The 143,916-nt window shown below is 39.1% G+C and overlaps 3 protein-coding genes and 1 long non-coding RNA gene across 9 annotated transcripts in view; 2 read left to right on the top strand and 2 right to left on the bottom strand.

The window, feature by feature from the left end:
- The first annotated feature begins 2,265 nt into the window (after positions 1-2,265).
- LOC144049250 (uncharacterized) lies at positions 2,266-3,249 on the top strand. The gene is made up of 4 exons (XR_013293523.1): positions 2,266-2,290; positions 2,367-2,417; positions 2,505-2,576; positions 2,646-3,249. It is a non-coding gene; the product is annotated as an uncharacterized LOC144049250 (long non-coding RNA).
- A 24,142-nt stretch (positions 3,250-27,391) lies between these two features.
- On the top strand, positions 27,392-75,295 carry adgrd2 (adhesion G protein-coupled receptor D2). 4 transcript variants are annotated; one of them, XM_077562534.1, is made up of 25 exons: positions 27,392-27,803; positions 27,996-28,053; positions 28,150-28,389; positions 28,486-29,109; positions 36,298-36,420; positions 36,945-37,039; positions 40,163-40,450; positions 43,171-43,282; positions 46,611-46,748; positions 47,123-47,231; positions 47,565-47,670; positions 47,754-47,809; positions 47,989-48,115; positions 48,271-48,374; positions 48,617-48,719; positions 52,089-52,242; positions 57,179-57,312; positions 57,761-57,876; positions 61,009-61,129; positions 67,786-67,827; positions 67,945-67,998; positions 68,964-69,111; positions 69,522-69,580; positions 69,690-69,720; positions 72,212-75,295. In XM_077562534.1, the coding sequence occupies exons 1-25, from the start codon at positions 27,759-27,761 to the stop codon at positions 72,217-72,219; spliced, it is 3,195 nt and encodes a 1,064-aa protein (XP_077418660.1). In that variant the 5' UTR covers positions 27,392-27,758; the 3' UTR covers positions 72,220-75,295. The 4 variants fall into 4 exon arrangements, with proteins under 4 accessions (XP_077418660.1, XP_077418659.1, XP_077418661.1 ...); XM_077562533.1 differs by lacking the exon at positions 69,690-69,720; XM_077562535.1 differs by lacking the exons at positions 67,945-67,998; positions 69,690-69,720 and having other exon boundaries at positions 68,976-69,111.
- Positions 75,296-76,434: 1,139 nt separating this feature from the next.
- Positions 76,435-97,877, bottom strand: LOC144049391 (nuclear receptor subfamily 5 group A member 2-like). Its single transcript, XM_077562294.1, has 7 exons — positions 97,748-97,877; positions 96,668-96,786; positions 96,098-96,239; positions 94,740-95,389; positions 83,070-83,189; positions 81,823-81,970; positions 76,435-78,879 (listed from the first exon to the last, which is right to left on the bottom strand). Exons 1-7 carry the CDS (start codon positions 97,767-97,769, stop codon positions 78,626-78,628), a joined length of 1,455 nt encoding a protein of 484 aa, XP_077418420.1. The 5' UTR covers positions 97,770-97,877; the 3' UTR covers positions 76,435-78,625.
- Positions 97,878-117,187: 19,310 nt separating this feature from the next.
- The window catches only part of nr6a1a (nuclear receptor subfamily 6, group A, member 1a), a 147,508-nt gene continuing 120,779 nt past the window's right edge, over positions 117,188-143,916 (bottom strand). For all 3 annotated transcript variants that reach the window (XM_077560348.1, XM_077560350.1, XM_077560351.1), the window contains 8 exons: positions 132,416-132,646; positions 130,316-130,371; positions 129,336-129,496; positions 128,476-128,706; positions 125,847-126,101; positions 122,629-122,750; positions 122,060-122,212; positions 117,188-121,853 (listed from right to left, as the gene is read on the bottom strand). In XM_077560348.1, coding sequence (XP_077416474.1) covers positions 121,723-121,853; positions 122,060-122,212; positions 122,629-122,750; positions 125,847-126,101; positions 128,476-128,706; positions 129,336-129,496; positions 130,316-130,371; positions 132,416-132,646 — 1,340 coding nt within the window. In that variant the 3' untranslated portion in view covers positions 117,188-121,722. The remainder of the gene's footprint in view (positions 121,854-122,059; positions 122,213-122,628; positions 122,751-125,846; positions 126,102-128,475; positions 128,707-129,335; positions 129,497-130,315; positions 130,372-132,415; positions 132,647-143,916) is intronic.

Here is a 143,916-nt window from a genome sequence, read left to right as displayed (position 1 = left end):
AAGCCAGGTAACAGCTGTCAAACCCATTTACTGTTGCCAGCCAGGCATTCGTTGCAAATGCTAACAGCTAGCTGCTAGCCATTAACTCTTTGACTGCCAGACGTCTTCAGAAACGGGATGTCGCCAGTGCCAGCCGATTTAAGCATTTTGACTGATCTGTCAAGGTCCACAGAAAATGTTGTGTTTAGACTATGGAAACACACATACTACCAAATGAAAGATTGAACTCTCATCTTTCATCAGAAAAAAAAGTTTGTTTCTACCTTATTCCGTTCTTCAGTAATCAACAATAGAAAATGGTTAGTTTCACCGAAATGCTCTGTTTTGAAACAAAAAGTGGAGAAAAAGAGCTTTTTGTGAAACAATGTTATTTCATGCACTCTAGTGAATTCTACACTTCTTTTTGTCCATGAATGATGCCACAAACACCTAAATAGTGCTTTACTTCTGTAATACACCACCACCAACAATGAAAAAGTGTTTTTAGATTGCAAAATACGTTTATTTCCATTCAACAGTGTAACAATTTGACAAAACAATTTCGCAAACTATTTACAAATGTGTGCAACTGTTGTACTATTTACAATTATGTGGATGTTTCAAATACAGTTTTTCTTTTTGTAACACTGCCCTGCGTGCAAGGAGACGGAGCAGGATTTGCACAACAGATACGTTTCACTTCGATTGTCCGTTTCGCGTGCAGACGTTACACTTTCTTGACGGCCTTTTTTTCCGGGAAATAGCAAGTAGCAGACTGTACCCACTCCTCCGATGAATATGCATTGGACTCGGGGTACTCTTCGTCGTCCGATTAAACGTCCGCCTGAGCGTGCTCGGTTGTGCTCCGCGTTTTCCGGTGTTAGCATCGCTAGCCCGTGAACCTTTATGATGTCGTCATAGCCGCCGCGTCAGCGCTTCCAACTTCGGCGTCAACCTCGGAGTCACCATCATCATCATCGATGATGATCATCGTCGTCATCAATGTGCTCTTTAGCGTTGGTCGATGCCTTTCGTCTTTGAAAAAAATTCCCAAGTGTGAGCTGCTTGCAACCGGTCGCCATTGTTCGCTTCCTCAGCCATCTAGCTCCGCCTCACGTCTTCTACTGCCGCGTCAACGCTTCCAACCTCGGAGTCATCATCATCGATGATGATCATCGTCATCATCAATGTGCTCTTTAGCGTTGGTCGATGCTTTTCGTCTTTGAAAAAAACTGCTCGAGCGTGAGCTGCTTGCAACCGGTCGCCATGTTTTCTTCCCTTCCCCAGCCATTGTCGCCTCTAGCTCCGCCTCACGTCTTCTACTGACGCCTACCCAATCTTGTCCAAAGAGAGTCATTGCTGCCATCTAGGGGCCAAAAATAGTCATTAGGCTAACTAGATCTGCTTGAAACTTTCACCACAGCTGGCCAAGGCTTTCCTCCACCCGTTTCCCCCAAAAAAAAAAAAAAAATTGGAGAACGTCTTTTAACTCTTTTACTGCCAAAGACATTAAATGACGTTCTGCAAAAACCTACGGAGGAGCGCCAAAGACGTTAAAAGACGTCCTCCCATTTTTTTTTTTTTTTTTTTTGAAACGGGTGCTGTGAAGGCTTGCGGAGCTCTCCTGAAAATTTCAAGCAGGTTTCTTGAGCCTAATGACTATTTTTGGCCCCTAGAGGACAGCGATGACTCTCTTTTGACAAGATCGGGTGGGCGTCAGTAGTATAAAAGGCAAGGCGGGGCGAGAGCGTCGAGGAGGAGATGAGAATTGAGGAGAAACAAAAAATGGCGACCGATGGTAAGAAGCAGCTCACGCTTGATCGGTTTTTTCAAAAAGGAGAAGCATCAACCAGTGCTAAAGTGCACGTTTGTGACGACGGGGAGGATGATGGTGACAACGAGGTTGACGCCGAAGCTGCAGCGTTGACGCGGCGGCAGCTTCGATCACGTCCTAAGGCCTCAGAGGCTAGCGGTGCTAGCGCCGGAAAACGTCGTGCACGACCGAGCACTTCTGCACGCGAGGACGTTAAATCGGACGACGACGATGATGATGATGGTGACAACGAGGTTGATGCCGAAGTTGCAGCGTACACGCGGCGGCAGCTTCGACCACGTTTTAAGGCCTCAGAGGCTAGCGGTGCTAGCTCCGGAAAACGTGGTGCACGACCGAGCACTTCTCCGCACGAGGACGTTGATTCGGACGACGACGAAGAGTATCCTGAGTCCGATGGATATTCTTTGGAGGAGTGGGTACAATCTGACCATGGAGAAAGTGATACGAACAATCTTTTATCCGCAGAAGACTGCGAAGGTAAGCACAAACTTGCTATGAGATACTTTTCCGGCACGCTGTTAGCACCTCGTGTAACGTGAATGTTCATTCATAGATCGCGGATCGTGCTCACAACGACGTCCCTCTGCAAAGACGACAAAGAGAGGTATAAAAAAAAAGTGTTTTCAATACACCGTAACAACAAAAGAAAACGGTCTTTCGATATTATTGTAATTGTATATATTTCTTTCAGCTGCAGCTCAGAGTGACACTCCTCAGAGTGAGCAAAATAAAGGTCCAAGGACCAGTGGATCCCAGAAAAAAGGTAAACACATATATAGCATCACACTGATCTAAAATGAATATTATATGATATTGAAATGTATATTTGCAGATCCCAAAAATTCTGGCTGGCATGAAGCAGGCTGGCAGCCAAACTCATTCCCCTTTACTGCGGAGCCAGGACCGAGAGGTGCCGCAGCAGAGCTGAATTCGACCCGGCCAGTTGACTTCCTGCAACTCTTCATCACGGACGAGCTTCTGCAGCACATTGCTGATCAGACAAACTTATATGCACGCCAGTCTATGCAAAAACGGGCTGAAAGTCTGCCACACTGCAGGAGTCATGCTTGGAAGCCAGTGTCTGTGTCCGAACTCAAAACTTTTTTTGCACTGCAATTTCTTACTGGTTATATAAACAAGCCCAGTATAGAAATGTATTGGACTCAGGATGAAATAGAGACGACACCATTTTTCAGTCGCGCGATGCCTCGAAACCGCTTCCAGCTCATCTGGAGTTTCCTGCATTTCAACGACAACGAGACACACAGTTCAGACGACAAACTATTTAAAATTCGTCCTGTGTTCAATCACGTTGTAAGCAAATTCAAGGAACTGTTTCAACCGGGCAGGAATATCTGCATTGATGAGGGAATGATGAGTTTCCAGGGACGTCTTTCGTTCAAGGTGTACAACCCCCAAAAGCCGGTCAAATATGGTATCAAATCGTACATTTTGTGTGACTCCCAAATTGTTTTAATATGCAACCCTATGTTGGTATTAGTTGTTCTCTCCCTGACACAGTGTTCAACTTACTGGATCGTCTGCCAGGAAATGGGTACACACTATTTATGGACAATTTTTATAATTCGATTGCTTTGTGTGAACGTCTCCTGGCAGCACGTACCAATGTTTGTGGAACGCTGAGGAAAAACAGGGGTGAACCCAGTGAGATCACATGCCTAACCAACACTGGCCTTGGGGTGGGGGGGAAACTGGTAAGGCACAACACAAATGTTTTGATTGTGGCATGGCAGGACAAACGTTTGTTGAGGATGGTGACAACGTTTCATGAAGATGAAATGCGGACAGTGGAGGTGTGGCGGAAGGCACAAAAAAAAAAAGTGCCTTTCCAAAAACCCATTTGTGTTGTGGACTACAATTCCAAGATGAATGGAGTGGACAAGATGGATCAAAACATCTCATACCACCCATTCACACGTAAAACTTTGAAGTGGCACAAAAAGTTTGTTGCATATATGTTCCAGATATGCATGTTCAATGCATACATATTGCACAAAGCAAAAAATCCTGGGAAGTGTCAACATTTTTTGGAATTCATCCAGCAGGTGGTGAGAGGGTGGCTGTTGCCACAAGACCAGGAGGAAGTTGGGATGGAAGGACATGAAGCCAGACAAAACACCAGGTCACCACATAATGATCCTGAAAGCCGACTTGATGGCAACATGGCCAAACACACGCTGCAACACATTCCTGCTACTCCCCGGGAAAAAAAGCCAGCAAGAAAGTGTAGGGTCTGCACACGAAAGGGCATTCGCAGTGAAACAAACCTGTGGTGCAAATCCTGCTGTATCCCCTTGCACCCAGGGGAGTGTTTCACTGTATACCACACAAAAAGAAAAATTGTGTAGTTCAAACTCCACACAATTGTAAATAGTAACACATGCACACCTTTGTAAATACTTTGTCAAATTGTTACGCTGTTCTGTAAATAAACTGTTACGCTGTTCTGTAAATAAACTGGTTATTTTGCAAACTAAAAACACTTTTTCATTGTTGGTGGTGGTGTATTACAGAAGTAAAGCACTATTTAGGTGTTTGTGGCATCATTTATGGACAAAAAGAAGTGTAGAATTCACTGGAGTGCATGAAATAACATCGTTTCACAAAAAGCTCTTTTTCTCCGCTTTTTGTTTCAAAACAGAGCATTTCGGTGAAACTAACCTATTTTCTATTGTTGATTGCTGAAGAACGGAATAAGGTAGAAACAAACTTTTTTTTCTGATGAAAGATGAGAGTCCAATCTTTCATTTGGTAGTATGTGTGTTTCCATAGTCCAAACACAACATTTTCTGTGGACCTTGAAAGATCAGTCAAAAATGCTTAAATCGGCTGGCACTGGGGACAACCCGTTTTTGAAAACGTCTGGCAGTCAAAGAGTTAACGTCCTTGGCGGCCCTCCGTAGGTTTTTACTAAACGTCATTTAACGTTTTTGGCAGTCAAAGAGTTAACGTTGGAGATGTGTGCTGTACCATACAATGACGGTGTAATTAATTTGCGGTTTCTTAGCATCCTAAATTAGCGATTGAATATTTGTTCGTGCATTGGCGCAGATGGGATTTTGGAACTGGAGAGGACAGAGACTAAAACATGTTATACCATACTATACTATACATATATATATATATATATATATATATATATATATATATATATTTCAATTCTATCGTTGAGTAGCCTACATGCCAAGCCTTATCTATTCAAGGAGAGATAAGTTACAAACACTGACTGAATATTGTTCCTTCTATCTTTCACATTGAGCAAACACGTTTTTTTGTTGTTGTTGTTTTTTTTTTACAGTGAAGACTCATGGTGTGTTCAATTGGAAATCGGAATTTAGACCTCCAATAACTACTGTAGCCAAAGTTGCGTACTCCTAGCGCTTCCCAGCCTTGTAAATGCACAACAAAACATGTAACTATAACGTTTAAACGATAGGCAGATAGCATACGTTTGGCTTGTAAGATTTGTCTGCCTTGCAAACTTGGAGATCCAACATGAGAAAGAAGGTTGATTGAAATCCTGACTCAGAGATACGAGTTCCGACATTTGTGTAACTTTAACATGTCAGTTGTATTACAACTAACCCTGTTCTTTGGAGCAGCTCCATATCCACTTAATTACACCAACCTCGATCCTCCACGCGGCGTCCGCATTGCAGACACCGCGCACCTTGAGAGCCGGCTACTAGTGGGCTGGGGCTCGCCCAGGGGTTCGCTGGCTGCAGCAAGCCCAAATAGGTGCTCTGTTCCGGGTGCACGCCTTCCTTTAAATCTGGAGCTCATAACGTTCACAGTTGTTCTCGCGGCCCCGCTCCTAGTAGCTCGGCATGGTGGCTTGCGCATAATTAAGCGGCGGGAAGGTCTAGATCCCGTCAGGCGGACGCCTTTTTCTCACTCCCGCCGAACTCTGTTAGAGCTCCAAGCGGGGTACCAGCTGCCGGCGGCTTCCCCGGTGTACGCAGACGGTCCGCGCAAAAAGACATGGCGGACGAGAAAACGCGATTCTTTGTTTTCATTTATTTTGTTAAATGTGTGTCGACCATTCACCCCAAATTGCCGAAGTTGTTAGTTTATTTAAAATAAATAAAATTATTTTCTACTTCTAATGGAGTGAAGTGTTGTTCATATGCCATAGACGCTCTTCACTGCCCCTGTAGCCTGGGAGAATATCGACAATAGTGGGGAAAAGACGCGCTGCGTATTGTGAAGGAAGCAAGATGTGTGCGTGCACCGTCATGCAAAAACCCTTAGAAAGTGGAGGGTTAGGGTTAAAAAACTGAGGGGGGCACGTCCCCCCCGTCCCCAGTGCCAACTGCGCCCGTAAGTTCGGGATAGCGTGTTGATTATGTTGGTTGCAACCAGGTAACGCGTTTCAGTAATATATTACATTTATTCAGTAACAACGTAGTATTACTGACTCCCGTAACGCGCTACAATTTCGTGACCACAAGAAAAAATACAATCACCAATTAAGTGAATAAAGCCATCCAAATTAACATGAGCAGCTAATGAATGCAATCATGTGTTAGCAGAGTTGCTTACTTACACATTGAAGCGCATCACTTTCAGCATTACAATAGACATTCAATACAGGCTGAGAAGTTATTGTTTGTAAGACCACTCACAGTCATGGTGTCACAAATAAAAACGCCAAACATTCAAAATACATGCAGAAACAAAGTAAAAAAAAAAATAATAAGACCAAAACTGTATTAAGAACTGTAAAAAAGTAAGCATCATTGTGTTTTTAGATATGATTTGAATGAATGTGCCATCACTTTCGGGTATAAAAATTGATGATCACCGATTGGCTGTTGAGGAGCATAATGCAAATCTGTCTCTGAGCGGAACAGCTACCATGGCCGATGACGTCACCCTAAAACAGTGGTGGGCAAACTTGGTCCTCAAGGGCCGGGCCGGTGTCCTGCAGGTTTTGGAGGTTTCCCTGCTGCAACGCAGCTGATTCCAACCAACAAGATTGTTACCAAGCTTATACAGATCTTGCTGATGAGCTAATCATTGGAGAAGGGAAACATCCAAAACCTGCAGGACTCCGGCCCTCGAGGACTGAGTGTGCCCACCCCTGCGCTAAAACAACACTTTCACACACGTACACCCAAAAGACGACGCTACGTGACAACGTGTTTACGGAAGTACATATGGTCCCGCGTAGTGTCGGGGATCACCTTGTTACATGGATTATTTTAAGTCCGTGCCTTATCATATCGCCAGAGTAGTGAGACAGGAGGAGGTAGAAATGTTTTGTGGAAATGAGGAAATATCTTTGCATATTAGCGTCAACCAAACAAACAATTAACTTCTAAAGTGGGTCGTTAAGCTCTGAAACAAGCAACAACAACAACAAAAAGGGCTCACTGCGCACGCCTGCTTTAGCACCATGGCAGAAGTTAGAACACAAGAAGTCATGGAGAGATGGAGCAAAGAGGAGAGGAGCACCAGTGTGGGAGGAAAAGAGGACAGGGGGGGAGGAGAAGCTGCCAGAGAACTTGTGACAAAGTAGAAGTGAGTAGCTACTGGGTAGATTTGATAGATGTGACAGCTCCACAGTCAAAAGATCGCTGGTACAGTGTACATGTGATACTCACAAAAGTATTTTGTTGGGATGTAATTTGTTTTTTCCATCAAGAGTCACTTTTTTGGTTCATTGTAATTGTTTGCTGTAATGTGTCTATTAACGTTGAGAGGTGATTTTCTGTGGATTTCTTTGGATGTGCCTGATGGTTTTGCCAACATACAAATACCTATTTCAGTTAGCACTGAATCATATAGTGACACTAATAGACCAGATTTGAGATCAGCTAATGCTAAAATGTTAAACACACATGACACACTGAAAGCTGACTTGCTTAAAGTACTTGCTAGCTATGAAGACCTTAATAAGAGACTCATACAATGTATATCAACACCTGCCACACTGCCACAGACACATACGCTCCTGCCAAGTCAACAAGGTGGAAATTCACCAGGTGGGACTGCCCCTCATTCAGCTCAGGGAGGAACGGAGCCCTTCAGGGAACTCAGCTACCTGCCCAGGAGAGAGTTCAAAGTCCAAGGTGGTCAGGTGGGTGACCAATCCTCAGATATTAGCTACAATAACATCTGCAAACAGATTGATGATGATGAGATGATCCTTTGTCATGTGAAGAAAATAACCAGTGAAGAAAATGAGAGAATGACAAGACTTGGCTCTTTCCGACGTCAAACTGTAACAACTACACAGAGTGCACAGCTTGAGCCTGACGTAGTTAGGGAACCATACACAAACTCAGAGTGTAGAATCCAAGTCAACCAAAACTAAACAGATCCCCTGAAAGATATTGCGAGCAAAATAGAGGAACTCACAAAAATGGTTGTGGCTATGCAACAACGAAAAGTTGCCTGATTGGGAAAAAGGCCCTAGTTCAGAGTTATGTAAATGAGTAGGCAGTCACCTCATTACTTGACTCTGATTCACAAGTTAGCATAGTCAGCCGTGCCTGGAAAGATGCTTACTTACCTGACCTTAGTATTCATCCAGTTTCTGAAACATTAGGGGAAGAAGATTTGAAAGTCACTGCAGCAAATGGTGGTCTCATTCCAAATGATGGGTGGATAGCTGTAACAGTGAACTTACCAGGGAATTTGGACCCAGATTTGTCAATTAGCGTCCCATTCCTTATCAGCAAATACGCCATTGGCAGACCATTGATTGGCTTTAATATTTTGGAAGTGCTTATTTGTGATCAACCAGAGGCTAGTACCAGTACTTGTTAGCCTTCTTAGCAATGCAATATCTGTCCCCAATGAAACAGCCAAGACCCTGGTAGCTACATTTTATTCAGACAGCAAAGCCAGTCATGCAGCAGGGACGTATGAGAACAGGTTCCAAGGATGCTGTGCTTCAAGCTGGTAAAGTGTCATGGATGAAGTGCCGAGTTCCGTCAAACATGGATGGCTCAAACCGAATAGTATTGTTTGAAAGGGATGAAGACAGCCTATCAAATGAAGAACGGGAGGCAAGCCCAGGGTTGTTTGAAATTCAGAATCCAGCAAAACCCTATCTCACTATTCAATTCAGTAACAACACTAATCATGACATAACAATACCAACACAAAATTGCTATAGGTATCCTGCAGCATGTTGAAAGTGTCGTGGAGGCAGATATCCTGGACAAATCACGGCCTGCAGCAACTGTCAATGAGGTCACCACCACTCAGATGAGCAGCTCAGATCCATCTCTTTGGTACTGAAGACATTTAACATTTTCAATTTGATGTTTTACTGTTTTTGAATTTACTTATAAAGCATGTGATATAATCATGAGTGTTTAAAAGAATACAGTGGAATAATGATTTTGTGAACTTTATTTTATCCTCTCACCCTCAAAGCTATTGAAGATAGGAATGTGCATGATGTTATCAGAGCCTTTTGTCATTAGAGACTAAAAGTCTGGGGTTAGATCCTAATTGCATTTGTTCCCCCAGTCAAGAAGGGGAACTGTATGTAAATGTCTGTTTACTAATAACATTACACCTTTGTTTAACCTGGAATCAACATGTCTGTATGTAAACGTCTGCTTACTAATAACATCACACATTTGTTCACTAGGAGTCGACATGTCTGTCCTTTAATCAACTTAGGAGGGGAAGAGGAACCTTTTATCTTTTCAGTATAAATGAGTCGATGTTCTGTAGATTGTGACACACTTGGGGGCCCGACGTTGCATTCAGATGTATTCGGGTGTCCTGACTGTGTCTTTAGAAGCTTCTAAATAAATCCTTGCAAGGAACCTTCTTCATCAGATCCTGAATACAATTATTTGGACACGCAAAGATTACACTTAATATAGTAATCAAAATATTCCTTCAGCACCCACCTGTAAACCTTGACCATTTGGAGAAAGAGGAGCAGGAGGCTGCTAGGAAGATGCTGCATGAGGAGTCAAATGCCTTTGCAAGAGATGGTAATGACATTGGCTGTATTTTTAATTTACAAATGGTAATTAATCCTCAAAGACGATGTACCTGTGCAGAGACCTTACACATCCATTCCCAAAACACTCTTCAAAGAAGTAAAAGAGTATATTCAGGATCTGATTTTCAAGGGATGAATAGTAAAATCGAAGTCTTCCTATTCTGCTCCAGTAGTATGTGTCCGGAAGAAGGTCGGCACTCTTTGGTGCTGCATAGATTATCGCCTCCTAAACCAAAAGACCATACCAGAAAGACATCCACTACCGCAAATACAGGATTTGACAGACACGCTGGGTAGATATTCCATGTTCAGCATACTTGACCAAGGTAAAGATTATCACCAGGGACTCGTAGCAGAAGGGCCACGACCTTCATCATCCCCTGGGGGCTTTACAAGTGGATCAGGATACCATTTGGACTGTCCAACGCACCTACAGCTTTCCAGAGAAGCATGGAGGAAATGTTAGGCTCTCTGAGAGATGTGTTGCATTCCATACTTGGATGACCTACTGTGCTATTCAAGATCCTTCAGTGACCACGTAGAAGTGATTTGCAAGGTCCTCCTAGCGCTGCAGCACCATGGAGTGAAGTTACGGGCTGAGAGAGTTCGAATTGACCCCAAAGACCAGCTTTGAAGGACAAAGCACCCCAAACGGTTGGTGACCTTCGTCAAGTTCATGGCTTCTTGAGCTATTTTTGTTCTTTTGTCTAAGATTTTGGTAAGATTGTCAAACCTTTGTATGAGCTACTCCAAGTTAAGTCCTCCATGCCTCAACTCCTGCCACATCACAGCAATTCCAAAGGTCCACAACTCCCATCCAAAACACCAATTGAATGTGGCTAATCAACATGCTGATTAATCCACCAGTTCTCGCATACCCCGACTTTGAGTCACCATTCATCCTACACAGATGAATCGGAGAAAGAACTCGGCCTAAATCTTTATCAGCGACAGGATGGAAAAATGCGAGTAATAGGATATGGATCTCGAACTCTGCGGAGTCAGCGGAAAGGAACTACAGACTCCACAGTGGAAAACTTGAATTTCTGGCTCTGAAGTGGGCAGTGAGTGAGAAATTTAGGGACTACCTCTTCTATGCTCCACATTTTACCATCTACACCAGGGGTCTCAAACTCGCGGCCCGCGGGCCAACTGCGGCCCCCGTCTTAATATGAAAGATTAATGTTCGTGCGGCCCGCAAGATTGATATGAATGACACTTGTTGTGTTCGCAGCTGAATGAACCAATCACGGTGAGGTATACGGCTCTGGAGGGCGGGACATCGGCCGGGCTGTCCAGTGCATCGCTCACTCACTCATTCATTCCTCCAATCAGCTGGGCGGAGGAGAAGCCGTGAAGCCGATCACTCCGCTCGGCGCGCACAGTCCTCCGCTGCTCTCAGCATAGAACTGAATGAGGCGCTATGATCCGTGATCCAGCCTGTGTCTGTAGCCATCTCCGCGAGTGAAACTGAAACTTAACAGTAAGTGCGTTAACATGACACTTGAGAAATTCGGAGAACTGCCGTAATCCAATACGATCGGAGAGCGAAAGTGCGCATGCGCCACAGACCTGCGCGACTGAAAGTTAAAGTTCAACCCGAGACTCATTCCAAGTGGAAACACATATTACAGAGCCCCAGAGATGTCTCTTTCAAAGCCTGCCGTGAAGAGAAAGGTCGGTGATGAGCACAGACAGTTTCAAGAAAAGTGGGGAGTGCAATATTTCTTTGTTGAGCACAGGGGCACCCCGACGTGTCTCATTTGCACTGAAAAAGTTGCGGTGCACAAGGAATACAATTTGAAACGTCATTATACTACGAGACATGCTGAGGAGTACGAAAAATACCAGGGAGATGAGAGAGCCAACCAGGTTGCCAGTCTTAAAACACGTCTTCTGAGGCAACAGGATTTCTTCAAGAAGGTTACCAAAGACAGCTCTACTGAGGGTCTCCACTGCTTCCTCCCTCAAGCCAAATGTGACTCAGCTATGTGAGAAGAAGCGCTGCCAGGTCTCTAGCAGCAAGAAGTAGGCAAGAGAAGCCGTGTTCAGAATATTTCATGTTCAATGTTCCATTCAAGTTCAGAAAGTTAAAGGTTAAAGAGCTGTTAAAACAGACATTTGAAACGGAATAAAAATAATTAGTTTTCTCTACTTAGCCAGCCAGTGTATATCTACTGTATGCTCATTATTATTATTTTATTTTTTTTATTACCGATTGATTTATTTTTTATTCATCTTTAAGTTAATTTATTTAATTCATTATTTTTTGTTAAAAAATAAAGATATTTGATAACGTTGGAATGTTTTATCAGCGCTTTTCTTGTGGAAATCCTGATGCGGCCCAGTCTCACCCAGACTCTGCGTCTAGCGGCCCCCAGGTAAATTGAGTTTGAGACCCCTGATCTACACTGATAATAACTCACTTACCTATGTCAAGAGCACTGCAAAGTTTAATGCAGTGGGACACTGTTGGGTTGGAGAATTGTCAGAGTTCCACTTCAATATCAAGTACAGACCAGGAAAAAGTAACATCGACGCCACCACACTCTCACGCTTACCACTTGATATTGACAACTATACTGCTGACTGCACTGAGGAACTGACTCAAGACGTGCTACATGCAACTTGGGAAGGGAGTGGAGCAGCCCAGAAAAAAAGATGGATAGCTGCACTTTATACTTCTGACAATGCCAAAACCTCATTCATGTTTGCCTGAAAATAAACCAAGAGCATCTCTCAAAAGATGACCCTGAAATAGGAGAAGTAATACAACAGACTAATGACATTCTAACAGAGGACATGAAAAGATGAATGGATTCAACTACATTTGGAGAATGGAGTACTCTACCGCTAAACGCCAGCAAGAAAACAGTTAGTCCTACAAGTCAAATACCAGTCAGTTGCCCTTAAACATCTCCATGACAACATGGCACACGTCGGTACTGAACGTGTGTACCAATTTGCAGAGAACGGTTTAATTGGCCGTACATGAAGAAGTACATAGAAGATTGCGTCACAAGAAAATGCATAAACCCACCACACATGTAGGTGCGCCCATGAGTGGCCTAACCTTTGCTATACTTAGTTTGCATATACTTCTTACATCTGGAGAGGAGCTAAAGAGGCTTCAAGTACATTTTGGTAGTAATAGACCACTTAACCAGATTTGCTCAAGCTTACCCTACCAAAAACAACAATGTTTGTCCATTTGTTCAGTGTGTATGTGCTACCCGGGTAGTATGTATGTGCATGTGTTGCTGCGCAGTTTCGTGCTTATCTGGTCCAGGCGTGAATCTCCACGAAGATGAAGCTTTAAGATGCTTTACAGCTCTTCCTTGCATCACAGACAGAGAACCTGGGTGAAATGAGCGCTGTATGTAGATCCAGCACTCTTAAAACCAATCGGAGCACATCAGCATCAAAAGCAATCCTCCGGTCAGAGCAGAGTCAACGACATAAGCATATGGACTAAAAACATTTTTTTAAACAGCAGTATTTTTTTTAGAAACATTTTCTCAGTCTTTCTGTACACTGTATAGTAGTTGCTAGCTTCAAGCTATTTTCTTTCTTTGTCACCGTGTTGGCTGCATTACACATAAAGTGCCATCTAGTGCATACTTTCAACCATAAGTCAAAAATAATTCACATTCAGGAATTTGAGGCATTTAAATTCAAATTCCTGACAAACCTTTCTTTCGAGCGCCCCTGGATAGACCTTACCAGGGAGGCTAAGGAGTGTGATCCCTCTGTAGTTGGAACACACCCTCCAGTCCGCCTTCTTAAAAAGGGGGACCACCACCTCGTCTGCCATTCCAGAGACACAGCTTCCGATAATGTTGTAGAGGAATGTCCTGTCCTGGTTAGGACAGTCCCACAACAACCTTTAGGAACTCTGGGCGGATCTCAACCCCCCACCCGGGGCCTTGCCACCTAGGAGCTTTCAACCACCTCAGTGACTTCAAACCCAGATATAGGACAGCCCACCTCAGACTCCCCAGACTCTGACCCAGAAGGTGGTGGAATTGAGGAGGTCATGCAACCGTAATGGACGGTTGGACACCGCTGTACAATACACAGGTTGGTGTCTATTTTTTTGTTTCACACATTGACGTGACCCCTCAGATAACCACAGAACGGAGCCGGTGGACGGAACTCCGTGAGATAAATAAATAATAGATATTGTTGGAAACGGATTACGCTACACAAGCACACTGGAACAATTCAGAAGCACTTTATGCTATGTTCACACCAAAATAGGGGGAAGCGTTCCGCTGTCACGCCAAAAGTATTTACCCCCGTACAAAAATTGCATCCCCTGCCGTGGGATATTAGAACTTTTACCACAGAAAAGTGGAGATTCTTCAAAAAGGTTCCTTGTAAACTGATATTTAAACTTCAAACATCTGGAACAAAACAGAAAAACAGTAACATTCAGTCGTCTGAGCTTTTTCTATGTATAGCTGAGATTTCCTACTGCGTGTGAGGTCGTTGAATGCAGCGCGTGTACAGTACTTGCTTTTCTTTTGCTTTGCCGCGATAAATACTTTTTTTCTTGTTTCAAAACAAAGCCCACGTGTGTGTTTTTTTTTTGTATTTATGGAAAAACATGCATTGTACCCGCAGGAGGGGATGATTTTTTTTACGGGGGTATTAAGTGGCTGTCCGTGTTGTTGCACGCAGGTGACAACAGACAGGACGCTGTGTGTGACGTACGTGACGGCGAAATGAGAACAAAGTTCACTTTTTTTAACTTTGGCGAATATGCGAACTTTTGCCGCACCGCACCTTGTCGCGTCCTCCGCGCCACCCCATGCACGCGCCCGTCCACGTGATATGCAATCGCGCCACCTCACGCTCCCTCCGCTTTTGGTGACTTGTTGTACAGACGCTCCCCAACTTACGAATGAGTTACGTTCCGAGCGATCGTTCGTAAGGTGAATTTGTTCGTAAGTTGCTTCAGTGCTATATTTTGTATTATAATTTATGTTTAAAGAGAATACGTACAGTACTGTACTACGTATGTTAGAGAGAGAGAGCGAGAGACACATACAGTATGTACATGTACGTAATAAGATAAATAAAATGAAGTTTAACTTACTTTTGGAAGATGTACTCGATGCTTAAGGAGAGGAGGAGGAGGAAGAGGAGGATTTTATATCATGAGAGGTTCTTCGTCGTCGCTGGAATGGGCTTCAAAAGTTACTTCCTCCTCCGTAACTTCAATGTAGGAAGAAGTTGAGGGTCGCGGAGAAGAAGATGAGGGTTGATGAGTATCTTCCTTGGAGGATTTACTAGAAACTGGCCAAAAGAAGCGATCTAACGACGATTGCACAGTTTTCTTCTTTTTTCATCATAAATGATGCGGTAGCACTGTATGGCATCATTCAATTGATTTGCAACCTTTGTGCAACGTTCGACATTTGGGTCTTGCTGCTCGAAGAGTGTGATGGCTTTATCTATGAGCGACAGGCGTTTCTTCTTCTTCCCCCTCCTCGACACGTTGCTGAGCCTCCAATGCTGGGTGAGCTCTCACAGCGCCAAGTGTCGGTATTAGCGGCGGAAAGAAGCACTACAGTACTCGGAAAAAGGTCCGTCCGTCCGTCTTCTTCCGCTTATCCGGGGTCGGGTCGCGGGGGCAGCAGCTTTAGCAGGGAAGCCCAGACTTCCCTCTCCCCAGCCACTTCAGCCAGCTCATCCGACGGGACCCCAAGGCGTTCCCAGGACAGCCGAGAGACATAGAAAAAGGTGCGCAATAAAAAATCTAACTTACAGCATCTCTTTCCGAACATTTTTTGAAATGCGCGCATGCGCGCAGACATGTTCGTATGTACCGTTGTTCGTAACACGAATGTTCGTAAGTAGGGGAGCGTCTGTATATGTAAATCTGACGTTAGTAGATTTTTTTCTTCTTGGGTGGCAGCCTGGCAGGTGTTTTAACATGGGGATTTCACAGGTGCCATCATATTTTCGGACCAGTCCCGAATTTTTTACCGGAACACAGAAAGGTGTGTGTTAAAAGTGAGGAAAAAAACAAGGGCCTCCTGCTGGACTCATTCATTGAATTAATTATAAAGTAAGAAAAAAATGGCAACCATATTATATTGTGTTTGCTTGCTTTTATTCATTCCTAACTGAAGTGCTTTGTTAAGGTGCATTTGATAAAAGTGCAAGTGTATTAAGCACAGCTGATTACTTTAAAAATATATATATCTGCATTCGGGAGTATCTTGCGTCTTGGTGAAATGATTCTGTACTAGTAAAAGGAGAAGATGAGTAGGCATAGGTAGGTAATTTACAAAATGTTGACGCTCCGTCATTCGTGGTCAGTTGTAAGATGACTCCGTCTGTCGGCCTCTAAAATACTGGTGACAAACTGAACAAAGCTTGGTTAAAATTGCATGACGGACTGACAGACTGCCGATAACAGATTGGTTCAGCTTGACCGATGATGACTGGCAAAATTTTGTAAAATGCCCAGCTCTGCTAAAATCCCTTCTAGAGGAGAAATGACAATGTTTAAAGCATATAAAAGCCAAGTCACCAAAATAACAGTGATTCGAAGGTGTCCCTTTCTAAAAAGCAGTATTGTCTTCCTCAAACTGAGGTCTAATTCTGTCTAAAGACAGCTCACACAGGACCAGCCCAATCCCATCTCCCTCTGTCACTTTTTCTTTGTGTCATGCCAAAAGCCTATATCATTTATATGGCTGCTTTTAAATGCGGTTTCTGTGGCGACGACGTGACCCCTGTTGCAGTCGACAGGGCCCTGAGTAGCTGAGCTGATTGATGGTGCAGAGGTAGCTATAAAGGCTATCTGCTGCTGCCAGATTAGGACAGGCAAACATGGCCCCTGATTGCTGACCAGCCAAGAATGTTACTTTACAAGGCAGCATTCCGCCATTTTTTATCCTCAGATTTACAGGCATACTGTATATCTCATGCGCATGGAAGAAACTTACAGTATGTATTGCTAGATGTGCTGTCAGAGTGGAATAGAGGGCTTCAAAAGAATTGACAACATTAACTGTGTGGTACTCAGTGGTGTGTACCATGATATAGCCATGATAAAGCATGCACAGTAGCAGGACAATTCTTACGTACATAATAAATCACAAGTGATATCATACCAAAAATCCCCTTGCTGTTAGTACTGTGTGGGATCAAATGGACCAAATTCTGCTGGGCTCTTTTCAATGCTGCAGTAGAGGCTGAAATAAGTTGGAGGGGGTGATTGTATTTCTGTTTTAGTCTGCTTGGCCATTCTGGGAAAAGCCTCCATTCTTGCTCCACATGTAGGTCACTGGTCTTTTGTGTGCAACGATGCAAGCCCACCAAGTGTTTGACGTTTCCATACCATCCTTACAATTGCCAGGTTGTCATGGAAATACAATGGGTGGCAGCGGCAGCAGAGCTACAGTGGAGGGAAGAGAGAAGCAAAGGGAGGGAGGTCAATTAGTCTCTTTTCCTTTGTCAGCCCTGGCTCGATGCAGCTAAGTCTGTTGATTAAATGAGCTCCGACCAAAGTTTGTTGACTTCAGGCTAAAAGCAGGACAGATTACTCAAATGACCGGGAAAAAACACACAGGAGCCTTGTTAAAAACGCTTGCATGTGGTAAAACACATGGGTTGAAAGTTGTTAGATTTATGTGACTTTACTAAGTGTTGTGAACAGTCCTCTGATCTAATGACTGTTGAAGGCAGTAGATCTAGTGGGACTTAAGTGGGCTGAAAGAAGTGTGAAAACGTAAGGAAGGTGAAAGTGCTCTTGAACTGGTGAAAACACTCCTAACTCGGGGCTCATAAGCTGATGGTACAAAAATGTCTGTTAATACTATTTCTGGACATATGAACATATGACAGAGCAGTGGTTCTGGGTTGCAGAGCGGTTTTGGGTGGAGCAGAGGATCATGCTGTTGTTCTACCGGGCTGCATTGGAATGTATCATCAGATACGGCATTGCGGCCTGGTACCACCACCTGACTGTGCAGTCAAGATCACAGATTGCCGGTCTGGTGCGGACTGCCATGAAGATCATGGGGGTCAGGAATCATCCTTCCCTACGGATTCTTTATGAGTGGTCCGTCACCGGACTGGCACAGAAAATTGTTAATGACCCGACTCACATTCTGCATCATGAGTTCCTTCCGGCTGTAGATTCAGGCCCCCCAGGACCAGGCTGAACCGCTACAAAAACTCATTCCTGCCGACATCCATCAAACTGCTTAACAACCGACATTAACTCAGTGCAATAAGATATATATATATGGTGCAATGTTGTGTAGATACTCATGTGTGTGTGTATATATATATATACAGTATATATATATATATATATATATATATATATATATATATATATATATATATATATATATAGGAGTGTGTGTGTGTGTATATGGGTGTGTGCAATGTACTTCTCTACACATGTATACTTCTGTGAAGACTTCTGGGAAGTCTTCTACTTATTGCTGCACTTCTTATTTATTTAATTTTAATTTTATCTCTTTATATTCTGTTGTTTTCTCTTTACTGTAAACTGCAGCTGGACGGAGTCCAGGAAAAAGTTCCCCACGGGGAAAATAAAAGTATATCGTATTGTATCGTATCGTATAATTTACAATAGATCTTCACGTCTTCCAAATGTCTTTAAGAGTAAAGTAGGTCAGTACTGTTTCAGCAAGTTGTGATCCATGTTGCTCATGGTTGCACAGAGAAATGTTTGTCTTACTCTGCATTACTGTTTTTATGAGCTGATTCACTAGACTGGTTGACTGAGTCATGCACCTCCTTGGATTCACCAGCTGTGTTTTAGGGTTTACAATAACTTGCTGCCACTCATTTAAGTTGGATGAATAGACAATGTTTGTCCTTTAAATCCCTACACATTTTGATGATGGCCATATAATGGAGACTGATTAAGCAACACAAAAATGAAACCCCAAGTGACATCAACATCAAGAAGAAGGAACACAAGAAGCTGGTAAAATCAAAGTTTGAAAGAGCTAGACAAGGTGTGGAAAGTATTGTTACTAATTCATGGTTACTCAAGGATGAGTATGCTGTTCTAGCCAGTTTCATCAAGTAAATTATTAGTTTATAAGATGAAGTTGACATTGCTAGTCAGTTAGTTAGTTAGTTCGTTTGTTAGCTAGCTAGCTAGCTGTCTAACTAGCCAATTGGAGTCATGAAATTCACCCCGAAATATTCAAGATTTTAAGGGGAGTGCAAACACCATCCACAAGAGTTACAGATGTAAGTTTTATTTAGTAAAATAAGGATGTGCAGTGTCATGTGTTATGGAGTTTGCATTATCTCTCCGTAATCATGTGGACTTTCTACTGGGTACACTGCATCCTCCCACGTTCCTAACTCATACATGTTGGGTCTCTGGAAGACTAATTTAAATTGTCCCTTGCTGTGAATGTGTGTGTGAATGGTTGTTTGTCAATATGTGTTGTGATTGGCCAATGTCAGATGTTGGGGAAACGTAAATTGAATCCACTCTCACCAAATCCACTCTCACCAAACTTTACTTTTGATGAATTTACATTGAAAGTAATTAAAATTGGCAGTATTGTAATAACTGTGTTGTGGCACTCCAAGAAGATTCCGCAATATTTTAACAACAATAATTACAAGAGACAAGGAAAATCGAATTTGTGCAAAAAATTAAATGTAGTCCAGACCTCTGAAGTTATTCCTTAAATAGTACCACTCCACTTGTATAAGTAGAAAGTAACAACAAATAACAATCACACAGGAGCATCATCACCACCAAGTATACAGGAGGCAGACATATTTTAACCAAGTCCATGTAAGCTTACAGAGAAAACAAGCCCCGACAAACTACAGGTGTCAATCACATACGTTCGTATGTTTATCATATACACATTCCTATGTTTAAGACACATGAATACAACTTAACACTTGTGGACGGAATATATCCCACTGAGTAGTCATAGCCGGGTCGTTTCCATGCTGCAAAAAGTGGCGCTATCCTTGCAGCTAGCTTGTGGGCTAACAATCTTACGGATGCCGTGGATAGGGTGGCCACTTCCATAAGGTCAAAAAGGAGGACATATTTAAAAAAAAATCTATATATATTTTTTTTTAAATATGAGTGTTCCCTCGCTATAACGCGGTTCACTTTTCACGGCCTCGCTGTTTCGCAGATTTTTTTTTTTTCGTGCTTTTTTTTTTTTTTTTTTACAGTAATGTGCCTATTTTATAAAATTTATGAAGGTTTGAACATTGAAAATGTTTAAACGAGAGAAATGTGAGAAAATGTAAATTCCTTGATGAAAAAAGTGCATAAACTGCGTGGTGAGGGGTTTTAGAGCCTTAAAACATTCATAATAAATGTAAAACAAAGCTATAACTACTTCACGGATTTCATATATTGCGTGTTTTTTGTAACCTTACCCCAGCGGAAAACGAGGGAACACTGTATATCAGACTTGTGGTGTATTTTCAACAACAATAAAGTTTTGCATGTTTTTTATAGATCATGTTTGTGCCCTAAATGGTAAAAAATATCAATAAAAAGTTCAAACTTCTTTTTGACAATTTATTTTGTTTACAGTACCGTGTTTTGAACCCATTAAGGCCGGGAGCGCTTCTAACGTTAAAGCTGGCGCTCCTGGACCGCATGGACCAGCGCTGTTCTCCCTTTAAAGCCGCGAGAGCGGATAAGTCATTTGGTTTGGTTTTGACCAATTCTTGGTCTCTTAGCCGATTAAATTCATCAGAATATGCACGAGAGGGTGACGTGGGCCTCGTAGCATGTCCTGAAATTTTATTCAAGCATTTATGGTTGACGGAGTTTCGCGGGAGTTATGAAATAAATGACGCACGGGAGGAATTTGAATCAGTGTATGACAGTGAAATACTGTTAAGAAATATGTTTGTAGACAATGAGGATGGCCTTGTAACGAAATGGACGACAAATCAATTCCCTGAGGTTATTACAACTGCACTCCAGTGTTGAAGGCAAATATATATGGAGTCATGTAGCCGCAGATGGGACATTTGTTTGTTAATTAAAAAAAAAAAAAAGGTTTATAATAATAAACTTATGTTTGTGTGAACGGCACAGGTGTAAGGTCTAAAATATTTTGGGAATTATGTTTATATCTGCTTCAGGAGCTGAGATATCAATTATTTTTAATATTGCCACAAAACACAACTTATTTTGAAAAACAAATAAGGAAAACATTTCTTCAATGATGACGCATGTGCTGCTCGCCTGCTGCTTTAAGCTTCTGCGTCCCGCATGATGTTCTGACTGCTTTGCCCTGACTGCTCACGTCGACATCACACCGGCAAAGAAACCATGAAACCAGTCTCAACTCTCTCAGGAAATTATGCTTTTTCGTCCATTCAATATTAAAAGATCTCCGGCGTTTTGGCATTTTTGCTAGCGCTGCCTTTCTCAAAGAAGGCGGCGAGGAAATGATAGCCAAACGCGCAGATTTGTTTACATTTATTGAACCAATGATATATGAGATTTTTAACTGAAGCCACTCTTGGCCAATGCAGACCAGTTGTGGTGGGGCTGATGTTGGGGTCACATAAAATCAACCACGGCTCATTTTCTTTAAAAGGCGGACAAACTAGCATCCGGCTTAGGGTTGCCCAGGACGCAGGACACGTCACTGAAAAGTAGGACTGTCCGGCCTAAATCCGGACGTCTGGCCACCCTAGCCGTGAACCGACGGTGGGGTTGTCCAATACATCACGACCTCTCTCGGGGCTCTGTTGTTTGTGAGTTTGCATAACAGAGATGCTTTATGGAAAGTTAATCTACTAATAAACACAGCGGCACAATATATCACAAATACAATGCTTTCTTGGAGGTAGGCGGGGTTTGGGGTTGGCTCGGGGTCAATTAAAATATTGTTAAAATTATCATGTTAATAATTCGCTCAATGAATTGATTTCTATAATGTTTAAGACGGATTGTCCCTCGCAGTTGCCATAATTTATTTTTTATAAAATACAATAACATGACGGTCATCTCGGTCTAACATCACTCACTGAAAATGTCATAGAGACTGGTGATGCAAAACCTGTGAATCTCCCACCCTATCGCACATCGCCTGCAAAGAAACGTGTGATTGAAAACTAGGTGCAACAAATGTTAAAGGACAATATCATTGAACCTTCTACAAGTCCTTGGGCTGCCCCGGTAGTCATCGTCAACAGAGCGTCCACTGACCCAAGGTTCTGTGTGGATTTCTGTGTTCTCAATCAAATGACTCAAAAGGACTCCTATCTTTTACCTCGAGTGGATGAGTCTTTGGACTTTTTGGCAAGGGGCAAGTTCATCTCAACATTAGAATTGGCTCGAGGCTACTGGCAGGTTGCTGTCTCAGAGGAGTCAAGGCCAAAAACAGCCTTCATTTCTCACAGTGGTCTCTTCCAGTTTCAGGTGCTGCCTTTCGGGGTCTGCAACGCACCTGCGACCTTCCAGAGACTCTGGAGGAAGTGCTAGATAGACTCCAGGCCGCTGGCCTGTCACTGAAACTCAAGAAGTGCCAGTTCTGCCTCAAGGAGTTCACCTTCCTCGGATACCGCATCACATCGGCTGGTATTAAACCGGATCCGGACAAGGTTAAGGCGGTCAAGGAGTTTGGCACCCCCACCACATTGAAGCCTGTCTGACAGTTCCTTGGCCTAACTGGATATTATTGTCGCTTCATTCAAGATTATGGCCGTCATGCTCTTCACGCGCTCACAAGGAAGAATGCAGTTTTAAACTGGGATGACAACTGCCAAAGAGCCTTGGACATTTTGAAGGATTGGGTCACATTGGCTCCTGTACTGTCATTCCCCGACTTCGAGCGTCCTTTCTTCATTCACACGGACGCATGTGACATTGGTCTGGGCGCTGAAGGATGCAAAAGGATGACAAGGGTCGGGAGCATGTTGTGGCCTTTGCCAGCCGCTCCCTTCAGAATGCAGAGCTTCCCTACTGAACTTCTGAGAAGGAGTGCCTTGCTGTGATATGGGCTCTCGAGCACTTCCGCCCATATGTTGAAGGTATGCATGTGACTATCTTTACAGACCATAATAGTCTCAAATGGCTTATGTCTCGTCAAAACCCCACAGGCTGTGTGGCCCGTTGGTCACTGCGCTTACAGGACTTTGATTTCACTGTTGTGCACAAACCTGGCACACGTAATAGAGTGCCTGATGCGCTATCCCGAAATCCCCTGCCTTTGACTTGTGATAGGCCGACAGACTTTTTACCTGACTATGCTGTTCTAGGCAGCTTTGACCTCCGTACCTTGCCTCCTGTGGTACTGGCAAACCCTTCTCAGTTGAGGCAGTTACAGTTAGATGATCCTGTCACAGGCCCACTGCTCAGGGACATTGAAGCAGATTTCCAGGACAACGTAGATGATGACAATCTTTAACACTGTATTGTGTATAAATCTCTTCTAAATTTCAAAGACTCTAAATTCAAGTGTTCATTACATCCTTCGAAAGGGTTAAAACTTTTGCACCTGCTTCTGTCAGAGGCGCCTTGCTGGACTATTACCATGACCACCCCACTTGCAGGTCACCTTGGCGTTTCTAAGACTTTGACGAGACTGCGTTTCAGGTTTTTCTGGCCCAAGATGGCCGCTGATGTGAAACGATATGTAACTTCATGCTCTGTATGCCAGTTCACTAAGCCAAGCCAGAGAAAACCTGCTGGGTTTATGTTTCCGATTGTAACTAAAAAACCCTGGCAGTATGTGGGTGTAGATTTTGTTGGCCCACTGCCCCGAACCTCGGCAGGTAACGTACTTGATTGTGTTTGTTGACTACTTGACAAAATGGGTTGAGGCGAGCGCGGTCAAAGAAGCTACATCTCAGGTAGCAGCTGGTAAATTTGTCACTGACATTTTCGCCAGACACGGTGCGCCAACGTACCTGATTTCTGACAGAGGGTCTCCTTTTGTGAGTGAACTGTTTTAACATGTAGTTTCTTCCTTGGGTTCTGTTCACAGACTCGCTACAGCATACCACCCTCAAACTAATGCTATTGATCGCGTCAACCGGACTGAAAACTGCGATCCTCGCTTACGTGGGTGACAAGCACACTTCTTGAGATAAGTAACTTCCTCACATTTGCTTTGCACTGCGTACCGCCCCGCATGACAGCACCGGAGTCCCACCATCAAGCTTTACGGTCGTGAGTTAGACACCCCACTTGACCTTATCACACAGGCCTCCAGTGACGGTGTTGACGAGCCTGGTATTCCTTATTCTGAGGCTCTCAGAGCCTCCCTGAAGGAAGCTCACCACCATGCTAGAGCAGCGCTTGACTATGGTACAAAAACGCTATTATGATTTGAGACGTCGACATGACACCTTCCGTGTCGGTGACCTTGTTAGAGTGAAGACACACCCCAGTCAGATGCTCACTCTAATTTTACGGCTAAACTTGCACCCCTATTAGGGACCGCTGCGTGTGTCTGAGAGACTCAGTGATGTTAACTACAGACTCACTTGGGTGGACTCTGGTACTGATGCTGGGGTTTATCATATTGTGAATATGCAGCCGTTCCATAATTGGGATTCTCTCACTGCCAAGAGACAATTGATTTCCCTTTCCGTCTGGGACTGGGACCTGAGATTTTAGACACTGACTTTGTCGCCCCTCAGGCACCTTTCGTGGATGCTGACCTTCATCAATTTCCCTTTGATTTGATGGACATTGAATCTGATCGTGAGGCGGATGCTGTTCCCCATGGTCTCTCGCCCGGGTCTAGCCCCGACCCGGCTCTTCCAGGCCATTACAACTTCAGGCCCAGACGTTGCCACAGGGTCACGTCTCATTGGAGTAAGAATAGATGGACAAGCAATATTCACACGGATAGGCTTGATCTGAAGTGAATATTTTTGGTTATGGTTATTTCTCATTCATATTGCGATGGTTTGCTGCTGTTTGGAAATGCAAGGTTGTATTTTTTGTTTGCTCTGTTATCCAGGTCTATGACCAGTTTAAAGTCATGGTTTTCGTTGGGTGAGGTTTATATCTCGACACTATACGTGTGTGCTATTGTATGTTAAAAAAAGAAAGAAGAACAGGAAAAGAAATCCACTGTACATTTTTATTTTACTATGTTGATTTTTGTTGTATATGGTGTTTGCCCTTTGTGTGTGCCATCCATAATTGTGTTCTATGTATGTAACAATTGCAGTGTGGCACCGCGCCACAGGGTGGTGCTTCTTTGCTTTTGTGGAGTGGGTATTTTGTGTAGACTTTTTCGTTTTGTGGGGAATGTTTTTGATGCCGTACAGGCCCCCAATAACGCGTGGTGGCGCAAAGCCCATTGTTTGTTTCCTTTTGTTTTAATAAAGTGAATCCGTGGATTGTTAATCTTCTGAAGCTCTCCCATTTTTTTTTTGGGATGACCGCTGCGCCATCCATGGCCAATCGGCCCGCGCGCGTTACAGGACATAGGGCCAAATACACATAAGAATGCACTTCACCCGCTGATAGCTACATAAATTGCTCTTGAGATGCACCCGCAGTTTGCTCCCTCTTAACAAACACGCCCACAAAGTTTGACAGTTGAGTACAGTTTGCACCTGATTTACAACACATGGCAATGCTGGATTTGCGCGGAGAACGCCATGGCAGAATAATAGCAGTTGAGAGAAAGGTGAAATTATTATAAAGCAAGGTTGGACCGAGGAGGTGCAAAAGCGGGACTGTCAGTTTATGGACATAAGTGTTTACCTCATTAAGCACCATTATGCTATAGTGAGTGGAGAGGAATACGTAATTTATTCATTTTATGTCCATAAAAAAATAAAATATTATTATTAGTGTTACGTGTTGTGTTGACCACCTTAAGTACACTATAAGAGTCGTACTAAGCATACTGATTTTTTTTCTCACATTTTAAATCTCAGTTAAGATGGTAGAAATTGGTATTGTGTGCACCACGGTTTAGGGTGCAATAGTTGCACGCGCTTGGTGACCTCTGATTTATTCCCAAATAATGTTTTTAAAATGATAGAATGAACAGAAATAATCCATTCAAAGAATACATTGTAAAACTAATATAGTGTATCTACAATAAATCTTTGTAACATCAATATTAACCATCTTTCAAGGCAAAATGTAAAAACAAAACATCTTTTTAGCATTTAACAACATTGTTCTCGAGATTTAAAAACATATTTTTAACATTCAAATGCTTTTAATTCTTTTAAAATCCTTGGCATTTTTCTCTTTGTCAGTGCAAGAGACCTTCTTAATTATGTATACTGTACAGTATTCCACATTAAACACTTGAGGTAAGTGCAGTCATATTGCATATTTTTAGTGTTTTTGAACTTGCTCAAACTTTAAATAGTTCCACTGACTTTGAATCGCTCTGAAGAAAGTAATAGAGTAAAGCTTGTTTCATTGTTGTGTGAAATTCTTGGCACTGAAGGAGAAAGTGTTTAGTTGCAAGTGTGACGAGCATGAAGGAGAGGGACATGCTTGAATTGAATAAGACAGAATAGGCCTTTCTAAGCTGAGGCCCTGTATAGTTTCTAGAACTTCAAGTGGATAGGAGATGGAATACTAATGGTTAGCTTTATTTAAATCAGTCCATGCCTCATTTCAGGCAATAACAATATTACAAAGATTTACTTGGGCAGTGTCACAACAGCCGCTCTAAAATGTGTCTATTCTTTAAATAATTGTTAGGTGTTATATTTTTTTCTCCTCAGACTTTAAAATCATTGGTTGTATAATACAGCTGTCATTGAAACCATACTAGATAAATACAGAAATATGATCCAGGGGTGCCGTCAAATTGAAAATAACTTGTTGATGCCTGTAAACCAGGATCACCAACATTGGACGCGCGGACACCAGGAAGTCCCGAAGGACTGCATGTATCTACAAGTCTGCTCTAAATAACTAATACAGTAGCTAGCCAGCGATGGGCCATTGGGATTTCCATATGATAATGTGAACATTGGCAGAGATTTAGATAATATGTATTGCATATTGATATTTATCTGTTTCAAAATTATTGTGAAAAATCATTAACACGATCAGTGTCCTCTCACAAAATTTGTTTTTATTAATAATAGAAAAATAATTATTATAATTTTGAATACATTTGTTATTTTAGAAGTGTGTCTCAAACTGTAGCCCTATGCGTTAATAAGTATCCAGTAAGAAGCTCTCATTTTCAAAAAGATAGAGGATGGAAGGATTAATAAAAATGCAATCAAACCATCCCTGAAATGTGATTCTTAAGTAGTAATCGTCTATCCACTGTAAACTAGATGTTTTGATGAACTTTGAGTCCTATAGAAGAAATAAATAAGGTCTATGTGGTAAAAATGTCTACTCCCCTGCTCTTCTTGATGAACTCTCTTTGCCAAATGCTTGACACTGCTTGCGTAAGTGAGGTTCTTTGGGAAAATAAATAAATAAATACTGCATTTACATGACAAAGCTAGATAGCTTGAGGGTGCAAGAGAAGGAGGGGTATGGTGTCTGGAGAGAGGGAGGAGGAATGAGGGAAGAGGTAGAATAGATGTCCCTCTTGCACACACGGTGGGATTGCTGATTGTCTGCCAGTCTTGAGACCTCTGCTGGATATGTTGGACGTAGAGGCAGAGGTTCTTGATGACGAGTCTGGATGGATTTACCTTCAGCTGTCCTACACGTGTGGATTTTGTTTCCAAATTACTTAGGAAATGACATTCAGCTGTTTTTGCTGAAAAACACAGCTTCAAGCTTTCTTAATTTTTCAAAGCAACTTGTTTTTCTTGGTTTGCGCATGCCCTGTCACGAGATTACACATTTTGACTAGCTTTTCCAATACACTTTTTTAAGCAGTGTATTAAAACTGAACTTTTTTCCCCTTCAGGATTCTTTAACCTGGACCAAGTTGGACAAATATTTTTGTTATAACTGGATATTAGACTGATATAGAGATGACTGGAGTCTTGCATACTGGACTAATATTATTTTCTGTTGTGGTAATAATATTCTTATACTACTCCACATTATATAAAAGCTTTATCCTAAGGTTATATTTCACTTAAAGCTTTGTATGTCAATGTAATCATGAATATGTATTTTGAAGGAATGAAAAAAGTCAGGACTTTAACATTGATAAGTGATAGTCCAACATAAATTACGAGTCACATCAACTTGACTTTTTCCTGTAGGTTGTGTGTGAGACTGAGCCAACGCATATTGGGACTGACAGAGTGGGCGATTCACATGGTAAGTCGCTGATTATCAAATCCTTCAATCCAACCTCATGTCTTCTAAATCATCTTGATATGTGTAAATGTATAAGCCAAACATCTGACTCCTTAGGACAGTCCAAATTGGTTCACTTATCCTCACGTTGGGCGTTAGTCCTGGTCAATGAGTCACTAGACTTTTCCAGGGCTGAGAGCTCCTGCAGAAGTCAGTTCAGCTCACTTGCTACCTTGGACCACTTGGAGGTCCGGGAAGGGACATTGGAGTTACTGCGTCAGGTCGGACACCAGTCACATGTCTGGATCAACAATCCCTCCAAATTGCCATCCAAGCCCTTGCCCCTGTATAAGCAGTGTGAGTGAGCTCAGTGACACTGTACAATCAGTATACCTGCTGCACATTGACAAACCCTGTGAAATTGAATAATTATTCCTGTGTGCCTTTGTTTAGATCTACAGTTCTCAGCTCTAAACTTTCCAAAAACATCCAGAGAAGGCTTTGCTCGCATCAATAGGCCTTTCCCTGCTCTGTCATCAGTCAGTGTGTGTATCCGTATTCAGTGGGACCCAGAATGGAACGAAGTGTCCACCATCTTCTCCTATGCTGCTCGTGTGTTTACCAATGAATTCCTTCTACGAGGTCAGGGTGACATGCAGGGGCGGGTCCTCCTGGCACTCATTGTCCATGGAAAACATCTTCCATATAAAGCATATTTCACTAATGATGGTGGATGGCATCACATCTGTGTCACATGGAGCAGCAGTCTCTGGGCTATCTATGTGGATGGTGAAAGGAAGGACATGGGATCTGGCTCAGACACTTTGAGAGATATCCATGCTGATGGGATACTTATTCTGGGTCAGGACCAAGACTCATTTGGGGGGAATTTCACTGAACCCTTTTTTGGAAATATCACGGACTTAAATGTTTGGAATATATCTCTGGAAAGCCGCCACATCCGCGCTTTGAATGGATGTGCAGCCATGAATCAGGTCATGCTTTTCAGATGGAACCTAGACCATCTGATCAATCACCCAGCTGTCAAGGAGATCCAGGCCCTTCTGTTTTGTCCAGGTATGATCGTATGTATAGTTAGTCCAGCTCCATGAATTTTCATGTTTCTTTTCATGAACTGCACTTTTCATAACTTTTTTTTATATATATATATATATAATTTTTTTTACAATTGTCACGTATCGTGGTGTACTTGCTGTTAAAAGACTCTGAGTTCACATCTGTGTGGGTTCAATGCTACATTTCCCATTGTGGTCAATGTGAGAGTAAATGGATGTCTCCAACCACAGCCCCATTTGTGTTGCTCAAGATGGGTCACTATGTGATGATAGCAACCTTGTCACTCCCCCAGCTAACTGTAAATGTTCTGCACCGCTACTATGACCATCTGTGATGCGTTACTGACCAAAGGATATTTAGAATATTTTAGGATTTGAGGCCTTTGCTCCAGGTGGTGTATTATATAATACAACTAATATATTAATTAATATATAATAAAAGTAAATATTTTCAAATAACATAAACAATAGGTAGTATTCACATGATGTCACTGAACTATGCCCATCGACCCATATTGTGTGCCGCTTACGGGTGCAGAGAATGTCAACTGTCAAATGTGAACAAACAAATTAACTGAGAGTCCAGAGAAGAAATACATGGACTGCAAGCATAAATTGAAAAGATTTCCAACTGACAAAGTCTACCAAATTGAGTTCTGACCATTTCGTTTAAAGTAATAAGTATTATTTTAAGATTGTTAAAACGCGTTTTACTGTATTGCCAGTAATGGCTAGCTCTGGCTAATAGGCCGAGTGGTCAAATGTAGGGCTGTCAAAATGAAAACTCTAAAAACAGTTGGGTCAAAAGTAACCCTATTATGGATTTTTTTTTTTTTTTTAAATGACCAATCCAAATTATGGGTCAATTTGGCCCAACTTTCTGGGTTGTTTTATACAAAATAACGCAATATTTTTGACCCAAGTAAATGATCTGACCTATATTTAAGAGTTGTTTTACACTAATAGACCCCTTTCTTGACTCAAAGTTGGGTCAAAGTGACCCAAGTAGAGGATCGGTCCATTTTTGACCCATCGTTGGATTATTTTTACCCAACTGTTTTTAGAGTGAAAGCGTTAACTCTGGAGATTAATGTAAATTTTATTAAAGCATTAAAAAATAACTCATTTAACTCAGTGTGCAGTCAAACTTGACAGAGTAACTGGCGGGAAGATGAATAAACAGGGATTATAGGTAGTTTTACTTGCTTTAATGCTTGTTGGAGAACTCTAAAGTAAATTGTGCACTTTGCAGAGTCAAATTCAAAATACCCTGCTCAAGTTACCTCCACGGGGCCTCGCAGATGAACACGTCTGTAGTGTGCTGCTTGTGGACACAACTAAACCTGGAAGCAAGAAGTTCTGAGAAATGTTTATATGAGAAAAAAGATGACCTGTCAATTTTGATCGTTTTAACAGTTGTATTTTACAGGGGAAGTATTCTATTCAAGGATCAAAGAAAGCTATTAGAACAGTCTGATTCTAAATATATTTTCTACTTGATACGTTTAAATGAATTTAAAGATTTTACTCAAGTAAATATCTGTTACAAGATTTGAAGAAAAAAATTGAAGCAGAAGTAGAAAAATTTGATTAATTACGGAAAATTGTGCAATTAATTAGTTAAAAAATTTACTGGTAATCGTTTGACAATACTAGTCAAAAGTTTCGATTTGGGGATTTCCAAATACTCTCCTTAAGGTCACTATAGTCCAAAAGTTGAAATTGTAGTCAAAGTGTATGAAAATGAGTGATGAGTCAAAAATGTTGTTGTAGTAAACATGCTAGTGCTAGTTAGTGCGGTTGGGGAGCTAGCTAACTTGATCTCAAAATAACCAGAGACTCTTCGCCTCTAATTCATGAATTATTTATATAAATGCACATAGCAACTGATAAAAGCCAAAAGTACACCATAATTTGACCCTACAACAGCACATAAATGAACAGATGACACAAGTACGTCTGTTTTGGGCTTGAGCTATCCTACCTCAGAGCATATGTGAGTCTGGACACCGGCAAATGTTTGTATTCCAATCGATTCCATTCATCAAACAAAGTGTAACAGTAAGAACAGCTGTGGCGCTGTAAAAGTAGACACACCAAATGGCGCTGACTGTGAGCTCACGTTGTCCCGTGACATCAGTGAAATCACGACTATCTATACATTATGTATTGAAAGTAATTTGCCTCGTTCTAGAACTTAAAGTCTTGTACACAGAAGTGTCAAATAAGAAAGTAAGAATTCAGGGGGCGGCATGGCTCAGTGGTAAAATGGTCATCTGCCATCCGAGAGGTTGTGGGTTTGATCCTCCCCCTTGGTGACCATGTCGAAGTGTCCTTGAGCAAGACACTGAACCCCGATCTGCTCCCAGTGAACCTGGGCAGCAGCCGTCCACTGGTGAATGTTTGTGTGGTTTTTAACCCTGTACAGCACTTTGTGTCTGTGAAAAGCGCTATACAAATAAAGCTTACTACTTACTTACTGGTACTTAGGAATCCTGACAGTTTGGCTTTATTTGTAGGTGCTTCTACTCAACTGATAGGTGTTATGGCCTCTTTGGCTCAATAAGTGACCGCAACATATAAAAGACGCCAGAAAATAATGAGTGAGATAAAAAAAAAAAGAAAGAAGCATTTTTTCAGCCCAATCAAAAATAATTTTAAATGTCAAACAAAAGTACTAGAGACCCCGACCAAAATGAAAACAAGTGGGGCCAATCCCAGTCGAAGGCTGTTGGATCAAGTGTTGTCCCCCTAATCTAGAAAAAGACAAAAATCTAAATCAACAAAGAAACAATCAATTAATGGTGCTACCGGCGGTCACCAGCCCAAACTAAAACAATAAACTAAAACAAGAAAAACTCCAGCATGCTCATGACGGGAGCTGGGCAGCTGTGTAAAAGGAGAAAAAAGACAAAACGTTAAATAATACAAAAACAGATCAACCTCACCATTGACAATGAGCTGTGCTGTGTCAAAAAGAAAAAAACATCCCTCACTTCCTCACCACTCCTATAATTATCCCGCTGATGACTGATTGTTACCAGGTGTGGAAAGGTAGTCAAAAGAAAACTGGAGCTCCTAATGGCGAGCGGGAGTGCAGGCTGACCACCCCGTAACAACAGGTAGACGAGCTTTTGAGTAGAAGCACCTATGGCTAAAGCCATAGTGATGCAGGGTTTTTACTTTATGGATCTGGATTTGACACCTCTGCTATGCACAAAGCACAGTCTAAACTGCCATGCACCCTGAATAATGCTTCCATGTGCACTTCATAAAGGCATGGTCAGAAGTTTTTCCGTTGCTCTTTGTAAACACAACATTCAAAACTGATGCTCGAGGAAACAGCCTACCAGGAACGAGTGTGAAACCAGCCCACCAATCAGGAGGCCGCGTTCGCACAGCAAAATTTGCATATGCCAGTAATTGGGTTTCCATCCACCTATTTTTATTAAAATTTTCAAGAATTGCTCAAAAGAAACTGAATGGAAACGCCAGAAATTCGAAAAAAGGCCCAAAATTCGCAAAATAATTTTAGGTTTGGAGGGGGTGGTTTTTGAAGCCTATCGAAAAAATTGAAATGTGCATTTTGGCGAAACAGTTTTTGCGAATAAGCAACTACAGGACCGGATATACGTCGCACGTTTTGACCGATACTACGTCACACGCACGTTTGTAGTCACAATAAATGTCGGATGATAAAGTAAGATATGTTTGGGGAGACGAAGAAACACGATTCTTTTTATAAGTAATTAAAGAAAAGAACATTAATGCAATTTTAGATGGCTTTATTAACATTGGCTCTTAATGTAACGACACACTTTACTTGCATGCGGGAGGGAAGCCAACAAGACAAACTACCGTTCACTCCGTCAAAACCAACATTTCCACCTGGAACTCCCCGTTGTCCCAAAGTTCCGTCACTCCAACGTCACCTAAAGAAGAGTGGATGGAAACGGGAATAAGTCGGGCATAGGTCGCATGTCCGTTTTGCGCATTTTCGCAAAATTCGCATAAAAATTTAGAAACATTTGGATGGAAACCTGACTATTGATAGCCGCTTGCCTCCGTGGCTTCGCTGGAAGGAAAACATTGAGTCTCCGCCCAGAAATATTCCGGACATAAGCAAATCCTTTGTGAAGCGCTTTAGGCACCATGTGGTGTAGATAAAGCGCTAGATTAGGTATTGGAGTAATCAAAATTAATCATGTTACATTATGTTGACATTTATCATACCTTGGTTACGTTTACAACAGGAAACTAGTAACTATCTGAATACATTTTTAAAGTAAAACCCTGATTATATCACTTTCACTCTTACCAGTTATACAGAGAAAGACATTACTAAATAAACACTACTAACATTTTCATCATATTTAAAAATGTACTAAAAAAATTTTAAGAGCAGTAGTGATGGGAGAAGGATCAACAACATACACATGCTCAATCTGTGAGGGAGCACTTTGCAAAAGTCAGTGGCGATGTCCAAATGTGCACACTATTCCATATATTGTACCTACCTACCTACCAAGGGGTCACAACATAGGGGTGTCCGAATGTCCAAAAGAAAAAAAATGTGGGACACTCAAAATTACCCACAGCGTACTTTGAAAAGTAGGGAACATCGATGGTAACTCAAACGGTTTATATAGACCACAATGCATTGTGAGTACGAAAAAAAAAATGGTGCGAGCGTCAGCGCAAGTGCGAGAATCAAAGCACTACATTAGCTATATGTACATTAACAACATTAGTTTTAAGCTAGACACAAAAAATTATCATTTGGACAAAAATGTGGATTTTAAGATTTCTCCACAAATAGCCTCCTTGATGCTAGTGTTGAACCATTATAACATTTTCATTTTCTTTATATGACCAAAAGGATTTGAGATATAACATCCATAATAAGTTTATCCATGATAAACTTACTTGTCACAGACCACACCAAATGGCAAATAATCTAATTCACAAAACAAATTTTAAATCATATTTCCCACTGCAGTTTTATGGCCTCATTTAGACAAGAAAATACAACAAAGAACAACAATAAAATAACCAAACTTTGGCTGAAGATGAATTGCAAGCTTAATTTGACAAAGTCAAGACTGATTCCATCTGTTGAGAGTGCAAATTTCCGAAACTTTTACAGGGTTCAAATCTTGGATCATGTCCCTACCTGCTATAGGAATTTACTTTCCTATGATCTTTTAACAGTTTCTGAAAATTTGGTGTCGATATATAATATTTTTCCTAAGATACTGGTTGCTATAGACATTTGAAAGGTGCAATGACCAAAACTTTAAACCAGTTTTTCCTCAAAACTAGGGATTTCAACTTGGCAGTATTAAATTTGCTTCAACTTTGTCCATTTTTGAGGTACGTCCATGTATTATATATCATTTTAAAGGGAATTAAGTGTAGAATTTGAAGACTGTATATGAATGTTTAAATTTAAATTTTATTTTATTTTTTTACACAAAGACACTTTTGCCAGAGCCGGTCATATAGGCTACTACGGAAATAATTTGTTTAGTTGAAAATATACACAACAAAGCAAATACAATACAGTTTTAAAACATTTTAATTCACAATAAATAGTCTGAAATGTATGCGTCGGTGCGTCATGATATGTACGGTGGTCATGTGACATACGATGAGGAGCAAGTAATGAGCTGGCTGTTCGAATCGCTAGAGTAAGAGCACTCTGTAACAGACCCTTTTCACAAAATTTGAATATCATGGAGAAGTTAATTTATTTCCATAATTCAATTCAAAAAGTCAAACTTTCATAGATTATATCAATCAATCAATCAATCTTTAATTCAGACTCAAAGAAGGTCCATGAAATAACATATATGGGACAAACAACAAATAGATAATACAATTACAAACAATACAAGCACTCTCTCCAGCGCCTCCAGAGCCCACAGGTGTATCTTACACTACTGTGCTCAGGTCTTATATGAACATTTAAAATTTCATTTTCAGAGTCCATGATTCTCATTAAAAATGTATATGCAAAGTTCTGTATAACAGCTTTTAAGGTGAGTATATTGTTCTGCGCAAACAGCTGACTGGCACTTGTCCACCGAGGGAATTTCAACAGGAGCCTCAGAGAATCATTGTATGCAACTTGCAGCTTTCTGAATTTAAACTGTGTATACCAGCACCACAGGGGGGCAGTGTAGAACAATGCGCAATAGGCATTAAACAAAGCTATTTTCACTTTCTCTGCACATTCCAAATTTTCGTACCAGAATATTAGTCTGTGCATACAATTTACAATACTGCCTTTGAATGTCATCATTATCAGAGAGATCACTCCTAATGATGTGACCAAGATATTTTACTTTATCCACCATAGATTCAGGGCCCACAATTTAAGTGATCCAAGTTTTTGTTTATTTTACATAATTTGGGCTTCCAGCTCATAAAACCCATGAAAGCAGGATTTTAAAAAAAATTGAATACTGTGAAGAAATCACCATGCATACTTCCCAGTGTTTTGCATGGTTGGAAATCCCTTCGCCTTAATCACTGCCTCGATGCGCCGTGACATGGGAGTCCTGAAAGCCCGGGCTTTCTTGATGCTTGCTGTCAGGTCTTTGTTTTTGGGTCTGGTGGCCCTCGTTTTTCTCGTGACAATACAGCATTACAACTACAAGAGGAAAATGAGTGCTACAATACAGTATTATCAAGAGGAAAATGGGGGCTACTACAACAAGACTTCGGCCTAATTGTACAGACTTTAAAAGTTATATTGTTAAGTGCATCTATTAGTGCTGGAATAAGTTTCATAAAGGTGAAACTCAAGTACCAGTACAAGCGTTACAAAATATTCCACTGCATTCCTTACCAAATGGGAAACCCTTAAATGTTTTATTTATTTATTTATTTATCTATTTATTTATGTATTTATTTATTTGTTTAAGAAATGTTGTTTTAACAACAATTCAATTGCAAAGACTGGGGTGTGAGCACACCTTGTTCACCGTAAAATTTGTCCTTCTGACTAGCCCATTTTTTTCATTCATTGTTTGTCTTGTTCTTCATAATTGAAATTAACTTGTTTCTGCTGAACACTGACAATGCCCCGCCCCCACCCCCTCCCTCAATTTTTAACATTTATTGTTGCAAAGTCTTGTCTTTTCAATCTGACTGTGTAATTGGCACTTGTGTGACGTGTGGGCAGAAAAACACCAGCAGATGGCGCTACAAGGCTGTAGAACGTTGCAGATCCAGACAGATCAGCACCCAGTAATGAGTCTGTTAGACTGCGCTGAGCCACTGCCATTTATCTGCATGAGTAGCAGAGGTAGGTCTCATTTTATTTTCACATCGCAATTTCAGAGGTAAATGCGGATGGTAAAATATAACTACTAATTTATCAACAGCCAGTCCCAAATATTCCTTACTTTTCATCCAATAATTGGAACTGTCTATGTAAAACGTCTTCAATTAGGCTTGATCATTAAATATACTAAAATGGAGAAAAATGACAAGTAGCACTTTCAAGAAATGTTGCACAGAGAAGGTGCAGAAGAGAAGAAAAGAGAAATTGTTGGAGTAGTGGACATATTATTTGATGAAAACAAAATTGTATTTTGAAGTATGCAAAATGATCCATTCTGCATATAAAACTAATGATAGTTTAATTTATTGTATTTGTTGTCATCTGCAAAGCCTTGTTATTGCAATTAAATTTTTGAATCCATGCACTTAGTAGAACTAAGCAGGCCTACAATCAAAATGTGAACTAAAATGCATCTTTCACACAGCACATCCCTGCACTAACACCATGCTTTGTTGTTGTTGTTGTTTTTGTTTTTTTTAAACCAGAACGCTACCTGAAGATCAAACAGATTAATGACTCCCAAAGCGCTCAGCCTACTGCCTTTATGAATCATCTGATGAAGCTTTCCAATAACAGCCAGGTAGACAGTTCAGACATTTTTACCTATTCATACTCATTCTTCTCTTTATCCTTCCATGAGTTTATATTTATTTACTATTCCTAAGCGTTGCACACAACATTAAATTACTCAGTGGCCTTGTGGTTGAGTGTCCATCCTGAGACTGGGAGGTCGTGGGTTCAATCCCTGGCCGGGTCATACCAAAGACTATAAAAATGGGACCCGTTTGCCTCCCTGCTTAACACTCAGCATTAAGGGTTGGAATTGGTGGGTTAGATCACCAAATGATTCCCGAGCGCGGCTCCTGCTGCTGTTCACCGCTCCCACAGGGGATAGGTCAAATGAGGAGAATGAATTTCACCCCACTTAGTTGGGTGTGACAATCAGTGGTACTTTAATTCTAATGAAGTTGGAACGTTGTGTAAAACATACATACAACATTTAAAACTATGTATAAAAGCACACTCCTCACTGGCTTCGCAGCCAGACAGTGGTCTTATATTCCATATCTAAAATAAATAATAATCAAACTAATTCATTTATTTTAATATAGATTAATCCTGGAATTATCATGATGAGTGCTGTGATTGCAGTCGCATGGGGTGCCTTCTATTTTCTTTTCCCTCACTGCCATCAATTTGTTGTTTTTACACTCCAATATGTGTTTGTATGAACGTATTGTGGTGTTGGATTATTTTAAAGGCTGCTCCTCTAATGCATAGACCTGGATATACTGCACAATCAAGTAGTATAGGTACCGCAAGAGGTGGACTGGTGTTGGAAGTGTTTACAAGATTTTGCTTCTTTTAATGCATAGATTAGGGCACTTGATTTTAACCACATTGCACAGTCAAGTAAGTATAGGTAATGCAAGAAGTGAAGTTACCCCTTCTGGCAACAGTTGACAAAATATTGCTTCTTTTAATGCACAGTATAGGACACTCCAATTTACTGTATTATTTGATTGTATTTGTATTAATACGGACAATCTGCTCAATAATCATGTGTCTCAATCTATGCATGCAGTTAGTTGTGTGGATGGGTATAATTGTAACAATGGGACAGGAGTGGCAGGGCCTAGAGGCTGCACTGCAATCCAGCATAAATATACATATAATTGTAAATAACTAAAATAATTCACAAGATATTCTAATAAAGCAATGCCTATATATTTTTCAAATTCACACCTTTACATCATCAGATTTAGTCAGTTTTCCTAGTGTCAACTTCTGTTTGTCATATTCTTACCATTGTTGGTATGTGTTGTCTATTACCAGTGTTGGTATGCACTATCCTAACCAATACATTTCCTTTGTTTCAAATGTTGGTAGAAAATGTACTAATGTAATTTAATTAACAATTCTTTACCTGTGGCAATACACGTGTGTGTGTGAATATTTTTGTATTTCTGTTGTACTGTGTCAATGATAATAGATTAATTAGTTTTGAAACAAAAAATTGCAAGTTAATTTTTGACGGAAGTGGTGAATGTTTTTTTGTTTTACAATGAATGTGTAAAAAGGGGTGGGATTAAATAAGTTTTCTTCTTCCCACTCCCTTTTAGGCATCTTGTTTCTACATTTAACATGTACTTTTCTTTACGTCTTTGTTACTGATGTCAATTGGGTTATGTTGCCTGAAATAAGAAAGAAAAACAGAATGCAACCTATATATAGTTGACTTCAATACAAAGACATGCTGTATTGTTTAATGTTCAAACCCAAATTTTTTATTATTCTCTCATTTGGGAATTGTTGGTTGCAACATGTTACAAAAAAAAAGCTGGGACAGTGACAACAAAAGACTGGGAAAGTGGAGGAAAGATAAAAATAAAATAAAAAAAAACACCTGTTTGGATCATTCCAAAGGTGAACAGGTTCATTGGACAGTTATTAAAAGTGCAGTCCGGAAAAGCTCAGATGTTCACTAACAAGGCTGGGCGAGATTCAGAACTTCGTGAGCAACTGAGTGAGAAAAAAGTTTGACATTGAAATTTTTGGTTTGTACATCAGTATGTTGAAAAATGTCACCATGCTTAGTTTGAAAGCCCACCAATGGTTACAGCAGTGGTATCTAAAGTTTTTCTTCCAAGGGCCACATACAGGAAAAAATTCAAGATTATTTTACTTTAATTTGTCAAGCACACCAAAATTAATCAATCAAAAAATTGCATCATGTTGATATATTACAGTGTTATTTATTTATTTGTTTAAACTGCTACATGAACAACTTTATATAATGCAAATAGTTTAGTTTTACAAGATTTTGGGGTGGTCAAGGCCCTGTAACCCATCAGAAGAAGTTGCAGTTGAATCCAATTTCTACATTCAGAACCAAAACAGGCGCAATATGTCGTGAAATTACAATTTTTAAAGCAGATATTTGGGAATCATTTATGTGATATGTTCACTTTTTGCACCTTGACAGGGCAGAAAGTGGAGGACACCATTTTTGTGTATAGCAATTAATTATGTTTATTCACCACAGTCTTCTGAAGAGAGATGTCATTACTTATTTAATTGTAAAATGCTAATTTGCACTTTGGATATTTAAAAAAGCTCTATAAGACATAAAACAATTTTAGTAGTAGCAGATTGCATTTTTAGTACAGTATACGTATGCTGTGGGCCGCTAAAAATGGATGGCATGCCACAAATGACCCCCAGACCATAGTTTGAGCATAGCTTGTTTACTGTACTGTATTGTGAAACATGGGGGATGGATGGGTAGTGCAATTCTTCAATATCTTGCCATTTTCAACAGATTGGTCAATAATTTGTCTAAATAAATAAACTCTCACACGTGTGGACTGACTGAATAGTATAGATTAAAAAAAATATATATATATATATTGAATTTATATATAATTTTTTGGGGGGCCCGATGGCAGCGACTATATCCTGTAAATTTGTTAGTGTATGTCTATAAAGGACATACAATTATGATAAACTAATAATTGCTTGTGTATATTAACATCCTGTGTCACCAGAATCTGAAATCTATATCTGGGCATTAATGAAAAGTAGCATAGATGGCTTAGTGCAGTCTATCATGCTATCAGACATATATATCCCAGACCTAACTTTGCAGTGTTGTTATTGTAAATGATCTCGAAGAATACAGCAGGTCTGTCTGTGCTCTCAGGCAGTACTGGGACAGCAGTCATCAGGGCTGAGCAGCCTGGCCGAAGCTTCCACCCTGCTGGACGTGTCTGTCCAGGCTCTGCAGGACACAAGGCAGGAAGGACTCCAGCCAACAGACATGGTTTCCCTCATTCAGTTGCTGTCTCTGGCTGCTGATGTTCCCCCACAGCTTTCTGATTCAACCAACCACACTAAGGAGAGCGCCCAGGAGCTAAGCCAGCACTTCATCAGTGTGGCCGACAGCATCATCAGCCAGGACAATGCCTTCAAGTGGCAGGTCATCAAAGAGGTAGAATACACTGCATTGTACCTTCTTATCGCGTCTTTGTCTTGCTGCACTTTGGGCTCTGCTTTTTACCATTTTAAGTGACCATTCATGGCTGCTTGTATGGTATGCAGAAACATACATGTGCAGAACACAAACTCTACACAACCTTACAATTGGAGAATAAATAAACAAAATGCCTTTTTAGTGGACTTGGTCCAGGTACAAGTACGTAGATAATATTATCATGATATCATTGCTGTTGTACATTTTTTTCTGCACTGCTCTTTGCCACATAACTATATACGCAAATAACATATTAACTTGGTTTTGTTTTTACTGGAACGGGAAAGCAAGTCAAAAATGTTCTTTATAATAATATGGTTTATGCAGCACCACTATTCTAAACTCAGCATTCTGGTTAATATTTTGTTTGTGGAAAATGAGTTAAACAGCAGAATCCGCTCGGTTCTGGCCTTCGCATATGGCGGCCATTTTGTCACTTGCTGTCAACTGAAAATTACATCTCGGTTGTTCAGGGCTTAAGTAACAATCATCCTTCCTTCATGTGGTATAAAAAATATGGTAAATATGTTTAGTTGAAAAATGCACGCGAACGCTCCCTCATGTCGTATTTTCCACTAGAGAAGTGGTCATTTATTTTAATACCGGACTTTCCGAGCTGAACTTTCAACATGGAAAAGAGCACCGAAAGAAATATGAACAACTTATAAAGGCATTATTGTCTGCTACCCCAATTTTTTTTTTTTTTATGGCAGGTAGACCGTGCTGTTCACCCGATGGCTAATTTACTGAATTTTAAATGCGATAACTCGATATTTACAACACATAGGCCTACTTACCATCTGCATTTTGATGCATCCTCCTCCTCTTGTAGTTGATGAATTAATAGATCTAAATGAATTTTCCCCATACAGCAGGTCGAAATGAAATGTGTGTCCTGCGTGTCTGCTATGAGTATTTTTATTTTTTTTACTACGACAACAAAAGCACATGAACAGGACTCTTAATTCCAGAGTTTTTTTCCTCACGTGTGTTCTGAAGCTAAGCCGTGATTAGATGTTTTCTCAGCCCCAAACAACTGTGACATCATATTCAGTCGACAGCAAGTGGCAAATAGGCCGCCTCCAGAGATGGATTAAAATGGGTGGATTTTTTCACAAACGCAATATTAATCGGAATTCCCAGTTCAGGATGAGATCCTCTTTCACCCAAATCCAGCAACTATTTTCTCAAAGCTTTATGATATTTTTCAGTATCCTAAAAAGAGAAATGTTAATAATTCATGATCATTACAGTCACTTCTTTAGGCAATTGAATAGAGTGAGTAGATTTCCGCCCCTCGCCACTAGAGGGCAATGTGTGTGTGTTTTTTCCTCCATAAATTGATGTACTGTGAGGTTGTCAGGGAAAAGTGAACAGTACCATCAATTACGTTATCAAGCTCCTTATTTCCAGATGAAAGCATTTCCTAACTCAAATATTTTCACACATCTACCTTTTGCATTTTTCTCCATGAAACCTACAAGCTAAGAATACATTAAATACTGCACAGAAACTTCCATTTACACAAATTAATAAAATGAATGAAGACAGAATTAAGTTTAAGCAATTTTCAATGTGGTAGAAAGTGTTATATAATTATCGCCTATTATCTATCAACTTTCTGCACATCTTGTTCTCATTCGTGTAACCACTACTTGGAATCTAGCTGAACTGCAGGGCATACATATATATATAAATATATATATATATATATATAATGGCCAGTCACAGGGCACATAGACACACAACTGTTTATATTCACACTTATGGGCAGTTAAAGACAGGTCTTCAATTTATCAAACCTGCATGATTTTGGAAAGTGGTAGGAAGCCAGGAGAACCTAAAGAAAAAATATCTACGCACAGGGAGAACATGCAAACTACAAACTGAGATAACCTGTGAGGCAGACGTGCTAACCACTATTCTGGGCTGCCTTTCATTAATAAAAAATAAATAAATAATAATAATAATTATTATTATTGTTGATGCTCACATAAGCCTGAATTGCACCTTTTTTTCTTTTTCTTTTTTTTAAATCTCTTGTCACACTCTGCAAGTGATGTGCTTGTGGATCCATATGGAAGCAACTCATGGCAAATGTGTTCGTATGAACGCTCACCTCCCTTCCCCCTGGCCTCTCAATACTCCAAGGCCATCTCAGCCCAGATTCAATGGATGAGCATCTCTTTGACGAACTGTTGCCATGCTCTTGCTCTAACTGCCTCCTTGCCACACTGCCCCGGCTTGTATTCAAGGCTCAGATCTCCTGAACATTGTGTTCAGAATGAGAGGTTTCAAAGCTGACAATGGAAAAATCTATGATTACCCCTGCATTATAGACTTGTCCATTGGACTTTATGAGTGTTATCCAGCCAAAATTGTATTTAGGTTCTGGAAACTGTAAAGAATGTTAAAAATATTTTGGATTGACACTGAGTAGGCTAAAATTATTGAAATATTTAGTATTCAGTGCATTTCAGTTACCTTTGAATACTAATTATAAATGTCGCAAAATATTCATCTTAGAAGACAGGAACTCCATATTGTGGTCCATAATCATGTCATGAAATTGTCTGGTGTCAGAATATTTTGTGTATCCCCATGCTTTTGCATAGTTCTGTAGCTGATCTGTATAGGGGTGGGTGGTTGGTAACGTGCCAGTGTTACATGTGCTATAGGTGGTCAATGGTCCCATGGATGTGGTGAAGAGTATTGACCGGATGGTGACCAACTTGAGCCCCAGGTTGATGGCAGAGAGAGATCACCTGACATTTCACAGCCCCAACATCAGTAAGTGTCACACAGCAGAGAACAACTTAATGGTGTCACCATTTATTTATTGGCTAAAACTTACAAAAGACTTGACTTTGAGACTTGGTTTTCAGGAGATTCGACTTGATTTTAAAATTTTAAAACATGCCTAAACAATATTTTCAACATGGTCTGTCATTAGTTTTGGTTTTGAAAGAAAATTATGTTTTGTCCATGCCAGAAACATCACTACAGAATTTTGCTGTTTGTTCTATTAATCTGCCCTGTCCCCCATTCACTCAAGCCTGCTGCTCTTGCTCATTCCTTCTACTTGTACTCACCCCCTGGCTTTCTCATCAAATCCAGGGATGCCCACCCCTATCACCACCTCTCAAGAAATGATATATATTAGTCAAGAGCGTCTTGATTTTATACTCAATGTGATGCCATGCTAAAAAAAAAAAAAAAGAAGCTAAATATACAATAACAATGTAGTGACAGTTTTATGTATAGAACTAGACAAAGTGCACTTTCTGGAGAAATTGTGTGGGAGTGCTGCATAGCTGAATGATAACTGAATGCTAAACTGAATGCTTATGAAGTAAATTGAAAGATAAATTATGTGAAAATTACAAAGTATTAACTGAATTGATTTTTTTGAAATGATTAAAACTCAGCACTATATTGTGCACATAAACAAGTAACATTGCTGATATGCATTAAGTGTTGATAAACTGTAATATGTAGTACTACTTTTAATCTTAGATTTTGATTAAGCTTCCTTTTGTCTGACATATGTGATAACATTGTGTAACATATTAATTCATTTTAAACTGCACTGTGTGTGGCTATGTATTATATTTTCTTTCTAGACACGTATTGATTTTCTGTTCACTGAGATTACTCTTCATTGTAATGAATGCAGTTCCAGAAAGACTTGAGTGAAAGTTGTACTTTAGCACTAATCACAGTGTGAAAAGGGTTTATGTCACGCTGCTCATCTTCTGCTGAAATTCTGCTTATTCGCCAAACCGGTACACTTGGCATTTTTGCCAATCACAGATCAGGTCTTAGACTATACACATTCATAATAATTTATAGAACTCCTAACACAATTTCAAATTACATATATGACATAACCATAACAGCAGGGTCATTAACTATTTTAAAGACAGATTTCTTACAATCAACAAGTTAGATAACATGTTGTAACAGCTACTCTAACTCTAATTCGTTTTAGCTCATTAACTTAACCTATTTTTTAACTTAGTCACCACAGCCTATGAAAAAAGATGTACCAATAATCTAATGAGGACATTTTTTGAATTTATTTCACTGTACAGTAAACCGAGTCAGTGGTTCTAAACAGGCCACCCAGATGAGTGTCACGATGGGGGTGGAGGACCCAAATGCAGGGAGGAAGGAGAATCCCGTTCCGGGGTTCTGAGTGGATTGTATTAAAGAAAAGAAGACATACTTAGAAGAATCCAATCCAATGCAATTATTTATAAAGCAGATTTAAAAACAGAGTTCACCAAAGTGCTGTCAATATCAGTATAAGTGTAAATAAAATACAGCACAAAACGGCATGCAACAACCAAACAAAGTGGAACTTTTTAAATTTATTATCATTATTATGTTATATATGTTTATATATACTTTTTCCAAGCAGATTTTAATGTTTAAATCTGTCATCTGTTTTTTTACTCCAGTCTTTCACTTTTATTAATGTCAGTATTTTATTATTTTTAAAACATCTTTATGTATGTATTACAAATACTCCATGAAATAATATTTCTTCTTCTTCGTATTATTATTATTATACAGTGAGAATTAAGAGTTTGGACACACGTGCCAGATGCTTTACTTTATAATGTAACATGCTGTACATCTCTATTCCTTATTATCAGTACCTTTTTCACTGATGGCTGCATAAATCACATGGTTATAGCCCTATAGTGGGGTGTTTAAGAACCATGTATTTTTGTGAAACTTAAAAGGACTCAAATGCATTTTTAGAGGTAACAAAAGCACTAACGCACCACACTTAAGTGGAAGTACCGAGACTCTGGTGAAGGTAGAAGTTCCGATTCAACTCTTGTACTAAAATACTAACAACTATTCTCAGTAGAAAAGTACAGCCTCTGAAATGTACTTCAAAAATGATTTTTTTTTACTCTGTTACATGCAATGTCTGTTTTGCTAACGTGGTACAACATTTTATGTACCTAAAATAGTTTCCCTCTTTTATTACCTTATATAAATCTTGTACTGTTGATTAGCATGCTGTTTAAATTATTAATTAATGACAACTGAAAAAAGTAGCTCACTTAAATGAGTTTTATTTTTCAGATGGATTTTTTTTATAATGTCAGAATCTGGTGTGTTTTTTTAGGCTTTTTTAGACTCAACACACCAGGAAGAATCAACAACATCAAACAATTGTGTTAAATAAGAACATGAATGGGGAATACCTTGCTTCACTGAATAAGTTGCTGCCGTTGTTAATGCTGCCTAATTCATGTTCCTCCATGTCACTGCTCTCCTTATTTTTTTCACCATATAATATTTCAAAGCTTACATTGTTATTGCATCGTGTCTTCATTGCGGGAGGTTGAAAAAAAGTACTGTGTCCATTTTGACAAAATAAGAATTAGAAAATACAGATCTGTTTTCAAATGCAGGGAGTAAAAGGAAAAGGTAGGGATGTTCGATGCCACATTTTTGAGACTGCTACCAGTATGAGTACAGACTTGAGTAGTCTCCGATGCCAAATACCGATGCCACTAGTACTTCTTCAAAAACTATGATAGATAATTTTAAAGAAAGACCTATAACCCAATATAGAATTTTTCCTTAAAGTTGCATGAAATTAATGGCAATTTTCTATTGTCTGTTTTTCTACTTGTTCACACAATTCAGTGCATATTTTGTGTAGAGCACACAATAAAATGACTAAGATTTAAAAAATAAATAAATAATTAATTATTAAAAAAAATATAATAATAATTAAATAAATAAAATGAAACTAATAATCCAGTGGCCAGAAAAAGTCCCATTCAAAATGTGTCTTGAATCTTAATCTTAATGGGCATCTGTCAGACATATGTATGCGTGCCTTTTAGTTCCTAATCCTAAAGGATGACCAATATTGGTATCGACCACTGTCGCAAGTAACGATACCTTGAAATAAGGCCGGGTGTACTCGCCCATCCCTAGTAAAAAAGTATTCCGAAAAATGATACAATGCTCATATACTAAAACACAACCTGAGAAATCTATTTCAGTACAATAAAGTGCTTCCATAGTATGTTCTCTTGAAGCAAAGTTCCACCTTTAATCTGCTTTACTCTCTTGTTATTTACAGAATTAGCCGTACAGCAGCAGAGGCTTCAGGAATCGTCATCCAAAGGAATAAGTTTCTGTGGGCCTGAGACTGAGAAACAATCCACCTCAGACTGTATTTCAGTGCCACATCAAAAGATCCAGGATCTCCTTAACAAAGGTGGATTGAACACTCCTAGAACCAATCTTGTTCTTTCACTTACATTCACTTAAATCAATTGCATATTCAGACTTACAGTATGTGTCACAACATATCATGTCACATCGCTTTGTTTGCAAAGGAGACACATTCAGTCAGACGGCTGAATGCAACAACGATGAACAGACTTGAGAATGTGTAGCATGCATTCACATTTTTCCCTTCCAAGGTCATGCAATAAAGTGCAAATGGAGGCTCACAGTTGGGGTTTGCAACAATTTTTTCTCCTGAACAATATGTGATCCTACATTAACACATTCTCTGCATTGCTTCATTTATCGGCCTGGTGAAGGATGAGAATATCTTGTTAATCTTTTATTGTGCCTATTGTACAGGATTCCATAAACTCACCCTGGTCAACACGTGGTATGGTTCTCTGCGGCCTCTTTTCAACCCTGAAGAAAACATCAGTATGGTTCCTACTGTCACGGATGGCAGCCAAAGGTATTGGACAAGAAAATGTAGAGCTGTTCTTTTTTTAAAACAATTTGCAACAGTTTTATCCACAATGCACAACACCCTATATCCATTTCATATGTAAAACAAAACCTCTGCTTTTAGAACCACACTATTAGGTCCAATAGAACACCTTGTGAGCAATAGTTTGATGACAGAGATATGGAATTACTATATAGAGTATACTTTATTTATAAAATATATTTATTAGTAAATACAGTATGTTTTTTCCATCCCATTTTTTCAGCACTTATATTTATTTATTTGTCGATGGAAGCAATGTCAGTATTGAGAGATGTAAAATAAATTTTTGCGCTTTAGGTATTTGGGTACGATCCTGGGCTCCTCTGTCATATCCACCACAGTGCTGGGCGACAACCAACACGTCAGTACAGCTGTCCACTTTCAACTCCGTCACAAAGTGCAGGTAGTGAAGGACACTTGACTACAGTTTTCACAATTATTCTTTCAATCATACCATTTATTCCATCGGCTCTTTGTATCTAATAGAATCCGGCTGGTGCTGTATATGATCCAGTGTGCGCCTTCTGGGATTTTAATCTCACGTGAGAACACTTTGGAACAAAATAACAATTTGGAATTTTGCATGCCTTTCGAATACCAAAGTTATCTGACTGTAAGATCAAAACAATGACAATACCCCAAACTGTTCAAGATATTAGAATATTTCCATTCTTCCCATTCCTGTATGGCTTGAGATAAATACATGTATGTGTCTATCTAGTCCAGAGGCTGGTGGCTGGTGGAATACCAAAGGGTGTGAGGTAGTTTCCAAACAATATGGTTACACTGTGTGCTACTGCAATCACACCACCAATTTTGCATTGCTACTGCAGGTCTATGAAGCCCAGGTAACCTTTACTCTGCTTTTTTGTCATCAGTGTTTGCTGCTATTTACTCATAGCTCATAGCTTCATTATGTACTTACTCTACAGTATGTGGTGTGCGCGTGTGTGTGCGTGTGTGTGCATGCGTGTGTGCGTGCGTGCGTTTGTGTGTGATTTAGCCGAGCCCAGAAAACAAAAAAGCTTTGCAGGTGCTGACGTTCATTGGCTGTGGAGTGTCTCTGTGTGGCCTCCTCTTCACCTTGATCCTTTTCATTGCTGTGGGGTGAGTCACAAATATCACAGAGCACACCCTTTAAAGCGCAGAGGTTGGAAAGCATTTCAAAAACTACTAGCAGATTCACATAAGGAAGAAAAAATAGACAGTTATGTTGAAGAGCTTCAGAGAATTTCCTTTTAAAATATGGTGGTACGATTATATATTTGATGACAATGTAATATTGTACTTAAGGTCTCAAAATAATATTCATATTTCTTCATTGTGTTCATTTGTTTGCCTTTATACAGGGTTCCTAAATCAGACCGCACCACTGTCCATAAGAACCTGATTGTTGCTCTCAGCACTGCTGAGTTGCTGTTAATGTGCAGTGACTGGGCATCTGCCAATGAGGTGAGAATATATAATGCTTCTGTCACAAAACGCAGCACTCCGAGAAACACAAGGTTGTCAATAACTGAATACTTTGAGTTTGTTGAAAAATAAGTCATTTTGCACAAAGGAAATAAATTATGTTTTGAGGAGGTGGTCCTGTCTTCAGGAATATAGCCATTTTTCAGCATCCCCTCTATTGCGAGGCCTATGTCAAGTTGACGTCGGATTGTAGTGTGGATTGTAGTGTGGATTGTAGTGTGGAGGCTTGCAAGGAAAATGTTGAACGTATCGCAAACCCCCTCAAAATAAAGGTGGAAGTCTGCAATTAAAGCACATCTTGTCCGTTCATTTGAAATCTGAGCGTAATTCTAAGATCAGAAGCCAGTGTTTTCCAACATGTGGAGCCAAGGCACTTGTTTTGCATATTTTTTTTTTTTTTAAAAACACGGTAAACCAGTAAACAAAAACAAAAATTGCGCATACTGAAATAATTATCTTAACTCAATTTAGTCACAAATGTACTTTGTGTGAAATCTGGTCTTGCATAGTTGAACACAAAGCTGATATATTTGCAGGTAACCATGATTAGTCTGTTGTATTAATGGCAACAGACGGACACACATAAGTAGGTTTGACCTTTTGCCATCCAATTGAGCAGTTATTTGTTATGCCTGCCACTATATTCCACTAGCATAAATATAATAATAATAATAATAATAATAATAGTAATTGAAATGATAATACAATAATAAAAGTAATTAGCTGTGAATAATATACACTTTCACTTTTAACTCCAAGACATAATAGATTTTTCTAAAACTGCAAAACGAACTGAACCAAAAACCGTGAGCCGAAAACCGAATCAAACTGTGGATTTTGTGAACCATTCCACCCCATTGTGCGTATATATATATATATATATATATATATATATATATACACAGAGTGACGGGCCTGATGGCGAGCCAACCTGCTCAATGGACGTCCGTTGCTGGAGGTAACAACAACACAACATTAAATAACTTTAAAATGGCGTGATTACTGTAGGAAATTAACAAAAAAGAAGGTGCTACGAGGTACGTGCGCCGTAAAGTCAAAACGACGTAGGTCGCGTACAACGTAACTTGAGGACTCCCTGTATATATATTGGCACATTACTGACAAGTTCATTCATATTGTAACATGAAACAAGAAACTGAAATGTCCCATTTTTAATTGAATCAAAATCTCACTGAATCAAAATGTTTCACTTTAAAATGAACCGTTCTTTAATCGTATCACACTCCATGAATCGAAATATGGATCAAATTGTCTTTTAATTAAGAGATAAAACCCTACAGGCTAGCTCATACCTGGTCCTCGCAGGTCTGCGTCCTGCAGGTTTTAGATGTTTGCGTCCTCCAATGCACCTTATTCTATATATCTGGATCATTATCAGGCTTCTGCATAGCTTGCTAATGAAATGATTATAGCAATCAGGTGTGTTAGAGTATGGAAACATCCAAAACCTGCAGGACTACAGCCCTCGAGGACCAGGATTGAGCTAGCCTGTTAAACCTGTAGGTGAGATTCAGTGAGATTTTGAATCAAAATCTCACTGAATCCTGATCCGAGGACCAGGATTTTGTAAGCCTGGTTTAATACAAAGATGAAGGAATGAAAACTGGTGAGACCGTTTCCTGTCTGTAAGCATTGCTTGAAACATGTCTATACTTTTAAAGAAAATCAAATAATATTATCAGTCTTCTCCTTTGTTTGTATCCTGAACACTTGCTGGACACAAGTGAGTTGAGCGACTCGAAAAGGTAACACCAGCAGTGGCAGAGCCAGACTTTTATAAATGGGGGAGCCAGGGGGAGCCAAGGATATTATGGGTATCCAAAGATTATGCCAAACACCTTGTTTAGAAACAATTCATTTCAGTCGGAGTCTCTAAATGTTGAAATATATTTAAATACATATTAGAGCACATGTAGGCTCCAGCGCCCCCGTGACCCTTGAGAGGAATAAACGGTTCAGGAAATGGATGGATGGATTATAGCAAACGGGAGATTTTTGCCCATGCTGTTTGTTAACAATGGACAAAATGTACAACAATATTCGAAGTCTATGAACAATTAACAGTGTTTAACATGAATGAAATTTCCAATTAGTTTTTTGATTTTTTTGTTTGAAAAACAAGTCATAATTTCTTGTTTCATTTTCTACACACCCTATGAAAAAAAAAATACATTTGTTACTCCTAGCACTTTTATTTACAACCACATAATGTTACTAAAGTAATGTTATTATTTAATAATAATGTTATTAAATCCTGTCATTAAACCCCCACTTCTAGACTAAAAACATCAGGGCATACATATACATATACTAAGTGAGTAAGTGTTAAGCTGTATTCTTCAAGCTGTTTTGTGTGATGTTTAAATTTTTATTTTGAAATATATGCTTTTAATTTGGAAGGCCGCTCCGTACTTCTGTTTCACGTCTCCTTCATCATTCAGCTCATGCATTTATTTTTCGTTCGTGCAAAACAATGGTAACTTATTGATGTCCGTCTAAAACAATCTATCTGAACATAATGTCAGGAAGGTGAAGATTGGTGGAGGACCCAAATGCAGGGAGCAAAAGCAGCCAGGCAAGGATGCAGTCAAAAAAGGGATTTGATTAAGAAAAAGGAAAACAAAGTACTTGGCGAAAATAACAAAATCAACAATATCCAAAAACACAAGTCAAAGCAACAAACCAAACAGGAACGCCTAAGCAAGGAAATGATAACGACAGGATATGGCATGGGTGTGACAGCGACAATGACTCGACAAAGACTGAAAAAAAACAAGGAACTAAATACACACAGTAACAAGACAACGAGAGACACCTGCACAAGACACACGTGGCTTGGGGAACTCATTGGGTAACACCAGGGACCGGCATAACAAGCACAGGAGGACATAATAAAACTTGACGAGACATTGACAAAGAAAGACACACTAAGAAAACATGACCAATAATTCAAACCAAAACACAGACCATGACACATAAAAGTTATTTTAAACAGTCACTCAAATCTCACGCGAAAACCAACATGACATTGCCAAAAGCATACATGTCATTTTGATGGGACTCGGGAGATTCTTCTTCCTCAGGTGGATTACAACATATTGTGGTACACAGCACCACCTACTGTGCAGGAGAGGCATAACAATTAGTAGGTGTCTGTTTAAAAAAAAAAAAATGGCAGGCTGCATTGGCAAGACTGTTGCTTTAGGCATGTAGCACACAACATCTGATTGCGATGGTACAGAACAGGCAATTAACAACTAAAAAGTTAGATAGGGTAAAAGCACCTATTGTATCAACATCCTTATTTTTATACTTCAATTCCTGCAGGCTGCCTGTTTTGTGGTGACTGCACTGCTCCATCTCTTCTTCATGGCCTCTTTTTCCTGGATGCTGGTTGAAGGTTTGCTGTTATGGAGCAAAGTTGTGTCTGTCAACATCAGTGAGGACCGCAGAATGAAATTGTACTATATCATTGGCTGGGGTAAGTTCAACTACTTGTAACTAAACTCTCCATTAGTGTAATAAAGGGTGCATTGTGGAGTTAAAAATGTTAATGTTAAATATTTTTCTATATCATGCATACTGCACCAATGCCCAAACCTTTCTCTGCAAGCTGAATTCTCGCGGTATTTGTGAGTTCCCAAACGCCGGAGAATACATCTCGTACCGAGCCCGCCTATTTTCACCGATCCAAAACACCGGTGGTTTGGACCAATCACAAAGCGATATTGTGTTTGGGGAAGCGCCATCGCTGTGGGGAACAAAAAAACCTAACATGGATGAATGGAGGCTGCAATTAATTCTGTTATCGCAGCATTACTCACGGTTTCTTTGTTGAATGTTGAACAACAAAAGGCGCTTAGTGCATTTGTAGCTGGTAAAGATCTTTCTGCTTTTTTCCGCCCCGACAACAAGAACAAAGACTATATTTTTATCCATTGCCGTGATTGGTCAAAACCAAAGTTTGGTAGATGTACACAAGATGCCGAATCGTCCAATCAGCTCAAAGTATTGTACAGAATGTCACGCCTTTCCTGAGCAAATCACAGTGGAGCAGTACCAGATTGATATTGTGGAGAACAAACTTGAGTGAATCACAATTATCAATCTGACTATTACCAGGTTACCAATCCCCAGGTGTGGACAAAGAGCCCTGACTTTTTAACTGTGCCAATCATCTTGTATCTTCCCTTCAGAATGGAGTTTTCGCTCAGTTTCTTGGTGGTAGGGACGGGTGGAATGGTGGAGGGTGAGGTCATACTCAAATGGTTTTGGGGCGCAATTTTGATTTGAATCCAACACATTTTGATGGGGATTCATTTTTCATTTTCATTTTCATTTTCATTTTCATTTTCATTTTCATTTTCATTTTCATTTTCATTTTCATTTTCATTTTCATTTTTTTTAAAAAGAGATGAAAGGGGGCAGAAAGAAGTAAAAATTACATCCGCCCCTAATTAACACAAAACAGCTATGGTCAAGGTATACACTTACAAATATAACAGTTTTACAAAATTACAAAATGAATTAAATGTTGTAATTAATTGCTACATAGCAATATCTATGTTGTTGTTGTTGTTGTTGTTTTTGTGTGTGTGTTAATAATTGTGCTACTATGTATTTCTTGAAGATAGAAATGGACGAAGATGTTTTGATTTTACAGTCAAGATTGTTCCACAGACTGACCTTCTGGATTGAAATACATTTTCATTTTGTTTTGCTCTACACTTTGGTTTAGAAAAAAAAATCCTCTTAATTTGTACTCCATTTCTTTTTTTCAAAATCTGTTTTGCAAGTTATTTGGTAAAATTTGGTGATGGCCTTTATACATAATTTTAAGGTGGTTATATTTCACCAATTCTTTGGTATGATAAGGACCAGTCAAATTTTCCCACATAAAACTCAAACTCAACTGAAAAAAAATCTATGCTAAATCTACTTAGAAAATGTAAGGCAGCCAATTGCATCAAATTATCAAGTAGTGACAAGGGTAAAAACAATCCTTGTTAAACTTAAAACAAAGCAAGTTTTTAATTGACTAAAATCTAAATTTGCAAATAAATGCTACTTGAGTTTATAGTTTCACTAATTGCTTACTTAATAGAGTTTTTAAATATGCTTTTATGAGTAGAAGCTACTTACTTTTTAAAATTATCTATACTACTCATTTTCAAGTTGGATCTACTTTCTTTTTACATTGAATTGGCTAAATGGGATTTCATAGAAAGAAAACTAGAGTTACAAATAAAAACAAGCGAAATATACAGTACAGCACCACTGATTTTCATGTTTATTAATCAGGACAAAAATTAAGGTTTTGTACATTTAACTTTTATTTATTTATTTTACTTTGTGCAAAACATGTTATCCAACAGCAGAAAATGCAGGAAAATTCACGAGACAAGATGACAGTACCTCACAATTGTGACGAATTCAGTCCCCACCCCTCCCTTTTTTACCTTTTTTTTTACCTTTTTTCTTTTTTTTCTTCTTTTTTTTTCTTTGAGAGCTCAGTATTGTTAATTCGGTAATTGTACCGATTTGACATGTCATCATCATTGCTCTTTTTTATTTATTTATTTATTTTATTTTGTATGTGCGTGAGTATGTGCATGTGCGTGTGTGTGTGTGCATGTGTGCGTGCGTGTGTGTGTGTGTGTGTGTGCATGTGTGCGTGCGTGTGAGTGTGTACTCATTAGTTCACCTAAAACCTATTAAAAATCCCCACCCCTCCCAACACACGCACACACATAATCAGTGAATTAAATATAATTCAAATGTACATGAAATAGTCAACATGGCAATGAAACTTTGAGCCCTGCAACAGCATCCTCAAACTGCTTTAAACCTGTGCAAAATGTCCAAACAATAAAATATCCTGATTCTAAATCAGTTTTAACATAAACGTAATGTTCATAGTTTGTGCTTAAATGCCATAATTAAGTAGATAGCTATTGTAAACATGTCTTGTAAACCACCCATCTAGAATTCTGCCACGTGTGCAAAATTGGGTGTAGAGACGGTCGTTCAGTCACCAGAAGGTCAGCTGTTCGATCCCCGCTCTCCCCAAGTCATGTGTCGTTGTGTCCTTGGGCAAGGCACTTCACACACATTGCCTCTAGGGTCAAAGCGCTATATAAATCCCATGCATTATTATTATTTGGTAACAGAACATAAGAATGACAGCTTTTAATAATCCAGACAAAGACAAAATTTGATTTCAGGAAGCAAATTTTCAACGGTTTGACTTTTAAAATGATGATTAATGGAATTAATATCATTTATTGCACAGCCTTACTCCCAAGCCTAGTAAGATACGGGCTTAAGGCCCATCAGAAAGACACAAGCACTTGCCACATCAGGTATTCCAAAAAGAACCTCAGTTCCCTCGATGACTATTCTGGATTACGGTCCCCCGTTTTGAGCACAAAGATGTTCAGGACAAACGTGCTGAGGGCCTCTTTGATGGCTGCAGGATCGTTTTCATGTCTTATTCATACAGTTTACAACTGCCCCCATTTCTTAACTCACCTTGAAACCTATCAAACACAGGCCCCCGTCGTCAAAAAAAACAAACGAATGGCTACTTTTAAATTAATACAGAGTTTTTTTGTCATTCCAAAGTCTGTAACTTGCAGCCAGTCATTACGAGGAAGTTTGAGCTAAGATGGAGTTTTCAATTGTTGTATGTTGTCTGCAGGTTGTAATCTGTATTCACAATAAAACAGCTGCCGTGAAAAAAAGCAAACACTTGCTGTAAACAGCGACTTGGAGACTGATAATACTATAAACCAGTCATAATGTTAACCATCGAGTGTTCAACCAAGACGCCATTTTCCTTACCGTAACTGCGAAAGTTCATGAGTGTTGAAAAACTGTACTACAGGTTTCTTAGAGGCATTTGCTTATGTTAGTTGACTTAACGTAAGTACAAACAAAATTTACAAAATGCACCACAACAAATCATTTAAAAAACTTTTACCGTCAAGGGTAATCTTCGCTGCACTGAGCGCACACTCAAGGAAAGCAATAATGGCGGGTCGTGATGCAAAAATATAATACATTTTCTCTCGGTTTTAAATGCATATAAATAGACAGAAATCCCTCGGTTGAATTATCAGGACTAAAGGAGTCACTGATAGGCGAAATGATAAAAAACAAAGGTATAAGATGGTGCACATAAAGATATAATGAGACAAAAAAGCATACAAATCCGATCATGCAACGGTCGCGAGAACCCGTGGCCCCTCCCACTTTGCGGTTGTGTAGATACAACAAATCTTTTGTATGTAGTATGGTCTATTTAACATGAATCACTGAGATTACGTAAATAAGTCTTGTTAAGAAGACAACTCCCAATTTCTTGTGTTTTGAACAAAGGAAAAATTAATATATAGTCGATATTTTGGTGTAAAACTCCAAAATAATGTTTTCATTGTTGACATTTGAATTTAACACTAAGTAACCATTACAAATGCACAAGATTACTTTTTTCAGTGCATGCTTATATAGACATTCGTCCATCAGTGGGAACATTTATGCGGGAACCGAAAAAAGGGCCTGTGGATTTGGAAAACCCAAAAATTTGACCCCACAGAACACTAAAAGGGGAGTTCAGAGGGGGTGCTCCAGGAGTGTGGCGTCCAGTGGCTCAATATACTACAAGTCATTGCTCACGGTATAATAAGTGCAGAAGCTTGATTGAGGGCAGAAGGGCAAGCCTGACCATGCTTGACTTTGAACTAAGCCAAAAGTCGAAGTAGTAGAAAGTATTTTATTTCGCAGCATGTTGAGGCTGAGTATAAAGTGAGAACCTTGATCATTCAGGATAGAGTCAGAAGCGAGCTGCTACTCTTTCACATTGAGAGAAGCTGGAGGTGGCTAATGATAGAGAATACTACTTTAGCATACTCGTACATCACTATTTGCCAGAGCAATAAAATATAAGTGGTTGTACTTTGGTAGTGCTTACACACACACGCACAATTTACCATAAAAAAATACTGCACGGAGTGAGTGTCATATTATCGTGTGTTTAATGTCAAAAGTCATCATGCTTTGTTGAAATGAAGGAGAAGAGTTATTGTGTTTAACCTTAACCCAGTCTTTAGCATTTCTAAAACATCCTGCAGCTGTCCATGTTCATGTCTCTAATTATCCCACTATGTGTTATACCGCATAAGGAGCTGAGAACAGAATGTGAATAAGCACAACAATATTGAGATGTTTCCTGTAGCTCTCCATGCAGATGTGTGAGTGTTAGACAAAATAGGCTTGGCGATGAAGAACAGACAAAATAGTCGGATCATGAGATGCCGAAGCAGTCGCTGTTCTGTAAATATGTCTTCAAACATGTTGCATATTTTATTCTAGCACCACAACCGTACTTAATATGCTTTTATTGAATTGTTTTGCAGGACTACCTGTTCTAATAGTTGTCGTAACATTGGCAGCGACGGTGAACGAGTACAAGGCCGACGGTCACTGCTGGCTCAATCTGAAAACTGGAACAATCTGGTCTTTTGTGGGACCTGTGATATTTGTTTTGGCGGTATGCAGTTCCATTTAATCACTAAGAATGAATGTGTCTTTGTATGTTTGTGTTTCCTTTTCTATGCAAGAGCATGTGAAATTGTTTTTGAAATACTTTCTATATGTTATAGTCTAGTTTTCCTTTGTATTGCATGCAAAATAGATGTCAGGATGACAGATGGTGGTCATGTTGATGTATACTGCTCAACAGCACTACAACAATTCTTTGCCTTTGACCCCTAACGCAAAATCTTTTTAGAGTGAGTTTCTGGTCTATTAGAGATTAATATTGATATATAAAAAAAGTGTTCATGCAAAAAAAGTTGTGCGTGTGTTGAAGTATTTATAAGGATGTCTCATGTCTTTCAAAAACAGTCGGGCTAGCCGCAGCAACACTTGTTCTCTTAATGTGAACTGGAGGCCAAGTGGAGTTTGTTTGAAATGCTGATGCTGTCCTCCACTTACAGGTCAATTCAGTTGTGTTGTGTCGGGTTGTCATGGTGACTGTTTCCAGCGCCCGTCGTCGTGCCAAGATGCTCAGTCCAAGCTCAGCATCAAAAATGCCGACCTTTGACCTCACTTGGTAAGCTACAATCCATGCTATTCATCCCTGACATTATTTTTTGTGTGCACGATGTGTATGTGATTCTTCCAGGGAACAACAAACCCTTACACACACAAAAATGATGCTTCCTTGTTGTTCCAGCAAACTATGGTCAATAGAGACAGTGGGGAGATTAAAAGCTGTGGTTCGGGAGTCTTCTGTGGGAGTTGTTTGGCCTTATCAGTTTAACACCTGGTCCCAGTACAACATACTCTTGGTGTATAACGATTAACGCTAACTGTATTATTTATATAAGGGCCAACCAAATACACACAAACAGTATCTCAATTCTAGGTTAGGAGGCAAGTAAGAAAGGTCAAGTAATTGTCAGAACTTGAATGTTACTCATGTATTTCATGTGTTTTTAGTAGTTTATGAATAAAGAAGCTTTTTTTTATTATTAAATTGGAATTGAACACCTCTGGATTCAGACACACAAAATTGATTTTGTTATAAGTCTTTGTCTTGACGTGATATCAAGAAAAACAACAAGGGAACATACTGTACATATTTGCTTGTTTCATAATTGTTCGCCTTTTGCAGCTGTGTTTTAGGCTGCAGGCTATAGGAGCTAGTCAGCAGTTTAATTTCAGTTACATGGTAGCAGTATATTATCTAGGGATTCTCACAAGATTGTCACACCTTTGCCACAAATATAACATTTTGGTGGCTACATGTGATGCATTTCTGGAAAGCAAACATTCAGATTAAATAAATTTTTATAGCCATATTTAATACAAATTGATAAAAAAAATAATCAAATGCACTCTATTTATTTAATACATGTATAAATGTAATATTTCTTATCTCTGAAAAATCCATACTTCTTGCATATTATTTATGTATTCATTTATGTAATTATTTATTTATTTATTCATTCATTTATTCGCTTACTTATAATTGCACTCATTTGTGTAATAATGGCTATTCAAATTTTATACAATTTAATACAGGATTTAATTTAATACAAATGAGCCTGTTTTCACAAGAATATATATATATATATATATATATATATATATATGTGTGTGTGTGTGTGTGTGTGTGTGTGTGTGTATGTGTATTTTGGTTGAAACAGTACGGCAATCACTGCTTTCATGGTGAAATTGTCATTCATTAAATCGTTTGTGTCCGGATATACTCGTCTTGCTGTATATCGAAGTCTTCAAGCTATCTTAGCTTGCTAGCTGCTAACAAACAGACCGCACGTTTACAACACATTCCTCAGCAGAGATCAAGCCTGAGTTAAAGTGTTGTGGTAATCGTGTTAAATTGTAAACTTTTTGTTCAAAATTATTTGAATGCCTACGCAAAAAAAGAAAGTATGAATGATTGTTTCACTAAAGATAATATGGCACATATGGCACATCTGCCTGGTATTAATAATCAAAGGGTAATGTTATGACCCACTGTATATGAAAAAGAGAAAAACTACCTGATATAAAATGATCTGAGCATATCCTCGTACATTTTGTGGGTGCAAAGCAGTTGCGTCGTAGTTTTCACGCTAGCCACCGTGCTCGTCTTTCACTCCTCACTGTCTTCCGCCTGGTTTAGAATCACTGCCGGCAGCCAAAAGAATTATCTCATCTCTCTTTGAGCGATTAGAGCATCCGTAGGCCGCGCACGAGTTCACCATAGTATTGGTCGCTGATTTATCAACTGTTTGACTTATTTTCTAGGTCGCACTGATTTTGACGCCCTGCCCTCCACCGCAAGGGGCGCACTTAAACATGACATCACACTGGAAGAATATATATATATATATATATATATATATATATATATATATATATATATATTAGGGGTGTGAATTGCCTAGTACCTGACGATTCAATTCATATCACGATTCATAGGTCACGATTTGATATCGATACGAATCTATAAATTGATTATTGCGGAAAAAAATACAAACATTTTGAAAATACTGATCAGTTAACTTGTACATGTACATTGTAAGATTTGAATGAAAATGTATTTATTTATCTGAAAATTCGGGCTTATAACTGAGCCACTGCATTTAACAAACAGTTGCAGTCTGTTTCATGTTTGAACAGCACTGAAATAAAATATTAAGGCTTAATGTTCCATTAATATAGCATTCTTCCATGCTTAATGGGTTAATCACAACCCTAAGTAAGTACTCTATTCAAGGATTTAAAAAAAAGAAGCTTTTTGAACAGTCTTTGATTCTAAATATACTTTCTATTAGATGATTTTACATTAATTAGAAGATTTTACACAAGTAAATATGTTACAAGCTTTGAAGAAGCAGAAGTAGAAAAAGATCATTAATCGCGATTATTTGTAGGAAATTGTGTGATTAATTAAAAACGCTTTTCTCTGTGTTTTTTGGGGGGAACAGTTTGGGATAGCAAGAGCTCTAAAGGCATGCTTGGAGGAGTTTGGTCTGTGACAACTTATCAAGCCTACCCGGAGCCTAGAACATGACCCCGGTTATTTTTGCAAATAACTCAGGACATATTGCTAAGTCTAATGGGTGTACAGACATTATATTCTGTTCTCTCATTCAGCCAAATGTCCTTCAATCTCAGCATGAAACATACCACGACACCATCCCCACTATTATTATGTCTCATCATTCCATCACAAACAGGCTAAAAGTCTGTGCCAGCACTAGAGTGTTATGCGCACTCTGGAGATGGAAATGAATTTTGAGCATAAAAGAGAGTAAAGTGAGTTCTGGCTTTGTCCTTGCAGATACAGCACTTTCTGAAAACTCAATCTCTTCTCCAGGTGCAGCAGCATGACAACAATTGTGGTTTGAACAAAAGAAACCGTTTTTGCCTCATCCCTTTAAAGGTTAGGGGATGTATAAGTGCCACGGTTATTGAACAATTTATCGAAAAGAAATGCTCAGGGCATGAACACGGGTAACTGTTCAGTGAAGATTTTGAGGGTTTAAAGAGGTATTTTACAAAGAAAAATTCCAAATACCTCAGACACATTTGGAGTCTCTGTTTCTACAGAAATGGCCTAAAATGGTAAACAAGCAGAAATCATTATCAGAACTAAGGAGTTGTGAAAGGTTTTAAGTATATTAGACCTGCTTTTAGTTCATTATTAGTGCACATTCTACCTTGTTTGCAGGGCTGTGACTCGGCCTGTTCTCATCCTCCTGCCTGTTTTGGGCCTAACCTGGCTGTGCGGAGTACTGGTCCACTTGTCTGTTGTAATTGCCTACATCTTCAGTGCTCTCAATGCCTTCCAAGTAAGCAAAGTTTTTTTTCTCATTTTATTTATTATTTTTTATTATTTTGTTCTTCAATCTGCAAATTGATTGCCTGTGCCTTTCCAAACATTGCAAATAGAGTTTGCAATATGCTTGTTTTGTGATAAACAGGAGACTTCATACAGTATTAAGGTCTATTAGTCAAAATTTTACTTGTTCTCTCGTCTGTGTGGTTTGTGGCTGGTATACAGGCATCACCCAATGTCAATACATGAACCCTTGCTATTTGCGGGGGTTAGGGGCCAAGCTACAAAACGAATACAAGCAAAATTTCACAATAGATACGAAGGATGGGACGAGACACAAATCCCAAGAGACGAGATGTCTCACGAGATTGAGTCCACGAGAAAGAGATGAGATTTTTGCAAAATTTGTAATATGAACCAATGCCTCATATTCGAATTCCATTTATAAAAATATTTTCTTTTTACTGAGGGCAAGTGCAAATGTAAACATAATCAGGAGAGTCACTATTGTTACAGGCTAATTTTTCAAATGCTGTTGCAATAACAGCTGCAGTTGAGAGCTTTCCGCTAAAAGTTTTAGCCCTGCAGCTATCAAATATTTTGTTATTTGGATATCGGATACTCAGTGTGGAATAAACTTCTTCTTTTTTAAATGTATCCACTTTTGCATGCTTAAAGAACTACATTTTAACTACATTTTAAATTATAGATAACAGATGACAGATGAACAAACACACACACACACACACACACACACACACACACTCACACACACATTTCACTTAATAATGAGCACCCAAATTTAAACTTTGCTGTGCAGAAAGTCTCCAGAAAGTCTCCACATAGATTTGGGATTTTAGATTTTGCTGTGTGAGACGATGTGAGGTCAGAACCACAGTAGCATGTTTACTGGCTAAATCATTTGAGTAAGACTTCTTCGTTAAAAACTGATTAGCAGTGCAGTGTCAAATTGTCAGTGCTAAAGTCCGCACAGCCATGCCTTTCAAAAGTAATCAAACGTCCCTCACATTTGATTAGCAGCACTAGCCTTATTACCGTTAGTGGCACTAGCTGCATTACAATTAGCAGCACTAGATACATTAGCATTAGTGGCGCTAGCTGCATTAGCAGCTCTAGCCGCATTAGCATTAGCGGTGCTAGTCACTAACAATGGAGCTACTGCTAAATGCTGGCAACAGGTGGAGTATTATATATAGGTGTTTTACGCCAGGATCGCTGTAATGAGAGCCTAGCAAAGAACAAACTTCATTGTTTGCATCAACCATTCAGAGTATATTATCTCAACATCGTGACTCGCAGAAGTTAGTTTTGCATTTCACAGCGATTGTTGTTTTCATGTGTGCTTTGCTTTCATTTCTGATAACATGATGCAGACCAATCTTTGAATAAAAAGTAACTTATGAGTGAAAATTTATATTTACATTCTTACTGATGAAATCTGCATTTAGAGCTTCTGCCACACTTATTTTATACTTATTAGTACAACCTGCAGGCATGGTCAGATTTTTGTTTAAAATATTAAAATAACCTTATTAAATGTTTAGTCATACCCCAATTTACAATTCTGGCATTGAAAATAACGGACTTGAACAAAAAGAATGATAATGTTGTCATTCATTCTTGAACAAAAGTTGTTGATTTAAAAAAAAACCTCAGATTTCATGGGTGCAAAATTATGTGAACCTCTCACTTAGACATTGCAGCTCCTTTTGCAATGATAACTTCATCCAAACACTTTCTTTAGTGACTTACCAGTCTTTCACATCTACTTTGGGGGATTTTTTGCCACTCTTCCTTGCAAAATGCAGCCAATTGAGAGAGGTTGGATGGGTGTCTAGCATAAACTGCCCGCCACAGTAGTCAGGATTTTAACTTGGCACATCCAGAACATGAATCTTGTTGTTCTTCAGACATTCATGGGCTGTAATGACTCAAGTGGTCCCAATCTTACTCAAATTCCCAACTGTATGACCTTTAGTGCATTTAGTGTTTGAGGTTCCTCAGTGGCCTACTCGCCTTATTTTGTTTGATAGGCTTTCTTCTTCTGCACAAACGACAAGGACTCCATACTATCAGGATGACATAAAGCATTCAGACTGACTCTAAAGATTATATAATATCTCATGATCCACATAGCCTGTGGTCAACAGGCCCAAATCAACCAGTCACATCCTTTTCACAGTGAAGCAAGACAAGTTCAGCTGTGAAGTTTCAAACCACATTGTTTAGCAGGATAAAACTGCATTAACAAATTAAGTATGTAGTTGTACTGCAACTAAAAATAACAATATCAATAATGCTAAAATCTAATTAATAGTCAAGCGTTAAAATAGAATACGAAGTATTTTCTTATCATGGAGGGGGGGGGGGGGATCCATCAGCACTGTGGATTCAGTTCCCACTCAGTGACATTGTGAATGTGATTCTGGGTGATGGTCTGTCTTTATGTGCTCCCTGATTCTCCCAAACAGGATAAGCAGTGTACAGAATGGATGTATTGTCCAGGGTTTTTCCTATATACAAACTTCAGAGGCGGCCACCTCCACCTAATTTGCTTGCCACCACCAGCCTGACAGACTGATATCGCTCAACACAGCCCTCCAGCTGTGTTGATTAAGCTCGGCGGCAACGTATTTTAACTGCAGATGTAGCATTGTGCTATTATCGAGGCGCTTTATCATTAGCAGTGCATCAAAAAGACTTGAAGCAGCAATTACTGAAGAAACGGATTTTTTAAAATTATTATTATTATTATTAGAACATAGGAGTATTATATTGCCTGTAAAAAATGAAGCGAGTCAGTTCATTTACAGAATACATGCACGTCATCGCGCATGGTCAGGATTAGGGATGTTAGATACCACTTTTTTCAGACCGATATTCAACTCTTGAGTATGCACCGATACTGATACCAAATACCGATACCGCTAGTAAATAAAATTCCCCACGCAGATGATTTTAAAGAAAAACCTATATACCCCAATATATTATTTTTCCTTAACATTGCATGAAATTAATGGCAACATTGTATTCATATAATTTCTGATCGTAAAACGGCTGCAGGAGGGCGACCAATAATGGTATCGTCACTGCCACGAGTACCGATACCTGGTATTTTTTTTTTTTTTTCTGGAGAGCTCAGTATTGTTCATTTGACATGTCATCATTATTGCTCTCCTTTTTTTTATTTTTTGTATGTGAGTGTGTGTTTGTGCGTGCATGTGTGTGTGTGTGTGCGTGTGCGTGTGTGTGTGTGTGTGTGTGTGTGTGTGTGTGTGTGTGCGTGCGTGCATGCGTGTATTCATTAGTGCACCTAAAACCTATTAAAAAATCCCATACCATTCACCTAAACCGAACACTTCAGAATCCAGCCAGAGTCGTGGGGCTGTCAGGAGACCCGAAGAAGGACCAAAGAAAAGAAAGGAAAGTGAAGTCCAGCACCGACCAGACATCACCCACCAGGCCACCAACCAGAGTCCTTCACCAACCCCAGAGACATCTGAATTCCAACAAATCAGGGAGACCTCAAGGGCCCAAAGGAGAGACTGAGGAAAGGTAGGAAGGACAGATGAAGCAGAGTGAGATACACAGACACCAGCCTCCACCGATTCAATGACCTGAGGAAGAAGCAGATTGTGTCTGAGTTTCGGTAGATGCTGGTGTGGTGGATCTGGCATGCATGAAAATCTCCACCAAAGAGGGGAGCCGTCGACCCCCGCCAGGACAGAGCAAGCGCAACACCTCAGGGCCCCCCAGGCCGCGGCAGCGCCAAAGGACGACCCCCGGGCCCCGCAGGGGCCACCGGCCGGAGAGCAAACCCAGGAGCAGGAGCGCCCCCCACCCCAACGCGGCCCGCGCCCCCAACCCAACGCAGCAGGACGGGGCACTGCAGGCCCGCCAGGCACCCCACCAGTCCACAGCCCCCGCTCCCCCCACGACCCCCGCCCCCCTTCCACCCCCGCCATCCACCCCAACCCAGCCCCAGCCGCCCCCAGGCCCCCAAACCCCCAGACACCCCCCACCCAACCACCCCCACCACCACCACACCCCCAACCAAGCCGCCCCCGACCCCCGACCCCACCCCCACCAACCGGCAGCCCCCCAGCCCCCGACCCCCGGATCCCGGGGACACCCCGCACCCAGGCACGGGCAGCGGAGAGGGCATCCGCGCCCACCCCACCCCCCACCACGTGGAGGGACGGAACACCGGGAGCAGAAGGGGATATGGGGGCACCGGAGTATTGATAGTCGCCCATAGTTAGGATGGTATCACCTCTGCCTCAATTTGAGCCAGGAAAAATCCTGTGATAGACATATATTGCATCAATGTGGCTGGGGTCTTTTTATAGGACAGTGAAGAAGAGCTTTGTATATGAACATACGGGATAGTGTTGCAACTACTTTGGTTGAGTGTTGACAGACCTTGATGACACTAATACCACTTTTGCACTAGATGCATGGTATGGGTCTGTGAGATGAGTTTTATTTGACCCCCTCACGATACATCCTTGTTGGTGTAGCTCAAACTATTATATTCCATCAAAGGGAACAATATTAGCATATTTACGTTTTATATTCTCATTAAATTAAGAAAGCGTAAGTGTCCCCTTAATATGATTTTAAAAGAAAAAAGAAAAAAAATGAACTTTTGTCAATAACATCCGCTGTGTATCCAGCACATCACTGCAACTCTGCAAGAACTTTACGTGCATTATGCATACGTATGTGTGTGAGTGTGTGGGAGAGTCTAGTAAGCTTATACCATATCTACCTTTATAGCTCGCCTCCCCTGATTACATAGCAGCCACTTCCTTTCTCTTTTCACTCAAAAGTTTTTTCTTCTTCAGTGTCCTTGTTTTGCTTTTATTTTGCACAGTCACTCTCTGTCTTGGCTCGTTTTTTCTTACCTCAACCACCCGTCCACCCTCCTCTGATCTTTAATTAATCAAAAGCTAGCCCCTCCATGACCCCCAGAGAGCTGCTTGTTAATTTAGATTTACGGCATGTGTCCAGCTGAGGGCATGTAACAAGACAGTAGGAGTTCTTCCTCATGTTGGTAGGAGGATGCTCAACCAGTCTGTATTTTCTTTGGAACAAAAACGTTTCATACACCAAGAAAACAATGAATTACCACACAGATAAAATGTACTGTAGTGTATCGAAGACAATTTCATCCCAAAGAAAGGTTTAAACTTAACAAGTTTTATAAAAAGATTTTTTGTTGTTCGCTCCCTTTCAACTTGAAACAGTATAAACTGTGTTGATGGATGGAATTTGCTGCGATAATATAAGTCTACTTAGCTATGTTTGTATATTATTATATAGTGCCCCCCCCCCCCCCCCCCACACACACCTATGCACCTATGCTTCATTTCAATGACTCACACCAAAATAACATTGTAGGGGGTCCGCCAGGCAAGAACTTGGGTGTGGAAGAATTTGGTGAGGCTATTGAGAATGACTTCCAGACGGCTTTGAGAATTCTGGTTCACCGTCTGATTCCTTAGATGGGGGAAACAGTCAGTGTTATATATAGTGGGGATGGGGCACTGCTGCCCACAACTTGAGACATTGTGAATAGGTGAAAATAATACATAGAAGAATCCTCAATTCCAGTGGCACGCATCTCTGGTGGGATCTCTTATTTCTTGGGTTGAGGTCACTAAGGTGGCTAGAACTCGCTTCAGATTTTCTAAAGGCTGATAATGTTATGCAACAGTCTTGGTTGACACACCAAGACCCTTGGCAGGGTCGTGGAGGGTACATGGGAGTTCACGCAACCAGTCTTCATGTGCTTTGTGGAGAAGATATGACATGGTGCTCCGGGAGTATGGGGTATTGGAGCAACTAAAATTGGCTGTCTTTATGTGACAAGTGTCAGTGTATAGTTTAGGAAGACCGAGTACATGTTGGAGAGACTATGTCTCTTGTCCCCACCCCCCCCCCCCCCCCCCCCCCCCCACGGGTAGAGCTGCTCAAATTGGCAGGGAAGATGGAAGTTTGGGCTTCCCTGCTAAAGCTGCTGCTGAACCCGCATCCTAAACCTGGATAAGTGGAACAAAACTCATGTATGGCTGTGTGTGTTATTTTTTCTGATAAATGAATGAAAGTGAAGCCATAAACCATGGTTGTCATCAACAATTCTATCACGATCTGAAATTACCTTTTTTACTTTTATTTTATTACTTGGAAATAAAAATAAATTACTAAGCTTTCCAAAAATAAGGAAAGTAAAGTGTATGTAAAGGCTCATTCTCACTGATATGTAATGGGAATTTCTGCCACTTGCATTGAATTAAATTCAAAATCCTGTGGGGTGGAGTCAAATTCATCCATTGAATTGGATTGAGAAATTCGGAATTTTGCACAGCCCTGTGATTAACCTTGTTAGCAAGAGCAGCAAAAAACCTCTATTCAACGTTGTGTTGCCTGAACCAGAAGCTTATGTCCTTTTTAAACCAACAATTGATATATTGGCCACTCACTGTAACTAAGTATCTTACTCAAAGAGTATCAATTCACCACATGTACACATTATAGGCTACTGCAAGCTGAAGAGCCATAGTAGTCTGTAAAAGATGCATACTGTATGTGATCTATTTTTTTCCTTAGAGTTGCTTCCTTAATTGTGTATGTAATCTTCCGCAGGGCCTGTATATTTTCTTAGTTTATGCTGTTTACAACAGTGAGGTAGGTTGACAGTCAATTCATGTTACCGTCACTGTCAGTCAGTGCAGATTATTACATTGAATTGTTTTGATTTATTAAGGCTTGCCAACTTGTGATTTAAACTGTTTTCACATTTAGGTGAGGAATGCCATAAAGAGGATCAAGGAAAAGAGAAAAGCTTTATCTTTCACAGTAAGTGCCTAAAATGTAGCATGTAGACAGTGCTGATCATATTACAGAATTACATAAACATATAAATCTGCAACAGATGAATCTAATCTAAATAATGAAATAAATACAATAATAATTATATTAATTAATTAATTAAATCTAATCTAGCGGACTCTGTATCGGTCCGTTGTGGTAAAGAAGGAGCTGAGCCGAAAGGTAAAGCTCTCGATTTACCGGTTGATCTACGTTCCTACCCTCACCTATGGTCACGACCCACAGCTCGTGACCGAAAGAACAAGATCCTGGATACAAGCGGCCGAAACGAGTTTCCTCCTTAGAGATAGGGTGAAAAGCTCGGTCATCCGGGAGGGACTCAGCGTCGAGCCGCTACTCCTCCGCGTTGAGAGGAAACAGTTGAGGTGGCCCGGACATCTGGTTCGGATGCCTCCTGGACGCCTCCCTGGAGAGGTGTTCCAGGCATGTCCCACCGGCGGGAGGCCCCGGAGATGACCCAGGACACGCTGGAGAGACTGTCTCTCGGCTGGCCTGGGAACGCCTTGGGATCTCGTCGGAGGAGCTGGCTGAAGTGGCTAGGGAGAGGGAAGTCTGGGCTTCCCTGCTAAAGCTGCTGCCCCCGTGACCCGACCCCGGATAAGCGGTAGATGATGGATAGATGAATGGAATCTAATCTAAAATATATAAATCTGCAACAGATATACACATATGAGGAATGAGGCCAAAATACCCGTGGACAGGAGTGGAAGCCTCGTTGAGAGGCACAAAAAATGTTGTTGCTGTTGTTGTTTTTTCAATGATTGCCTGTAGTGATTCTTTGTGATTGCAAAAAATAAATTCAAGTTTTGTTAATTCAGTCACACCACAAATGTATTTTTTAAATCAGCACTTATTTTTTTGCTCATTTCATTGTTACATCAATTTTGTCAGTTTGAAATGATTTGCTTTTTGTTTTGTATCTATTATTGCAGAATTGTTCCCAGCCAACCACCTTCATAGCTTCTCAGAGAGCTCCCATAAGGTCTTGGGACCGCAGCCCACCCACCCCATCCAGTCCTGAAACCAGCGAGACCTCTGGACCACCCAGTTCTAGTTCCACTTCGTTAGTTATCAAAAATGGTAGGTTCTTTGGAGTGCATGCTGTTTAGACGGCCATCAAGCTTTAAATCAGTGGTCAATGAGCAATGATGCCCATTATGGCCTAGGCTTTGGAAATGGAGTCCCTGGTAGAGCCCTACTACAGACATACCGCTAGTTGTTGGAAAGATGCTAGTAGCCCCTTGAGCGATGCACCAGGCCCCGACTTACCGTCTCAGCTCAGGGCCGCAGCACACACTTTTCACCTCTTTATATGACATCTCCCCTTGTATGCCTCTACGTGTGTGGTCTGCTTCTCTGTGTGGTGTGCAACAAAAATATTCAGCAGAGTTTGATTGGGAATTCAAACTAAATATCCTTTAATAAAAACAGTTTTAACTGAAAAATAAAGTTTAAGAAGAAAATCTAATAGCTGACTTTTGGTCTTTCAGAGAGTTTCAGAAAAGAAAGCTTTGTGAGTTTCTCATTGAACCCAGCACCAGGAAATCAAGTAAGCAACATGATTACATAATAATCCTTAGTTGAGACTTTTTCTTTGCTGCTGTTGTTATTTGACTAAATGCGTATCTGTTTTTGTTTATCTGTTTTTTTTTAAACAGGTAGTGCAACTCACTGCGTTTAAACCGTCAGGTACAATGTTTTTTTCACCATCATTGAGGGGCAAATGTATACAGCATTATCAAATGTACTATTAGAGTGTCATAGTAATAAACAATCTGAGCTTTGAGTGGAAAACGGGTCAAGTGCAACTGACCAAAAGGTCTCTTGGTGGTCCTTGGTGAATATTGCACTGAAAAAAGTGATTCATTAGAATACGCACACACACAAAAAGCTGTAATTTGTTACAGCTAATTTTTTAAAACTTTTTGTCGTTATATTCATTGTTTGGTTGAAAGCATCATTTTCTATTTAATATAAATCATTCACATAATTTTTTCCCAAGCCAAATAAAAAAGTTAAATCCAAGTAACTTTTTACTTTGGAATAAGCTAATTAAAGTCAATTTTATTACTTTTCCCTGAATCGAATTTCTGATTCAGTATGAACAAAATTTGTGTGGTACAATCTGAGCTGGTTGCCAGACAATTGTAGGGCACACATAGATGAACAAACATAGACACCCACACCAAGGGACAATTTAGTGTTCAATTAACGTATGTAGGCACAGAGAGAATATGAAAGCTCCACACAGGAAGGGTGGAGGCTGTACTTGAACCATGGACTGCTGAATTGTGAGGCAGATGCGTTTAGCAGTGGGCCACCAAGCCTGCAGAGCGTGTTGCAATAAAACGAAAACACATTTGCAATCAAATAACAAACTGCCATTAAAAACAGAAAACTGTCCCTATAAAAAGTATATATATTTTTTTAACAATTTTTTTATTTAAAAAAATGTATGAAAGTTTTTTTCTTATTGATATTTTTTCCTGTCTTGAATTATTATATGTGTTAGTTAAAATATAAAATTTTACACACAAATGGGATCTAAATGAAGAACTTTTTTTTTTATCTGCAAAAAATGTGTTGTATGTGCGTGCCCCCACTAGTTAGACAAATAACAAACAAACAAACAATAATTGTAAGTTGAGACTGAAGAAAGGTTGCACAAGTTTGGAAAATATTCATAATAAACAATATAGTTTTCCTGTTACTGGCATTTTGTTATTTGCAGATATGTCTTTGCTTTAAATACAAGCTTGGTGGTCCACTGGTAAGCATGCTGGCCTCACAATTCAGCAGTCCATGGTTCAAATCCAGCCTCCAGCCTTCCTGTGTCTTCCTTCCACACTCTACGTGAGCAGGACTGGACTGGCACAAATAATCGACCCTGGCATTTTGACTTAGGCCCGCTGGCCCAACCTTATTCCTATCCTCCCTTGGCTACGACGTAGCTATATCACTAATGTTTATTGATTCAGTTTTTTCTCTATATTGTAACTGGAAAAATGGGCTGCTCCTTCTAAATCGTGAGCCGGTCTCTCGGAGTAAAATGGAGGAAAAATAATTATTGAATAGCACCACATCGGCCCCAAAGGACACCGGCCAACCGGGCATCTGTCCTGTATACTAGATGGCCAGTCCAGCCCTGTGCGTGGGCATTCTCCAGGTACTCCAGTTTGCGCCCACATCTCAAAAACATGCATGGTTGGCTAGTTGAAGACTAAATTGTCCCTTGATTTGTATGTTTGTTCACCTATGTGTGCCCTACGATTGTCTGGCAACCACCTCAAGTTGAACCCGATAAAATTTTGTTCGTACTGAATCAGAAATTCGATTTGGGGTAAAGTAATGAAACTAAACTTAATTAGTTTATTCCAAAGTAAAAAGTTACTTGGATGTAACATTTTTATTTGGCTTGGAAAAAAAAAATGTATTTGATTTATATTAAATTGAAAATGATGCTTTCAACCAAATCATGAATATAACAAGAAAAACCAAAAAAAATAGCTGGAACAAATTACTTAAATTATTATTATTATTTTTAGTTGAGTCCAACGAATCACTTTTTTTCAGTGAATAGTATACATAGTAATATCTCCCAGATCTGATCTATGTAACCTGAAGCAGACAAATCAAACCAAATCCTCAAAAATCAAATGATACAATTATAAAGGCTGGCAGCAGGGCCAAAGAAGGCCAAATGTAGTTTTTCATTTCCATTCACCTCTGCGGTGCACATCATTAGGCCTGTGTGAAAATTCTGTGTGTATTTTTGTGTTCTGAATTAGAAGGCACAGACAACAGATGGTGCAGAGGGTTAAGTCACTTTCAATAGCACCGATTTGCCCATCAGTGACAAGAACCTAGTTTGAAATTGATTCATTAAATGTTTTAGCGTCTGTGAAGAACGCCTGCTGGATGCTAGAGTGCTCCTGGGTGTTCATTGTTGACTAATGAGACAAAGAAGAAGTTCATTCCACTAATCAGCAATGGCCATGTCTGGCTATTCACAGCATTAGCCATTAACCACTCCAACACCTGCTCTCTCTCTCTCACTGTGCTTTTCAATCGACCTCCCTTCTTATTTTCTCTTTTGTATGCAAACACACTTGCACGCAATACCAAAACATCATATTCTGATATAGTTTTGGCTAATGCCCTTCTCTGTATTTCATCACAGGTTGTTGAACTGAAAATGGAGCCCCATCCTGATACTCAATACATCGCAACCTTGGATCACTCTGAATGAGGGGTAGAACTGGACACACACTTTGAGTGCACGGCTACTACACACAAATACACAGGTTTGCTGGTGTAGGTGTAACTCAAGGATGAAGTGCTCTACATTTGCTCATACGCTGCAGATGTTTGGTTCTCAGAACAGACTTTCAGTACTATCATCAGTAGAGAAAGGGGCACGATTTAGATGCGCTAACACTCCAATTAAGCTCAGAATTTCCAAATGTGATGAGGAAGCAACAATATTGTCATATGCAGCTTATATGATCATAAAGTATTATTGTAGTTAGTCAAGAAAGTCAAACATTATTTTGCTTGAAGACAGACAAGTCTGTTCAGAAACATAGGAAAATGTCATCTTCTATTTGTGACCATTTATTTTCAGACTCAATGAAAATGTTGCATAATAACGGTTGTAATTTCAAGTGTTATAAATAGGTGGAAGCCGTCACTCTATTGTATGTTGATCACATCCTAGCAGAACTTTTAAAAGGTAGAAACACAAGTTGTTTAAAAAAAAAAAACATCATGCATTTCACAAGTAACTGAACTTTTAAGCATCCTATCTGAAAACTATGTATCTAATTCCATAAAGACGAGAACATAAGTTTTATTTTTGGGTATTTCAAACATGAGCAGTTTTCATAATAAATACCGTACAGCCAATAGTTTGGACACACCTCAATGTGGTAGTGCTGTAATAATAATAACATTCAAATATTAGCATTCATCTTTTAGCATTCAGCTATCCAGCATTCCCACGCAATTTCTATAGAAATTGCACTTGTCTAGTGTCAATTACTTTTTTTCCCCATTCCTATGTACATTGTAGATTATCACTAACGGCATCAAAACTAAGAATGAACATGTGTGGAGTTATGTACTTAACAACAACAAAGGGTGAAATAACTAAAAATATGTTTTGGATTCTAGTTTCTTCAAAAGAGCCACCCTTTTCTCTGATTACTGCTTTGCACACTCTTGGCATTTTCACCTCTGTGAACTCCTTCAATACTGTTGGAAAACCATTTCAGGTGAATACTCTTGAAGATCATCGAGAGAATGCCAAGAGTGCAAAAAAAAAATCATCAGAGCAAAGAGTGACTATTTTGAAGAAACTAGAATATAAAATATGTTTTTAATTATTTCCCTTTTTTTAAAGTACATAACTTCACATGTGGTCATTCATAGTTTTGATGCCTTCAGTGAGAATCTACATTGTAAATAGTCATGAAAATAAAGAAAATGCTTTGCGTGTCCAAACTTTTGGCCTGTACTGTACATCAAATTCCTGTTCCATAATAATTAATAGGAACAAATTCTGATTCTGATTCAATCCTTCAGCTAAGCTAGTAGTAGTTATTTTTCAGCAACATTGCCCATCAAAATGTGCCTTCTAAGGTTTATAAAAGACATCAAAATGTTGGAAGATATCAATCTGGGGAAAGTTACAATTATTTCTAATGCATTAAATACACAATGGTGTATTGGACAGACCTTCAAAATGAAATAAAAGCACCAACATTCACTATTGATACTGCTGCTGCCTGTTAATAATATTGTTGGATCATGTTGGAAATGAAGTAAAGCACTGAATCAAATAAATACTTTGCTATTCTTGTACATATATGTCTAAACTGTATAGCTAAAACCTTTTTTCTGTTTTAACAAATTGCTGCTCTACCATCAACTTTTGTGGACGACAGCCACAATATGAATAAGAAAGGAGCCAATCATCATAAGCCAAGTGCCACTAACCTTCGATTATTTCGCCATATATTGCTAATCATATAAGCGACATCTAATAATCTCATAATCCATTGTGGTTGCAGTTCCCGTCTCTAATGTATATCTGGTTGTGTGATATGGTGGTAAGACAACTGTTTTAAAATTGAAGCTTCTAAGCAATAATAGTTCTGAGGCTGCCATTTCAAAACCGTGCTACGGACTTGCAATGTGGGGTTTCCATGTTTCTAAATGGTATGTTTAAAACACCAAGGGAACAATACACAACATGGTTAAGTGTTGCAGTGTGGCAACAATAGTGAAAAAGGGTGACTCTTCAATTTATGGAATTGGGGATTTAGAGGGAAATTAGGAACAGTTCCAACTATTGAAGAACTTTCAAGCATCTATCATAAAACGGAAAAGGAATTTCACCTGTCAGCATGACAACAAGCCAAAGTAAACATGACAACAACAAAAAAATTACAAATGGTTGGAATTGCCTAGTCATAACGCAGACCTAAATCCAATTGAATGTCAGTGAGCTCTCCATCAGAACTGCCCTTGCAATGTCACAGATTTTAGATTTTTGTTTTGTTTTATTTTGTTTTTTGCTTCTTCTTTTTTTTTTTTGCCCAAGAAAACACTCCAAAGGTCTTGCAGCAATAGACTGTTACTTTTAAAAATGAAAAAGTGCTATAGGAAAAAAAATAGTCAGAACTGTTCCTAATTCCCTCTAAAGCCCCAATTCCACAAGATGAATGTGTGACCCTTTTTCACTGTTGTTGCCACACCGCCACGCTTCACCATATTGTGTATTGTTCCCTTGGTGTTTTAAACATACCTTTTAAGATACAGACAAAAATGTCACATTTCCCCCCCTCACTTGTGCTATTATAAGACTTTCAAAAAGTTATTTTCTAAATATCCCAACCTGACTTTGGGAAAGAGGCAAGGTAAACCTGCTCAGGTTGCCAGCCACCAGTGCTGTACTAAAATTAAAGCAATTTCATTTTAGTACAGCACTGTTTCATTTTTAAAGTAACAGTCTACTGCAGACTTTTTGGAGGGTTTTCCCGAGCAAAAAAGCTAAAAATAAAATAAAATAAATAAATAAATAGATAAATAAAAATCTGTGACATTGCAAGGACAGCTCTGACGCACCGCCCACTGATATTCATTTGGATTTAGGTCTGCGCTATGACTAGGCAATTCCAACCATTTTATTTGAGAATTTTTTTGCTTTGGCTTGTCGTGTCATATATATATATATATATACTGTATATATATATATATACATACATACATACATATACATATACATATATATATATATATATATATATATATATATATATATATATATATATATATATATACATACATACATATATATAGTTGGTTTGTTTTTTTACATTACCAAAACTAGTATTTTGCATGGTGTGTTGTTGATTCATATACAAATCGCACCATATGATCTTGTGTAAAGAAGTTCAGTGAGCTAGGATATATCGTGAGGTTATTTTGAAAAATAAAAACTGGACTTTCTGTTCATTTACATACAGTGCTACGAGAAAAGCCTGATGTCATTACAAGCATTGTCTTGATTACGTTTCAGTTATATTTAAACAACCAATTACATTTCGATGAATTTTGGTGATATGCTTAATGGTGCATTAATATTTATTTTATCATGTAAAGTCAATATAGTACCGATGGAAACATTTGTGAAGCAAGGCATTTGCACATTACTGTAAGACAGTGTAAAACCAAACAAAAACATTTTGCCCACAAGTTTTAGGCGGTATTTCTATTATTATTTAAGTACTCTCTTTTATTCATGTTTTAAAGTCTCTGTTGGCTCCAGATTTAGATATTGCTCCTTTTTAAAGACATAATTCACTCATTGCCGCTATCCTATCTGTCTTGTCATGAGGCCAAACGATTACAACACACACTACTTAACATTTGTGTATACACAGGAGGTCCTGTCTGATCTAACAGCTATTGTATCTTAGTCGCTGATGTATAATATATGTTTATAAAGGTAAGGGCTTTGTGTAAGCTGATATGGTTTAATGTCCACACACAGTCCAAATTGTTTTCATCATCATCATTGTCCTACTTTTGATGTTGACAATGTATTTGTTGTGAGATATTTGAGTCAAATTAATTTGACTTCAATTGTCAAAATGTGTTCAAGTGTTTTGTTTTATTTGTTTCTATTTTGCTGAGCATTACTGTTTTAGATGAAGTGATGATGATCTGCTATATATTTTAGATCATCAGACAAGAATAAAAACAGCCACACCATGAGTGCTGTAATAGTTGTAAATAAGATGGACAGGCTCCAGCACTCTTGCAAACCCCAGTGAGGATAAGTGGTTTGAAAATGGATGGATACACTATTCAAAGTGGCAAAAATAGCCAACTCACAAGTGCAGCTTTATTTCATTGACTTTTATTGATGTGATACTATTACAATAAAATTGAAACAAAACAGAATGCTTTGGTCAGTCATTGTCTCTTTTGGACGTAAACCACTTTAACATGGGACAGACTGTCAACCTACATAAGAAAGAAAAAAAAAGAGTTGAAGGACAAAAACAAAAGCAACATCAAGAGAATCAGTTTCACAACGGTAGCAAATAGCCCTGAATAAAAGCTGAGAACTTCTTTAGAGTTAAATGAATCGTAATTTTGTTACTTCACAACATAAATATACACCATGTACACCATGTGAACACCCGCCTGCCTCAATATGAAAATCAAGGTGTGTGCTGTTTTTTTTTCTTTGTGTCTGTGGGTGACATTCACATTAAGGCAGACTTAATGATTGTCGATAATATCTTGAAATTTCGGACATGAAAAGAAATATTTCAAATGTCTACAGTGAGCTGCATGATGTTACAAATACTTTTTCATCTGTCTTTCTTTCACAATTAGCAAGAGTTCATGTGGTTTAAATGACCGTCTCTGAATGTGCCCATAAATCACCTTTTATTATTAAATGAGTCTATCTCACTTTTTAGCCACAGTAAGTGCCACAGATACCACAGTGATGACAATTACTACCAAGAATAGACATCATTCCGTTACTCACTATTCAGATTTTCAAAGTGATCCAAATTGTTGATAGACTGACTTTAAACTGCTCAGTACGAAAGCTGTTAAATGTAAAAATATTCCAACAGACAAACATAATAAGCCAATAAATATTTAGGCAACTGGACATTGGAATTGTCTAAAACCAACAAACAAGTAACATGAGTGCTACTGTTATGACGTTACTTTGAAAAAGTGAACATGTTCAATTTGTGTGAGTCTGATTGTGTGTAAATACTAATACATCACAGATATGGCGACAGAAATGGACAAAGTCCGCATTTGTATTAAAACCCACTAAATGTTTTGCACTAAAGTACTAAGCCTTTTGGAATTCAAAATGAAAGCATATCCATCCACTGTTAATTGAATAAGGAATTTCTGAATTTCCTCTTGTATTGAAGACATCAGCCTTGAAGCTGATAGCTGACAGAGAAAATATAAAGTTAGATAATGTCACATTGCTTACTTGTAGTGTTTCCGTGTCACTATCCTGACTAACGAGGCTACTACCACAACCGCGTGGTATGTTAAATGAGACACAATTCACTATCCATAGGAATTGATAGGGAGATAGGACTCTCAAAAATATTTATTTTTCTTTAGGCACACTGTAGATCATTACACAAAACGTGTTCAGAAATCTAAATTAAATATTGACATTTTGTAACCTGCTTCTTTCCCACTCTTTCTTTATGTTGTCTGTTTGGCCAACTGGTATGCAAGAAAAACAAAATGGCCACAACCATTGTTTTTAATTTTAATACTGGCTTTATCCTACTTTTCTTTCATTTGGTCTAAACAGAACTATGTTGTGATATCAATATATTAATATCTAAATCGAGTTGAATCAAACTATATTGACTATAAAATGTGACCAAATGAAACTGCACATTCTATCGAGAATGTAATATTATCAAGATCATCATAATTAAAAAACAGCAGAATTTGTTTCTTTATAATTGAAAAAAAGGGAGAGAGACTACGCCAACATTTAATTTCTTAAAAAGGTTATAAAATCTCTCATTAAAAGTGCAGAGTTTTGACCAGGCCATCATTCATAAAAGGGTTCCAGGCTAATGGTGCCATCCGATGCGACAGTTAAGCATTTGCCTCCTCACCACATATTACAATTGAACTTCAATGGAATAGTGCATTCAACACTTGACGACGTTATCATTGTCATTAGATGTATTTGGCTGTGGTTGTCTTTGCTGAGGTGTAAGCAGGTGGGCACTTGTGTTGGCAATGTTTGATTCATTGGAGTTGGGGAAATGATTCATTGCCCCTAAATTTGATGTCATTCAAAATTGTTATGATCCAATTGAAACAGGTCACATAAATATACAAAACTCAAACAATCTGGAACACAGATGAGGCTCTATCAAACCCACAAGAGCCTCTCTTGCTATAAAAAAGCTCACAAAGATGAGCTCACATGTAGTCCACTTTCATTGCTGACTTTTTGATCCCACACATCGTCTCACCAAGACACAGCATTGGTGAAGCAAGTCGTCTGCATTCCTCACACACATGCTCGCTTGGCATGGAGCATCTCAATCAGCAGGTTGTTGCAGGGCACCTCTCCACTCAGATGCATGTAACACAAATAGTCCTCAGCCTGTGTGCTGAGGGAGCGTAGCTCCGGCAGTCGCACCACCAGCTGGCTGAACTTCTCCTGAAATTGAGGGTAGGTGGTCAGGGTGTACTCCAGCAGAGCTCCGTTCACCTGCTCCTGGACACCTTCCACAAACGCCTGGTTCTCCAACAGCTTCACATCTGCACACAGGATCATTCAGTAAGGTTCATGAACATAAATGTGTTGGCGGCAGTGTGCCATGTATAATAGACATAACAGAAAAGATGAGTATCCAGCATGTTTTTATAAATGTCTTTGAAATACAGTGTAAGTAAAAATCCTACACATTTAGTAGTTCACCATGGACACCTCTTGGTATGGATAGGGGAAGGGAACACTCCCCTAAATGCTCTGTCTGTCCCAAACATCAAATATTCTGACATCCCCTAGTTGGGCATGCCCTGATAATAGGGGTGTGATTTGCCTAGTACCTGGCGATTCGATTCGTATCACAATTCATAGGTCACGATTCGATTTGATACGAATCTACAAATTGATTATTGCAATTTTTTTTATGGTTGTGGTAGTGGTTTTCAACCCCGGTCCTCGAGTACCCCTATCCAGCCTGTTTTCCATGTCTCTAACAACCAACACAGGTGTTTCAAATGATCAGCAAGCTCTGCATTAAGTCTGATAACGATCTCCAAATGTGCTGGGTAAAGGATATGTGGAAAACAGGCTGGATAGGGGTTGAGAACCACTGCCATAAAGCATTCAGCGCATTTGTTGTTTTTTGTGTGGCAGTGTTCCTTCCATCTTCCTCAATGTTGCTTAGTGCCAGTAAAAAAATAATACAGACCCAATCAGGCCATGGCAAAGGTACCATTTAACTAGTTTTATGATTTATGAAAATATTTTATTAAGTTTGAAACTTTCTTAGTGCTACTTTAACAGAAAAAAGTTACAAAGTTACAAACATCTACTGAAAGTTGTTACTTGTATTTTTCACATTGATCAGATGCCTCATTCTTTACAGCGTGGTAAGACCCATGCTGTTCGTGACACTAACGCCAGAGCTACGTGCCCCTAGCGCTTGCCCGCCCCTGTAAAGTATAACAAAACATGTAACTATAGTGTTTACATGATTAGCGGATAGAAACAATTCTACGTCTGCCTTCCTGAGTTGGAGTCTTCAGTAAGAGGGTTTATCAAAATTCTGAGCTGGGGTTACAAATTCCGACATATTCTGTGTATTTTAAACGCATCAAATGCCCGTCCCAATGGAAGAGGAACGTTATTTTTACCGGAGGAGACTTTTGCCATTGCAAAAGTGTATGGGAAGGATTGTGGTCTTTATAAAATTGATGGGGACATGTTTCACGCGTCCTCAGAGCCAACTGCGCCCAAATGTCAGACTTCATCGTTGTTGCTGCTAGGCTGATTACATCTTGTGTTTTCAATTGAAGCAAGACTAGCACGCAGTATGCTCTGTGAGAAGATCTATCAAATAACAGCATTTGTTTTGCTTGAGTTTTCTGCATTCTATGACCTTGGCTTTTGTTTACTGTGAGTGAGACTACGTAAATAAAAACGGAGCGACCTGGCTTCAAATGAGGGCGCGTCTCGTAGTATGATTGCATTCAAGGATAACATAATAATAATAATTAGTTTTATGCAAATTATGTTGCTGAATTTTTGTTTTGAAAGGCAACAAAATTACTTTCTCAAACAATAATAATAATTATTATAATAATAATATATAAGAATCCAAAATTAATACATAAATAAATAAATAGACAAAGGGGCACTTTAGGCATCAGTGCCAAAGGGGCCTGTGCCCCAGTACCCATAGCAACCCCTATCCCCCATCCCCCTGGTCTTAACCTTAAATATGAATTTTTATGTATTCTTATTTTATAAATCAGTAAATTGTATTACCACCTGCGTAGTTTGTTATATAAATTAAAATTTAAAACTGCTGAAAAAAAATATCTTTCACATCAACATAACGTATTGCCGCATATTAACATTAACGTCTAGTGTCCATATTGAATATATATATATATATATATATATATATATATATATATATATATATACATGCCCCAAGTCTTAAGTTAATACATTCAGTATAAAAATGCCATTTGAGAACCACAGCAAAATTTGTAGGTGCGCCCCTGCTAGTGACACAATACTACTGTCGAATTTTCTAACTCTTTTGTAACAGATGGATGCAAAAAAATGCTCATCAATTGTCAGAATATTTGTGTTTGTGTGTGTGTGCGCGCATGTGTGAGTGTGTGAGGGAGGGAGGTTGGTAGGGAGAACAGCAAAGCCCTCCAATGGACCGGCATTCAGCATCAGCTGAGCCCATCTTGTCGAATCCATTCACACAGTAATTAAATGTTTTGAATCAATGTTATGAATCATCCTTTCAAACTGCTTAGGGGCAATTAAATTACCCCTGACAAACCTGACTCTAAGGATGAGGAGAGGAGAGTGTGTGCAAAGAAGACGCCAGTAAAGAGCAAATATTTTCTACCTACGACAAGTGCTCTCCCCATTCAAACGCTCTTTGTTATCATCTTGCCTGCGCTAAACAGCAAACACTTCTGAGAATCTGGGCAAACCACATCTATGCTTTTTCCATCTGCGCAAGCCGCTACATGAATGTCAGCCTTTCCATCGAATGATAGACCCATTACTCTCTTTTAGAATGCCATTAGTGCACAATAGAGGAGGTTGTCTTTGTTAACAATCGCTTTTTGCAAGGCGAGTTTTTTAATTAAGTGAATTTGTTGGAGGTAAAAGGCCAGTCGTGAAAACCTTATGTACTGCACATTGTCAGCAGATGTGGCAATATTTCAGAAAATATCAATGTTACAGTATAAAGCCTATCCAAGAGCAGAATTATTTTGACATGAACATTAATGTTCTGAGTTTTAATAGGCTGCACAGAATACTCTGAAAACACATATAATGGGTGAATGCACCATATAGTGTAGAAAGTACCATATAAGTTCAGTCCCGTTTAAAAGTATTACTATTATATCATTCAAAATATAATTTATTCTGCCATCACTTAAGTATACAGTATTTTTTATCTCATTGTTATTACCACACACAAAAAAATGTTGACTCACTGGGGTTGAATAGGAGAAGGAATTTCAGACAGGCAATCTCCCTGTGGTCCACCTGCAGGACCCTCAACCTTACAGCGAGGTCCTGTCCTCTTTGGACCAAATTTGAGAGAGTTGCCTCACCTTGAGACAGAACAGAAGACAGCTCGATCTGCAAAACAAAAGCTATTGATTAATTCCCAATATTATATATAAGATTGGTTAGACCCCCCCCCCCAAAAAAGCAGTATGGCAAATGGATGGGTAGAGGTGTGTTATATACTGTATGTATAATAAGACTACTATTTTTGTATTATTGTATGTTATAAACGCCTTGGGTCTGTGAAAGGCACTAAAAAAACATACTTTACAAATCTCAGTTCTCATTGTTGACCTTGTTTATTATTATTATTATATTATCACTTTAATGAATTAACGATAAATGTATTTTTTCCCCCCAAGTAAATCCAGCTGTGAACTTCTAATTGGTGCTCATGCCACAAAGCAGTGGATCAAACGTCTTTCAAAGGATGGAATTACCAGTTGTTGTATATTTAGTAGTATCAGAATGAACATTTCAAGAGCAAATAGAAACATTAAGAAGGACTGAGAGACTGGCTTTTGATCTGATTAACCTGCAGGGGGTATGAGCAAGTATTAAATCAGAACTCAGATTTTTAAGAGCCTGCTGCTTCCAAGCAGTTGATTTTGGCTTTTTTCCAGCCGACTATCAAATGTCACATTATCGTTATTTGACTCCCATGCAAAGTAAAGTGCTGTAATTCTAGAATGAAAAAAAATTCTTGAAACTAATTCTGACTACTCCTTTTGATTTATTGTAAATTGACATCATTTTAAAAACATATTCAGTGGAATGAATCAATGTGATAAACCAGGAACTTGTCTGGCGCACTGCTTTGCATGGTTGCTTGCCTGTTACATACACAATGTTATGAGTATATTCACCTGTCACTGCCAAATTAATATTTCACAATATTACACCATTATTCACGAGCTAAGGAATTGAAGTTTTTCCAGCGTCTGAAAACATGTGGTGGGTCAATCTGCCCCACTGATCTACTCATCCCCAAAGAATGCTATATTCCTTTGTTTTCAGCAACTGCTGGGAATCATGATATACACTGTTCGTGTATGTTTTTTAAAGAAAACAATCTGACAGAGGAAAGTAGAGAAGAAGTTCAGAAACTCTGAGTAGTATTTTTTTTTTTTAAATAATGTGCTGGTGGGAAGCTGTGTGGGGGAGTTGTTACCTCCTGGCCAGTCACCAGCAGGATACTGTCTCCATTTCCATGCTGCACTTGTCTAAAAATGTGATCCAGGACCAAAAGTTCAGACCAGCAGTTGTGCAGCAGCTTCATTTGATCCCCCACCTACAGGAAACACAAGACAAACACAGAGAGAGTGAGACAAAGACAAGAAAAAAGTAAAGGCAAAATTTAGTGAGTACTTGATACCTGATTTGTTGTTTTGAATACCCTTTTTCATAGTAAAATGATCAAAATTAGAAACATATATTTTTATTATGTTTAGCTGTTGTTGTTAAATTACAGTTTAACGTGTCTTTTTGTTGTTGTGAGTCCTAATTAGACTTTTCACTCAAATACAGTACAGTACCAGAAACACATTCAACTAATGCATTAACATTACAACTACAAGTACAGTACATACATAGTTATTCTAAAATCTAATAATAATAATAAGAAGAAGAAGAAGAAGAAGAAGATTTGATTTGATTTTGAAAAAATACATTTATTTGCCGCTCTTATTTACATTATTTTCCTAAACACACAGGTCGGCAAAGAACAATTCAATAAATAGACAAAAAAATAAAATGCTTTCACAGCAGAACATCACTAAAACACAGCACCTCTTCATTCACATCGCACAGTGCCCCGTTAACAGTCCACATGCCACAAAAACTCTCCAGATCTCCTGCTCTCTTGTAAAAACTAAAATCAATAAAAAAGTCTGGACTTTATCAACTTTTTACACAGAACCGTGGGATCAACTTCTGCCCCATCGTCAACTTTCCTTTTTCGGGACAACCACACACTCATCTTGGAAGAAGAAGAAGAAGAAGAAATGCAACAAATTGTGCATTATTAAGAAGCAAAATGTTTTTTTTTGTAACTGTCCCATTAAGGAACTGTATTATTATTGAAATATATAGCCTCACAGTATTACAGTACAATAATAATAATATATATAATTAGGTAAATAAGTATAATGAAATTTAAATCACACATCCCGTAAATTTGCTCCTATTTCTTAAAGAAAATTCTTTGTCACCCCAGTACCAAACCACACTGATATGTCACTCATTGAAATAAGGGCCTAAATTTTCTCTCTTAGAAAACATGAAAAACTTAACCAAATACATGTTATGAGTTAGGGGTGACAGGAGATTAAATGTTTAATCGTAATTAATCACATGACTTCAATAGTTAACTCAAGATTAATCGCACATTTTATATTTGTTCTAAATGAACAGTAAAATGTACAATATTTTTTTCCATACTCTTGTTAACATAAAAGTGGAGAAATATGTTAAACTAATAGAAGTTTGGCTGCATCTTTTAGTCATTGATACAGTAATTTCATAATAACTCAAAGTTAAAATTAAAATGATGTACTCTACTGTAAAAAACAAACAAACAAGTGTAATATTGATTTGTGTTGAGGTCATTTTTCATTTTTAAGATGTTGGTGACAGCTCTGTGCATTTTTCTTTTCATATTAAGAGCTATGTAATCTTTAACGTGAAGTAAGTTGTGAAATTCTGCACATTTTTAAAATTGTAAATTACAACTTGACCCCACTCTCCATAAATATATGCATTATTCTAAAATTTATCACAGCAAAATTTTCACGTGGACGTGTCTGCTGCGTTGTGACTGGAATTCCCCCAGAACACGCTTTCCAAGTCATTAATCGTGCGTTAAAAACTAAATAAATAGTGGCGTTAAAGGAAATAGAAATTAATTCAAAATTAACGCACTCATTTTGACACCCCTATTATAAGAATTAATCATTTTATTTCAGGGATAGAATTGAATGGGGTTTTTTTCACTAAAGATTATCGTCAATTTTTGTTGAAGTGCATTGGTTGGCACCCTGAGGAGATTTTTTCCCTATGACTTAGGCCAGTATTTTTAGAGGGTGACGACAGTCATTGGTGGTTGTGTTAGTGTGTCCAGGGTTGTATTGATAAACTACTACCGGTAATCTTTCCCCAGCTCTGTAAGCGATGTGTGTGTATGTGAGTGTAATTATCAGTAAAGTGAAGGACACGGCGGTCAGTAATTCCACAGCTGCAGCTCTTAATAGGCTCAGGCGCACATTCATCTGACATGAAGCTGACAGAATTACTGTCCGTCTAAATCAAACAATATATTAGTGGCGGAGGAGAGGGTCAAATCTGGGCCCCGCACCCATCAGGAATAGTGTTGCAGTGGGGGCCTGGATTTAAAGTGACAAAGGAAGGGGTTAAGGAAGTAAGAGGTCTCGGCGACCTCCTGCACTTCCTCTAGAGGAGTTAGACTCTCAGCAGCAGCCCAAAAACAAAAAAAATACACTGAAAATATGCAGAATATAGAGCAAGTACTTGAGTTGAGAGATTAATTTCTGTTGGCGTTACAGTAATTGTGTTTGTATACATGTTGTGTCACCTTCTACCACTGGGGTGATTTTCATTAGCAGCAAGCAGACATGATGTAAATATTTTGAGACCAAAGCTGAATGTATTGATTGCATTTCCTGACATGGATGCCAACGATGTCTGAAATGAAACAATTAAAATAAAATGTGGCAGGGACTCTGACCAAACTATTGGGTCATGTACAGAACAATATTCATTTCGTGTACATTATTACCTGTTTCATTCTGTGGCTATTTTATTAAGATAACACTTGAGCACATGTCCATAAGAATTTTAAAATTCACATTGTTGCAACTAGGGATGAGCCGATTGTTTTTTTCCCCCCTCCTCAGTCCAGGTCAAGTCTCTTGATTTTGCAAATACTGTAGGTCAAGTCAGATCTGATACCTTGCCAAACGTATCCAGTGGGAGTGGGGCAAACATTTGCCACAAAATACTGTAAATTCAAACTTGTTGGGTTTGCATTTGAAGGTAATTAGTTTAAATGTTTCAAATTTGCAAACCTGATGCTCTATGTATTCCGACAATGCTGCTCAGCAAGCTGTTTGTCCATACTAGTATGAACAGTGCTTCTTCCCGCAGTCTGTGCGGCTTTGTAGACTCAGTTTAGTTGGAATATCTGTTGTCTTGCCTTGGCTTATAAGCAATAATGTTTCCATATCTCACACTGTACCTCAATATCCTTCACAAGAGCAAAAGTTAAAAAGACCATTTTGAACACAAGCTTTGGGTACAAAGGTATCACCCATTTCAAAGACTCACAGGCTGTTGAAGCCAGCTCATTTAATATTTGTATTTAACTTTTTTCTCCCCCAATTTGAAAAGGCGATACCAATTAGATGAAAATTACAGGCTCTGCTTTAAGTTCCAATCACATGAAAAGATCCGGAGCTCTCTAATTACAACTACCCCGGTATATCGTTTGATGTTTTATCACAGAAGATTAACACGACTGGATGTCTATTAATTTTGTCATCCATTCAAATTCTAGCAGAAGCCTTTTTCACATGACTCTATGCTAGAGGCGGGGTACACCTGTCCTGCCACTGACCACTAATCACTCACAAAGACCACAGAGGCTCTTATTCACAACCATGGTTATTGTTCAAAAATTTATATGAACACAAACGCATGGTCGTGTTGTACCTGTTTTGGATTATCATTCAAATAAATTAAATAAAATTAAAATAGTACCTAGATAGAGTGCACACAAGCACCAGGACATCATGTTTACTCTAATCACAAAAGAAAGCTTTTTTTGCGTCACTGATAAATTCACCCACATCATACCATCTTGAGCCATAAATTCATTTCCATGTCCTGAGTGTGGTCACGAATGACTGGAGTCTATCCCACCTGACTTCCAGATCCAGAGGCAGGGTTCGCCTTGGGCTGGTCACCAATCAGTGACAGGGTTGAAGTCATTTAAGTACCGGTATTTCATTACAGAATATGTCTTCACCAATTTCACCTAACCATTGATAAAAGACAAGATGGTTAAAGTAGCACTAAGGAACTTTTCAACCTTAATAAAATATTTTCATAACTCTTGTGATGAAACGACTTACAACTAGTTGAATAGTACCTTTGCCATGGCTTGAGGTGGTCTGTATCATTTTTACTGTCACTAAGCAACTTTGAGGAGTTGCCACACAAAAAAAATACAATTGTATTGACAGCTTTATGGCATATGTTACTTCCCCCTTTCCCCCTTTGTTACAGAGATAGAATGTCGACCCACAATTACTGCTTTCCTGGCAGAAGCTGCAAAACAACTGAAAAGTTTTATCCGAGGAGACAAAAAAGAAAAAGGGAAGCTACCCAGATAAAAGGACAGTCAAGGATCATCATTGGCCAGGCTTCCACTCGCTGGCGTGAGCTCAAAAACCACACAATGCGCTTGTCCTCATGGTCTTCCTTCAGGCATAACAATACCACTTTTGTCCATATGACGCCGCCATAATCAATATAAATTGAAAGTACCTTATTGTTGCTTTAATAAGGTTCAACATTTATTTTACTTTAAATGGGGACATTTTTGGGGGCCTTAATATACATTTTCATTATTACAATGATTTTTCATGTACAGTATATTTAATTTAGTGAAGTTTTCATCATAAAAGCCTTTGAGCATACTGACTGTACATGATGTGCCATGTGAGCGAACGTTAAATATTTGATTTTCCTTCATCAGGAAAGGAATAAATCCAATGAAAAACAGGACACAGCAAGTGTTTGAATTTACTAAATTAAAATTGAAGCTGGAATCCTTTAGTATCAGATTATTTGATTTAAAATTCTTTACTTTGCTTTTAAATATCTTTAAATCTGTTTGTAACTGCCTTTAAATGCTGTACTTGTATTTACAGTATGTGAAGCATATAGCATATATAGCATATATATTTTGTGTGAAATGCACAATAAATCAGTGAACCCCTATCTACTACCTAGGAACTGGTAAACATATAAACAACGTGAAATGTTTTCATTTCTTATTAAGCCCCCTGTATGATACCCCAAAATAAAATTATACTCTCACTCTAATTGACTGGTGATCAAAAATGGAGCGTATTAAAAAGCGCCTTGAACAATTGTCACTTATGTGCTGCCTTTAAACGACAGAAATTAATTTCCTTCAGATTTGTTTTATGTTGGCTTTCAAACTTAGTTGAGTTCCGCAGACATGTCTTTGCATTACATATATTTAAAAAATAAAAAATAAAAATAAATAACTCTTCCAGAATGTACACATTTAATATTGTACACTTTTTAGTTCCAGGTAGCAAGTAGCACCTCTGGCTGCAAGCTAGTTCCTTTGCAGTAGTTAGCAGCTAAAATAAAATCCTTCCATTTGATGGTGGCATTTAGTCAGCTGAACCTGCCCTTGAAAGGATATTTAGGTAATTTGTATCGTATTGTATAATGACCATGAGCCGATAGTTTTGTGTGCGTGTGTGTTTTGTATTCCTCTGAGGCAAATTTGACTCAGTTCTTAGTGAGTAACTACACATTGGCATACTTTTTGTTTTCGGGCCACCATTACGGTGCAATCCACTCATAAAATGTTTTGAGAGGCGTGGGTGAGTGACATATACAGGATGTGTGTAACGATTTAACAAAGTCGATATAATGAATGCTATTTCTTTTCATTTTTATAGTTCAAATTATTACAATATAATTTGTTCTTCGAGACAAATTCTTGAAGATTGTCTTGGCTAAGTTAGTTTCAGATATGCTCTTTCCAGTTCATTGCCTTCAGATCGAACCATTATAACGTTCATTGTGTATACGTCATATGCAACATCAGCCATTCAACAGGTGAATGGAAGGTCAAACCCAAGACATGACAAAGGCCACCTTTAAGGAATTGCAGCAATCAATAGCTTGCAATTTAATAACAATGTAGCCGAGTAGAGTGCAGCACAGTAGAAGGCTGACATTCCCCTGTTATCGTCTGCATGGAATGTAATTATCTAGTGCAGAGAAACAGCTCTTTCTGCACAGCTTTTTTCACACTGTGCACACTGGCCACTGAAGGGCCATATAACAGTTTGGATTTCACAAGAAATACATCACATACACATTGCATGTGCACTTGTGCACATGATGAATTGATTTTAATTGGAGGGGCATTGATTTTATTTAGGTTTCACATTTAAACTGCACAGTACATTTTGCAGAGTAAATTTGACTCTATTTAGAGTAGATTTGACCAAATAGACTCAGTTTTAGAGTCGTATTTACATTTGAGAGAGAGTAAAATAAAGATTTTTTTTTAATGCCACTAATGTCAAATAAAAGTCACTCAAGGGTTGAAGGAACAAACTCACAACCTCCACCTTGGGAGACTGCCACACTACCATCTGAGCTATGCCACTCCTACTGTTTGCTTACCTCAAAAGAGGCCAAAAACGATGTTTTTGGTCAAAACCGTTTTTGCTCTTGGAGTTCGGAAGATTCCAGCTGACACGAACAATATACTAGCACGTAGCAAGAGCTGTCTGGCGCAGTGAGTAGATCGGCTGTCTCCCAAGCTGTGACTTTTTTTTTATATATATTTTTTTAATTCTTTATTTCATTCCCTTCCAAGTGTAACTATTACTCTAAAACTGAGTCTAATTGGTCCCACTCTAAATCGAGTCAAATTTACTCTATAGAATTTACTGTGTGGATTTAATGTGGCAAGAAATACAAAAATATTCAGAAAATGAATACATGAATGGTTGATGATACATGAGCTGTTTGTATTATGCTCAACTGTCACTCATTCCATTTTCAGAGGTTGTCATTGCCTGTTTTAATTGTGTGTAAATAAAAGAATGTGCTCAATGAGAGATGTCAACATCAAAGTGCATCGCAGTCGCATGAGCTACCACTACAAATTGTTCAACGACATTCAGGCTACATAACGAGTTTTGTTGCTCCCGTTAAGTTCACATATCCCATCGTCCAGAGATACAGGGTATATTTAGGAATAAATGTTAGCGTAATACTGCACAATAAATGTATTCATCAGTACTTCCATTACCCACTAATAATCACTTTGGTGATCTTTTCCCACCTGCAGGTTTGTGTACTACAATTACTGTCAATTCATATTGCATGGATGTGCTGGAGCCGACCTCAGCTGACTTTTAATGAGAGGTGGTGTACACCCTGGATTAGACTAGACACAGACATACAATAAACAACCATTAACATGCACATTCACACCGATGGGCAATTTTTGAGTGTCCAGTCATCCAAGAGATTCACACCCTGATAACATGACTGCGAGGCAGACATGCTAACTACTCAACCGTGCTATTTATTTTGTTAAACTGAAGTCACTGGCAGCAGTGTAGCATTTTTTTTTGGGGGGGGGGGGTGTAGCCAGCATTTCTGCTCATTGACTGAGGGGGTGGGGCTCTAACATACAGAAACGCAATCAGGGGCTAAAATGTGGTGCCCCTAACTGTGCCAGACTTTTTTTTTTGCACGCACTCACACAAACACGCACACACAAACATGGTCTCCCAGGCGAAAATCCAAAACTGATCTCAGTTTTTCTCTATCATGTCAAGTTTCTGAGCTATACGACCCCCATTTTCTTGAAAAAAACATATGAAATACATGTGTATGTATGTAAATAAAACACTAAGATAGAATAGTTACAAGTTTTGAAAACAAAAACAAAAAACAGCATAAAATAAACTAAAACTTACAACAGTGTGGCCATGGTTACATGGTAAAAAGAAACGCCAGCACTAATCCACTTAATTCCTACTTTGCTAGCTTTCTGTTTAAACATATTGATAGTACTGACCTATTGGGAACTGCAAACACTGTAGAAATGTTAATTACAATCAGCTTTTCTTACCACAGTCTTACTACAGTAAATCAGTGGAATGATGTTTATCTGGAGGGTAAGATGTGGAGAAAAAAACTTGAAAATTTGTTCTAGAAAAAAATGACTGCCATTTTCAAATCATCATGACCATTTTAGTCTTAGTCAGAAAAAAAAACTAACTCAACAGATTTTCTCCCCCGCCCAACAACAGATGTGTTATTGAGTTATTTTGCTTTTTGTTTTGTTGTTTTAGCTACACACGTAAAATGAAAGGAATTATCTGAAAGGGTTTTAGTGAGTTAGCGTAAGACTATTTTTGCTAACTTGTGTTTGCTCATGAACCATTCTAACAATTCAAAGCAATTATCTAAGCAGTCTAAAGCAGCGGTTCTCAAAGGGTGATTTATTTTGAATACCACCAGTGGTAGATGGGCTCCCTCTAATGATACACAAAAGAATCACTTAATTGAATGTTCATACTAGTGATATAAGTGTGCTTTTTTTTTTTAATCCAGTACAATTTATTTGTTAAAATGATAATTAACCCGTTTTTAGCCGTTTTCAGCAGTAAGAAAGTAATATATTATCTATAATTAATGTGATAACTTCATTATTTTTCATGTACAATTAATACCTTTAAAAACACATTTTGCCACTTGCTGTTGACTGAAGATGACATTACCTGTGCTCAGGAAACAGGTAACGACCAATCATGGCTCAGTTTGCTATCGTCACATGACCAAACTCAGAAAACAGGTGAGCCATGATTGGTCGTCACCTGAGCTCTGAGCACCTACAATGTCATTTTCAGTCAACAGCAAGTGGCAAAATGAGTTTTTAAAGGTTTTAATTGTACATGAAAAATAAGTTATCAAATTAATTATTCATTTTTAAATATTAACATTTTACTGCTGTAAATAGCTAAATGAGTCAAGTATCCCTTAAAGGGCAAGTCAACCCTAAAAATATTTTTTGACAATAATATGTTCTGCGCAGTCCCACTAGTCTAAATATGATCCATCTATCCATCCATCCATTTTCTCAACCGCTCATTCCTCACAAGGGTCGTGGGGGTGCTGGAGCCTATCCCAGTTGGCTTCGGGCAGTAGGCGGGGTACACCCTGAACTGGTTGCCAGCCAATTGCAGAGTCCAAAACTTTAGAAGAGCCAAGGTTTGACTCTGCGGGTGAGAGAGATGCCAGAGAAGACACCACTCCTGAGAACATGCCGTCTTCTGCTCAAGACCAACAAAATGATCAAAACGTTGATGATTATTCCTTTTAAATATAGTGTTCTGGTTAATATTAAGTTAGTGGAATATGAATTAAGCAGAAAAATTCTGCCGTTTTAATACATCTCAGGGGGCAGCCATTTTGCCACTTGCACTTGATTGAACCAACCACAGCTCACCTGTTTCCTGTGCTGTGATTGGTTGTATCCTGAGACCTGAGCAACATTGATGTCAGTTTCTGTCGATGACTGGTGGCAAAATGGCCGCACCCTGAGATAGATAAGAATGACTGGATTTTGCTTCATAACTCATATTCCGAAAATGTATTGTTAATCTGAATGTCATGTTTAGACTAGCGAGATCACACATAACATAATATTGTCAAGAAATGTTTATGGTTGACTTCCACTTTAAAGCTCAGTTCAGTTGTATTTGACTGATAAGAACAGCACATTTTCATTTACTCTTTTAGAGCTGTTTTTTTTCTTTAAATATATATTGGGTGTAATTTGAAAAAAAAAACTTTGAGAAACACTGGTCCAGAGATAAAACAGTCAGTTAACAGGAGTGCAGAAAATATGTGATGCAAAAAGCTCTCCAGAAAATTTTCACCAGAGGCCCGGAAGCCAAAAGAGAATTGTTTTCCACCGTGTTGTCACAGCTGCAGAGTAACAAAGCAACAACATGACACACTGAGCAGCACAAACTGGATAATGAAGAAGCTTGAGTGCATTTTAGACATTTACACAAATATGCAGACCACATTGATACTGTATCTCAGAGCAAGAAGAGGAACCAGCTACCCACACAGGACAGACATTCCAAAAAGTATCATCAACTTTGAACAATAGGACTGCTAATACGCTCGGAAATGAAGACGAAAGCTTGGTGAACCAGCAAGCCAAAAGAGTGCAATCCCTTAAAAAAAAAAAATCATCATCTTGTGACATCGAACAGTGATTGACTGATTGCCCCCCCCCCCCCCAAAAAAATATGTATAGTACATCTAAAATATGCATTGCACATGGACAAAAAGTCTGGTATACCCCTTGTAATTGTAATACTGAACTAATCAATCAGAGGTAGTAAACCTCTTAGCTCCTCATCCTTCCATTCATCCGCTTTCACTTGTGCTCATCAGGGCATGCACATCTGAACAATTTGGAGTCTTCAGTTAACCTAACATGCATATTTGTTGAATGTGGGAGGAATCCTAGTATACTCGAACAAAACCCAAGAAAGCAAACACATGAGAACATGCAAACTCCAAACAGATGCTCCAACTGCAATTCGAACCTACGTCTCCTTAGAGTAACATGCTAACTATTAACCATACTACACTCAAACATCACCTTGAATTTTGATGGTTAACTTTCAAGTGACATGTTGGAGTGTGCTTCCAACACTTTCGGTACCAGCCTGGCATGCTTGGTGTACAGTATATGGTGTATAAGAACTTGACTGTATGTGCCCTAATCTTAGCGCCATCAAAAACCTGCAGGATTTACTAAAATTGAGTTTGTGAATGAGAAGCCCTCGCCCGAACATCAGTGGCATCTGACCGCTCAAGTGTTGTGGGTGAAGAGGCAAACATTCCCATAGATGCAGCAAAAATCTTCCCAGAAGCATGGAAGAGCCACCAGAAGAGCATGTTTTCTTTTTGTGTAATACTTTTGTCCATAATTTAGAAACAGGAATTGTTGAATACAATGCAGTAATTGAATACGCTTGTTTGCTGAGAAATGATTAATTTTGTGTTGGATTTTGTGTTGACTCAGGAGAGATCTTTTAAAGGACTATATACATTCTGTGAAGCGACACACATTTACAATACAGCATTTCTGTTGTTATTACAATAGAACACAATTTAATTAGTGGCTTCATACCAATTTTGACAAATGATGAGAATTCTCCCGAATATAAGAATGCGTTTTCAGATTGAATTTGACATTTTCTAGTTTTCAAAATGATTAGATTTATTTATTTATGTGATTGGGAAATACAATCCAGCTCTTATAAAGCTCATGTATGTCAACTAACAAAAAAGTCAACTGTTTTTATTTACATTACAGCAAAAATTATTCATCATTTTCACTAGAGTAAATGCTATCCCAATTCTCTCTTTCTCTCTCTCTCTCTCTCTCTCTCTCTCTCTCTCTACCGACCTAATGTATAATTACAAGTGGAAAAGTAACTGCTGGTTATGAGGGATAGGCTATTATTATTATTATTATTATTATTATTATTATTATTATTATTATTATTATTATTATTATTATTATTATTATTATTATTATTATTATTATTATTATTATTATTGTTGTTTTTGTCTTCGTGTTTAATTCTCCACAACTTGCTGCCCATGTCTGCTGTCTTGGTTGCTAGGCAACATAAAATAGGCTCGCTGTAGACGCAAAATCGCTTGTTCAAAGTTCAGTTCGGCTTTTTAAAAGGTTTCGACATCCAAAGCTTTTCGGAAAATAGCCTATAGTGACACGGAACGGGTATAACTATACAAAATAAATGTTGAATTGGTTACTGAATTGGCCTGTCTTTTGTTTCAAACTTACACGACAAATAAAGGGAATTAGTTTAAATGTATTAGTTAATTGGATCTGTTCGTTAATATGGCTTTTACACAAGCGCATGCATAAGCAATATAGAGCAAGAAGCAAATAGGGCGTATAGGCCCATGTACTCACCCTGAGCTCCTTGAAAAAGATGCAGCTGCGAGCCCACTCCACGATGGAGAAGAGAGTTTGGTCTGCCATGCGACACATGAGGCTGAAGGCGCTGGGCTTCTCCAGCCGGCCTCGGCTGCTCTGCTCCTGCTGCAGATGAGCGACGATCTTGTTCCGGACCACCAGCTCATCCGGGTCGCAGCGCAGCATCTCTAGCACCAGCGGCGGCAGGCTGGGCGGTTGCGGTGAGGCCGAGGGGTACATTTCTGGGTATGTGTATCCCGTGAGAGACTCGGGCGAGCTGGTGTAGTCGGGGCACTCTGCTTTAATGACCCTGCCGGGGAAGGCTGTGTACTGGTACTGGCCGCTCAGGGGGACGAGGGACTGCATACCCAGGGATGGGGGGGCATAAAGGTTCGCCTCATAGTCTGTGGGGGTAATGGAGCCAGGGGTGGAGGGCATGAGGCTTTTGGGGATGGCCGGCATACCGTTGAGAGTGCCGCCGAAGCCGTAGTCGGCGTGAAGAGGAGAGGCGGACGGGGGGGCCGCACTCTCCAATTTGAAGCCGTTGGATCGTATCAAAGCCTTCTTCTGCTGCTTCAAGGCCCTGTCCCGCTTGTACATGGGCCCGAATTTATTCCTCCCCCCACGCATGCGGTCTGCACGCACCGCTGTCAAAAAAGAGCCAAGAAATGAAACATGATTGCAGCCTGCGATCTCAAATCCAATTCAAAACTTTAAAATGACTTTTCCGCGTCAAATTGCTACTTCCGTTGTTCCCTATTAATCCTCGATTTAAACATGGAATGAATAACACAGTCGCGCGCGCGCGCGCGCACACACACACACACTTTTTTTGCTTCCCTTTTTAGGGCTGAGAAGATTCTCAGTCTTCACTCCTCCTTGTAGCCTAAATAGAGCTTTTGATTTAAAACACGGGAGTCTCTGCACACTTTTATCAGTAAGTCCAGAATGTGCTCTTTTTTCTTGCGTGGAAGAAGCAGGTGCTTTGTTGCATGGCTGTCTGGAGATTAATCCCATCTCATGTGAATAGGAAGTGAGAACAGGGCTTCAGCCAACAAATCGGGTGTTGGAGAATTAAGTTGTTAGTTAAATCGGAATTTAAGAGTTCAATTTGGAACGTAGTCAAACAACTTCAAATGTGCTATAAACGCCACATGTTCATCAATATAAATACATCATGTATAAAAATTCAATAAAGCTTTTCTATTGTTATTTTGAAACTACAATAAAGTATTTTCCCTTAAATGATAGGCCAGCAAAATTAATTGTTGTCTTTTCGTGCTATTATATAATAAACAATTTATCAGTTTGGTTTTTAGTATGACGTTTAAAAGGGAAAAAAACCGCAAACGTACCTTCTAGTCGCATGCCGACGTTGAGACATTTTTGAAAGCGGCAGAAAGGACATCTCTTCCTCTGAGTCTTGTCAATCTTACACTCCTGATTTTCAGCACACGTGTATCTCTTGTTGTTCTGCACTGTCCTTTTGAAGAAACCCTGAAAAAAAGGCGAACACACTCATTTTGTTTTCAAGTCATCAACATCAAATTTGAATGGCAATATTTTTCAATTAGGCCTATATTAAATTTTGAAATATTGAAATTGAGATTAGGCTTTTTCGATTCTGAAATATTTAGCATTCCATTTAAACTAATAGGCTATAGTCTATAATAAGAATGCACATTTATACAAATATAAGCTATATTTGATTAAACAGTGTTTCCGCTAACAAGCGGAATGACAGCGTGCTTTAAAAAAAACACACCCACACACAAAAACCTGTAGACCAATAACGTTTGCATGTTTAGGTCATATTAACGTTGAGGGGAAAAAACATGAAAACGAAGCATTTACCGCCAGCTTCCCCTTTAACGAATGAAATGGTGTCATTATTTTCTGCAGCACTTGAGTGTCTGCATGTTTACCTTGCAACTTTCACAGGTGAGCAGCCCGTAGTGATACCCGGACACCTTGTCTCCACACACAGGACACAACTCTTCCAGATCGTCATCATATGTGTATTCCATAACCTTCAAAGTCACACCTGTACATGCACATATACGCACACGCACGCGCACAAATACCAAGGTCATTAAAAACGCAATTTCAAGGCTGCATGTGCCACAGCACCTTTTAATTGTTTGTGTAGGCTGTTCATATAGACTCAGATTTGACGTTCTTCAAATTTAAAATCAGCAACCATTAATGGTAAAAAAATTAAATAATCTCAGTAATAACAATATTCGTTACACACACACACACACACACACACACACACACACACACATACACGCGCGCACACACACACACACATACACGCGCACACACACACAAACACAGGTTCTCTTTTTCTTTTCTTTTTTGTAGAGATGCTATGGCGGTCTTGACCAACCTATAGTTTACTTAAATAGCCGACCACACGACATGTAGTACATATAGTTAATGAATGAACGACTAAAATGAAATAAAAAAACTTTCAATGAAATCTATTTCATTTTAAAATTAAAAAATAAAATAAAAACGTGCATTTTATTTAGATGGATTTAAGACTCTCTGTTTTATATTGTAAATTATATTTCCAACGGGAATATATGCATTTAATTTGCACTGATTTATGACATCTAGACCACTATACTTTATAGGCCTAATATAATCAGTAACGCAAATTTAAAATCAATATTTTTTTATTTTCATTTTCTTTTTTTGCTAATTATTGCATAACCTCTACCAGCGACTTGATGGGATTTTTAAAAAGGCGAAGGCAGATGATGGAAAGCACTAGTTGCATTAATACGCACTTGTTGCTGCATTTTAGTATTTTTGTTTTACATCCGCTTTTGTCTCCTGTCGGGCGCAATCAAGGCCGTTAAAGAACCTTTGTAACAAGGTTGGCAATAAAATATATTTTCTTTTGGATGGAATTGGTGCTGGAACTGGTGATTGCCGCCTCTTTGCCGGATGCACATCAGCACTGAGGGAATTCGGGGGAAAGTAAAAAGCCTTACCGTGAGCCTTGTCTCCCAGCATCTGAAGAGCAGGCTGCAGCCAGTCACTGATGATTGTCTGATTATGAAAATGTGGACGCAACCTTGCATTTGCAGTTGAGGACAACAGCAGGATGAGACCAAGAAAAAAATCGTCTGTAACGGGATTGGTTTGGGTGTCTCCCTCGCCCTCCTCGCCCTTTACTGTCTTTCCCTTATCGCAAACTTATGCTGCTCTGCTGCTATTGGTGGACGGAGAGTCAGGTGACCGACGCTTTGCTGCCTCCTGAAAAATGCCTGGACAGGCGAGAATTGCTGCTGATTTAGATGACTCACAATATGAAAGGTTTTTTTTTTAATGTGGAAATAATATTTTGACATTATTTGTACAACAATTTATCACTTTTATTAGACGAGAGAGACATTCATGAAAACGATAATTGCGCTCGATAATACTGCAATTGATAAACGCACACATTTCCATTAGATATAGGCCTATAACCCTCATGTGTGTATTATGATTTTAAGGTTCCAGTGTTGAGATTATATGTAAGTAGGACTAGGTATAGAATACATAATGCATAAAACATAATGTTTTGTACATACATACAGTACAATAAATCATAGCAGTACGTACAGTATACATACTAATAATAATCGTAAGTAGTAGTAGGCTAGTAGTAGCAGTAGTAGACTAGTAGTTATCGTCACCCCCCAAAATCCTGGCCTATTCCAATTTTATTAAAAAAAAAATTAAGCAAATAATCTCCTCATGATACTGGCCAACTGAAGCAATTCCCCATTTAAATGAAACTGTTCATAAACATAATATCTTGAGCATTTTAATCAGTTTTTCTATGTTTTCAGGAAAACAAAGACAGGCTGTTATTTTAGGAGGTTGCCATTTTTTTAAATGTACTCTTTAACTCTTTGACTGCCAGACGTTTTCAGAAAAGGGATGCCGTCAGTGCCAGCCGATTTAAGCATTTTGACTGATCTTTCAAGGTCCACAGAAAATGTGGTGTTTGGACTATGGAAACACACATACTACCAAATGAAAGATTGGACTCTCATAATTTGTTTCTACCTTATTCCATTTTTCAGTAATCAACAATAGAAAATGGTTAGTTTCCCCCCAATGCTCTGTTTTGAAACAAAAAACGGAGAAATCAAGCTTTTTGTGAAACGATATTATTTCATGCACTCTAGTGAATTTGAGACCTTTTTTTTCCATGAATGATGCCACAAACACCTAAACAGTGCTTTACTTCTGTAAAACACTACCACCAACAATGAAAATTTGTTTTTTGATAGCAAAATACGTTTATTTACATTCAACCGTGTAACAATTTGGCAAAACAATTTGGCAAACTATTTACAAATGTGTGCAACCGTGGTACTATTTACAATTGTGTGGATGTTTCAAATACAGTTTTTCTTTTTGTAACACTCGTTACTCGTTACTGCGTGCAAGGCGACGCAGCAGGATTTGCACAACAGATTAGTTTCACTGCGATGGCCCCTTAGCGTGCAGACGCTACACTTTTTTGCTGGCTTTTTTTCCCGGGGAATAGCAAGTATATACTGCAGTGTGTGTTTGGCCTTGTTGCCATCAAGTCTACTCTCAGGATCATGATACGATGACGTTACGGTGGTGTTACATCTGGCTTCCTCATGTCCTTCAGTTCCTATACCGGGTGGTTGATCCATCTTATCCGCTCCATTCATGGTGGCATCGTAGTCCATAACCAGTGTCTTCTCCGTGATCAGACTGTACCCACTCCTCCGATGAATATGTATTGGACTCGGGGCACTCTTCGTCGTCCGATTGAACGTCCGCCTGAGCGTGCTCGGTTGTGCTCCGGGTTTTCCGGCGTTAGCATCGCTAGCCGGTCAGGCTTTATGACGTGATCATAGCCGCCGCGTCAACGCTTCTAACTTCGGCGTCAACCTCGGAGTCACCATCATCATCATCGTCATCAATGTGCTCTTTAGCATTGGTCGATGCTTTTCGTCTTTGAAAAAAATGCTCAAGCGTGAGCTGCTTGCAACCGGTCGCCATTATGGCTTCCTCAGCCATTGTCCCCTCAACACTCTAGCTCCGCCTCACGTCTTCTACTGACGCCTACCCAATCTTGTCCAAAGAGAGTCATCGCTGCCATCGAGGGGCCAAAAATAGGCATTATACTAACTAGATCTGCTTGATACTTTCAGCACAGCTGGCCAAGGCTTTCCTCCACCCGTTTCCCAAAAAAAAAAAAAACTTGGTGAACGTCTTTTAACGTCTTTGCCGCTCCTCCGTAGGTTTTTACTAAACGTTATTTAACGTTTTTGGCAGTAAAAGAGTTAAGATCTATATTTCTGTGTAAATCATACTCTCTATTAAATTAACGTAATATAAATGAGGATAATGAAAGTCCTTTATACTTAGAAGAAGACAGGAAGTTGTGGGTGGTTTGATCAGAATCTGCCGGCTACTGAGGGTCATTGTGTGGAAATATGGACAAAGCAAGTGGTCCTTAACAATTGAACGTGCCCCGTTTATTAATTGGGAAAAAGAGACACAAAATGATTTTCTTTTCATTGTGTCGTGTTACACATTTTATTTTCAATCCAGTTTGCTCTCTTCCTTAAGGGCAATCAAGGGACATTAACTTTTGAATTGCCTGTATACAAATAGTTGGTCCTTCAGAGTGCCTACACGCCTGCCTCCATCAAATGAAATGAATGAAATAAATCTGTTGTCTTCTTATTTCTAAAAATGCGTCTTTGAGCTGCCATTCTGGACTTTGACTCCACTGTTACACAACAGCAGACTGATTTACATAGACACAGACATTCTCTATCCAAGATATGAGCAGCAAGGCTGATCGAACATTCAGAGCCACTTTCAAGCGACGGCTAGAGTCTGCCTGACTATACAATGTTCAGAAACACTATCATGCACAGGCACTACTGTGCAAGACACCAATCGGGTGTGATGCCCTTGTTAAAAGCAGTAGTCAAAGCAAAAGGTAAGCAAAGGTATAATGAATTATGTTGGATACGCAGATTAGCGTTCATGGACAGCTATAGCATCTGATTATTGCACATTGCTCACTGTGTAAAATATGATTACAATATTTACAATATTGAAGAATTTACAATATTATTTTACAACTGAACAGGATTTTACATAAGTTCAATATAAGAACTCATAACTCATCAATCCCACATCAACATTTTTCTTCTTTTTAAGAACACAGACCAGAAAAGTCATGGCCCATTTTTTTTTTAATTTGCAGAATAGGACACCCCGCCCTCAAGAACAAACCATATGCACAGAGGAATATGCACCACTTTCTGTAATCCAGTTTACAGATTGGACCTTTCATTGAATAAAAGATACAAAAACATAAATGAGAAAGGCATATTCAAATATTATTCATCACATTCAGATTCTACTGAACCATGTGTCAATATTTGTAACCTCTGAAGGGCATATTTGTAGCTAGTATATGTTTAAATAAATCATTAAACCAAAATCTGACCTTTGCATCAAACTATGATAACAGAAGTCAACCTGTTACCATGAGAATTTCCATCACCTTTGTTGAAAATGTGAACATGAAAATTAAAATGTTTTTTTGTGAATTCAGTTTAATTTAATAAGAATCCCAAACAGGATAAGCGGTACAGGAAATGGATGGCTAATAAACCAAAACAATAATCTTGTTACCCAAACTACAATAAGTGATTTTGTCCATGGTTGCCAGACTAACTCAACTTCATGAACAGATATATGTTCTTATGTAAAGTGAAAGAAATGGAGTAAAAGCATAATAGTAGTTTGTAGTTTTCATCAGCCACATGATAATTTCTATAGCAAACTTACATAACAATTTGCCATCCATTCATTTTTTTCTACCAGAATATATATCTCAGATGACTTTATTTAGGCAAGCGATGCGATATCACCAGGATAGATTGCTAGCCAATCACAGGTCACATTTGTCCAAAAACAATTCACACCTACAGAAAATGTAGAGTCTTCCTTCCTCTAAGGACTTAAACGTATGTTTTTGCAATGTGGGAAGAAGCTCAAAACCCTGAAAAAAGCCCACGCAAGCACCTGGAGAATGTGCAAAGTGTCTGCAGAGATTGGATTAAAACTTTCAGACGTGCAAATCAATGGGCCACCAAGCTCCTATTAGGACGATATACAATTTGTGATTCACTATTTGCAAATTCACCCATTTGCAGTTTTCTGCAGTGTTGCAAAAACATTTTGCAAATGATGTGCTAATTTATGACATTGTTGGCATACTCATTTTTATACTTTGTAACAAATCGGCCACTGTCAGCAATGTGTGTTATTAACAAGATACTCTAAGATCTAAGAAAGAGTGGCCTACTGCAGCGAAAAGTTGGAATGAGAATAAAAAGTGTATAAAATGTGGATTAAGAAGAAGAAGAAGAAGAAGAAAAAGAACAAGAGGAAGAAAAATAAGATGTAACAGTAACAGTGTTGTAGCCATAAGCAATATTGATTTAGGTCTATTTTTGAAATATCTATAAAAGTTATAATCAGGGGTGTCAAACTACTTTTTGTCGCACATGTCATTGTAATATGCTAACTTGCAATATCTCAATGTTTTTATTTGTTACATATGATCATTTGAATTTTTGGCACAGAATTTAGCAAGCATCATGGAAGTTGATATGCTTGATTTGCTTTCACCAGCCACATTAAACAAGGTGGTGGGCCAGATCTGGCCCCTAGGCCTTGACTTTGACACCTGTGTGCTACATAATCACTACTAATGTAATTATAGCAGATATGATGGTGGTGTTGACACAAGTGTCGAACTCAAGGCCCAGGGGCCAGATCCGGCCCGCCACATCATTTTTTAGAAAACCCACGAAGGCAAATCCTCTTGTGTAAGTCGGCTTCATGTTTCTTGCTCTGTCGTGATGGACTAATGAAGCTTCATGAAGCACTTGTTATTTTTAACTGCTCTAGATGGCACACTTGGTTTAAAGATGTAATGGAAATTATTATTTCTTTAAAAAAAAAAAGGGCTTAAAAGCTTAATTTTCCCGTCAGTATTGCAATGATGATGATTTATTTTTCCACTAGCTTCCAATTTCAGGAAAAAATATTAATCAAATTGTTGTTGTTCATCAAATTGTTGTGTATACAGTATAGAGCAATACCAGGCGATCATACATAGGTTCACAGTCATAATGGAGGGTGGGAGTTTGATACCAATGATATATATATATGACATCTTTTTTTTTTTTAGGATTTAGCATTTCTTTGTATATAAGAATGTGTATACAAAGTACCAATGTCTTATTTTGTCAGCACATTGTTATTATCACATTAAAACAAATAATTCCCATTGGATGAATTTTTGGCTGTATCTTTAATCCTGCCTCCTCCCAACACTTCACAATAAGGCTGCTTGCTCATCAGACTGTTGGCTCAGCAGAAAGTGCACAAAGGCAGATGAGGGAGAGAAGTTGTATCTATCAATCTAGCTCACCCCTGACCTCCCCGAGTCACAACAAGGTCCTCGATTAGTTTGAATCTGCACCTCCAGTTAATAGGGATCACAGGCCAGAAAACAAGCTTGGCTGACCAAGGGGAGGGGGCCTCATGCTAAGTCAAGCCCTCTGTCACTGGGGCCAAGAATGATGGCCTATCTGTTGTTTGTCCCCAGCATGATTTTGTTTTGCAAGTGTGCTGTGGCTAGGTCAGCAGAGCCCTAGCATCAGACAAGCTCTGTCTCTGTCTCCTAGATATATTTGTACAATAAATAAAGGGAAGGGATAAGGCCAAGCTCATATTTTGACTTTGTCATTTGTATTTTGTTCAGTGTACCCCCCCCACCTCCTCACTAACCACCCCAACCGCTCATAGCCATCTCCTGGTGCGAAAGCTTGATGTATGTGGATAAAAGATAAATACTGTCTATCACACTGGGTGAAAGCTACAGCCAAACGAGTTTGTATCTTTTCAAAGATAATTGGCTGGATTAAAAAATGTGAAGCTCTTTCATGTGAATAATACGCAAAGTTGCATAAGCATGAACAAGGCTCCATAAAAGAAATACATACAAAACTTCGATACATGAACAACAAATCATAGATGCTGATGTGATGACTGACTAAACGACACTTGTCAAAAACGAATAAAGATGATTGTTGAATTTGTGTTATTTACTAGACAACAATTATTGCAACTTGCTTTTGGTTAAAGTTCCTTTAACACCACTAATTTTTTTAATTTGGGAAATTCGAGTTGCAACGTAGCAGACAACGTAGCAGACACGTCCACGTCAAAATTTAGCAGTAATAAATTTAATAATAATGCCTATATTTGTGGAGACTGGGGTCAAGCTGTATTTTACCATTTTAAAAATGTGCAGAATTTCACAAAGTTCTTGTAAAAGATTAGATTGCTCTTAATATGAAAAGAAAAATGCACTGAGCTCTCAGCAACGTCTTACAAATGCCATTTTGCCATCTAGTGGCAGAATAATGACATCAACACAAATCAATATCACACTCACATTACCGTACAGTACATCGTTTTAATTTTAACTACATTTTATGAATTATTTTTGAAATTATTGTATCAATGACTAAAAGATGCAGTCATATTTCAATTACCGTAGTTTAACATTTTTTCCCACTTGTATGTTAACAAGAGTATGAAAACTTAAGAAAAAAATATTTTTTTGTAGATTTTATTGTACGTTTAGAACAGATATAAACTTTGCGATTAATCGTGAGTTAACTATTGAAGTCATACGATTAATTACTATTTAAAAAAATTTTTTTTTCTAATTTTCTAATTAAAATATTTAATATATTATTTGGATTTTTACTAAAATGTGTACACCGGAAAAAAATTTAACCAACTGGCAATACCTCATTAAATTCAAATAAATCACTTAATTCTTACCTTGCCTACATCTTAATAGGTTCCTCACAAAATAAATATGTGATATGCCGTAGATATGGCTGACAAAATCTTCAAACGTGACTTTTTTTCTGAAAAATCACCTTATTTTAATTAACTTCTTGAAAAAATAATGGGCTTGCCAAGGTCAAGGTGCACTGGGTGTGGGTTTGATTACTACAATTTGGATTTATTCATCTTTAGAACAATAATAATGGTAACCATACTTGGTACAGCAGCCATGGTGGGGGTGTTTCAGCATTATTGTTTGTTCTATTGGTTCTTTGGTTATAATTTTTCCCATTTTACCATAATTGGTTGCTTCTATAGTTTACAACTAGTATTCTTTTTTTCTTTTTTGAACATTTTTATGCTGATTATAATGCATCCATTTTCTGAAACGCTGATCCTCTTTGGGGTCGAGGGTGTGCTTGAGCCTGTCCCCGTTGACTTCGGTCGGAAGGCAGGTACACACTGAACTGGTGGCTAATTACAGAGCACACAGAGACAAACAACCATTCACACACCAATGGACAATCTAGGCCCTGCCTCAATACCCACACTACACCCTACGCTCCTCACTGAAGTGGACACTTAATTGCAGAATACAATACAAACATGCGAAAATGTCAGTATTGGGAGAGTGCGTGTGATTTTATTGACTTGTGTTCCATCTAAAGTAGTTTATGTCATCAAACATTGCGGCAGCGGTTGTTGTTTTGGCAATCTTGATGCATGGAATGATATCAAAACTTCAGTAAAGTAGTACAAAATTAAAAATCCCAGTCTATGGCAGCTATATGGCTCCATGCCTGGATTTGGGATGTGCATTGATGCGGGCTCAGCTGAAGTGTGGAATAAGGGTGCGAAGAGGGCAGAGTGACAGCGCACTTTGGAGAATGGACGCACTCGCACTCATCTAAAGGAATGCACAGTTGAGGGGCACGAGGGTGGAAGCCAGTGTGAGTATTGGTCTTAGAGTGACAGGAGTGGGCATACAGTTCTACACCTCTTGAGCTTGGGGCATGCTTGGGGACACCATTTTAAAATTGTGTTGAGTACTTCTTCACTCATTACAAAAAAGGAAATGGAAAAATAAATAAATAAATGAATAATCCAATGGGGGGTGGGGAGGGGGGTTTAAGATTGTGTATAATCCCTAAAATTTCTAATTAAATTGAATTGAGATTACCTGAGGTCAGATTAGGCATTCATTAAATTGGAACTGTGTTTGTCAGTAATTTGGTTTGAATTCATGGCTACTGGGGCATTCAAACTTGCAGTTCACTTTACTAATCAAATAAACTGTGCGTTCATGGAAATATTTTACTTACATGCAATATGAGAGTATGAATGACCAAACTGCTCAACTACTGTGAAGGTGGGCAAAAGCACAAAATCACCACAAGGGGAAAAACGAACTTAAATCTTAACTATAAATGCTGTTGGCAGTGTGGAGAACGACTGGAGAGAGGAGACATGTGTTGAGCGACCTTGCTTGCAAAATGGTTTGGCACAGGAGGAGCATCTGGAGCCATCTTAAGAAGCTCGCTAACTGCTGATGCCATGCAGGTGATATTGAACAGCCCTGCTCTTCAGCAGCCCTGCTCCACCCTCCTGCACTGCCCTGGTGAGAGGGAGAAGAGTGTGGGTCAATATTGAAATTACTGAGGACTAAAATCATAACCACAACAACTACAGCAATATTGTGTGAAGTAGATTATTCATACAAATGTTTTAATAGATGATGTCAACAGTATTCCATTATATTGCCTGATCATATTTGGGGGGGGTCAGAAACCCAACTAATGAAATCCTGTTCGTGATTAGGGATACCAGGTATCGGTATCAGTGCCTATACCAGCCTTATTTTAAGGTATTGGAACTTGCAACAGTGGCAGATGCCAATCGGCCATCCTCTGGCGGCCGTTTTGCAATCAGGAACTAGAAATGAGAAATTAGAGGAGTAGAAAATTGCCATTAATTTCATGCAAATTTAAGGAAAAATACAATATTGGGATATATATATAGGTCATTCTTTAAAATTATCTGTACATTTTTTGGGGGGTATTTTATCTACTAGTATTGGTATCGTATCGATGACTACTCAAGAGTTGAGCATTGGTATCGGTCTGAAAAAGAATGTGGTATTGAACATCCCTATTTGTAATATCGTCCACCTCTGATGCGCACTGTCAAAACTTTTCAATAGTCACAAGTCACAACCCCAACTATTGCCTTATTGATTGATCCAAATCAAAGAGAGCCGCAAACAATTAAGAGAACTATATTGACTGGTTCCAGAATAAGCAGAATAATGGTGAAATGATTTGGTAAACAGCAAGCATTCACTGTGCTTCTGATCTGCCCTTAACAAAACGGCCTCAACGTCAATGACAAACCACTTAGGAATGGAAATTAAATGGAATACCCAAACAATATGGGGGGAAAGCATGAGAAGGTTTTTCCTTAAAATCATTTAACTAAAAACAAAAAAAAATCATATATCTCTAGAGTCCTCACAACATTCAACTGCCATGTCTAATTGTCTTTATTTTAAACAATGATCTGCAGGGCTATGCTGTAAATCAAAGCTTGTCTGATGGACTCATGCCCCCTGCTGGTATATTGTTACTCGTGGCTGATATAAACTTATGCCTGTGAGCGTGGGAGTGCGTGCGTGTGTCCTTATTGTATATGAAGAGCTTCAAATCCAGTTTGAAATAATTCTGAGGAAAAAAAGACCTCTATTTATTCAAACTTTCCATTTTTACAAGCATAATTTCAAACAAGAGAATCGACACAATGATGAATAATGATAATTAATAGTGTGTGTATCATGTTCCTCATAAAACAAAATAATAGGTCTACTTTTTCCTTCACAAAACTGTAATAAGTCTCTTTCAAACATATGCCAATTAAAATTAAACCACATGAACCATGACAAGTGTGAACAAAATTGATTGGGTGTATTGAAACAATAGTAAAAAATAAAAAATAAAAAGATTAGTTGGTAAACTTGGTCAGTTTAACTGGAAACATATATTCAAGGACACTATTTCATGCATAATGTCCAATATAACTCTTTCAAATGTCACACAGTTGCTAATATCAAGTATGGCCACCCCAGTGCTAAATCATTTCTGCATACTGTCCACAAGTTTGTTGATGTTGTCATATCGCTGGTGTCGGGTCCAAAACTTCATTAGTCGCAATTTGGTAAAAGTAAAAAAAAATTCAAAAATCTATACTATTAGTCATTCCACAACACAGGTTGTGTTATTTTTAACAAATTATTTACCAATCTTAAGTGTTGAAAATTGCTTAGGCCTACTCTCTTGGATGATGCAATGTTAATGGTTGAACAAACATACCAATTTTGGCTAACCTCGAGGAAAAAAAATTATTAAAAAAAGCATGAACATCTTTACCAACTAAAAATGCACAAAGCGCTTCACACTGTTGTAAAAATCAACCATCATTTCTACATTTAGGGTATGCAGAGATGTACTAACTTTCAGTCACTAGTTTGACGCATAGCAATCCATCAAACTCTTTAATACATACAGTTGCTGAAATAATGTCGAGCTACCGTAAGAAAGACATTGCTTTATTAATTATTCAAGTCATCCAAATGTTAGCAAAGCGATCAAAGAACCGTATCTGATTTATGAGCTACATGTACAGTACAGTATTTGCTGTTTCACGGTATCTGCAAGTCCGTGTGATCGCAGACTTGTACTCTCGTCTCAGCTTTCTTTATAGAGCACAAAAACAATCATTAAGTAGAATAGAGTCTTTATTGTGACGTTGTGTGGCACAGATGCAACAGAAATGAGCTTGTGAAAACATAAAAGACAACCAAAGTCAAGCATAAACTATTAACCGTAGAATGAGAATAAATGTTCCCGCAAATCTTCGTGACGTAGTGTCCGACATCATCACCGGGTGCCTCCCATGGGGATGGAAAAAGAGATGGATTGAGAAGGAGCGCAGCTTCGTGACTTGCCGGGAAGCCACACAAGGAGCAACAACGCCAAGACAGACAAACTGCCAAACATGTTCAAATACAAAGCTGAACATGAGTTGGCAGGAGGAGCTATCCCACCCTTCGTCTTAAAAAAAAAAAATCACTAGTACGGATGACATTTCCATCCTGAAAAGCTCCAGCTCTGAGCTATTGAATATACCGATTACAAAAATATATGTTAGCACAATTTTAAAGAATGAGGTTGTTTTCCCTCTAGATCAGAGGTGGGCAATCTCGGTCCTCGAGGGCCGGAGTCCTGCAGGTTTTGTAGGTTTCTCACTTCCAACACAAGCTGATTCCAATCAACAGGATCGTTATCAGGCTTATGCAGAGCTTGCTGATGAGCTGATCATATATCAGCTGTGTTGGAAAAGGGCAACACGCAAAACCTGCAGGACTGCGGCCCTCGATGCCCACCTCTGCTCTAGATGGTGTCTCGGAAGCTTAGAATAAACACAAACCGGAAGCTAGTGCGCCATCATATTTTCCTCTTGAAATGAGCCGCCGTGCATAAGGTCCATTGCAGTGTCCATTGGTCTTGCCGTCTAAGGTTTGTCTGTTTCCTTCTGTGCTTCTTTGGTCACAGCCGCATAGTCTATCCCACGCCATACACACTGTTGCTTTGTAATTTGGCTCGGAGAAAATCAGCAGGCTACGGTACAAGATTCTCCGATCAGTCCGTTAATACAGTTCCAATATAGATAGAAAACTAAAACATCTTCAATAAACATCAGTGGCAGAACTAGATGATGTAAGGCAGGAGTCCGGCCGGGCCATTGAGCTTAAGTCAAAATGCCAGGGCCGATTTTTTGGGTGCCAGTCCAGCCCTGTTTCCACCCGACGACAGCAATATGTATAGACACCCTATTGGTGTAGTGGTTCACTTGCCTGACTTCTCAGCAGGCAACAATGGGTCATATCTCAGTTGCTGTATGTGGCCTGTTATTGACTGGTGACCAGTCCAGGATGTACAGTACGTTTGCCCTGGGACAGGAGGAGCAGTGTAGAAAATTGGTCTCAATCTGTTTTTCAGGTATGGTTGACTTGAACACACATGAAATAAGAGATTTTTTAAAAAGTAGTTATGCATGAATTCACACAGTATAATTAGTTATGATCAGTAAACATGAGCTTTCATTATTTACTCATTACAGTTTCATCATTCAATCATCTTGCACCTGTCTCTGTTTATTTCTACAGTGTAGATACGGCGCATGCAATATCGTAGAAATCTTTCAGCATTAATATCACAGCAAACTGTGCCAAATATACCCCCCCCCCCCCCTCCCGAAACAGTCCTTGGCCGTCACACACCCCTGAAAAAACTTGGAACAAGATCTTAAAACCTTTTCAATACATTTCATAGGAATTTGAATTAGGAGGAACAAGTGTCTCACTAATTTCCAGTCACACCGGGTACATTACTTGCCAGGCTTCTCACCATTTTTTGCCTTATATAAGTTTTGTTACACCGTGGGTCTGGTACAAAGAATGTTTTTATTGTGCAGACACCAGATGTTCAAGTATAGATTTATGCCAAAATCCCATTCACTCTCAAGGCTACAGGAGGCGAGTTGATAATTAGGCGATAAAAGGAGCCTTTACAAAACGGTGAACATCACACTAGAGAATGAAAAACAGAGAGGAAAAAGGCTGAAAGCATTAACTTTCGAAACATGGTGACAAAATGTGAAACCAATTAAAGTAATCGTTGTACCATTTCTTAGCCTGGTTGGTCAAACAATTAATGTGGTGTCAATGAATATCAATGGTTTTCAAAATAACTTTTAAACTTCATGACAATGTGTTATTGCTGCCAAGTGTCCAAAACATGTGTTCCTTTTTTTGTAATTCATCTTGTATTACACATTGAGATTCTTGTTTATAAACAAAGCTGACTTAAACTTGAACTAATTGTAAAGTCACAGTTTCATGTTAATAATGTGCAACCTAAATTTACCATAATGTGACAGTTAACTAAGACACACATTCAAAGAAAGATGTATTTAACATAAACACATTTAAGCTATAATGATTAACGACCAAGAATAAGAGGTGAAGAAAATGGATGGATGGATGGATGGATAATTAACGACCTTATGACAGAAAACGTTCTATGTTGCATGTCGCAATGCATCCTGGTAACTTAAGATTGACCAAAAAGTGCAAAAGTATACAAAAGTTTTACTATTCTTTTTCAGTATACATTATACTAAAAGTATTCAGGATCCTTTGGAATAAGTTTGGCTGCCACTTAAGCAACTGCCGGACAACATTATGTCCAATCCAACAGGTAAGCAGGACTGCAATGAGTTTTGTTGAGTGTACAAATTAGCATTGGTTAACTTAGCAGTGTTGGTTTTTGATAACCAGCATATACTTGAGTGTAGGGATGTTCAATACCACTTTTTTTCAGACCGATACCAGTAGGAGTACTCAACTCTTGAGTAGTCAGCAGTCAACTATACCAAAACAACTACCGATACCACTAGTACTTTTGATACATTAAAGTTCCCCCCCAAAATGAGAAATAACTTTAAAGAAAGACCTATATATTCCAATATAGCATTTTCCTTAAAAATGCTTGAAATTAATTGCAATTTTCTCTTATTATTTCTCATTTCTATCGGCTGTTGTCACAAGTACTGATACCTTCAAATAAGGCCAGGTAACAACCCGATACTGATACCTGGTATCGGTACTCTCTCAAGTTGTTGTGATGAGGGCTGTTATTGTGAATGGAGATGCATCTGTTGTTCAAGTACATACATGGATCTGTGCAAGCATAATTTTATTGGTTGGAGTTGATTCACAATATGCTTTTACTGTCTGTATTTCTTATTATTGTTTTGGCAAGCTTTATTGGTGAGATGGTAGTATCATTTTTTGCCAGCGGAAAAATATATAAAGACGTATATAAATAGTAACCTTGCCAGCAGATGAATTCTCGCGATATTTGTGAGTTCACAAACTCCGGAGACTACATCTTGTACCGCTCCCGCTGATACGTTTGCAGCCGATCTTTTTTCGATCGGACCAATCAGGCGTTGTTTAGGCAGGACGAAACCAATAATCGGCGGTGGCGGAGGGAAACAAACAAACATAACAGACGAATGTTGAATTTGAACAGCGAGAGGCGTTTCGTGCATTTTTATCTGGTAAAGATGTTGAAAAAAAAGGCCATATACAGCAATATTAGGATCAACAAATGATGCAAAATAAAGAAGCTGGTCACTTGGTGCAGCTGGAAAAAACAACTCTCTTTTGAATTGACCAATACAGCTTTGACAACAGTATTGTCAACACTAATTGCAAAGGGGACTTTTGTAAAACGTCATGGATTGGCAATTAAAAATGAGTTGAAGCAGCCTGAAAGAGTCAAGGGCAGAGAGCACTCCAAAAAATGGCCGAACAGGCATCAGAGAAATATAAGGGAACAAGGTCTTCCCCCTTCTGGAAGTGTGTCAGTTGGCAAGGGGTGAGGAATGGTGGGCTGTTATCAGCAGCTAGGTCGCAGCGTGTCAGGGTCAAGGGGAACAAGATGAGAGGGATGAGGAGCGGAAGAGGTGGGGGTGTCAGGCGGGAGGAGGACCACACCAGGTGAAGGCACGCTTGTGGAGCGTGCTGAGTGCACTCTCTTGCAAACATGAGCCAGCAAAAGCCAAAGAGGAAGGGTTTAGGCAAGCAGCACTGCCAATTCGTTGTGTCCTTGACGTGAGCACAGTAGACCAAAACCAAACCAAGCGCAGTTTACCGGCTATACTGTAAGCGGTGGGAGGGGGTGGAAGACCAACACAACAAAGGTTTGTTTGGATGTCTATCAGCTTACAGTTATACAATATTTATAGATTTATGGTGCCTCATAGGCGAGCTTATCTAAAAACACAGAGAAAATGTTTTCAACTAAAACAGTTACAAATGTTTCTTCATAACAGTGAATGGGGATAATTGTCTTTCAGAAGCAAAACAATGGTATGTCAAAGTCTGATGTGTGAACAAATCACATTAACTCATTCACTCCCAGTCATTTTCACTGAAGAAACCCTCTTCGCTCCCGGCTGTTTTACTGGATTTTGACTGATTTTGCAAGGCCCACAGAATATTGTGTTTTATTACTATAAAAACATGAAACCTACCAAAAGAAAGATTAGAGTCTCTTCTTTCATCAGGAAAAAAAAAGTATATTTGTATCTGTTTGCAGCAATTAGCATTAGTATATAGCTAAGTTTCATCATTATTCACAAATCTGTTTAAAACTGTGGGGAAAGAGCTTTTTTGCATCATGGCCCTGGTTGATCTCTTATTCTCTGCTGCCACCTGCTGGCCGTTTTTCATAATAACTACCATTGCTTCAAGCATTCTCTTCAGTTCAGAGGCTGCATCAAAGTCTTCTGTATGTTCTAGCATTAAAAAAATGCATAAATACGTCCTTGGGAGCATGACAGTATTTAAAAGGGCTGACGACCACCCTAAAATAAAAACAAAACAAAATTTAAACTGCCTTTACACATCAAACAGAAAGTTGTGATGTAGCAGTTCTTCTAAATAATGATCACATAAAATACATATTTGCTTCATTGTTTGGTTTTAGCATTTTGACAAATTAAATTCAAAGAGTTTGAATGTGCCCTAGTAAGGAGTAGTTCAGACACCCCTGCTCTAATAGCTAATGATGTGAGTGGTTCAGTTGTTAGTCTCTATTCACCCTACGATTGGCCGGTAACTGATCAAGGGTGGACCTCAACCCTCAGTGTAAGTAAACTAGGATAGATGGGACAGTTTGTGAACCCTTTCCCTAATGAAAAAAAGCAAAATAGAAGATGAATGGATGGATGGATGTTTCTTTGCAACATTGCCATTTGGCATGAGCAAAGTTTATGCAAAGTCACACCAGGTTGTATCTCTGTTCTGCGGTACAAATTATTCTTTAAACAAACCACTGAACTCGAAGTTAATCCGCTGACTGAGTCAAGTTTGTAAAGATGATGTCAGAACTGTTCCATTACACATGAGTGATAAAATGTATTTTCTCTAGACCTATTCAAGGTCATTTGTTGAAGTACAATATTGACAGTCTTCCCACTTTGTAATTCTAAACAGATAAATGTAATGGAAACATTAATTGGTGCACTGAGCCATGTCTTGCTTCTATATACAGTATATAATTTAAAGAACAGAGCTGCTCTGCAGACATTGAATAAGCTAGAAACATTGTATGGTGTTTTGAGGCTCCACATATATTGTACAAGTATGATAATATTTTTCATTTAATTATAAACAACAACACATTTATTAGAATTTTAATCAATAAAAAATTCTTAAATATTTTTGATGACACTGGATAAGCATGACATGATACAAAATTTTGCTTTACTTGCGTAACCCCTTTCGCATTCTCTAATATTGCTGGAGCAACCTAAACGTTTTTTGTATTGCTGCAGCACTGGTGTCATGCACTTTTCAAGCAACCCTGGGAATGGCAGACTACACCTCAGATTTGTCACTCAATCACAGTGCAATTGTGAAGGTGTGTCAGTTATCCATTACCTTATGACCCCTGACCCTTAAAACTCATCATAATCCAACCTAAAACAAAATTGTCACATATCACTTAGGAGAATACATTGTGTAACATTTTCACTATATCCTCCTCAGTAGTTGGTGGGTCATTCATCATTGTTTAATCAGAAGGACGTCTTATCATTGAGAAAGATGTCGGACATGTGGTACGGCTAAAACGAACGTAATAGTTGGCATTGCTATGTGCCAAGGTGAGACCACAGACACCAACACATCTGACAGAGATAATAAACATGTCGGTTCTCCTGCTAGATGCTTATCGCTCAGTTGATAGCGGTGCTCAAGTCCTCTCAAATATATTCATGTAGAAAATCCATCATCAGACCGCCCACCACTGCCTATCATGGGTGTTGTTGTACTCAGGGGGATCCACAGCCTTGACTGGCCTAGATCTGATTAGAGGCTTGTTGGGTGGGGGTGGGAGGGGTTATAGGCTAGCCTGTCAAAAGCCAATCCGTCAACCTTGAGGAGATAAAGCGATGCACCCTGGATCACTGACCTGCACCACACTCATGATGTAGGTCTGTTGACAAATGCTACATCGACTACTACGATACATCCTATACAACAAAGCATATAAGGATTAAACATTTTGATGCATTGGGATGTTCTTTATCAGAAACTCAATAATTATCAGTCTTTGTGTTTATTATTATTTATCCACCCATTTTCTATACTATTTGTCCACATGGCAGGTGATTTGAAGCATAACCAGCTAACTTAAAGTCAAAGGCGGGGAACATCTTGGACTGGTTGCAAGTTAATTGAAGGGTTATTATAGACAAGCTACCATTCACATTCACACCTACGGACTATTCAGTCTTTAATTCATCTAACATGCATGATTTTGAAATGTGTGAGGAAGCCAGAAAACCTGGGAAAAATCCAGGCAAGGATGGGAAGAACATGGAGACTTTCTAGACAGGAAGGCCTGAGGTGAGACTCATTCCCCGATTGTCAGAGCTGTGTATAGACGTACACAATAATAATAAGAATAATAATAATAATAATAATGATAATGAAAACAATACAAAAATATCATTACCACCTTTATTATTATCATCTTTATTATTATTATTATGATTATCATCATCATCATCATCATTATTATTGACACTTGATGACATCAGATTACTATCCTCTAATTGGTTGATCAGAGCAAAGTTCAACTTGTGAAACACACCTGCACTGTTTTGCACACATTAATATATCTAATAATCAGCATGCCTGATGAGTATTAGTAGAGACTTTTCATTTAATCATTTATTTATTCATTATTTTTTTGTCATGGTGATAGAGTGGTTCACAGATTTGCCTTACTCTTCTGAGGTTAGGTATTCAAATCCAGGCTCCCCGCTTCTCGTGTGGAGTTTGCATGTTCTCATGCTTTCTTGGGTTTTGTCCAACTTCCTCACACGTTCCAAAAACATCTCTTATGTTAATTGAAGGCTCTAAATTGTCTATAGGTGTGAATGTGACAGTGAATGGTTGTTTGCTTTCATGTGCCCTGTGATGGCTATAGTCCCAGTATTTTGAAAATATTTCATCTAGATAAGATTGGTCTGGGTAGGGCGATATCTCAAAATGGAGTATTCCATATTAGGATACAGTATGTGACCTGATCATAGTAAAATTCGGATATGAATTTGATAATCTGATCCTACGCAGAATCCTGATCAAATTTATGTTCTTGGGTAGGCTATGTCAAAATTTCAAGGTGGAGAGTAGAATAGGTTTGGTGCTAAAGATCCGGATTATCCTGATTCTACTGGAAAGGTGGCTCCTGCAAGGTTTCAAAGTGGTCAATGATAGATAGGACACACAATGCATTGTACAGCCTAGTAAAACTGGCCATCAAGCTAGGATGGACCTGGCCATTATTCAACTTAGATTTATTAAAAAAAATTCTGGAAAACCGAACAGATTAAATGTCAGAGTACAAAATGTACATGAATCACCATCAAGTGTGATCAATATGAAACAAACATCTGATCAGTAAATAAATAACAACTCAACCCAGTTATAACATTGAATTCAAAATTATTACACAAAATATTTTTTAGAAACGTTACCTTATAGACCCCCATCCTGGACAGTAGGCTACCTCACTCATCCTCAAACCGCGGTACGAAGACCAAGAGTGGTATGTGGGTTCCTTCTAGTGGTACATGAAAGAATCACTGCTAAAGTGCAGTCGAGTTTCATTTAACTCAGAGGTAAATGGTCTGGGCTTATTTAGCGCTTTTTACACCATATGGTGCTCAAAGAACTTCACAATGTCAAGATCATTTTAATTCAGGAGCCACTTTCACCCAAATTTGATCTCACCTGGGCCACTCCAGTATGTCCGTAGCTTAATAAACTACAAATAACGACGGTCAAAATCTTCCTTTTTTGGGGGGAGGATCGGTAATTAATAGGACAATTTATTATTATCTTTCCATAGAGTAATCTGCCATTTCTTAACAAGAATGAGCGCAACATTTTTGTATTAAATTCTGAGTAGCAGCCAAATTTCAGAATGCCATTTAAGTGGTCATTAGCGCCCCTTCCAGTGGACAAAATTTTAGTCAAAAAGAGCCGATTCTGGCCCATGGGACGTACGTTTGACACCCCTGATTTGACCTGTAAGTTCAACACATTTGAATTTGGTTGTTGAAAACCGTTCATTAACATTTTTTTTTGTACAACACCCATGTTTCAATCTGTAAGTGTGCAGCCAAGAGGTAATGAACTAAAAAGTATATATGTTCCAATTAGCTTTCAGTTCTACACCTTCTGTTCAGAAACATCAAAAAGCTCAGCAACACGGGATGAGACCAGCGTCTAATCAGTTGCTACTCGTATTCCTTTCTGTGACTAAAATAAATGGAATGAATGGAAAAATCAAGGACAACGTGGGTATGCTTGCATAACGTTCACATTTATTTGGTTTTTATTTCCTAACACATTCTAAACATGCTTTTAACACATAATAGATCACATTCTTCACAGGTAGTTAAAGTAACAAGAGCAGACAAGATTTCTGAAGAGAAAAACACGAAGCAGTTTCCATTGTCTGTTCACAGTAAACAACAGTGTGTAAATCATTGTATTCCCTGAGATATTTCATTTTTCAATTCTTTTTATTTCAGTTTCCAGAATCTCCTTGCCTTGTGCTCCTGTAAAACAGGCTATGAATGTGTTGAATCACTGGGGTTGGACACATTATAGACAGAGATACAGCAAACGCAACATATGACAGGCAAATCCAAATTTAGTATACATAAAGAGAAAAAATTCTACATTTAAATGGTGACAGATTTGTGGCATTAAAAACAGAGTAAAACGAGCTCTGCACTCATATACAGTACGCAGAGGTCAGAAAACCTATTATTGGGCCAATACTGGGCCTTATTTAGGCATTTTAGAATCAGAACTAGAAATTAGAAGAATAGGAAATTGCCATTAGTTTCACACAATTTCGAAGAAAAAAAATCTATAATGGGACATATATGTCTTGATCTGTCATTGTTTTTTTGGGGGAAATTTATGTATCAAAAGTACCAGTGGTATTGGTTACTTGGTATCAGTGACTACTTAAGGGTTGAGTAGTTATACTGGTATTGGTCTGAAAAAAAATGGGTATTGAACATCTCGAGTTAATATCTTTATGAGCAAGTAAAGCTGCAGCCTCAATTCAGAAGCCCGTATGAGTCCAAACCCAGTGATAACACCGCAGCAGTCTCGTGGTCTCGTGCCATAGCGCCAGGGTCACTCGACTGAGTGGAAGCATGTAAACACAAGATGTCAGCGCGACCACAATTACAATCCCTGATTGATAATCGATCACAAGCAGCATCAGAAATGATAAGCAGCCACATTGTGAACACTGTGTTACCTTGAACAGCAATCCTGTAGCCCCCCCACCCCCTTAAAAAAAAAAAAACACTGGCATATCATGACGTGTTGAATATCATGTATACATACAACCAACCGCCATTCACAAGATAGTGAGCTGTTTAAAAAAAAAGGTCAACACAGTAAAATAAAGCATTGCACGAGGGCGGCTTCACGTGAATAACAATCAGTACGCTGACATTGTCATGGACATTCTTTCATCTTTGGTTTTGGATTCACGATAACAGGGCAGAAGAGAAAACAAAAGATGACGCTAATTGAAAATGAAACAAAGCTTAACAAGAATCCCTGAAAATAGAGATTAAAATATTTGTTGTGTTGCAGCCAGAGGTCAGGATAAATGAGCGGCTGAGACAAACAGCAGCAAGTGTGAGGTAGAGAGGAACATGCAGCAACATGCTTACAAAGTTACAAAATCAGGTTTGAAGCACTTTCATAAATCTGAGAGGTCACTGGCTGAGATAAGCGACAAATTAATGAATCCAATAAATAAAGACAAAAAAATCACCTATTTGCTGTGTAAATAAAATGATGACAAAGAGGTAGTTTCAGCACAGATATTACAAATGACATGTTCCTTGTGGAAAAGAAAAACAACAAACAAAAAAGAAAAACCCATAATCATGTGTATTAGGTTATAACTGAAATTGGCAGTAAGGTAGTGGCGTTGAGTTATTTGAGTTGCGTAGCGCGATGCTACATGAAAGGAAAAATCTCCCTTCAGATCTTTTTTCCACAGTCAGATCTCAGATGTGTGTGATGTTCAATGCATTCCTCAAGTTACTTTGGTAGCGGCACTGTTTTTGGCCACCCTGAACTTTTCTCATCTCCTTCAATTGCATCAATATTGCTCTGCTGAGAGGCCTGTGCGGCTGCCTATGCAGGTTAGTGGAGCTAAGTGGGGTCCTTAGCATTTAACATGACACATCAATCAATGATGTTTCCAAATCCCTGAGATTATGTAAATGAGTGCTTCACCTCAGATCCCAAACTCCAAATTTGCCATAAAACAGCCATGCAGAAGAGATTTACCGGTATTTAATTGTGAATGACCATTGTGCTCGCTGTGTGTATCAAAGAATCATAGGCATTTAAAAGGCTGTTCCGATGAGGACAGAAAATAGACCTCAATCACATAATAATCACAAATCTATTGATGAGTCAATTTATAGCCTATATATTTTTTACTGACTCGATCTGCATGGCTTCCACTGGAGTTGATGTGAAACAAGTACTTTGCCGCTGTAGAAAATACCAATTTGGAATCCTAAAACACCTGACTTTGAATCTAAACTAATACATGAAAGCATCCTAAACGTCAGTAATGTTGCATAAAGTGTGTCTGACATCACATCACCTGAGTAACACTTTCATAAACTGCTGTGCACAAGGGAATGGATCTTAAATCAAGTCCACAAAAAAGTTAAGAAACAGAAAATGAGGGGTTATCCTCACTCAAAAAAAGGACAATTAATACATGAGAAAAACAACAACCCAAAACATTAGGGAACAACTACATAGGTACTGTACATGAAAATGTAAAAAAAAAAATAAAATAAAAGAAGAAAAGAGAACATTTGAAAGAGAAACACTGCACTGCTGTTGTGGTGGTGTTAAGGCTGCAGATGCACACGGATATGTGGCTGAAAACGGCAACATTGGGACAAGCAAACATTCTGCAGATGCTTCTCGCAATCACACCCTCAGCTCACATCCACTCCCCGTGTTTCACTTCAAACTACATCCACTTTCACCTGCATGAAGGGGGCAGGACGCGACCCTCATGCAAATCAAGCAGAAACATTATCCTACACAGGACTTCCTACGTCCTGAAAACTACATCTACTAACACAACAAGCACATCAGCATGGTCACTGGAGTAACTCATGAATGCAATACATAACACTCACTTTACCCTGTTTCGATCCAGGCCAATAGGGACCTGAGAGAGGAACACACTGGGTGGGCAGTGGCCGAGGTCAAGGTCTCTGAACGTCACCGATGTGTGCAAAAAAAGAGAGTCGTTGCAATGACTGCATTTCAAATGGTTTGCACAGAATGAAACTGCTCAAAACTGGAGACGCCACAGAAGACGCTCAAGCAGTTCAAAAATTAAAGACCATTTTCGACAATAATGTGCATATCCATCACAGAGAGCAAGGACCACAGGTCTAGTCAATGCTCCAAACCAATCACACTAAAATCATATCAGCACATCATAAAATGATTATCTGCAATCTTTTGTGGCTGAATTTGAATCAGCACATCAACATTCATTTCCTCGTCCGTAGAGTCAATCGTCCCAATCAAACTTACTGTACACCAGTTAGACAGTAACTGAGACAAGGTTGGGTTCAGGACTAATCCAATCGTCTACTGGTTTTGGGTCTGTGCAAAAACATGATTGGACTCGACAGGACCTGATAAAAGTCTAATAAAAGCAAAAGTCTTTGCTAGGCCGATAGGCAAAGAGGTCTTTTCATGACAACTGGCTCATTAAATTCTTCAAATAGAGCTCTTGATCAGTTGTTAGTTTCCCCCCAAATGATATGAAATCATATCTGCTGAATGCATTTGTGGGTGCAGATTTAGCAGCATTTAGGAGGAATTCTGGCAATGTGCTCATCTGTCCATCAGAGGGTCTCCCCTCTGACTAAGATTGATTCATTTCTTATACTTATCCTTCATTGACAAGAAATGTTTTGTTGAGCTATCAGCTCCATACCCATCAATGGGCATTTGAAAAAAAAAGAAAAAAAGAAGAAAAAAAAGTATTGCATAATACTTTGGTCAATAAAACAAACAAAAAAAAAAAACGAGGAAAAAAAACTAGCTATCCTCCCTTACCCTTGCAATAAAGCCTTACATCCCAAGTCTATGATTGTAAAAAATACCCGTATATTCCTTTTCCAAAGAAGATCCCACTGATGCAAATAGCTGTCACCTTCACTCATGGAATGTTACGCCTCCCATAAGCAGAATGTCCTAGAGTCCATGCAGCTACAGTAGCTAATATTTTTCTCTATCTGGTATTTTCCATGTAATACAACATGGTTTGATTTGCACAGCTCCTTTGAACATCCAGACTCTGATTGAGGTGCCAAAGCATCCACTGGAATTTTGTATAAGACTGGGCAACTCTTTATTAACACCACGAAAATAGCAAAAACATCTTCCTGAGGTAGTCTCAAAACACTTGTCGCGTGTGTCTATCTTCCCCCATCTGCATAAAATAAACTCTTTTTTTCTTTTTAGTCTAGCTCTACCAATGGCAACACTGACACATTGAGCAAACTGGATACACACTTGTAAACTCCAAAGACCAATGCATCTATGAGCATTTGTTTTGTACAGAAGCATGTGCACAGTGTAAATCAGCATACATTCAGCTCTGTCGTGTAATAAATATAAAAAGAAAAAGTCATTAAAAACAAACTAGCTGCTTGTCACATTCATTAGAGGTGAGACCGTTCCCTCGCCTTGAGGGGTGTGAGATTGGGGAAGGGGCGAGGGGGGTGGTTAGGGTCAGGGAGGTCTCTAATTTCCAGAGGAGCCGGTCACACAGGGTGACGGGCCGGTCCTGTAGCTGGTCAAGGTGGATTTGCAGGAGTGCAAGACTGCTTTGAACAAGAGGGGGAGCTGCTCCAGAGGAACACTGACCAGCTTCCCTGAAAACACACACAACTGGCTTAGCTTTCCTTTTGCTCATGCTGACAAAGCAAAACAACATTGCATAGAGCTCTGGAAGTGGATTTTTAGAAGAAAAGATAAATAAAAGAATATTGGCAACAGTTTCCTTATTTGTGTTTTTCAGCAATCGAGCATCTAAAAAAAAGAAAAAAAAAACAGTTCATTGTTATCATTCTGGCCTTACCTGCTATACATCGGATCTCTGGCAGACACATCATGATCTCAGGAAAGCGTTTGGGCTGGTGCGGGTACTTATACTCAGTATAGTCCTGACACACATACCAGTAGCGCTTGTTCAGCTGCTCAAGCTGAGAGATGTTTGACAGTCCTCTAATATCTGCAGAGTCGCAAAAAGAATATCACAGACATGAGGAATACAGCGCAGATTTACGGAGAATTAGGGCCAGTGAAGAGAGAAAAAAAGGGTTGGCGTGATTCTCACTATATTCTCAGAATTTTGACTTTAAAGTGGGAATTCTGACTTTATTCACAGTATTCTGACTTTAAAGTGAGAATTATGATTTTAATCTGAGAAGTCTGACTTTAAAGTGAGAATTACGATTTTAATCTGAGAAGTCTGACTTTAAAGTGAGAATTTTTACTTTGTGACGTAGAGCTATGAATTGTGGGGGAAAGTCAGAAATGCTGAGAATAAAGTCAGAATTCTGCCAACCTTTTTTTTCTCTTTACTGGCCCTAATCCTCTTCTGTACAGATTAAACAAATAAAGCGACAATGACCTAACCTCTGGTACCTTGGTTTAGGAAGTTGATTGCTTTCATGCAGGCATACTCCTCATTGCTGATCTTCAACTGGTGGAATTTGCGAAATAGATATATCAGCCTTTCCATCACCTCCATGCCGTCCTCACTGAAACTGAGGAATAGCATGGATAATTTATTGTGGTGCCTATTTTCACAAACCATGCATAAAAAAAACAGGCTAATGAGGATTTCATCAGTTTGTAAAAGTAGAATACAGCTCACCAAACATTACTCTTATCCAGCTCATCAGAGCAACATAGAAATAGGAGCTGCCACTTTAAATCTTACATTCACTGCTAAAATGGCAGAGTACAAACTGAGGCATCAGCGTGGTGCTGTATATTAAAAGGAAGTGTGTCATGAGTTTAGATAATTCCAGCCTGATTTACACTCAGCCAAACCCCCACACATCCTTTATTACCAATAGTGAGAGACATAACATCACATGCCAGACAGATGGTGCTAGCCACAGCTCTACATTGGGGAGTCGTCCTGTTCATGGACTGCTTCGCTGGCCCCATTCCAATTATATTTTTCTCAAATATTTTGGAGATATAGAACTAACAGACTAGAACGTCTGGCTGTTTCGGGAGAGTTGTTCCTGTGATGTGTACTTTCATTCTTGGTAAAATAAGCGTTGGCCATTACAGTATCCGAAAAGCTGACATTAAAAACAATGACACCTCACCCCCTTAAAAAACAAAACTAAAAACAGTAGGAGGCAATAACAGCCAGTAGACAGTATAAAATAAAGTTGAGTATAGTATAAAATGCCAAATGAAGGAAGTGGAACAAGCTTTTAGAATATGGCTCTTACAGTCTCTATCAGATTTGTTACAATGACTACCACAATATGCTTTACAATATAACACAACTAGCGATGCCAGGTGCCAGATTATTGATAGTACATCGTACAGACGGACAAATTATCGTACAAATACGATAGTTATAGTACACTTGGCAACGGGCGAAGGCATGTCTAGACCACTTATCTGGGGTACTCACGTACGCTTAAAGTAAATCGAAGCAACCCCTAACTATTTTATACTTTTATACATATTTTTAATACTTTACCTACCGACCGACCGACCGACCATCCATCCATCCATCCATCCATCCATCCATCCTCTACCACTTATCCAGGATTGGGTCACAGGACTGGCAGCTTTAGCAGGGAAGCCCAGACTTCCCTCTCTCCAGCCAGTTGGTCAAACTCTTCCAGCGGATGCCGAGGTATTCCCAGGCCAGCAAGGAAACATAATCTATCCAGTGTGTCTTGGGACATCCTCTAGGCCTCCGGCCCGTGGGACATGCCTGGAACACCTCACCAGGGTGGTATTGAGGCGGTATCCTAACCAGATACCTGAGCCACCTATACGGGATCTTGTTCTTTCGGTCTTGACTGGTAAATTGAGAGCTTCGCCTTTCAGCACAGTTGCATCTTCACTATGACAGACCCATAAAGTGTCCACAGCACAGTAGACGCTGCACCAATCTGCCGCTCTTCACTTGTAAACAAGACCCCAGATACTTGAACTGGGCACTCCACCCGTTTCCAACTGAGGACCATGGTCTTGAATTTGGAGGTGCTGATTTTCATCCCAGCCGCTTCACACTCACCTGTGAAATGCTCCAGTAAAAGTTGGAGATCGGGGCTTGAAGACAGGGATGTGATTTGACCAAAGTGAAATTATCTGAAAATTTAGCCGGGGGTCTGGGGGCCGCTGGCACCCAGCTAGGTCCAGCTCATGGGTTTTCCGTGTTTTTAAGTACTTTCAATGCACTCACATGACAAAGAAATAGACAAAACAACAGCATAAATTTTCAATGTATATTGAACTATCCCATATAAAATGGCAGTTTTAGTCAACTCAAAATCAGTCACATTCAAAAACATTGGACTGCCTTTGCTTTTAAAAACTATCACTGAGAATATCATCATATCTAACTAATGTGATTACTAAGTTAACACATAAATAATGTTGAAGAGTTCAAATTTCATGAACAAATAATTGTATCATGACCAAATGAAAAGTAACTCATATTAGAGCATACCACAAATGTCTTTGTTATTGCAGAAGATGTTATCTGTCGGAGTCATGTGCATACACAATGAAATACAAAAAAAAAAAAAATCTGATTTTTTTTTTTTTGGGGGGAGATAAAAAAAAAGCGGAATTCCGCGAATTAGCGGAAAAATCACATCCCTGTGAAGAAGCAAACAGTGCCACATCATCTGCAAAAAGTGACACAATCCTGAGGCCAGCCCCTAAACGCTGCCTCTGCACCTGCACCTAGAAAATTCTATCCATAAGGGTTGTGAACAGAATCTGTCACAAAGAGTCCAACTCACACTGGAAACAAAGCACACAGCGCCAAACTCCACCAAACTTTAAAACCAGTCGCAAAGTGTTTGGAAGAGCCAAAGCACCACCAACAGAACTCGCAGAGGGCCTCGGACAATTGCCTGCTCCATGACCACAAAGCACATGTAGACAGGTTGGCCTAATTCCCATGCACCCTCAAGGACCCTGCCGATGGTGTAGAGCTAGTCCTCTGTTTTATGGCTGGGATGATAACCAAACTGTTCCTCCTTAATGTGTTAATGTGAGTATTGACTTCCTGACGAAACCTCCTCTCCAGCACTCCAGAACAGACCTTACCAGATAGGGTGAGGAGTGTGATAAGTCAATAGTTGGAACACATTCTCCGGTCCCCCTTAAAAAGAGGAACCACCATCCTGATCTGCCAATCCCACAGGCGCTGTCCCCGATTACCAAGTGATGTTGTAGAGTCATGTCAAGCAGGACAGCCACACAACATCCAGGGCTTTTTCTAACGTTGGGGTTATCTCATCCGGCCCTGGGGCCTTGCCACCAGGAGACTTTTTAAACACCTCGGTATGACTTCAACCTCAGCGATAGGAGAGGTGCAGACGCTGTCAGCACCCCAAAAGTTGTAATGCTAGATCTGGAGTAATAAAATAAACACATGAAGAAACAATCTCTGTGTTTGTGTTACAGTACGTCAGCTAACCAGCTAACAAATTAGCTGTTTCTCAATTATTAATAGAGGAGTTAAAATGGAGCATGATCTAGCTGTTATCTTTGACCAAATTGTTGGGAAGAGTCACAGACTGGAATAAAAATATTCAACCCATAGACTGAAAATAAAGGGTTGCCACGCTGTCTTTTCCACAGCCGCTCACCCCTGCAGCTCGTCATCAGATGGTGTGTACTTGGCCGTGACATTGGCAAGGTCGCCGAAGATCTGGGCGCTGTAGATTGTGAGGCAGGAGAGCAGGATGAGCTCCTGCCAGGTGGAGCTGAGCAGGCAGGTGTAGTCTTCAATGGAGAGCTCGCAAAAGAAAGGCAACTTCTTGATCCATGAGATTTGACGGAAGAGCAGCTCATCTGCCAGGCGACACAGCAAGGCAAACAGCTCCACCTGTGTAACTTTGTAGCTTATGTGGGAAAAAAAGACAATTTAAAGAGGAGAGGGAGAATTATACACACATTTAATGAAGATATTGTCATAGTGTGTAGCTCAGTTAAAGAGACGTTACAATACAATAAATATAAACAATGTAAACCATATTTTGCCACAAACTAACACAAAAATGAAAACATCTGACTTTCTTTGGTCCAGAGTCAGAATTGAGCCTGTTAAATCTTTTGCCCCATCTACCTGGAACAATGTACGGAATGACTTAAAATTAACACATCTTATAATTCTGGGGGAATTCAATTCCAATAAGTTAAGTTGGATCTACAGTATTACTTTCGATGTTTAGTAAAATCCCATTCTTGTTTTTCTGTTGTGTGTGTGAGATCATGTTTTATGTTTTATGTATTGTGTGTTTGATGTAACAATTTTTATTTTGTGCTTCCGTCTTGGCCAGACAAGGTGCGAACAATTTGCCAAAAGTTATTACAAATTATTTTTCGAGGGCATCAAAATCAGCTGTTCGCTCAAGGCATCCACTGTGCTGTGGCCAGGTCTCTCTTGGAAACGAGGTTTTAAATATTTACCTGGTTAAATGAAGTTTGTGAATTTAAATCATAATGCTTGGACATTGTATGTGGAATAGGCTCCAGCACCCCCACCACCCTTGTGAGGAATAAGCAGTTTGGAAAATGGATGTAGCATATGTATGTATGTATGTGGCGGCCCCCAGTGGTCAGAGTTGGGAACAAAATTGTTTAAATTATATATTAATTATTTGTTCAATCATTATCACTTAATGAAATGTGTGCTGTTTACAGATGACACAAATATTTTGTTTTCTGCCCACGGGCCTTGAGTTTGACACCTGTGCTGAAGCGGGTTGGTCAACTGTAATGCATGCACTCCAAGGCAGTATTAGCTCTCTACGGTGACATTGTATGGACGCAAAAATTAAGTTTAATGTATCAAGAATGTGGTTCGCGACTTCTGTAAATACACATTAACAGTGCTGCATGAGCCAAGCACAATAGGGTAGATGCCACGGACTTCCGAGTTTCACAAATCAGTGTCGTTTCCGGCCACTAATGGCCGTGTTCCAACATTAGCACCCCGACCCCTGCGCCGCCCATTGGCGGAAGCGCGCAAAGCGTCTCAACTCTCTGAAATGCTTCGGACAATTGAGACAGACACATTACATACGCACCCGTCGACGGGAACGCGCAACTGAGGGGCACAAAGGCGGAAGTGCACGAAGTGGGACGCGGCCCACATGTCGCAAACAGGAAACGGAAACAAAGCTGATGTGTGAAAACCAGGAAGTCGGAAGTCCCGCCTCCTCCGTGGCATATACCCCATTGTTAACATTGCACTTTTTACACTGCATTACAATGTGCACAACATTGTAGGACTGTACATTCATTAAAAAAATGTTTTACCTCTAGATATTTTGAATGGTATTTTTCTTCTGGATAGTTGTGTTTTATTTTATGTTTAATATTTTTTTCTTGATTTTTTTGAACGTTGATTTTCTCAGCATATATTACCTTTTTCAATTGAGAAAAAACATTTGTGGTGTGACTATTAATAGTATTGAATAATAATGGTTTGTAGGACAAGGTGACTGTGTCCAGTCTGCTTGACCCTGTAATTACTATTCAAGGTGTCAATGTTTGTTCACCAGGGGATGTTTTGTTCTCACTTTTTACAAGTTACGGGCCAGCATTTACACTGCTTGAATGTGAGACAGTTATATGTTTATTTTTTCAATTTACTGTGTTCTTATTCTGAAAATATGTTTTCTTTCCTTGTTCTGGGAACTGTCCACAAGGTTGTGAATTCAAAATAACATTGTGAGTTCACATATAGGCCTGACATTTATTCGTATGTTTAGACACATGTTTGTTGGAACCTTCCCTAAAGTATTTCTGTGAAGTTAGGTGCAGGAAATTGATCAAAACTAAGCCGAATAAATCATTTCATGAACACGTTCCATTTCAACTAACAAACATTAGATTGATATTGTGTATATACAGTATATTTTTATATAAATATAATTCTATATCAATTGATTTAGTTCATAATGAAAAAGAGATTGGGGTATGATTAAATAAGTATTTTACTTCTTCCTACTCTTTTTCGAGCATGCTAATGTCAGTATGGTTTTCTTATTTTTCTTTAATTCAATATTGAATATTTTTTGTTTTATTTTGATTTTGTTGAGTTTACTGTATTGTTATGTTTAATGTTTGAAATAAAGATTTTAATCAAAAACAGTGACTCATCAATATCTAATGGAACAAAATTAAAACACAGAATATGTACACAATATAATGTGATAGTTTCAGCAGGGTACTACTGTATTTCATGTTGGGCCAAATATGTGTACTCACCCATCTTCTATGAGCATAGGGGTGGCCAGGGGGGCCAGGTCTTCTGCTGCCACCAGCTGCAGCACTAATGGATGGGACTGTGGGTAAAGGCTGCGCGGCTGGGGGGCCAGCAGGCCCGACTGGGCAGCATAACTGAAGAGGTGTGGCAGGAGCTGGTAGTGAGTTGACATGGAGGTGTTGATGTATTGATCTCTGAGGGCTGCTGTATAGCCATTCATCTCGATGGAGCGACTGTAAAAAGTAAAGGAGCAACAAAATAACAAAATATATCTTTGACTATACTTCGATGTTCATGTTTGTGTATTCACAATGACAATGAGATTCTTTAATGCAAATTAAAGCTTGTTAGCATTTAACCTTATTCTAGAGGGGAGTGGGATCAATTCCATTGAACACAAAAATGTACGCAGTTCTCTACCTGCATGCCACGGCGCATTCCACATTGGCATTTTGTTATTCGGGTCTACTTTATCTTAGATTGTATTTGATAAGACAAAGATGACTATTTCTCTGATTAGTTATCAGCTGCAAAGCTGAGGAGATAAAGCCTCGTATATAAAATGGGGCTAAAATAAATACTGCCACGCAAGGGCCTAGACGTTATTTGTCCTTGTTGAGTAAAGATAGACAATGCACGAGTCTCCATTACAAGAAGAGCTGATAGTGCAGCGAGTTCTTTATGTTTGATGTCATCACCATGCCTGAAGAGCCACAAACTAAGGCATTCTTCATGCAAAGAATACTTTAATTCAAGTCTATGGAGATGAATGAGGTATTAGACTGTCAGGGACGGCTCATTATCTCAGTGACGGACCGAGTGGCGGTGATGTGCAAAGAAGTGGATGAGACAAGCAACTAACTTGGATGACAGCGTGGAGGCAGGTGACGGCTGGTTGCCCTCCGAAGCTCCGTTGCTGGGAGAGCTGTGGTCGCTGTCGCCGTTGTTGCCCCATGTGTGCTCCGGGGCATCCTCCTTGAATTCTTGGCCTGACATGATGCGCTCAATCTCCTCCTCCGTGATCTGAAACACACAGTGTGAACATGGGGGAAGTTTACAGCATGTCCTTTTGACCAAAAGCACAGAGTAGCTCAATTCCGTTAATTAGCATGTACTACAAGGACTGTGCTTTTCACTCAAATGTTCAGGAGCAAGGACACTGTCACACAATGAAAAGGACCTTGAGAGAAAAAAACTAAATTGTATGAAACAACCGTGTGTGTGAGTGTGTGTAGTGCGTACACAATTAAAATCGCATATCCATGCGAGAGAACTGACAAAACGCTATATTTAAGAAATGAGTATGACATGAGTGCATTTGAAATTTTCTGTCCAAGGTCAATTTAGTTTCAGACCATATACTGAAACAGCAATTCATGTCTTCTCAATGGAATAAATGATTATGCCTTTTAATGCATGCCAACGTGTCAGTTTTTCTTCCTTTTATCCAATGAATTGAGCTGGAATGAATTGAGCACATCTCCACTTCTCTCCTCAATTGTGTGTTGGTGTTACTTAGCCTCATGTCTCACTTTTTATTTCCTAACCATTTGCACTCTCGCCAAAGCTAAAAACAAAGCCACACTGAATAGAGAATACTGTACTAATATAGTGATGATACAAGGTCAAGGTTTACTATCATTACATACTTGACAAGCATCCTCCTATCAACTTTACTGCAGCTACGGTTCTCCACTATTTAAGTGTATGCTCTCATCATCATGCAAGCAACAAAATCCTGGCTTCAATTTGAATGTGAATATTGTTTACAGTACAAGAAAGCTCAGGAATGTTCTAGAGAGAACATCTTTAGTTGTAATTGTTAAGTGTCATCTTATTTACCTGAACCGGCCCAATGCTTTTGTTCCTCCCTCCTGGCATGCCGTCCTCTCTGATTGCTGTGTTGGGGGGGAAAAAGAAAGAAATAATAATGACAATAAAAATGTTTATTGTTAATTTCAATATTATGATCAGTAGTGGCATAGTGATTATAAATACGTTAGCTCTATCTAGTGGTTGAAACTAAACTCTCAAAGAAGAATGCAAAAGTTTACTGTCATGTGAGATGTCTTCCAGTTCTAAATATAGACTTTTCTGTTTTGGTTGGCATGGCGAAAGGGGTTTTCTTTGAAACCAGGACCATTTGGAAGATGTGTATCTAGTAGGAGTCAATCAAATACGTTTCTTGAGTCAAGAAGTGCATCTTGTGATCAAAGTCCTTGGGAAATCTAATGTTCTCCAGCCATCAGGCTTGACAGGTTACTAGTAGTGTGATTCACAATTTATCCATAAGGGGGCAGTAAAGAACTGAGAAAAGCATTCATTGAGTACTTTTAACATTCTAAAGAGCCAAAACATTTAACCACACATGTTGAACTATTACAGGAATCTTGGAGCATATACATACATTAACTCAAAATTATTCATAAATCTTGTCTAAGTTAAATTTGATGGCTTTGAATGGCTGGAAAAGTCAAATGGCTGACTGTACCTGTGTTAAAAAAAGATACTGAATGTATGTGTCTTATGTTCCTTTTATATGGATATTATTGTTGTGTTAAATATAGAAAAGCCCACAATGGTTAGTGAAACAACATGAGACAGAAGCACATTAAAAATTGATGATGAGTCACAGTAAATTCTGTAAAGTAAATTTAACTCTAAACTGAATCTATTTGGTCCCACTCTAAATAGAGTAAAATTTACACTTGGAAGGAAGATTGAAAAGTCACTGGAAGGGTTGAGGAACAAACCCACAATTTCAGGTTCGGAGACAGCTGATCTACTCCCTGAGCCACACCTGTGTGTGAATATATTCCTCTTGGATATAAGCAAACAGTAGTAGTGGCATAGCTCAGGTGGTAGTGTGGCAGTCTCCAAAGCTAAATGTCATTCCTCTACCCTTGAGGGACTGTTATTATTATTGGAATTTTTTATTTTACTCTCTTCCAAGTGTAAATTTTACTCTAAAACCGAGTCTATTTGGTCCCACAGTAAAATTTACTACACATAATTTACGTTGTAGGTCCTCAAGGGACACAGTCCTGCATGGTTTAGAGGTTTCCCTTCTCCATCCAACACCTGAATCAAACGATCATGAAGATCAGATTTCTTCAGCGCTTGCTGATGAGCTGATCCGTTAAATCAGGTGTCACGGAGGAAAGAAACTTCTAAAACTTGCAGAATTGCGGCTCTCGAGGACCGGAGTTCGAGTTCTTAAGAGGTTTCCCTCATGCAACACACCTGATTTAAATGATCAGCTCATCAGCAGGCTCTGCAGAAGTCTGATAATGATCCTGATCATTTGATTTAGCTGAGTAGGAGGAGGAAAACATGCAAGACTGGAGATTGAGACTATGACTTCAATTGTGTCGCAATGACCTTAATAATTTGTTGCACAGTCTTTTGTGGCAATCAATGCAATACAGTTTCTGAAACTCTTAATGAGACTTTGGCACTTGTCGACACCCTGTTTTGTCCATTCCTTGTGAGAAAACGGCTTCAGCTGTCTCAGATTTGAAGGGTGCTGACTCAAGGCAGCATATTTAGGCTCACTCAATAGTCAGTAGATGTAGTATGGACCATTTCAGAACTCAAAAACGTAAGTGCATTGTAGTGTATTTACAGGTCTGGACTGGCCATCTGGCATACAGTGCAGATGCTCAGTGGGCTGGTGTCTTTTGGGGCTGATGCGGTACAATTTCCGTATTATCTTCCTTCATTTTACCACAAGAGACCGGCCCACAATTTAGAGGGAGCAGTGTATTAATATATTTAAACTGAAGCGATGGTCAAAGGTCGGGTCGTGCCAGGCCAGTGGGCCTAAGTCAAAATGTCAGGGCCGATTTGTTTGTGCCAGTCCAGCCATGTGTATTTGTAGTTGAATTAGATAATTGCTGTTGAGCCTTGAATGTTACCATAAATAGGTGGCACATATTTTACCTTTGCGGTTCATCCCCATTTGCAGACACTTGAGTAGGCGGCAATACTGGCAGCGGTTGCGTTGCTTGCGTGACATCTCGCAATTCTTGTCCCTGCTGCATCGGTACACGCGTTTGTTGCAAATGCTGCGCTTGAAGAAGCCTTTGCAGCCTTCACAGGAGATGATGCCATAGTGCAGGCCTGTGGCTCGATCTCCACAGATAAGGCAAGTACGTTGCTCAGCTGGATCATCTGCACAAGTTCAAAGAAAATACACAAGAAAATAATCACTCTTCACTGGGAGGATTTTGTTGCCCCAAATCTTTTCCTAAAAAAAAAAAGTGGGCACAAAACCTCCCTCTAGGCATAAGTTTTTAATTGCGATTTTTGGGGGTGGCTGGGGCTTAAGTGCTTGCCGGGCGCTAGCTAATCTAGTGGGATGTTAAGCTACAACTCTCATTTTGTGAAAGTGGAGGTGTAATCAGCACAAAGACATACGTCTTGTGCATATTTTATTCAGGAGCTCTGTTGAGGATTTGCTTACAGTCTCCAAACAACATCCATGATTATCACATGTACAGGCAACAACCTCATACTAAGTCCAGAATTATAAAATGTGTCATGAAGAAAAAAAGATTTATCCTTATTATTTCATGGTACTTTGCAGGTACATGTGTACAGTGGTGAAACATTCAGTCATTAAGATGGCAAGAAGAGAACAAGTCTTTGAAGCTGATATTTGGTGTAGCAAAGAATTAAGAGTGGATTAAAGAGAAACATCAGACTGCAGTCTGCACAGGAAATTTCTATACTCAAAATGGTAGGTGCTCTGAAAATGATACGACAGCAGTTTGAGGAAACCATCAAAAAGCTTTTCTTAATCCCCCCACACACCATCTACCGTCATGCTACATAATGCAGAGAACCAACTCTCTAAGGAAGAACAGTTTTCATGAGGAGCATTCGTAACACTACACATCATCATAGCATAGCAGATGAGTTGATTGATTGATTGATTGATTTTTAAATTTGGGCCACCACTTATCAGTAATGCTGTAATGCTTATTTCATTTACTACACTCATAACACTGCTGTATATTTGTGTTGCCAAATCATACACAAGGATCAAAATAAGTGGAAAATTTGCATTTTTGTAACTCATCAAAACACAGTGACTACCTTTAGATGCAATCAATAACTCTTTAAAAAAACTGAATATTGGCAATATTCCGGTTTTGAAAGACCATGTTACCGTGCACACAAATTACTGCTGTCAAAGTTAAAGCGTTAACTCATTAATTAATCACCCAAAAATATTGCATTAATCATGTACTAACGCAGATTAATCACACTATTTATTTTGACAGATGATCCTTTAGCTTGACAGTTTAGGTCTGCAGGAACAACGAGCGTGTGGCGTGTACTCTTGGCTTGACACTCTATGAAAGTGAAACACAACCGCAATGCGAGTGCTGAGCGGGAGCGCGTGGCATGTCCTCTTTGTTACTGCAGATCCAAGCTTTGCTATTTGCTATGTTGTGTTCCGCAAGATAGCGCGGGCAGAAAAAGGAGCTATAGCGCGCTGGTCAGGTCAATACCAAGGAACCAATCATAGGACGACGTAGGACATGCCATACTATGCAGTAAGACGAACCAAAATTCTGACGTGCCAGACCTTGGGACACTTCACGACCACGGCGGCAGTCATCCAATTATTGAGTATGTCACACTACTACACAGGCTGTGACGCATCAAGACAACTCAAAATTGGCCACAACATTGATTGTTTGTTTGTCTGTGACGCTTGTCGAGTCAAAATCAGGCTACATTCATGTAGTCTGACCATGGCATAACATGCTCATATTTTGTGTTCTTCTTTTACAATGACAATGAATTGAATTACAATGAAATACAATGAATTACAATTTACAATGCTAGTGGGAGGAGCTTACCAGTCACACCAGTTGGTAATTTTTGCTATTTGTTATTTAAACACGGTCAGAGCGGAAAGAAGGTGGTGGATTATCATTTCAGATCACTTTTTACCATTGACTCCACAATTTTGTATTTAAACAACCATTCGCAGATTTTTCACAAATACTAGTTAAGGATATTTTACAAATTGGCCATAAGTAAATGACTACCATAAATATTTAGTAAATATATATACACTAATAATTAGCAGTGAGGAAATTCATTTGAAAGTTGCAATACGTATTAGATTATAAATAAAGATTAGCTTTAAATGTAAAAAGTTTAAGATGTGAAAAGGACAATGTAGTGATCTGACTATATTGTATTGGATATCCTGTAAATCAGTATGGCTTTCAGACAGAAATAATCTCTTACAGATTGAAGACTTGCATTCTGGGAAGAATCTGTGGGCTCAATCAATGCAACGTCTTCACTTATATGACACTTAATCTTGTTTAGTCTCAAGTAAAAAAAACACACATTACAATTTGGATTAATAATATCCCCATAATGTCATTTTCAAATGATACAATTCAAAATATCAAATAACTGCTGGCTAAAGTTACTAAATCTGTAAATCCCCCCCAAATGTTTTACGTTAAACACAGCTTGAGGAGGAGGATTACGTTTCTATGACTGATGTAAGGGTGTCTGTATGTCTGCCTTCCTCAAGATAGTGGAGGTGTTGCCACAACCAGAGGAGGGAAGGGATAGAGGGTGGTTGGGTTACACACAGGTCGGAAGCTACTGTCCAGCAGGTTAATGCTACCTGCCGGGCTGACAGATTAACCTGGAAATCGGATTAATCTAAGACATTCGTGTAATGCAGAGGGACCTTTACCCTCTTTATGGGACTGCATGTGGTTACACAACTAACAAATAACAGAGGTAGAGTGCCTGTTTGTTTTTGTGCATATAATTTTTTTTACACAGAGATTTGGTGAAGAGAAAAGAACCACACCAAATGCTAGTAATTCTAACATTAAATGTATTTTATTATTTATTTTTATAATTTTTTAAAAATTGTATTTATTATAAAAAAAACAACATCTAATTATTAGCATGATTAATTCATATTTTTTACTTCTATAATTTTCTACAAAGCTAGTAACAGATATTTACTTGTGTAACATTTTGGAATTAATGTAGAATCATCATATAGAAAGACTGTTTCCCTTCAAAGATTTTTTATAGCGAAAAATTATCTTGTGAAATTTCAACAAAACTATCAAAATGGACTCATCTTTACATGCATCTTTTTTTTAATACTCTTGTCATTAACATAGATAAAAACAACCCAGGCTTAGTTTATGGACTATATGCTATATATGAGTGTTGTGACGTACGTCCGACAAAATCTCATAATGTACCTTTCCTGTAATGAGGTTGCCATTGGTTTGAAGAGAACTTCTACCAATTGTGAACATTTCTGGGTATTTATTCATCATTTTTGTATGGTTGCATGTATTCAGCATGACATAGTAGAAAGGACAGTACATTGAGTTATCACTGCTTTGTGCCCTGATAGACAGGCGCTTCGCAGTTCTTAAGGCCTCGATACACAAATCCCACGTCAGCCAATTGTGAGCGACGCCTACCGCCTGTTGCGTCAGCCTGACCGTCGGCACATCACGCAGGAAAAATGATGGAAATACATGTCGCAACAAACAGACACCAACACAGACTATTAACTCATTCACTCCCAGCCATTTTCACAAAAGCAATCCCCTTCACTCCCGGCTGTTTTACTAGATTTTGACTGATTGCTTTCCATCGCTTACTGTTTACCCGCATTCGTCACTTCCTTTTCTTGCCCTGTGTGTTGATTCGCAAGCTAACAGTTAATCAGAGTGATCAAATCTCACGACTTTCCAACACTGATTCAGCATATTGAATCTGCCTAAAACGCTATCCAAGGGCTCAGACGTTACGATGATGATTTTATACATTAATCAGACGGCACATACCGATGGTAGAACACTTCCTGACTTCCGACGTCGGACTGGCCTTCATGCTGAGCAGCAGAGACAGTGGCTTGTCAACATTCCCAGGCATAAATTTGTAGGGTTAACATACAGTACCAAAGTCTGTTCTCTGCTTTTTTTTTCTGCTGATGTTTACCAGCTGTCAACCACACAAGGGCGACGTTTGTTAAAGAAAGTATCAGACCCAGTTCTTTTTGAATGGGTTAGTTAGTGACTTAGGGATAGGATTTTACATCACAACTGTGCACTACACTAAAGTCTCCCCCGCAACGGAAGTTTTGGTGCATTATTACATTGTATGTGGAAGTGCTGTGTGCAATGTGCATTCAGTCCATAGTACAGAGAGTGATAACGTGTATTGGTAATATAAATTTATATTTTATTTAACACCAAAAACGTGTTCCATTTTCATGGTAGTTGAATTTTTCACTTCATAGAAACAAATTTGGCTTAATCCTTTGCACTTAACCAATCACTGTGGCATAGCAGTCTGCTCACATAAGGGACAAAGAAGCTCGCTTCTTTTGAATTACGAGGCGCGAGAGCAAACTCTCACAAGGCATTGTGCTTGAAGGAGTTAACAGATGCTTCCGTGCAATGGGTGCCAGCCTGGTATGTGCTCATTCTCTCTGTGACCACCATTGAAGTGGACACACCTCCAATTCCACTTTGGCCCCAGCAACATGGATAGCTCCTCTTCGTTGATCCCTGTTCCACTGTTGTCACATCAGGTTGTACTTCTATCATCACGGCACGCAATGAAGCCCAGACATCACTCTTTTGGGAGACACTTTAGAACTTTAAATCTAGGGTCAAGGGCAGTAGCCATCTTCAGCCGGGTGAGGTTGGTGCTCTTCCTCTGAGTTAGGTGTGGTCAAGACTTTCTTGAATCATACAACATAGATTGGATCATCGACTGAATGCTCCATAACGCACACACAGATGAAAAGGAAGCAAGAAAGTAGCATCTTAACTGAAGGGTTCAAGTAGCTCTTCTAGTTTTTCCAATTTTGGACAGCTCCTGTTCAGTCAGTAAGGCAACCTTGCTCTTCTGCTGTGCCAGTGTATTAGCCAGTGGAGAATTGTTTCTCCGGATCTGCTTGATAATCTCCAGGGTGGAATTCCATCTTGTTGCAACATCCTGAGCCAGTAATTCATACATACAGTATGTCCGTGTGCAACTTGCTGCTTCTTTAATGCCTGGCCGTTTGATGGACTGTGCTTGAAGTGCCCGGAAAGCTTGTGACATTTGGCCGAAACACTCTAATCCACTGTCACTAAGGAAAACATTGACCGTTGTTTGCAGACTGGGGGATGTATAGGGCAGTTGATTAAATAGGAGGATTCTCAAGGCTGTAACCATGTTACGAGCATTATCAGTGCGGTAAGGTAAGCTTTTCTGTTATTTTCCATTTGTTTGCAACATCCACAAAATGGTTAGTGCATGCTTTGATGTAGTGTCACTTCTCTGTTTCACTCAAAGTTAGCACAATTGGCTGCAGAGTCCATTCTTTGCCAAAAGTTGTCATTGTTCAAAGAAGTCCGGTGATCACCTGGGACAGCATCGTTTGCTGCTTTTTGAAGCATCTTTTTCTGGCGAGCCTTCTTGTCCTCATACAAAGTGTGTATTTTTCATTTGAGACGTTCCCTCTTGAAGACAGCCCTTTTAATTTATCCCACGATGACACTCGAATAATCTCTTTCAGTATGTCGTTGTCAAATATGCTAATTTGGCACCGTTTTTCGCGATCGACATAACCATGGAAACAGTTACCTTCTCACTTAAGAGGAAAATGTAGGTGGTTGTTAAGTGGTACTATCTGAGTTGTTACAATGAATTCAGAGAGTTTAACATTACACGTTGGGAGATTATTGTAGAAAACGTGCAAAGACGAGAACTACTGTATGTACCTTTTCAGCCGGTTTCCTCGATCGCCTCCATTTCAGGAATTATAATTACTACAGGAATTATAATTATTAAGTACTGTTGTAAAACATATCTACATGGCCAGTTCACTATTGAGCAATTGCAGTATTAAACACTGAAACGTATTTTGTGTGTGTGTGTGTGTGTGTGTGTGTGAAAATGAAAGTGGGTAGAACACACTTCTATCAGCCATCTAACAGGCAGATACTTGTAATTTGTCATATTGTTCTTAATACACTCAACCTTTGTGGTTCGTCTATAAAACGGAGAGGATCATGAGGGGCGTAAAACACTGCCATCACTCTCATCCGGCGTGCATTCAAAGACTGCTCGCTTACACAGTAGGACATTTTGAGACAGAAAAAAAAATCTGTCAATGCATTAGTTGTTAATAACTACAAATATCTCAACAAGGTGGGCTTTTCAAGAATCCAGATAAGCAGACATATATTCTCCATTCTTCTTGTATAGTTAAGTTAAAAGTAGGGATGGGCGAGTACCGATACCAGGTATTGGTATCGGGCGAATACCAGGATACATACCACGTATCGGTACTCGCGACGGCTTTTCCATACTGGTATCGGCCCGTGCTCTGGTGGCCATTTTTCGATGAGGAACTAAAGGCTGAAATGGTTATTTTGCATTTATTGACCGCCACAGGGAGCGCTGGTAAGAGCGCAAATAAGTATTTAGTTATACACACACATTTAATTAGCTCTGAAGTGCAAACAGATCTTTGTATAGTATATAGTCATTGACTACTGCACTGCTATGAGATGAATGACAAACGCAGAATGTGAAACAGGAAACAGAAATACATAGCGGCTTTCCAAATTAAAAGCATGGATTTCAAAATAAAAAGTAATTAAACATCACACACTAAACAGCTTGAGGAATTCTTAACATGGTAGATATTACTAAATTACTTGAAACACTATTATATTGAATTGAATTATTTGCACTTCACTATATTCCTTAAAAATAAGTTGTCCAACCACATATTTTGATTGGGACTTTTTTTTTCTTCTGGCCCTTGGATTACTTTTTTTCCATTTTATTTAACAATTTTTTGAACTTCATTTTATTGTGTGATTTTAAGGAAATTTGCTATAATTGTGATGTATATATATTTTTTAAATATCTGTCATTGTTTTTTGGGGGGAAATTTTATGTATCATAAGTACTAATGATGAGTACTGAAGAATTGAGTATTGTATCGGTCTAAAAAAAAAAGTGGGATTGAACATCCCTAGTAACCTGGCAATAGCCAGACTGATATTGTGATTCACTCAAGAGAGTTCTCCACAATATCAATCTGGGACTTCTCCGCGTTGATTTTCTCGGGAAAGGCGGGACATTCAGTACAATACTTCGAGCTGATTGGATGATGCGGCATCTTGTAAACGTTTGTTTTGACCTATCAAGGACACGGATGAAAATGTCGTCTTCGTTCTCGTCGAGGGGGGAAAATATGAATTAAAGGTTCAAATCCTATTTAGTGTTACTTTAATTAACATATTTTTAAACCAAATTATATAAATGAAATTAAGACATTGCTTTATCGGGTGTAAATTGTAAATCTAATAACGTACGGAATGTACGGAGCACACTCTTGCCCAGGACAGAATGTGATTTTTTCTTCTTCTTACAGCCGACAACTAAGCCATTTGTAATCGTTTTGAAATCACAGAAATGTGGATTTTTTAAATTTCTTTTAATTTTTTGGATTCATTTTTTATCTTTGCAATTGTGGGATGTGTTGCCGCACATATTTCGCTATTTCGGCCAGATAGATAACAATAAATTGGCGACACCACGACGGAGTACGTTTTGCCATGTTGTATCCAAAATTATGAATACGTTGACAATGTCTTCAATGATGACGCGCCGGGCTCAAACAAACAGGATTGCATATAGTTTTAAAAGGTTGCATGCTAGCAGCATGTGAATAAGTAGCAAGCTAAGCCTTTCTAGGACAAGACAGAGGTGGGTGGGGGTTTAATAGAAAGCTACAGAGTTCATGTATTAAAGCTAATTAGAAAGAGGCTGACTGGGGGTGTTTCTGTTTAGTAGGGGGCACATGGTATAAAGTCTCTAGTAGGGGGATTGAGGGCTTCTAATGCCCAGAGACAGATTACCATTTTAAAGGTGTGAGCCTGTGAGGTTTAAATTTGCTGCCAGCAGAGTGGTGGTGGGAAAGCCACATTATATGAGACAAAGGGGCGTCACACAGTGAGGCCATCCTGGGATTAGAATTTATCTATGTTAGTGATTAACACTATAGAGTGGAGGTTAAGAAGACTGTCAGAAGAAGCAGCACACAGTCACAGAAATTCACTCTTTAGGCTAATGTTTACTCTTTAAAAAAATATCGTGTTATAGGGCTGCTCAATTATAAAAAAATATAATAATCAGGATTATTTTGGTAATAATTAAAATTACGATTATTCAAACGATTATTTATTTTTTGGTACAAAACAAAAATATGTTTAAGCGTTTAAAAATATGAACTAAGACCAATAAAAAAAAATAGAAACACTATAATTATGTCAGTTCCTTTTGGACCAAACATAATTTATAATAATATATATTAATATTTATTTATTTGTTTATGCATGCAGGGACGGGGGCCTGCTGCTGCTGAGTAGCACTGACGGTTACCACATCATCCTGCCGCCATAGGGATTGGGGAGTGCAAGTGACATGAGAGACTGAGGATACCGGAGCTACCAGAGGTACAGAAACTGATGGTGATGAGAAACTAATTGGCCTGGGGTCAGACCCAGATAGACATGATTCAATGAGTGAAGTGACATGACGTGATGAACCGAACCATCTACCTGGCCGCCCACATCGGCCACCTCGCGGCGGTCCCCGGTAGATGGCCAACCGGGTGCCCAGGGAAGGAGTCTGGGGTGGAGTTATGGGGGTCGTCAAAGGAAACTGTGACAAAAACTGTGAAGGATGTGATAAACTATCGTGGAAATCAAAAGCTGTGCCTAAATCATCCAAACCAGAATTGGTGTCAGACAAGAGATTAACTAAAACGGGGCAATCCTCAAGGTCAGTGAGATCGGAATCAGAATCCAAAAAACAGTGGGGTGGTAAATACTGTGGTGAACTATGTGAACCGGACAATACAGACAAGGGGACGCAGACACATGCCAGACGTGTGGGTGGTCGGTAGTGTTGTTCCAATACCGTTTTTTGGCTCCCGATACCGTACCGATACCTAGTTTGTTTGTTTTTTTTGACATAAAAAAAGCTACCCTGCCATTGGTTTAGAGCATTCAAGGGCCAATAGGATATCTTGGCTCGACATGCAGTGAACATGTCACACATCAGTGAATGTTGTGCACAAGCAAGACACAAGATGCTGCAACGTCCTATATAGTGTTGGAAATAATGGTATCGGCATGTTACTTGTTAGTACTTGCCGATACGACTGTTTTAATGCAGTATCGGGGCTTCTCCCGATAAGGATATCGGAACAACACTAATGGTCAGCAAGCTGAAGGCGTTTGGGTGTTTCCTGCTGGGTCCTTTCTTGGTCAGTCTATTCTGTCAGGTTAGCGTGGGGCGTTGTGGGAAGTTGGACCCAAATGCAGCGAAGCAAAGGCAGCAAAGCAGTGATAAAGTCCATTGGTTATTTTAATTAAACAAAAAACGAGGCGGTGAAAAAGGCACTGGCAGGCAAATCCAAAAACAACAAAGTCCGGAAATCAACTTTATACAGTTAATAGGAGACTGGACATGGCTTCTGCGGTAGACATTCGTAAGAGAGAGCGGGGACTGGCTGGTTTTCGGCCCGCCTCCTCCCAGATGCTGCCTAGCAGCGAGACAGAAGCCGCTCGGCCGGCAGTGGACCTTTGCGAGAGACAGTGGGGACCGGATTGTCTCTCCCCGTTGGCTCTCAAAGAACCACCCCCAGCCGGCGGGCTTCATGGAAGGACAAACGGGTGGGAAGCGGCGACCGAGTATGCTGAGCGGACGCCGAGGCGGGCAAGGCAGAGACTAACGTAATTGCCTGTTGTAATGGCATTTTGGACATAAAGGTGGCATTTGGTCATCACCTATTGAAACTGAAGAGCACAAAAGCATGTGCCAATATTTCTTCAGGTGCAGACATGAAAGACAGACTACGTTTACATGCAGGCAATAACCCTTTTAAAACCCGAATATTGGCAATATTCTGGTTTTGAAAGGCTATGTAAACAACGCGCAATAACCCGAATATGCTCTTATTCTGCTTTCTAAAAAAACAAATAAGGTCCCTGGGTACCCCTTTCATAATACATAATACATTCAGAATACTGGTTCTTCTAAACGGAATTGGAATACCTTGAATCAACGGAGCATTGCTTTCCGTTGTGCGAATGATTACAACCTTTTCTTCGTCTCCTTTTCCTCTTCTTGGCTTATTTGTATGCGCAAGGAATCTTGGTCTTTGTAGTAAAGACTTGTATGTGCAGCGCCGTCTCACTCGCTACATGTACGGGCCTCGCTTAAATATATTGATTTCTCAGCTGCGTTTTCACGTTATATTGTATCTCTATGGCGAAAATGCCACAGTTTGTGACACGTTAACTATTCATGTGAGGCAGACGTGACACCACTCGTAAGGCATAAACAATGTTTATCTCCAGCTTGCAGTGTTCAACAATACACGTCCGTGTAGGAACATCAGATGAGACACAAAGTTCCGCTTTATCCAAATGAGTAAGTCCGTGCTTCTGGCGTGTACCGACAAAAAACACACTTCTGGAGCGAGTAGGAAACCGACTACTTTATTTAGCGTGGTGAGTGACATGAAAATAATAAATTTTATTGACTGTTTATAGTTAGAAGCGGACATGATGTTTATTTTTGCCATGACGTCGTCCGTACTTCGCCCCCTTACATCGGGTTATTCCAAACGCCATGTATATGGGGGTAACTCTTTCAACATGTAAACGTGTTATTCCGCTTGTTCCAGAAACCCAAATTCTGACCATAACCTGAATATTGCCTGCATGTAAACTAGGAGTGTGACGATTAATCGATATCGCGATAAATCGTGACACTGTGTTTCCCGATAGATTATTGAAATGCCTACGACGCCAAGTATCGATATTTGTAGTTAATATACAGTCACTGTAAAGGCTCCATTGTTCAATACTTATTGAGCAATTCTTTGGCGGGCCGCTAGGGAAAGCGCCTCATAAGAGTGATGGGGAAATGTGCGGAAGTCATTAGGCGAAGAAGGCTCTTGAGCTTACATTTACTTGTGTAAGAAATCTGTCCAGCAAGTGACTCAGTTTTGCATATGTTTCTATGAAAAATGTGTATTATATCTTCAATTTTAAAATTTTAAAAGATATTTTATGTTTTGACTTTTTGAGGCACACAATTTTTGAGGAATATTAATATTGATTTAATTGTATTTAATATTTAAGTAATTGTATTTATTTATTTACTTTTGCAATGTTATACCAAAAAAATTGTCACCGTTTGACTATGTGACTGACCGACTTGTTGCATGACGATAGTGTTTCAGAAAGAAAAAATTTGGTCACAGAAAGTTGTCTCTGTTAAGAAGAAGATTTGTGTTTGTTTAAAAAAAATGCACTTATTTAGTCACTGTGAAGAAGACACCA

The sequence above is a fragment of the Vanacampus margaritifer genome, chromosome 3, assembly GCF_051991255.1.
Source record: "Vanacampus margaritifer isolate UIUO_Vmar chromosome 3, RoL_Vmar_1.0, whole genome shotgun sequence".
Lineage (NCBI taxonomy): Eukaryota > Metazoa > Chordata > Actinopteri > Syngnathiformes > Syngnathidae > Vanacampus > Vanacampus margaritifer.
The sequence above is the reverse complement of the archived record's forward strand: the minus strand, read 5'-3'. Positions and strand labels throughout refer to the sequence as shown.

Bases quoted from the DNA above. Each gene is read 5' to 3' on its own strand.
- adgrd2 (XM_077562533.1), top strand. From the start codon at position 27,759: ATGACTGGAGTCTTGCATACTGGACTAATATTATTTTCTGTTGTG. The intron at 46,749-47,122 runs GTGGATTGAACA...CCTATTGTACAG, and splicing joins CCAGGATCTCCTTAACAAAG to GATTCCATAAACTCACCCTG. The intron at 48,720-52,088 runs GTGAGAATATAT...CAATTCCTGCAG, and splicing joins ACTGGGCATCTGCCAATGAG to GCTGCCTGTTTTGTGGTGAC.
- LOC144049391 (XM_077562294.1), bottom strand. From the start codon at position 97,769: ATGCTGGGAGACAAGGCTCACG. The intron at 96,240-96,667 runs GTAAACATGCAG...CCTTTTTTTCAG, and splicing joins TCACCTGTGAAAGTTGCAAG to GGTTTCTTCAAAAGGACAGT. The intron at 81,971-83,069 runs GTAACAACTCCC...TTTGTTTTGCAG, and splicing joins TGCTGGTGACTGGCCAGGAG to ATCGAGCTGTCTTCTGTTCT.